The sequence below is a fragment of the Odocoileus virginianus genome, unplaced genomic scaffold, assembly GCF_023699985.2.
Source record: "Odocoileus virginianus isolate 20LAN1187 ecotype Illinois unplaced genomic scaffold, Ovbor_1.2 Unplaced_Contig_8, whole genome shotgun sequence".
In the NCBI taxonomy this organism is placed as follows: Eukaryota; Metazoa; Chordata; class Mammalia; order Artiodactyla; family Cervidae; genus Odocoileus; species Odocoileus virginianus.
Genome location: NW_027224325.1, coordinates 668,668 through 812,401, shown reverse-complemented (window position 1 = coordinate 812,401; position 143,734 = coordinate 668,668). Strand labels below are relative to the sequence as shown.

The 143,734-nt window shown below is 48.0% G+C and overlaps 1 protein-coding gene across 7 annotated transcripts; it reads right to left on the bottom strand.

The window, feature by feature from the left end:
* Nucleotides 1-39,983: 39,983 nt before the first annotated feature.
* SYT6 (synaptotagmin 6) lies at nt 39,984-106,125 on the bottom strand. Of its 7 annotated transcripts, none has more exons than XR_002316718.2 (8): nt 105,340-106,125; nt 92,942-93,290; nt 91,063-91,618; nt 53,651-53,771; nt 48,674-48,845; nt 47,369-47,498; nt 43,528-43,596; nt 39,984-41,543 (listed from the first exon to the last, which is right to left on the bottom strand). XR_002316718.2 is itself a non-coding variant. In XM_070463891.1 (7 exons), exons 1-7 carry the CDS (start codon nt 105,500-105,502, stop codon nt 41,472-41,474), a joined length of 1,563 nt encoding a protein of 520 aa, XP_070319992.1. In that variant the 5' UTR covers nt 105,503-106,125; the 3' UTR covers nt 39,984-41,471. The 7 variants fall into 7 exon arrangements, 5 of the variants coding, with proteins under 5 accessions (XP_070319992.1, XP_070319991.1, XP_020763904.1 ...); XR_002316722.2 differs by having other exon boundaries at nt 47,348-47,498; nt 105,340-106,123; XM_070463891.1 differs by lacking the exon at nt 43,528-43,596.
* Nucleotides 106,126-143,734: the final 37,609 nt, after the last annotated feature.

The window sequence follows — 143,734 nt, the reverse complement described above, 5'->3', positions numbered from 1 at the left end:
AACTTCTAGGAAAATAGCACAGGCATCATTATTCCCACCTTGTAGAAAAAGTAAAAGGAGACATAGAAAGGTTAAAGCAGTTTACTAGGTCACACAGTGAGCAGGTGGCCTTTGAAACAATTAAAATCTATGGCTGGCTATATAGATGATCACAGTTACTCTGAGAAAGTAACATTAAAAGTGACACATTTGCTATAATTTAATTATTTGCTTGCCTTCATTATATTTTCTTCACGTTCCCCGTTTCTCCTCCACTTTCCAAATATTGTACTGGCTTTTAATCAGTGCTATGTAATTTCTCCTGTGAAACTAGGTCAATGTACAACGTGTTAACATAGCTTTCCTTTTACAGTTTAAACAACATTTTAGTAAAATTAAAACTTAAAAGAAGAAGGGAAAGAAAACCCTTTGACTGCCATTGCATAATTTTAAGCAGATCGACAAGATTGAATTTGCATTTTAGAAAGACAAATGTGAGGGCAAGATGGAGGAGAGAGTGGAAGGGCAAGATTCTATTGTACTTCCCCGCCCCTGGTGGTTTTATCCCTTTCCATGGCTTTAAATAACATTTTTATGCTGATGACTCATGCCTTTATTTCTCCAGCCCCTACTTCTCTTCTGAGTTTCAGATTGACATACCCAGCCCCCTAGCTGACATCTCTACTGAAATGTCTCACAGGCCTCATACATAACATGTCCAGAATGAAACCCTTAGATTTCCATTCTTCCCGGAAACTGTCCCTTTTACGGCATTTCACATCTTGATTAGTGGCTCCGGAAACTCTGCTGAAGCCAGAAACCTGAAAGTCATCCCAGTTCTCTTCTCTCTCACCCTCTGTGACTAGTCAATTAGCAACTCTAGCAATTTATGTATTTTCCGAATACGTCTCAGATCCATCTACTTCTCCCCATCCCGGCCACCATCATCTCTTGCCTAGACTATGGTTGTAGCTTCCGCACACTTATCTCTCTTTCCACTCTTTCCTATTGAGACAGGGTGATGGAGTGGGGGCAGTTTTCCTTATCACTGGCTTCATGTTTCCATGTGGTGGCACCTTCATTAGATAAACAGTCCTGGTTTCTTTCAGTGATCTGAGAGGTGAGTGTTTTTTTGCATGTGCATGGTTTAGCTTCCTTGCAAAATAATCTGCCTCCCTCAGGGAGACTGTATTGGTTTTTTAATGCTGTGTAGCAAATTACCACAAATTGAGCAGCTTAAAATAACACATAGCTGTATTATGGCTGCTCCAGTGAATTTCCTTTCCACTTAAAATGTTTTGGATTTTCTTTCACTTACAACATTGACACAAGCAGTTTCACGGTCCATCTTGGCGGAAGTGTTAGGTGTCAACTGGGTACCTTATTTTTGTTAGAAACTCAGGGCAATCCAAGCTAGAGAGAAAGACTTGGGGGACAACAGGAGTTGAAGCCAGTGGAGTGGACATGCACCTAGGAAGGAGGTGCACCCAGGAAGAAGTACATGCTGACAGGAGACAAAAGTGACAGAATGAATCTGAGGAACACCACGGCTTGTGAGCTGGGTGAGTAAGAAGAACCTGTGGAGGAGAATAAGAAAGATCAGCCAGAGAGGTAGGAGGAAAACCAATAGTAGGTGAGGAGAACGGAAGGATTAGGGAGGTCAAGTGAGGAGAAAGTGTCAGGAGAGACTATAGCCTCAGATGCTGGAGAGGTTTCAGGGATGATAAGAATGAAATACAATCCACATACTTAGCAACTGGGAGGCTGCAAGAAATTTTGGACAAAGATAATTACAGAGGGCAGAGAGTAAAGGGGAGGAAGACAGTGGAGGCAGTGAAGGTAGACTTATTTCACCAAAAGTTTGGTCGTGAAGGGAAGGAGGGGGCTGGTAAGAGGCTTGCAGGAGTTGTTTCTAAGCCACATGCCTTTGGAGTCCAACTTTCCAGTAGTCCCAAGATAGCATGGCTTCCCAGGTGGTGCTAGTGGTAAAGAACTTGCCTGCCAATGCAAGAGACACAGGTTCGATCCCTGGGTCAGGAAGATCCCCTGGAGGAGGGCATGGCAACCCATTCCAGTATTCTTGCCTGGAGAATCCCATGGACAGAGGAGCCTGGCAGGCTATGGTCCATAGAGTTGCAAAGAGTCACTCAAGATAGTATGAATTACCTAATCGTATGTGAGATATATATATATTTTTTGCTAGTTAACTACTAGGGTGGGTTCTTCTACCTAAAATCAATAATCCTGATGAAACAGTGAGCCTGAGAAAATTGATGAAGATCTGAAATAGTAATCACGGAGGAAGGGAGAGGGCTGTGAAACAATACAACAATGAAGATATGTAAGTGTGGTTTGTTGTTAAAGGAACAGAACCAATAGAGAGAAGGTTGAAGATAAAAGAACTGGCTGATGAATGATGCTGTTGAGAGGAGGAAGGAGGAGTAGGATCTAATGTGGAAGTGGCAGGGTTTGCCTAGGAGAGGGGGAGGGATGACACTCTCACTGACTCACAGTGAAGGCAGTGGAGGTGGATATGAAGCAAGGTAAGTTGCATGGCTGATGTGAGGTAGAAGACGTCAATCCCAGCTCTCTGCTGAGGAGGAAGTAAGGTTGCTGTTCAATCATGAGAAAATAATGTGACATAGGATGTGGAGTATACACTTGTTATGTTATAGTTCCCTGGTTCCTTTTTTAAATTTTCTCTCTTTTTTTTTTGAAACAATTTCACACTGACAGGAGAGTTGTAAGTACAGTCTGAAGAACTTTTTTTTTCTGATTTACTTGAGAGGAAGTTGCTGACATGGTACCTCATTACCTTCACATTCTTTATTATTTTCTACAAAAAGAATATTCTCTCATATAACTACAACATAACCTTCAAAACAGAAGAGCTCAGGTAGATACTTTATTACCATCTAATTCTCAGACTGTTCAAGTTTCATTGATTGTTCCAATAGTGTTCATTAGAGCAAAAGGATTCATCTGAGGGTCATAGTTTGTGTTATTTGTCATGCCTCTTTCATGTCTTTTAATCTGGAAGACTTTCCTCAGTCTTTCCTTGGTTTTCATGACCTTAGCATTTTTGAAGATTACAGGCCAGTTATTTTGTAGACATTTCTTCGACTGGGTTTATCTGCTGTCTCTTCATTATTGCATAGGTTTGAAACTTTGGTACTCATATCACAGAAGTGATGTTATGTTACTCTCATTGCACTTTACCAGGTGGCACAAGATTTCTATATGTTCCACTGTTGTTGGTATTAACTTTGATCACTGAATTAAGGTGCTGTCTGCCAGCCCTCTCCACTATAAAATTATTCTTTATTACTTTTGTAATTAATATTTTGTGAGGTGGTACCTAGAGACTATGTAATTATCTCCTCCCTTATCAAACTTTCAATTTATTCTTATTTTTCATATCAATGGAGACTCATTATTTTCTATTTTAATTAAAGGGTTATAATGTGTTACTATGATATTATTTTCCCCCAGATTCTGTCATTGTGATCCCCTTTAAACTGACTTCTGTGACTTTTTTTGGACACATCTCCATCATTCTTTGAACATCTCCTTTCTTTTTGGAAGACAGGATGTTCTAGGCTCAACTTATAGTTTCCCTGTCCCAGTTATGTGCTATGGACTGAACTGTGTCCCCAAAATTCGTATGTTGAAGCCTTAACCCTGAAAGTGACTATATTTGGACATAGGGTCTATGAGGAAGTAATTAAGGTTAAATGAGATCATCAAGTGAAAGAGGAGAGTGAAAAAGCTGGCTTAAAGCTCAACATTCAGAAAACAAAGATCATGGCATCTGGTCCCATCACTTCATGGCAGATAGATGGAGAAACCATGGAAACAGTGACAGACTTTATTTTTGGGGGCTCCAAAATCACTGCAGATGGTGACTGCAGCCACGAAATTAAAAGATGCTTACTCCTTGGAGAAAAGTTATGACCAAACTAGACAGCATATTAAAAAGCAGAGATGTTACTTTGCCAACAAAGGTCCATCTAGTCAAGGCTATGGTTTTTCCAGTAGTTATGTATGGATGTGAGAGTTGGACTATAAAGAAAGCTGAGCACTGAAGAATTGATGCTTTTGAACTATGGTGTTGGAGAAGACTCTTGAGAGTCCCTTGGACTGCAGGGAGATCCAACCAGTCCATCCTAAAGGAGATCAGTCCTGAGTGTTCATGGGAAGGAATGATGTTGAAGCTGAAACTCCAATACTTTGGCCACCTGATGCAAAGAGCTGGCTCACTTGAAAAGACCCTGATGCTGGGAAAGATTGAAGGCAGGAGGAGAAGGGGACAACAGAGGATGAGAAGGTTGGATGGCATCACTGAGTCAATGGACATGAGTTTGAGTAAACTCCAGGAGTTGGTGATGAACAGGGAGGCCTGGCATGCTGTGATTCATGGGGTCGCAAAGAGTCGGACACAACTGAGTGACTGAACTGAACTGAGATCATCAATGTCAGGTCTTGATCTGATATGATAAGTGTTCTTATAAGTAGGGACACCAGAGAGCTTCCTTTCTGTCTCTCTGCTTGTGAGGACACAGTGAGAAGGCAGCCTTCTGCAAAACAAGAAGAAAGACTTTACAGGAACTGAAACAGTCACCTTGATCTTCGACTTCTTCTAGCCTCCAGGACTAGAAGAAAATACACTTTTGTTATTTAAGCCACCCAGTCTCTCATATTTTGTTATGGCAGCCCAGGCAGACTACTGTATCATGGAATTAGCTGTTTCTCTAAGAAGGTCTAGCTTTTTACCTTGAGAATGGTATTTAGAAGTTGCTGACCCACGTGGTGAACCGTCGCCAAAGACAAAGAATTCCTACAGCCAGACGTTTGCAACCACGAACCCTGTCCCTCTATCGCCTGGCCTTTCAGAATGCTACGTGGAACCCTTTCAAGAAGCTTGGGGCGGAAAAAAAAATAAAAGCAGCAGCAGCAGCAGCAGCAGCAGCAGCAGCTTGGGGCTTGGAGGTACGGACCCCTGAATTCTCCTCGCTCGGCCCTCCCTGCAAGAAAACGTTGTGTGCTTGCCTGCGCCCCACATGCCAACTTATCGGGGGATCGGACCTCGCAGGGTGCCCCCGCACCGGGCACCCTGCCTGCGTGCGACATCCCAAGAGATCCTATGGAGAAACATCTCCGGCCACTCGCATGGCATCTGCATCGCTGGCAAGTGACCCTTCAGACCTCCACCTAGATACGTGAGCACAAACTCTCCTTCACAATCTGGGACACCTCGTAGGCTGTGTGAGCTCCTCTGGTTCAGCACTCCCTCGATTTGGCTGTGACCCGCATGATCTCTCTGGATAGGGCACCCCCCAATCAAAGTGAAAATAAATCGAGTCTGTGTGAATACTATGGATCACTTTCTCACCCCTTCTAGGCTCTGATACCCAGCGCTGAGTCACGGCATCTGCCCCCTGTGTGGATGCTCTCTTCAGCCTGCCTGGGCTCCAAAACTGTGTACTGGGCCACCCCCTATGTCCAAACCCTCTTCATTCCTGTCAAGCTCAAATACTCATTCTGGCATGTCCCCACCCCTGTGTGAATATCCACATTTCTCTCAGGCTCTAAAGCCTCTGCCCCAGGTCAACCTCTTATGCAAAAGCCCTGTTTAACAAGTTTCAGCGCCCTGTACTGGTTGGTACCCCACATGCTTGCCATCCTCAACCTCTTGATCTCTGACACACTCTCTCCTGCATGGACACCTCCTCCTTACCCTGCTCAGGTTCCATTATTCTGCGTCACCCACCTCCCCTTGCTGATGTTCTCCACACCCCACTCAGGCCCTTACACTCTGCGCTGGACCCCCCATTTCCTCCCAGGCATAAACAACTTCACCTGAGTTGGGCTCTGACATCCCACTCTGAGACATCACAGCTACTTCCCCTCCTCTAGTGCAGATGCCAAATTTGTTTGGCCCATCTATTGGCTTTTGGATTGACTTGTTCTGGAGGGAAGAGGAGTGGAAAGAGAAAAAAGAACTCCTCATCAATGGATGTGATTGTATATCTGTGGGAATAAACTAACAGATTGCCTATAATATGGAAATGAAGAATTTGGGAACACCCTAAAGTCTATTCCAGGTGTTATGGGAGGAATCCCAGGGAAGTAGGACAAAATGTGATTGTAATTTAGTGGATAGTAATCTAGTAATGAGATTCTAATCATTGCACTCATTTTAAGACAAATCTGTATACACTGAAGGGGATTGGTTGGGTTCAAACCTGGCTGCTTCGGGTATTCTCTGCACACAGCAAAACTTCCTAAAAATCCTTGTATCACCCCACTCATTATGGCAGCTGTTCTTCACAAATTTCTTCTCACTCTCCTTCCAGAATCTTCCAGCCCATCTGGCACCTCCTTTATTCTTCTCTACTCCAACCTCCTTCCTCTTGCCTTCTGAGTCTCGCTCTCTGTTTTTACTGGTGCCTCTTATACAATAAATCTGATTAGTTTTTACCTTCTCCATTCCACTCATCCCTTAAAAAAAAGTAGAGGAATTTTCCTTAGAACATAGAGGTAGGAATGATTGTGAATTCATTAATATTTATATCTCTATGTAAATGTGATGACTTTAAGGACTTCCCTGGTGGTGTAGTGGCTAAGACTCCATGCTCCCAGTGTGGGGAACCTGGGTTCCATCCTTGGTCAGGAAACTAGATTTCACATGCTGCAACTAAAGATCCCATGTGCCACAATGAAGACATAGAGCAACCATATAAATAAATGAATAAAGATTTTTAAAAATAAAATATGATGACTTTATTAGTTAAAGTTTCTTGGATATAAGTAACCAAAATCAATTCAAGCCAGTTAAGTTAAAAGGAGAACTTATTACATACATTCATGGAATCAAAAGAAAAGTTGACTAATGGGGTTCCTAAAAAGGGAAGAAAAAGTGTAGCTCTAGGGTCTTCACATTAGATATTTGTGATTCCTCCTCTACTGTGACCCATCGAAGAGGATCAAAAATCCTGAAACCTTTCAATGATTCCCAGTTTCTAGAGGATAAAGGTATTAAATAAATTATCACTACATTAATAAAATTGCAAGGGGGAATATGCATGCATATGTATATATAGAGGCATGATAATATTAACTGAATTATGTATAGACCTAAGTATTGAAAGACAATAAGTCTAAAAGATCACTACACAGAACATTCACAATAAACTAAGCTGGTAATTATAAAGCTAAACAATCAAGAAGCCAAAATTTACAGTAATTTATAATGAATGTAATTTATAATTAATGTTCAAAATAAGTAAGCTATCAAAACCCACAGTCAATTCAAAACAACACTGATGAAGTACTAACAATAAAGTGGCATTACTCCAAATTGCAGAAATTCCAACTCTCTGTGTGCCTGCTCTGTGAGAGCATCTCCTTATTGCCAACTTGGCCCGGCAGACAGCTTTCTCAGTGGAACATCAAATTAGAGTTCTATTTTATAACAGTCACTTTAGCTTGCGGACCCTACATTTTAGTGATCCACAGTGACCCATTCAGTAGATTATTAGAGAAGAGTCCCTCATTATATACAGAATTTATGGCACTGTATAGAAATGTCATTTGCACGTAAGAATAGAAGCAAGGCCTTGCATTCTGGGAAGGTTTGAGGCTCACCCATAGTACTTTGGGAGTCACTGCTCTGGAAACTTATCATGATTTCCAGCAACTAACAGCACACTCCTCTTCCTTGGATCAAAACCTCCAAAGCTCAAGGCAGAGCCTTGAGTTCTGGCCCAGATCTCAGCTGGCCCAGCTTGAGCCAGCTTGAGCCCAGTTTCCAACTCCTGGGGTTGGGACGGCAGGGAGGGAGGGAAGAAGAGGGAGCAGGACTTCTTCACGGGAACATGTTTTGTTCGTCTGCCCTGTGAATGTGGGGGGTGGGGGGGGCAGTTCCCATAGAAGAAGAGCTCTGCAGATGATAGCACCCACTAAATCACAGTGCTGACAATGAATCCTGGATGAGACTTACAGCATACAAATGCAGAGGCAATTGGAGTCTTTACTTTGTCTCCAGCTTCTGTGTAGCTGGAAGAAAAACCTTGATTTAGTTCAATCCAGGCAACAATGTAAACAACACCTCCAGGAAATAATCTCTCTGTGTGAACATGCTCAGTTTCTCCCAGTTTCTGGAAACTTGTCTCCCCACCCAGCGGCCCCCTTAGAATCACGTGGTGGTGTCCCTGGTTCCTGACTCTCCGGGGCCGTCTCTCTGTCTGTGGTCCTGGTCGCCACTTGCTCTGCTAAATCCAACAGCTGGGCGGTTTGTGATGGGGTCCCTTTCAGGCTGGGCAGGGCTCTAAGTTACTCCCTGGCTAACTCAGCCTTCCCTGAGTGTTCCTGGCCTGGTGGAGGTCCCTCTGAGTTTCTACCACGTCCCTCACCTGGCTCCCCAACCCTGATGGTGTGTTCATAGTCTTCTCTAGACCTTCATTCTGCCTGACACGGCGGCTTGGTCCTCAGTGTCTATGCTTTGCCTCATAAAGTCTTTATGTCCCGAGTGCTTTTCATTTTCTGGATGCTTGAAGAGGTCAGTCCCAACAGTCGGGCGTGTGTGTTTTGTGGGGTGTATGAGTGTAGGGTGTGTGTGTGATGAGAGGGGGAAGTTATCTCCTTTCTCTATCTCTCACTCCCTCTTCCCATAATCTCTCAGGACGAAAGGAAAGCCTTCCCTCACTTTCTCTATGTCATGTTCCTCATCTACCACAGAGAGAACTTTGCCGCTTCACTGACGCTCTAAGAACTGGTTCTTGATACACTGAAGGGGAAGAAAAGAGAACTTTGAAAGTGATAGCCTATGTTTATTGAATACTCATTATGTTCCAGACACTTTCTAACTACTTCAATGTATTACAGATCTTGTTATCTAAAAGGAATACAAGGGACTTCCCTGGTGGTCCCGTGGCTAAGACTCAGCACTCCAATGCAGGGGACCTTGATTCGATCCTTGCTCAGAGAACTAGATCCTACATGCCACGATTAACAGTTTGCATGCCACAATTAAAGATCCCATATGCTGCCATGAAGATCAAAGATCCTGCATGACCCAACTAAGACCTGGCACAGACAAATAAAATAAATAAATAAATATTTAACAAATAAAAAATGATTTCAATTTGTTGAATATATGCTTTGTGTGTATTAGCTTAAATTCTTATAACAATCTTCTGAGGAAGATACCAATTCATAGAGAAATTCAGTAACTTTCTTAAGGTCACACAACTGGTAAATGGTAGAACCTGGATTTGAGTCCAGATGTTATGCCTCTGAATCTGTCATTTTAGCTAACTGGCAATTCTAACTTTTAAGATAATAGCCTGGATCTAAAGATTAGTGTCTTGCTGAGAAATCTCATTTTAAATGTCCATCACAATATTAATTCTTAATTTCTTTTTGCATTCTTCTGCAACAATTTACTCTCGCCCCAGGCAGATACTTGGGGCTAAGTAAAGGGAAGATCATATCCTCTGAAAGGCAAAAGAGAAAACCACAGTAATAATTTTACAAAACATTGACTTCTTACCACCATCATTATAACAATACTAATAATATAGAAGTGTAGAAATAAGAAGGTAACAGAGGCAAATATGGATGGTACCCATCTGACCACTGTGTAGGGAAAGGAGCTCTTGACCAAGTAGACTTGACTGCTAAGATCTTCTTGACAAGGCTACTTCTTTCTTTTTTAATCTCTGGTTATTATATTACTTGCAGTTAGAACAGACAAGGCCATCAAACAATGTTTCTGTGAAATCACCTTCCAAGCCCTGTCAAGGAAAATCCACACCTTCCCTCCGGATCCTCATGCTTCCCATTTGAGCCTCTTAGGACAAGCGGATGAAACTTGCCATGAAACAGTTGACAAAGATACTTCTGATGCCTTGAGGGGTCCTCAAGCTATTAATACTTAGCTGAGAGATATGCCCTAAGGTTATGAGACCTCCTAGAACTGCTAGGGGGTCTAGCTAGCCAAGGGATTTCCTGGACATGTGGCCTCTCAAGTTTCTCATCCACAGAGAGACAAGGCACCAGTTGGGTACACTCAGGTTTCTGGCCTGCTTGACAGTTGTATTTTGTATGGTAATTAAATAGACGGGTACCCTATCCTGGCAAGCTTGGTTCATATAAGCTGCCCCTGGGAGAGATCCTCTCTTTGGTGGAAGAATCAAATTTTTGAACCAGGAAGGTTGAGGACAGGACACGGAGATTTCTATTAACCAAGACCAGTGCCCTCTTATGGGACTAACCTGGGCAGCCAGGCATTCCTCGGGGTCACCTTTCCTGTCTCTGTCTGAGTCTGGGTTCTGCAGAAAGATGAGTCAAAGTCTTCGATGTGAGATTCTATTGGCAAGTGGAAACCAGAGAGTGTGAGTGAGGATCAGAGGGTGTGAAGGAGGGATGGAGAGAGCTATTTCAAAGGCCTACGTCAGAAAGCGGGCTACTTCCTGGTTTGTGTGGGACTGTCTGACTTCTATCTGGAGGAAGGAAAGGAAAAGCTTTTCCCCACCGATTCCCATCCCTCTCTGTTCCGAGAGGTTCATCCCTCCACCCAATTAGCCAACTGTCAATTCTCCAGCTCAGTCAAGTTCCCCTCTTTGAAGGTGAGAAGTCCTGGCTTGGGTGCAGGGAGCGCTAACAGCCTGAAGGTGGCCCAGCCCACTGAGGCCTGACTCCTGCCTACAGAGGTCTCAGTAAGGCCGAGAGGATCTGAAGAGGTGTGTCTGCAGTGCCTGCTTCTTCAAACAGCCACAACCAGCAGCACAGTCTCAGGAGGGTCATTTCAGCCCGTCTGGTTTTAGTTTCTCCATCTATAAGGTGGGAGGGAAGGGGAGGTGGGGCAGTAAACTCAGTCATTAAGGCCCTTTTTGATTTCAACATTCCACATAGAACAAAACTTCCGAGTGGGACCTGAGGAGAAAGGATGAGCCAGATACGAGTCTAGCAGGAAGGAGCAGGCTTCCTAGGGAAGGCGTGATTTGGGGGCTAAGTGAAGGAGGTGTGGCTGAGGTAGAAGATATGGAGAAGCTTCCACGACGTGGGGACCAGGAACACTCGGTTTGTGTAGAACAGCTGGTCATTTGGGGATGGAGTGGAGACGAGGTGTTGAAGGCATGTGATGTGATGGCAAGAGCGGGTGAGAATCCGGGGTCTGATTCCAGCTCTGCCTCTGACGAGCTGTGACCTTGGGCAAGTCAAGCGCCATGTCCGAGTTCCTCATCTGTAAAGTGAAGCAGGTATTTCAAGGCTGTCAGGGGCTTGGGTAAGTCTGAGCGGAGGGGCCTCATGAGGTGAAGCTAGTGCTTGGCAGCTAACCCAGATATAGGGGTGTATGTGCCCTATCTAGCCCTACAGAACAAAAAGTGAAAACCTCTACTGATGAGCAGTCAGACATTGAATTCTGAGACCCCTAATGGAATGATAGCAGGATTTCTAAATAGTAAAGACCTTGAGGGGAGGCTGGACTAACAGCTGGCACAAGGGAGGTGAATCTGGGAATATTTGGGCCCAGATATCCGGCTGGGGTCATCATCTGGGCACCATTCTGCTGGGAAGAGGACTTATTTATGCAAGCAAGATGGGCTTTTGTCAGTCCTTCAGGTGGTTACTGAGACAGTGATGGTAGGTCGCTACTGAGAACCAAAGGTTCGAGCTCTTCCCACAATGTAGACGTATTGTTAGGGTGCAGCTATCTAACCAGACACCCTGTTATCTGTACCAAGGTCCATAGCATGAGCTCTGGTCCAAAGAACATAAGTAGAAATGAAATGTGTCAGTTCTCAGCAGCGGAGATTGATTATCAGCTATGCCTTTCCCCCTCTCTTCCCTTCCACAGCTGCCTCGGAGGCTGCATGGCACAGACGGCAGCATTAAGACAGGGAAGGGCTTGGATCCCCGAGTCACTGCCTGGAGGAGAGGTGCTCAGGAACATCCTCATCGGACTTTTCACTGGCAAGAAATACACTTGCATTGTGTGTGTCCCATCACATTTGAGGGTAGTTGTCATGGCAGCTATCCTGTCTTATCTAGTACAACCATCCTAGAAACTTCCAATGAGTTCCAAAGCAGACACTCAGTTATTTGCATATCTACAACTTGGGAAACCTAAGGATGAGCCCATTGATAAGTCTTGGATGATATTTATTTTAAAATACCTAGGGCGTGCTTGCTACATGCCAGATCTCTTTCTGCATTTGGGGATACAATGTCAGGATGACAAAGTCCACAGTCTTTTGAGGCTTACATGTCAGCAGAGGGAGACAGATATCAAGAGGATGTGATAAATGCATGACTATAGGAGCAAGGGGCTTCCCTGATAGCTCAGTTGGTAAAGAATCTGCCTGCAGTGCCAGGAGACCCTGGTTCGATTCCTGGGTTGGGAAGATCTGCTGGAGAAGGGATAGGCTACCCACTCCAGTATTCTTGGGCTTCCCTTGTGGCTCAGCTGGTAAAGAATCCACCTGCAATGCAGGAGACCTGGGTTTGATCCCTGGGTTGGGAAGATCCCCTGGAGAAGGGAAAGGCTACCACTCCAGTATTCTGGCCTGGAGAATTCCATGGACTATATAGTCCATGGGGTCACAAGGAGTCAGACACAACTGAGCAACTTTCACACTTTCATAGGAGCAAAGTAAATTCAATGGTGGTGATCTTTCCTGCAGTGCAAATGTGGGCATCTCCTAGGACTGTTCTGCTTATTCCTAAGTTATAGACAATCCTTTGGTCACTTTCTGTTGTAAAAACAGCCTCAATTTTTTAAAAAATTATTTTTAATTGGAGGATAATTGCTTTACAATGTTGTGTTGATTTCTATATACAACGCAAATCAGCCATAAGTATACATATGACGCCTCCCTCTTGAAACTCCCTCCCCATTCCAGGCCTCTTGGAACAGAGCACCAGGTTGAGCTCCCTGTGTTATACAGCAACTTCCCACTAGCTATCTATTTTACATATGGTAATATATGTTTCAATGCTACTCTCTCAATTCATCCCACCCTCTCCTTCCCCCGCTGGGTCCACAAGTCTGTTCTCTATGTCTGTGTCTCTATTCCTGCCCTGCAAATAGGTTCATCAGCACCATTTTTTCTAGATTCCATATATGTGCATTAATATACAATATTTGTTTTTCTTTTTCAGACTTACTTCACTTTTTATCACAGGCTTGAAAACTGGGATATCCGGTGCAAGATAATGGTTGAAGTGAAGTGAAGTAAAAGTTGTTTAGCCGTGTCCGACTCTTTGGGACCTTGTGGAATTCTCTAGGACAGAATACTGGAGTGGGTAGCTGTTCCCTTCTCCAGTGGATCTTCCCAACCCAGGGATCGAACACAGGTCTCCCTCACTGCAGGCGAATTCTTTACCAGTTTAGCCACAAGAGAAGCCCACGGGAGTGGGTGGCCTATCCCTGCTCCAGTGGACTTTCCCGACCCAGGAATAGAACTGAGGTCTTCTGCATTGCACCAGATTCTTTACCAACTGAGCTATTAGGGCTAAATATTCCAATTTCATCCAAAAGTTGAAATAAAGACCCTGAGTTTTGGCCTGTTTCTGGCTTCCCGCTCTAGGGAAAAGGAGGCACGTAGCCAGCTTCTGCTTTCTCCTAATACATTTTTTTCCCCATCTCACCTCCTCACCTCTTCCTGGCTGGTATTTTGCTCCTTTCAGTGGGGTGAAGGGGAGAGGGAGCATGTGGTAAGGGTTCTTACTAGACTGGGAGATTCTGTGTTCTTTAGGCCAGATAGACTCTTTAAATTTTAAGATAGACTCTTAAAATTGACTCTTCCTTTGGAGATTTCAAGCATTGGAATCCTCTGGCCCAGGTAAATGCATCTCAATTGTGAAGTTAATTGGTTTTTCTCTCTTGATCCCTAGAAACCTGGCCTTCTCTTCCAGCTTCTTGCTGCTGGAATCACTAAATCCTCTGGGGGCCCCACTGGGCAGAAGAACCCAAGACAACACTTCTCTGATTTTTCTCACCTGGTTCACGTTAGTCCCTAAGAAATACTCAAGCATCTCATATGCCAGCAGGCTCTGGAAGTGTAGACTGAAGCCAGTTCAGCACCCTCCACCCTGTTTCCCCAGGCTGACCACTTGGGTTTTCTTGGGTGAGAGTCGGGCACAAGTCCAATATCTAACACTCTTCCTCCTCTCTTGCCAAGCTGAGAGAACACAGAGTAAGCCCTCTAAGTGGTCCTCTAAAGCCCTCTCTCCAGGCTTGAAGGAGGTAGCACTCCCCATCTGATCCCTTCCCCTTGGGTGGAAGGAGTTGGTTTTCTCATGAAATTGACAATTCCTTCCAAAGAAAGCCTCTGTAAATTCCTCCTTCTTCATTTTCTTACCTCTTTTCTATTTTCGTGATCTGGCTGAGAGGACCAACAATCATGGAAATGTCCTTGGCCATTTCCTTTGTAGATTTTTTTAGAAATTTATTTTATTTATTCATGTAGTTTTGGTTGTGCTGAGTCTTTGTTGCAGCGAGCCCGGGCTCCTCTCTAGTTGTGGTGCGCAGGCTTCTCTTGTTGTGGAGCACAGGCTCTAGGCACGCAGGCTTCAGTAGTTGTGGCTCACAGACTTAGTTGTCTTGGATTAGGGATCAAACCCACGTCCTCTGCATTAGCAGGTGGATTCTTCACCAGGGAAGCCCTCCTTTGTAGATTTTGCCTATGGTTATCTAGCTTTGAAATTTCACATCTGTTCTTCCTTGGTCTTTTGGTAGAAATTTCTATTTTAATGTCTTGTTGCACAGGTGAACAAACAAAGTAAAGAGAAGATAGTTTCAGATTGTAATAAGCCGCATGAAGAAATGAAAATGGGGTGATGTGACAGAGGGTGGCGTGGGGGAGGAACTCATTTAGAATGTGTGATCCGGGAAGGCAGCTATCTGTGAGGACGTGGCAAGCGGAGCTGTGACCTAAAGGATAATCAGCCAGTTCTGCCAAGATGTGAGGGTGTGAGGGAGGGTAAAGGCTTTCAGGCAGGGGGAACAGCCGGCAGAGAACCCCAGGTGGAAACAGGTTTGGTGTGTTCAAGGAAGGCCACGGGCTGGGATTGAATGGAGCAAGTGATGGAGAGGACGTTGGAGAAGTGAGCAGGCCAGATCATGTAGGACCGTGGGCTTGATGAGGGTCTTGGGTTTGTTTTACCAATGCAGGGAACATAGGTTCAATCCATGGTCTGGGAAGATCCCACAAGCTGCAGAGCAACGAGACCCATGTGCCACAGCTGCTGAGCCTGCGTGCTGCAACTGCTGAAGCCTGAGTGCCTAGAGCCTGTGCTCTGCGACAAGAGAAGCTACCGAGGTGAGAAGCCCATGTGCCACAACAAAGACTAGCTTGGCACAGCTAGCGAAAGCCCACAGAGCAACAAAGACCCAGTGCAGCCAAAAATAAATACATAAAATCTAAGGGGGAAAAAAAAGGTCCCTGGAAGAAATTATTTTCCCTTAGGAGCTGTGGTTCTATCCTTTAGGTAAAACCCTTGGTTTATCCTCTCCTGGAAGAAATGATTTTTTCCACACTAGGCCTTTCCATAGTGCATTTCTGCAGTGAAACCCAGAAACACAGACCTCACATTTACTCTTGGTGGGATCAAGGGTGCAAACATCTCTTTAGCCGCTCAAACCACTGTGTCAGCATTTAGGGAGCTTTAATGCAGCCACAGCTACTGGTCCCAGCAAAGGAACTCCTGACTGCCCGGGATCTGCCCAGAAGCAAAGCTATTTGTGGGTGGCTCTTTGGTTTTGGTGTCGTCCTTTTCTTTTTCCTTTCTGTACAACCGGTAAGACAAATGGAGATGCACATCTGTCACTATGGATCCATCAATGGCTTGGATTTTTCTGGATGTAATCTTGTTTAATGGAGCCAGGTCTTCTATTGCCTAAGATTTTTCTCCTCTATGTGTAGAGCATTGTTGTTGTTGCTAATGTGCTCTGATGTCCTGGCACTAAAATACACAAAATACACACACATTCTCTCACACACACACACATACACACACAGAGTGCTTTTATTGCTCATCAAGAGTGGAGGCTCTGCCAAGCATGGTGTTCTGTGATGACCTAGATGGGCAGGATGGTGGCGGGGCTCAAGGGGAGGGGCTATTAATACATACGATTATGACTGATTCGCATTATTGTACGAAAGAGATCAGCACATATCTGTAAAGATATTATCCTCCAATAAAAAAGATGTCATACCTTTAAAAAAAAAAGAGTGGAGGCTCCGAGTGATGCTTGGAATGCAGTTGTGATGGTGTTGTGTGAGCTAGGCAGACCTCATCCCTCATAGGCAGCAGCTGCTTAGCCTGTTTTGTATTCTACCGTCCTCCCCGATCCTTGATTTCCTCCCTCTGCTTGGCCTACCCTGTCGTGTTGTTCTCTAGAAAAATCAGGTCACCCTGTACCTAACTTTCCCCGGCCAATGAGTTTTAGCTGCTCGCTGAGCTTGTTGTGTTACATCTGATCCTCGCTCAGCCCAGCCCTGTGTGCCACTGTTAGAGAATACTACAAAGCACCACCTGAGGACTATAATATCCACTCTAATGGTTAGAACACAAGGTCGCCCTCTCCCTTGTGTCCAAGTAGCAGTTGTAAGCTCCTGGAATAGGTCCCTCATTGCCTCCTGAACAACTTCAGCGTCTCCTGAGTTGGGGTCTTAAATCTCACTCCTCATCACATAGTTTTCCTTAGAACAGGCTCATTTGTGTGCTTTTTCTGCTACCAGAGCTTGGCATCTCTTCCCCAGCTGTCACTTACGGGATTTCCCCAGTGGGAATGATCCCTAACCACCTGCCATCAGGCAAGTCACTTATATTTGAATCATATTTCCTTCTTATGCAAATAAGAGTAACATTTCTTTCTTCCTTCTTTCTTCTTTTAAATAATTTTTAAAAATTTATTTATTTTTGGTTGCGCTGGGTCTTGGTTGCTTCGAGGGAGCTTTCTCTAGTTGTGGCAGGTGGGGGCTACTCTTTGTTTTGGTGCATGGGCTTCTCACTGCAATGGATTCTCTTGTTGGGGAGCATGGGCTCTAGGCCTGTGGGCTTCAGTAGTTGCAGCTCATGGGCTCAGTAGTTGTGGCACTCAGGCTTAGTTGCTCCACGGCATGTGAAATCCTTCCAGAACAGAGATTGAACCCATGTCCCCTGTACTGGATGGCAGATTCTTATATGCTGTACCACCAGGGGAGTCTTCTTCCTTCTTTCGTGGCATTGTGCCAGGGCTGGGGGCATTTGCTGGGATGATCTGAGACAGGACTTGTGGCTATCCTTTACAAAATATAAGACCCTGCACTAAAACTAGCAATCATTGTAATAACCAAGAAACCTCTCTAGGAGGTGGGAAGTGTATGTACAGCAATAGCTATGCAAGTCTTTTTAAATCAACAAAGCCTGTATTGAGTATGTGCCAAGCACAATGATCAGTAAGACACAGTTCCTGCCTAAGGAACTTAAAATCTTATGTCATATACAGGCAAGAAAACACGTGCTCACAATTCAGAGCAATAAGAGCTATGGTAATACTAAGTCCTTTATGCAAATGCACAGAAAACACATCTAACCTAGACTAAGAGACCTCAAAGAAGACCTCCTGGAAGAGGTGTGGGGTACATGCAAGCTGAGCCAAAAGAGAGACTGGAAGACAGTTGCTCAGTGTGGTTCTGAGAGTGAAGGTCAGTAGTAAGGCTAGAGAGGTAGGCAGAACTAGATCATGAGTTGGGGGGGGGGGTTGGAACATTAGGGTGCTACTGAAAGGTTTTAAGAGTGATGTGACCAGATTTGTCTAAAAGCCATCTGAAGAATATTTTGGAAAAAGAGAAGACTGAATGAGGAAGACCAGTTAATAGGCTCCAAGGATAAGCTAGCTAAGAGATTATAACAGCACTATCTAAGATAATGCTGGAAGGTTGAAAAGAAGTAGGTGGATTCAAGAGATCTTTGGGAGGTAAAAGTCAATAAAATTTGACGTTGAATTAGATATGAGGGTTAGAATAGGAGAGATAGTAAAGGGTAGCACCTTTATTTCTAGCTTGAAGAGCTGTATGCCATTCACTCAGGTCAAGATCACAGAAGGAGGATGGCCATATAGAAAAATGATCATTTCAGTTTGGGCTGTGACTCCCTTTCAGGGTCTTTGGAGTCCATGTAGAGACAGACATAGTATTTGCATGTTCTGATGTGATGCTTGGCTGCTTCTAACTCTAGGAAAGGATAGAACTACAGAGTGCATGGTACTTAAATGACAGCTGATGCTGGCTCGACACAGGATTTAGCAGAGACTACACTGGCTGATCCCCTGGAGGAGGAAATGGCAATCCATTCTAGTATTCTTGCCTGGAAAATCCTATGGACAGAGGAGTCTGGCAGGCTACAGCCCATGGGGTTGCAAAAAGTCGGACATGACTGAGTAATCAGGCATGCCTGCACACTGGCTGACCAGCAACTCTATGTGTGTAGTCTGGCTCAGACAAATGAGTTATGCCAATCAGATTTTGTCTCTGGAGAGTTTCAGCCAAGCCACTGAGCACAGAAGGTCATGAATGGACATTGGTGTTCGAAGGTCTTATGGAATCAGGGGCTATGGTGGCAGCCATGTAAGTTGCTAAGAGGGAAGTGAATTAGCCTCCCATTGTCTTCCTGAAAGGCCTGAAAAGAGAGAAGGATAGAACAGACACAGATTGATGAAAACTGATGAAAACTTGGGTGTCATGTCACCACCCCTGAGATAGTAATACAGAGACAGAGAAAGAGAAGGTGCCTAGTTTATTTTCTAATTTTTACTTCCAGTTTCCTTGAGCCTGGCTGTCCTTGCACTTTCACTCCTTTAGTTTCTCTCTTTCTCTGCACACACACACACACACAAACATGTATATGTACACACGCATGTACACATATATGTATGCACACATATATGCACACATATATGATTGTGTTAAATAAACATATCATGTCCATTGAGTTGGTGATGCTATCTAATCATATCATCCTCTGTCTCCCCCTTCTCCTGCCCTCAACCTTTCCTAGCATCAGAGTCTTTCCCAGTGAGTTGGCTGTTTGCATCAGGTGGCTAAAATATTGGAACTTTAGCTTCAGCATCAGTCCTTCCAATGAATATTCAGATTTCCTTTAGGATTGACTGGTTTGATATCCTTGCAGTCCAAGGGACTCTCAAGAGTCTTCTCCAGCACCACAGTTCAAAAGCATCAATTCTTTGGTGCTCAGCCTTCTTTATGGTCCAATTCTCACATCCATACATGACTACTGGAAAAACCATAGCTTTGACTATATGGACCTTTGTCAGCAAAGTGATGTCTCTGCTTTTTAATATGCTGTCTAGGTTTGTCATAGCTTTCCTTCCAAGGAGCAAGTGTCTTTTAATTTCATAGTGAAGGACAGAGAAGCCTGGTGTGCTGCAGTCCATGGGGTCACAAAAAATTGGACATGACTTAGTGACTGAACAACAAACAACAAAACATATTTAAAAATTTTACTTTAGTTCTTTTAAAAGTGCACAACCAAAAAAGTTGTGATTAGAATGGAAATTGGTACCAGGAATGGCATTTCAAAGTGTTAGAACCTTAAGGCTTGAGGTTTGAAACCAGCTATGGTATCACTGGAATGAGATATAATACAAAATTTTTTTTCATTCAGGATAGGAAGTTTGCAGTCTGTGATTTTTTGGTGGAAAAATAGCTAATTAAGTTGTCATCTACTATCACTTGAGACCCAGACCACAGGCACACCAAAGGTGAAGTTTTAGGAGGCTTGATGCTTGAATGTAAGGATAATGAAGCAAATTGTCTACTGTTTGTCACCTTAGATAAGGGCCAGCAGCAAAGAGGTTTATGTCCAGAATGTCTGTTTATGAGCAAATAAGAAAAGCAGGGTGATTATGTAATGCTGGTGCAGGAAGCCCATTTTGCCTGTAGCTGGAGCTGTCTGATTACTTAGAGTCAAGTCCAGAAACTAATGGGCCCTGCCAGACTTCGGTCTGGTCCTAATTTTCTGTCTCATTGAGTTTTTAGTGCCAAAGTTGAAAGCTCTGATTGACAAAGATGGATGTTCAGGCCATTGGGGAAGAATTATTTGGGAGGAGAAGGAGTTGCTGGTGAAGATGATATCCCCACAAGCTCCCCCTAGGCATTTCCCAATCTGCCTTCCCCAAGAAGAACCCTCCCACCAAGAGGCCAGTCTCACAGCCAGAGTAGGAATTCAGCTTAGAAAAGACGTATCTTGCTTTTTCAGCTACATCCCTTCTGTACCATGTGACATCAGCCATTAAGAGAAGGACGGTCAGATTGAAGAACTAACAACCCTGGGTTCTAAACAATAGAAGATGTGTGAGCCTGGTCCTCAGGATTCATTTGGGATGTTAAGTATAGGCAGCCTCTCAAGGACACTGGCCTTACCATGCCAGCTATAGGTCCCTGTTGCTTTGGGATCTGATAGGATTTCATATACGCTTGGGTATGCCAGTTGACTCAGTGGGTGAAGAATCTGCCTGCAGTGCAGAAGATTCAGGAGACACGTGTTCAATCCCAGGGTTGGGATGATCCCCTGGAAGAGAGCATGGCGATCCACTCCAGTATTCTTGCCTGAATACTGGAGTGCCCATGGACACTGGACACTGAATACTGGAGAATCCCATGGACAGAGGAGCCTGGTGGGCTACAGTCCAGGGTCACAAAGACTCAGACATGACTGAAGCAACTGAAAATACACACACACGCAGGCAAAGATGCTTAGATCAGGAGTCACAGTGTGATTCTTGTCCTAGAGATTGCTTTCTTCCTCTGTTTTGCTAAGTGAATCATTTTTCCCCCTGTTGTCACCCTGTTTTTGCTCCTTTGTTGGATATTAGGGGAATGGCAGAGGTTACATGTACCATGTAGTTCACAGACTGTGAGAAAGTGAGCAGTCTTATTTGGGCATGATCTCACAGAAAAAGAAGAGGAACAGACAGAAGCTGAACATTATAGATTCTGGGGTAAGCAAGCAGTCTTTGAGATAGCCTACTGACAACTCACTGACTCTGGATGAGGAGCAGAGAGTGACTTCATGTTGTTTCTGTTGAGGAGATGTATGATTTGTAGCTGTAAATGTGATCAAGTTAGATAACAGCAGCTTTGAAAATGTTTGCATAGAGGAAAGATTCTGTGTGCCAGGCAGGCAAGCACAGAGTGAAATTGACAGGACTTTGTTGTTTTTCCTGTCCAGGGATGCTGGAAGGGACAGCTCTATTGGTCCCATGATCTCCTCTATAGTGTCACAGCTCCTGGCCCTGTGATGGACACCTAACCTCAGGCAGCCAGGCCTATGACTTTGTCTGGGTTGAGTGGATACGCTCATTCAAACAGACTCTCTCTCTCTCAACACTTGAGCAAGGATTCATGGACTCTACTGCCATCCAGCATGGGCTCTGGAGTTGGGTCCTATGCTCTTGGGGGTTAATGAGTGGGCAGAGAAAGGTGAGGGGTATCAGATGATAACAGAACAGACCCTGGAGAGCGGGAGACAGAATTGCTGCTTCTGTTCCTATCGGGTTCCTCCTGACTTCAATTCCAGATCTTCACATTTCTGACAATGTTTTATTTTCTGTCATGGGAACTCACTGAATTTCTGCTTCCTTAAAGTAAATTCCAAACTGTAACAGAAATCTAGAGTTTGGGAGACAGATCTGGGTGGAGATGTGGTTTTTGGGTCCTCCACATTTCTATGGAACCAAGACTCGGTGAGAGATGAAACCACCTAAGAAAGGTATTGGAGAAGGAAATGGCACCCCACTCCAGTGCTCTTGCCTGGAAAATCCCATGGACCGAGGAGCCTGGAGGAGCCCCAGTCCATGGGGTTGCAAAGAGTGGGACATGACTGTATAGAGGGAAACAGAAAATGTTGCTATTTTGATCATTTTAAATACTTTACTTGCTATTAAAGACACCAGCACAGAGGTAAAGAATCTGCCTGCCAGTTCAGGAGATGGAAGAGACTTGCGTTCGGGGCCTGGGTTGGGAAGATTTCCTGAAGAAGGGAATGGCAACCCCCTCCAGTATTTTTGCCTGGAGAATCTCATGGTCAGAGGAGCCTGGCGGGCTGCAGTCCATGGAGCCGCAGAGAGTTGGACACGACTTAGAGACCAAGCAGGTGCACGCGCAAGTGCTTGTGTATATTGTTTTACTTTCCCTTCTAAACAAGTCTGTGAAGTAGCTTTTAGTATTAACATAGTTTTACAAATAAGGAAAGGTGATAATAAGGGTTGAATCACTTTGCCCAGGTCACACAGGCTATAGCAGTGGCAGTGATGGGCCCTGTCTTCTGACTGATCCGATTGTAATCCCCCATTAGGAACAGATAGGGATCCACAGAACCATTCTATTTGGTCTGGACTGGAATCCAGGGGAATCATTCTCCCCTGAGGTAGGTACACTGTTCACCTGCTCTTTTCAGAGAAGCTGCTAAGACAGTAAATGAAATAAGGGACGTTTGTCGCCAGAGCCCCTTGTTTCCCTTTGTAGGTTCCCTCCTCTCTGGTCCCCATGACCAGCCTGCTGCTCTCTAGAGCCTTTGAGGAAGACCACTGATGCCCCATCACAGGAGGAGGGAGTGGCTTGTCCTTCAAAGTTATCCCTCCCTGGGACCAAACCCGAGTCTCTAGTGTTTTCTGCAGTGGCAGGCAGATTCTTGACCTCTGCGCTAGCGTCTTTAATAGCGAGTAAAGTCTTTAAAACCATCAAAATAGCAACATTTTCTGTTTCCCTCTATATCTTTCTTAGGTGGTTAGGACTCCACCCTTTCACTTCAGGGGGTGCAGGTTGGATGCCTGTTTAGGGAACTAAAATCCCACCTGCCCCACAGCCAAAAAAAAAAAAACCAACCCAATAAACTTATCCTTCCCAAGGTCAATTCCCAGTCTCAGAGCTGTGTTTAATGCCCTCACATTTTACTAGTTGGGGGTAGGTAGTGGGGAGAGATGGAAAATGTGTTTTTTGGACAAAGGGTTAGTTTGGGAAATACCGAGTTAAATAAACACATAGAGGTTTCTTAACCACACTTTTTCTCAGAGTGTTAAATGCGTTAATGTGCATCTCCCCAAGGGGCATATTACAGGAAGAATTTTCTAAACCTACTTGACCACAGAACACTTCTGAATGTGGTTGTTTTCTAGTGGGGGAGGAGAGAAAGATATTGTGGAGGAATTATGTGCATGTGCTCAGTCGATAAGTCGTGTCCAACTCTTTGCAACCCCATAGACTGCAGCATGCCAGGCTCCTCTATCCATGGGATTCTCCAGGCAAGAATACTGGAGTGGGTTACCATTTCCTCCTCCGGGGGAATCTTCCTGACCCAGGGATCCGAACCCAAGTCTCCTGCATTGGCAGGCGGATTCTTTACCACTGAGCCATTTGGAGGTGGGACACCTCAAATTCACCTCCAAGGTAAGCAACCACCTCTCTCTATTTGCAAACTGCTGGCCTTGACCAGAAATCTCCTGACGGCAGCGTGTATTTGTGTCTATACACTCATGCAGGCAGATAGAATTCCTGATTATCAGCTCAAAGGCAGGAACCAGATTGATTTTATCACTTCGTTCTTAAGGTCTTCCATCCCCTAATATTTGCTTGGGTCCCCTTGAGAACTCGGTGTGGACTTGCTATTAAAGAAGGTGAAGCCTGCCTCAGAGGGTGTGGGTGTGAGAGGTTCTGGCTGGTTGGAGTGGAGCAGGGCGGGGCAGAAGAGCTTTTCATTCTGAAAAGGCCTGGAAGGGGACCAGGCAAGGTAAGAGGACACCTTGACCCTTGCGCTGGCCCTGACCCCTTGGGGGCCCTTTCTTTGGTCTGCCCTACCTACTGAGGATGAGTTGGGAGGAGTCTTGCAAGAAACTGCACTCAAACTGACACCCTCTGTTTATTTTTGCACCCCTAATTACCCTTTCAACTTGCTCTGGTTTATTTTTAGAGGTTTCCCATCCACCTCATTAACAGTTGGTAAAAGCTCCTGTCTCATATTTCTACCATTTATACCCTTAATTAAACACCGTGGCCTTTGTTATCTCTGAATACCGGCCTTGTTAGAATTTAAATGGGATGACTCCTAGCTCTGGCCTTACTGATTTGAAGCATTCCCTCCCTTTCCTACAAGCTTTTGTGTGCCCCCTGGGGTTGTCTAGCGCCCTGTCTCCCCAGGGTTCTCGCTGTTCCCTTTTGGTTATTCTTTTTCATAATCAAGGACTGAATTTGTAAGAGCAGAAGGCTTGAGATTCTGGCTGCTCTGTTTTGTGTTTTCGTTTTGTTGATTTTTTTGTGAGGGGCATCCTTAGGCTCCTTCTTCCACCCTCACCTAAATTATGAGGAAAGAGGTTGGCTGGGATTTTTTCAAGCTTTGCCATCCAATGTGTAAACAAAACAGCCGATGCTTAATTAAATGCACACCAGGACTTAGATCCCTGATCTTACACCTGCTGATCCTCTCATCTCATCAGAAAAGTGCTGCCTAATTACCTTCTCCTGCTGGCCTAGTTTACATTCAAACCTTCTTAGTGGGACCGGGAAGTATTAAATGCATCTATCATCAGAGGCAGGGCTTCCCAGGTGGCGCTAGTGGTTAAGAATCACCACCTGCAGGAGACTTAAGAGATGTGGGTTCAATCCCTGGGTGGGGAAGATCCCCTGGAGAAAGAAATGGAAAACCACTGCAGTAATCTTGCCCGAAGAATCCCATGGAAATAGGGAACCTGGTGAGCTACAGTCCATGGGGTCACAAAGAGTTGGATAGACTGAAGTGACTTAGCACACACACACATCATCAGAGGAATCAATCCTGGTGACCACTTTGCAGAGGAAAGAAGGCTGGTGTAGGGCAGGAGGAGCACTTTCAGTCTGGTGGTGGCACGGGTCCAGGTTTCTAGGGAGGAAAGGAAGATGCTTCCTGGGCGGTGTTTGGGGGCCTGTCCAGGAGCTGCACTTTGGACAGGGCAAGCAGTCAGTAGTCCATCTTTCGTGGCTTAGGCCCAGTTTGCCTTGTGGACCTCACAGGCTCCCTAGCAACCTATCGTCTGTGTTGAAGGCTCAGGGGTATAGGCTGTGGTGGCCCCCCCACTCTCTAGAAGCAGGAGAGAATAGTTAGGGTCAGACTTTTCCAGGTTTTATTTTTATTTTTCTGTTTTTTTGGCTGTGCTGCGTGACATGTAGGATCTTAATTCCTTGACCAGGGATCGAACCAGTGCCCCCTGCAGTGGAAATGCAGCATCTTAACCACTGGACCACCGGAGAAGTCCCTTTTCCGGGTTTTATTCTCAGTTAACCTTGGCCTTGGGCAAGTGACTTTACTTCCCTTGTTTCCTAATCTGTATAGAGAGGTAATACTAGTAATACCTGCCTCATCAGATTGACATCAGAATTAATCAGGTAATGCATGTAAAGTAACTGGCATGATGACTTGCCCATCATAATCAGTTAACAGGTAATAGTTGCCAGTGTTTGGCCATATCGTCCTAATTGGCCACTCTAGACCATCGGGGTAGTAGGAACACTTAGAGAACCTTCCAAAGATATATTCTCTTTAGCCTGTTTCTCCCAGAGAAGACCCTGTGTTCTGTGGATGGTGTAGAATAATTCTGGATCGTGTTGATGATGTTGATTTCAGTCTGAGGAGAAGTCATCTACTCATTCACTCACATCCCAACTTATCCAAGAGACATATATCAAGCATCTACTATGCAAAGCACAGTGGGGACATCCGCTCTCAAGCAGCCTCTACTCAGCTGCTGCTGCTGCTTCTGCTGCTGCTAAGTCACTTCAGTCGTGTCTGACTCTGTGCAACCCCATAGACGGCAGCCCACCAGGCTCCCCCGTCCCTGGGATTCTCCAGGCAAGAGTACTGGAGTTGGGTGCCGTTGCCTTCTCCGGCTACTCTGATCGGAAGACCCTAACTATGATGAACATCAGAATCAAATGTGATCTAGGAAGGAGATACAAACACTGGCCTTAGAGAAACAGGAAAAAGGAACTGTTCATTTGATCTTGGAGGTACAGAACTCAGGGAATATGGAGGAGAGATATTTGAACAGCAACATAAGGGATAAGAAAGGTTTCAAGACAAAGGAAGAATGGAAAACTCCAGGATGAGGGAATAGCATTAACAAAGTCACAGAGAAGTGGAGATCCATAGGTGTTTGGGAAATGCAGGGTGCATAGAGAGAGGGCTACACAGTGCTAGATTTGAATGCCCAGGAAGGGAGTCTGAAGGATCAGGGTGGGGGTGTGCAGACAAAGAGAAGTGACTCTGAAAGAATGTGACATTTATTTTGGAGAGATCGCTAGCTGGGTCTGTGTGAAGATAGCTCGGGTCCCAGTATTTCACCACCAGGAAACCCCTTTCATTAATTTACCTCCATATATCTCACAGTTTGATTTTGGCCACTTACAAAATTATATTTATTAATAGTTCATGAGGCTGTATTGAGATAAGTGTGCAGTTTCTAGTAGTTCCTTTAGATACTGAAGACCCATAGATAATCTGAAAGTGCCAGGTTGGGAACCAAGGGCATCAAGAGAGTTCAGAGAACAGAGATCTGCAGACCCCCTGGTAAATGTCTGCAGTCTCCTGGGCCAGTGTCAGGGGGGCCTGAGCTAAGGCAGGGCTGCAGAAAGATGGGCACAGGTGGGAGACAGTCTGTGGGTACAGTGAACAGGGCATGTGAGTAATTGGGGCTGAGAGGAGGGAGGAATAGAAATTCAGAGATTCAGAGGCCTGGGCATGAGACTATCAGTGGTGTATTAATCAAGGGAGTGGGCCCAGGAGCCCTAGAGGCTGGGAGGGAGGAGAGTCAGTGGAGAGAGGGAAGCAGACTGTAGGTTCCTACAGTCATCCACATGGAGTTCTCCAGCAGAAAGTTGGGAGCTTGGGAAGTACTGCAAGACTTTTTCTCATGGTCAGAAAACCTGGGGCTCTATTGCCCTCTCATCCTCAGGCTCAATGCACAATATTAGGGGGCGGGACTAGTGCCCTCCTGGACAGACCTCCACCTTATCTCTTACCATCTGCTCCAATCAGTCCCTGACCACAGAGTCTACTCCCCGCAATTCTCCTGCATCGTCCTTGGCACCTGAACCATGCTGTTGACTGTGTGAGTGCATGCTAAGTTGCTTCAGTCATGTCCAACTCTTTGCGACCCCATGGACTGTAGCCCACCAGGCCCCTCTGTCCATGGGATTCTCCAGGCAAGAATACTAGAGTGGGTTGCCACGCCCTCCTCCAGGGGATCTTCCTGATCCAGGGATCGAACCTGCGTCTCTTGTCTCCTGCATTGGCAGGTGGATTCTTTACCGCTAGCACCACCTGGGAAGCCCATGTTGTTGACTATCAGAAGGCCAAGACTGGGTTAGGAAGCAAGGTGGGTGGAGGAGCTCTGGACAGCACTCAGCCACCACCTCTTGTGTCCACGCCTATCTTGCAGTTAGCCTGGTTTAGAGCAGATGTTCTCAGTCATGTCCAGCCTCTGTTTTTGCTCTGTGGTGACAGAGCAAGGGTGTGAAATGGGGAGCAGATGGTTTGCCCTCAGTAGTTGTGCCTGAGCTGCAATATTGTTGGTGGTGGTGGTGGGGATGTGACCTTCAGGGCACATGGCAGAGTTTCCAGAATGGGTGCCTTTGCTGCTAATACCCCCTTCCTGGTCAGATGACAGTGTGCTGCCCATGGGACTGCCAGATAGATCCTGGGTTGGGGGGCATAATCCCACCCCAAGACTGTCCATGAACTCAGCCCTCTGTGACTGCCTGCTGTGTGGAATCCAGGAATTCAGAGCGCAGTCACCCCATAAGCTGGGTCTGGGTCAGGGTTTCCTTGATTAGGAACAGCTGTCCTACTCCAGGTAAAGCCAGTCTCTAATTCTGGGACCAAATGGTCCTCCATGCATGGGCCTGGACTTCACCAGCATCAGACCCATCTGCCGGCTTGTTGAAAAACAGATTCCTAGGCTCCACCCGAGGTCTAGTGCACCAGAATCCTTGTGGTAGTGATTTACATTTTAAACAAAGTTTCCAGGTGGCTTGAATGCACAGTAAAGTTTGAGGGTCATTGCTGGAGACTGTCCTCATTACCATGACTCTTGATTTTCCACAGACCGTTTCCTGAAGCACAGGCTTATGTTCTGATATGGGTACCTGACTCTAGTCTTGGATCAGAAGTCCTCTTGCTCTGGCAGTAGGTGTTTCCTCTCTGGCAGGCCTGCCACGATGGGGCACTGGGACATGCAGGGGAGCAGGGGAGCAGTGACCGCCCTGGTCACTGATGGAGGGAGAGCAGGGAGCCAAGGATTAAACCAATGGGCCAATGCTAAAGTTCATGGAAAGCCAAGGGAGAAGTTTGCTTTGGGAAATACTGGGTTTAGGCTGCAGCTGGTCATCAAAGGCCTCGTCTGTGGCAGGTGACAGTTTGGGCCTGGTGGGTCTTGGCAGCTGAGACCACCACCAACATCTGCACAGACAGTAGGTGGTGTGAAGGTGGTGGTGGGGGAAATCATCCAGGGAGAGGGCAGAGAGTTGGAGAGAGGCCAAGCGCTGGGCCTGGGGGCCTTCTTAGTTCTAGGGGTGTAGGTACAAGAGTTGGGATGGATGCAAAACAGCATCCCATGAAGGAGACCAGAGTCAGGTAAGGAGAGAACTTCTAAAAGGGAGGGCTGATTATGCAGGAAACACTCCATCCGGGAGCCACAGAGATGGAGTGGGAACATTTACTTTAGTAAGCCATTGGCTTTGTGTCCTGGCGAGGAGACTGTGGAGGCGAGTGTTGGTGAGCTTTGGCTCTGCTCTGGGAGGGGGTACGCCGGGGCGGTGGAGCACCTGTGCGTTTGGCTCTCCTTAGGGGCTGGCATGGACTCTCTTACCACCTGGCTGCAAACCGGGCGGTAGCCCCTCCTCTGGCATGTCACCGTGTTCTCTTGCGAAGCTGGGCTGGGCCAAGCCTGAGCTGTTCCCCCGTGATCATCCCGTGCTGGCTGCCCCTGCCCTGCCCCACAGGCGGCCTAGAGCAGCCTGGCCCTTCTCTGCTCTTCCAGCCAGAAGCTGCACTCTGCTAAATGAGCTGGAGTTGCTGGAACTTTCAGGACTGCCTAGGCCACCTAAACTTCCAGGTCGGTTGAAGACCAGCCAGTTTTCCACCTGGATTTGAGTTGCCCCTCCTCGCATCTAGGTGCCTGGGGAGGCTGAAGAGGCTGGCTGCTCAGCCGTGGCTGAGAGCAAGGAGGCTCACTCCAGGGGGCAGGCGTGGAGCTGGGGAGGAAAACCCATCAGTGCTGCTTGGTTTCACGTTTTTTCTCCCCGAAGTGAAAATCCAGCTGGCTCATTCCCCCCGCCGTTTGCCTCTGAAGCTGTATCTGGTATTTATAGAGGACTGAACCAAGGGCCAATCAGCTCGGAATGGAAATTCCTGAGCCTGGAGTTCTCTGGAGCAACCGGGCTCTTGGCTTTCTCTCTTCCTGGAGTTCAGCTAAGGTTTTCTCTTGAAAACTTCGAAGTTCTGAGAAGTTTGAGGAGGTACAGATGGGGGATGGACATGAAAACACACACTGACTGTCTTTCTCTGGGTATGGACACCCTGTGTGTTTTTTTGGAGTTGATGGCCCGAAGGTGGGTGAAGGGCCAAGAGAACAGAGAATGGATCACTGGGGGACCCCAGGGAAGCAGCTGTGGTGCCTGGCTCTCTAGGGGGTGACGGGCATTGTCTTCTGTTCCAGCCTCTTGAACCTCCCACTTCTGACATTGCCTGCAGACCTACTACTGGGCATCAACCAGAATTGGTTGTTGTTAGCATGAGCCTTCCAGCAGGAAGAAAAAAAAAAAACAAAACTGTGAGAGATCTGACATTTAAAAAGACGGCTGGAATGAGTGAGATATTGACTGACACATTCATTAAATGTCACCACTTTTGTTTCTTTTCAATGTTCAGAGCTTAAGGTATTCTAAATTAATTACATAGCCACTTGATTTATTCCTTACCTCCCCACTTCTTGCTCCCTCACCTCTCCAGGCTTAAGAGCCACACAGAAGCTTAGCCCCTTTGTTCTCAAGTCACCCAGTTGTGAAAGAAACAGGCCTTCACTGCAATAAGCTCTCAGGGTGCAGATTTGAGGCAGAGCCTGACCACTGCCATCAAAGCAACTATGCCCAGTTTTATGAATGAGGGAAATGAGGCTCAGAGAGGTTCTGTGATCCACTCAGGGTTGACTGGGGAAGCTTGAGAAGCTTAATACAGGACAATGCAGATCTTTTGCTTCTAGGCTCTTGGGTTTTCTGGATGTACTGGAGTCATAGATGAATCCACCCTCACTTGGCAAATCTGGCAGGGAACAGGTAGCTGCTGGGATTAAAAGACTGGAGAATGTAGTTCTACCCCCACCCCCATTTCATTGCTGGGGAGAGCGCCCCTGGGAGCATCAGGGCAGCTCCGGGTTTGAGACCAGAGGTTACAGGAAGAACTCCGCATAGTAAGTCACTCGTATTTGGATCATCTGGGAAAGAGAGTTCCTGGTAATTGAAGGAAGGCAGTGTCTGAAGCTCGTCTGGCTTTGTGATTTCATGATCCATTTTAACTGCCGTGTGTCATCGTCAGTAATTTCTCCATGGAGATGAAAGACCACGGTATAAAGGGCCATAGCCCTTTCAACCATGATTAGCAAGTCCTCTGTCATCTCAGGGACTCACATTTCTAAAAACACTTAGAATTTCTAGCCACGGGTTTTCAGACCTTATTGCTCCACAGCTGAAAGTGTCCCCACAAACCTGACTCAGGCACAGACTGCAAGGTAAAGTCACAGAGAAAAGAATCGCTACATGTCTCAGGATGCCTGAGGCTCCTGCCCACACTGGTGTGCTATGTCTCTCTGGATAATCCCTGATGTGTCACCAAACCTTCCCAGTCTCTGCAGAAAAAAAGAGACACCTCAGGGGAAAGAGTCACGTAGCTCCCCACTCCTCCTTCCCCAGTACTAATTTACTGCAAGCTAGTCATCCTCAGCTGAGATCCCTACAGGAGGAGGCTCACTGCTCTGGTTCTGAAAGGAAAGAGATGCAAGAAGACATCTCACGCGCCTGAGTCTGCAGGCTTCCTCTGAATTCTTCTGTCTGTCCGCTAATCATCAGTTTCCCTTTTCATCATTTAATGGCGCGGGCTTTGTCGGGAGCTGCACATTGTAGTGATGAGCCCTTTCCAGCGGAGCTGCCGAACGACGGCCTTCACTCTTCCTTGCATTGCCCAACATGGAACATGTTTATGGGCTGACTGGCTGGAGCTGGGTGTGATGGGCAGGCTCCCCAGGTCTTTGGCTGTCTCTGGAGGACTAACTGATATAGGGAGTCAGATTAGTATGTGTGACTGAGGACACACGAAGAGGCTGTTGTAGGGCTCTCTCTAGAAAGGATGAGGCTGAAGTCTCAAAGGTACATTTTGGGGTGCATCATGAAGGGGATATGCACAAATGGCTGGGTTAGGCAAGCCTCTGTTGTTGTTCAGTCGCTAAGCTGTGTCCAATTCTTCATGACCCCATGGACTGCAGCATGCCAGGCTTCCCTGTCCCTCACCATCTCCCGATCTCTGGTTTATCTCTAGCATTGCCCTGACAAAATTGTAATTTTCTATTTATCTGTGTCCTCCTCTGTGAGCTCCTTGAAGAGCTATGTTAGAAGGCAGCTTGGCATCATGTTTAAGCATGTGAACTCTGGAATTTAGATATCTTGGTTCAGTTGTGTGACCTTGGGCTAGTTTCTTTTTTTTAAATTAATTTATTTTTTATTGAAGGATAATTGCTTTACAGAATTTTGTTGTTTTCTGTCAAACCTCAACATGAATCAGCCATAGGTATACATATATCCCCTCCCTTTTGAACCTCCCTCCCATCTCAAGTTTCTTAATATCTTAGGGCTAGAGGAAAAATTAAGTGATATAATGGATATAAAGCCCTTAGAACAGTGTCTGGCAATAGTAAATGCTTTGTGTTTGTTAATTATTATTCATTTGTGTGCCTTCAGCCCTAGTGTGTTACCTGATACATTCTATGTACTCAATATGTGTTCATTGAGTGAATGCCTATGTTCACGCAGAAAGAGATGAGTCTTCATTCATGGGAATGAGTCTAGCTGAAGTTCTTGTGTCTCCTGGGACTGAACAGGGCAGGGAGGAGAAATTGAGCTATAGGGCTGAGCTAGGTCAGCAGGTCGAGAGTTGGGTCAGGACATTGAGAGTTATGGGAGATGACTTCTACAGAAACTTGTCAAGAATTGAGTTTAGTGTAAGAGGTCTAGTTAGCTGATTTGACCTCCATGACTTGGTCCAGCACCAAGTATTACAACAGTACTGCTTATCACAACTACTGCTTATCAGTTGAAACCCCAGATGTAAGGATGAATTTGTGGACAGATTGTCAGCAATTGGCACTTGTGGGTGATTATAGAGTCCTTAAGAGTTGGATCCATATCAATACTACTTGAAACACTCTACAGAGTCAATCAATTTGTAACCCCCATCAAGGTCCCAATGATTTCTTTCTTTCTTTTTTTTTTTTTCCGAAATGGATTCATCCTAAAAGTCATATAGAATCCCAAGGGACCCCAAAGAGCTAAAACAATTTTGAAAAGGAACAAACTTGGAGAATTTATACTTCCTGACTTCAAAACTTAGTACTTTAAGCTATAGTAATCAAAACAATGTGATACTGGCTAAAAAACAGAAATAAAGACCAGTGAAGCAGAACAGAGACCCCTGAAATAAACCATTACACGTACAGTCAAATATCAAGGTTGCCAAGATCATTCGATGGGCAAAAGACAGTCTTGGCAACAAATGATGTAGGAAAAACAGGATATTCACATGATAAAAGAATAAAGTTGGACCCTTACCTCACAGCCTACACAAAATTTATCTCAAAATGGATCAAAGACCTAAGAATAAGAACTAAAACTATAAGACTCTTAAAAGAAAACACTGGGGGAAATCATCGTGGTGTTAGATTTGGCAATGATTTCTTGAATATGACACCAAAAGCACAGATAACAGAAGAAAAAATAGACAAGTTGGACATCAAAATTAAAAACTTGTGTTCATCAAAAGGACATGATCAACAGAGTAAAAAGGCAGCCCACAGAATGGGAGACAATATTTGCAAATCATAAATCTGATAAGGGATTAATATATTGAATACATAAAGAACACTTAAAAACGAACAATAACAGCAGCAAAAATTCAAAAGTAACCAAAGGACTTGAATAGACATTTTTCCAATGAAGAAATACAGACAGCCAATAAGCACTTGAAAAGACACTCAACATCACTAATCATTAGGAAAATGCAAATCAAAACAACAAGATACCACTTAATATCTATTAGGATGCCTAACATCAAAAAAATCAAAAGATAACAAGTACTGGTGATGATACAGAGAAATTGGAATCCTTGTGCACTGCTTGTATAAAATGGTGCAGCTGCTATGGAAAACATTATGGCAGTTCCTCAAAATACTAAAAATAGAATTATCAAGGTTCAGCAATTCCACTTCTGGGTATATGCCTCCTCAAAATTGAAATCATGAAGAGATACTTGTGTACCTATACTCACAGCAGCATTATTCCAAGAGCAAATGGAGAAATGTCCACTATGGATGAATGGAAAACAAAACATGGTACATACACACAATGGACTATTACTCAACCTTAAAAAGGAAGGAAATTCTGACATGGAACATGGATGAACCTTCAAGACATTATGCTAAGTGAAATAATCCAGACACAAAAGAATAAACATCATACGATTTCACTCTTAAGAGGTGCCTAGAGTAGTCAGATTTACAGACAGAAATCAGAATTATGACTGCCAGGGTCTAGAGAGAGGAGGAAATGGGGGCTGCTGAATAACAGGTATAGAGTTTCAGTTTTGCAAGATGAAAAAGTTCTATGGATGGATGTTAGTGACAGTTGCACAAAAATGTGAATATCTTTAAAGCCACTGAGATGTACACTTAAATATGGTTAAAATGGTAAATTTTATGATATGCATATTCTACTACAATTTTAAAAAATGCAAGAGCATAGCTGAGGTGGGGAAAAAGGATAGGGTGAAAATAGATGGGTGTCAAGTTACATTAAAGCATTTTGGATTAATTTGTTATGAAGAATCATTTTATGAAGCCCTTGATTGATGTTTTTGTTCATTAACATTTTCATCGATCAGCTTTGCTTGGACACACCTCCGTTATTATTCACATCCCTTCCATTCTCCTTGACCTCTAAATGTTGATGGATCCTGGAGAACCTCTCTATGAGACTCTCCTTTTCTGCTGGTGTTGGCGTGGCAGCGTCAGCCTCCTGTTTTCACATCTCATTTTGCTGTGTGAGCTTTCTATGAATTAACATCTCATGCCTGACCTCCCTGCCAAGCTACATGTTGACTGCAGCTGTCTGCTAGATGGTCCTCCAGCATCTCAAACTCAGGTGGGCTCAAATTAGACTCATCAGTTTATCCCTTGTTCTGCTGAGTTTCTGGTTTCCATGGAAGGCGCCACCATTTTTCTGGTGCCTCAAGTGTAAGACCAACAACTTCGAATCCCGTTTCCCTCTCCCTCCTTTCAGATCTGCTCAGCTATCAGCACCATGGGGTTTTCTATCTGTGAGCATCACATCCTGCACAGACACCCTTATTTCCCTGTTCACTGCCTATGCTAGCCCTATCCTAGATCCACTCATGAGTCTCTCCCTGTGGGTTTGCCACATCTGTGCTGGGGGTGCAGCTGTGACCTAGCCAGAGGAAAGCCAGGAAGAGGCCAGTCCTGTTCCCTCCAGTAGAAGATTAGACACTTGGATAGGGCTTACTCCAAAGAGGAGCAGAGCAGGACATGGGACAAATTGTGAAGTCCCAAGTGGCTTGTTGGAGAAGGAAATGGCAACTCACTCCAGTATTCTTGCCTGGCAAATCCCATGGACAGAAGAGCCTGGTGGGCTATAGTCAGTGGGGTCGCAAAGAGTGGGACATGACTGAACGACTAAACAGAGTGGCTTGTGGCTGAGTAATACCCTTAGGAGGTGAGGCTGGGTAAGTGGATGAGGTGTGGCAGTTGGACCAAGACTCAGATTCAGGCGAGTCTTGAAGTTCCAGGTGATCAGCGCTTTTGGGAGCAGAAGTCAAGCCTGAAATGGAGAGGGGAGGGGCAGCAGGTGCATTTCCCAGGGGAGGTGGCTGAACTAGGCAAGGGCCAGGGCAGGGGAAAGGCGTACTCCTTGGGAGAGCAGTCCAGCATCCTGCCTGGGCAGACAATGCAAGCAAGGGGGGCATTGTGTTCAGGGGCTCTTGGTCGCCCCTAGATGCAGGCTGCGTGGCAGCTCTGGGAATTCCACTGCTCTGGTCTTTACCTGTACGGACTCCTCAGTCTGGAATGTGCCTCCTCCTCACAACTTCCACATCCGCCAGTCCTACCCATCCTAGATCAAGGGTGCCTCATTCCTTGAGCTGTCACTCAATCTGCAGAGCTATGTTATTCTTTAGTGTACTTCCGTAGTCTTTTATTTCACCTCCCTTCCTGTACTGACCACTTTGTACATTGGACTAAGAGTTACTTACGTTATCAACTTACTAGACTAGAAAGCTTTTTGTGGGCAAGATTTAAATCTGAGGCTAGCACAGTTGTGTGACCCAATATACATCGGTGAGACTCGAGGTACAGTTCTTGATTTCATGCAAAAATGAATAGACTACAGTTTTCCTTTATTAGTGTCTTTAAATCAATCCTTCAGTAGCTGTCACCCTTCATGGGTCTGCGGAGTTCACTGTGGTCTTCCCACATGCTGATGATCAAATATTTCTACTTTCTCTTCCTCTGGTAGCTTGAACCCCTTAGGTTTTGGAGGCCACACGAATAGTTCTGGGCAATGTACTGTGAAGGAAAGTGACACGTGTTCCTTTTAAGTCAGAGCACTGAACCCAGGATGAGACCCTTCTGCGTGCTCTTTACCCTAAGGCATGGCAACTGGCACTGTCTAAGGCATTGGCCGCTTTGTCACCCTGAGTTCCCCGAATCAACCCCATGAACAGAACCTCTGTGATGAACATTAAGCTTGAATGAGAAATAAGCCTTTGTTGTTTGCAATCGCTGAAATGTGAAGGTTGTCACTATTGCATAACCCAGCCTAGCCAGCCCAACCCATTAACCCTGATGGTTGATCTGCTCTAGATGTGACTAGCACATCAGAGGCCGGTGGCTGGCGGGTGATCTGATGGGAAGGCAGGAGCAAGAGGAAGCTGCCTCAATGGACAGCGGAGTGCTTCTCGCATCTGTTCAGCTCCCTTGGTGGTGCCTTATTGTGGAGTGCCAGTAATTTAGATGCAGATGTGCAGGAAGGGAGAGAACTTTCCACTCTATGGGCTGCTTTCTAAATTAATTAAAAGCTGGGGGTGAGCAGAGAGGCTATTCCATTAAGTTTTTTTTTTTCTTTTCCGAGTCTGCAACAGGATTTTCTCATCAAGTACTGCAAAGTAAATGAAAGCACCGCTCTTTCCCCACATGAGTGTGTGACCCACTTCCCTGGAGAAGCTTCAGCATCTGGAAGGGCTGCTTGTTGAGCCGAAGAGCTGAGGAAAACAGCAGAGCCCAGCGTACCAAATGCTCTGTGAGCTACAAGTCTGACAAAACTCCAGGTGGATTCCAGCCTTCCAGGGCATGCAGGTATTCCTCGGGCAGAATAAAAAACAAACAAGTCCTTTGTTGTACCTTGATTGAAGGGAAGTGGGTTACCTATGTGAAACAGAGATTAAAAGTAAAAGCTTTGCAGTATCCTGTATGTGTGCTGACTGCTAAAGCTCAGGAATGTACAATGACAAGAGAAATGGGCAAGAGAGAGAGATTTAATTGAATAAAAACTCCAGGCTGTGACAGGGGTGGGCAGACACAAAGCAGTAATTAACAATAATTTTTTAAATGACGATGCAATTAATTAACATCCTGAGGATAAGGGGAGAGGAGGGGAGAGGCATTCCTCAGCCTGGAAATACTGCTCAATAAAAGGAACTTTGCATTTAAAGGGCTTCCCTGATAGCTCAGTTGGTAAAGAATCCGCCTGCAATGCAGGAGACCCCAGTTCGATTCCTGGGTCAGGAAGATCCCCTGGAGAAGGGATAGGCTATCCACTCCAGTATTCTTGGGCTTCCTTTGTGGCTCAGCTGGTAAAGAATTTGCCTGCAATGCGGGAGACCTGGGTTTGATCCCTGGGTTGAGAAGATCCCCTGGAGAAGGAAAAGGCTACCCACTCCAGTATTCTGGCCTGGAGAATTCCATGGACTGTATAGTTCATGGGGTTGCAAGAGTCGGACACGACTGACTTTCACTTTCACTTTTGCATTTAAAAAAAAAAAAAAACTGATAAGCAAAAGGCCCTGGTTATTGTGACTTTGGGGCTTCCCAGGTAGCACTACTGGTAAAGAACAGCCTGCCAATGCAGGAGACACAGGAGATGCGGGTTCGATCCCTGGGTTGGGAAGATCCTTGGAGGAGGGCATGACAACCTACTCCAGTATTCTTGCCTGATTCACACTGATCATACTCCCTTCTCCAAGAAGGAACTGCTCTAAAGCAGCATCCTCATCTGCCTCCAGGTTTGAAGATGATGGACAGTTGCATGTGCATTTTGAGCTCACTTCTAGAAGGATCCCCTCACATAAATTTCTGGGCTCCTGACCGAGGAAGCCCACTGCCCCCTTCGTAGTTGCAGGACTTGCAGCATCTGCCTAATGACTGAAATGGCCATCTTGATGGGATCATTCGAGAGTCAAGAATGATCCCATGGACAGAGAAGCCTGGTGGACTACAGTCCATGGGGTTGCAAAAGAGTTGGACATGACTGAAGTGACTGAGCATGCATGCACGCACACATTGTGACTTCAGCAAAGCTCACATCACCAACCCAAGAAAGACGTTTCTCCTAGCAGAGGAAGCTGACAAATGAATCAACCTGGAATTTCATGTCATTCTGCAACTTGTAATCATTGTATTCTCATCTGTGAAGGAGAAAGAACAGGGTAGACAGAGAAATTGGCATAAATTCACGCTTTGGGTTGAGTACTGGTCTCCCTTGAGGATGCTGGGGATGGGGTTCCAGAGCTGAGAGCCTCCCTGGGGTGGGCTTTCCAGCCTACAGACATTTACCAAGACTGCTGGAGCAGGAGTGGCAGCAGTTGGTCAGGGTGGTGTGGAGGCTGACCGTAAGCTGCTCAGGGAGGAGCTCCAAAGGCACTTCCAAAGGCACTGGGAGGCTCACTCATGAGACAGTTGCTTGGACATAAAAGGAATGTCTAAGAGCAGTAACTCTTCCCTGATTCACACTGATCACACTCCCTTTTCCAAGAAGAAACCACTCTAAGGCAGCATCCTCATCTGCCTCCAGGTTTGAAGATGATGGATAGTGCATGTGCATTTCAATTTTACTTCTAGAAGGACCCTTCACACAAATTTCTGGGCTCCTGACTCAGGAAGCCTGCTGCCCCCTTCATAGTTGCAGGACTTGTAGCATCTGCCTAATGATTGAAATGGCCATCTTGACGGGATCATTCTAGAGTCAAGAATGAAGCTCATGGCCTTTTGGAAGTCTTTTCATGACCTTGAGTTTTTCCTCACTCTCAAGAGAATCCAGCTGCAAGATGATTCGACTGAGAAGGCCTATCAATCACAAGACATTTGGGGGAGAAAACTTGCTTTATATCAATGCCACATTAGCCCAAGCCTAAATCCACTTCTGCTTTATTGACTATGCCAAAGCCTTTGACTGTGTGGATCACAATAAACTGTGGGAAATTCTGAAAGAGATGGGAATACCAGATCACCCAACCTGCCTCTTGAGAAATCTGTATGCAGGTCAGAAAGCAACAGTTAGAACTGGACATGAACAACAGACTGGTTCCAAATAGGAAAAGGAGTAAGTCAAGGCTGTATATTGTCACCCTGCTTATTTAACTTCTATGCAGAGTACATCATGAGAAATGCTGGGCTAGATGAAGCACAAGTTGGAATCAAGATTGCCAGGAGAAATATCAATAACCTCAGATATGCAGATGACACCATCCTTATGGCAGAAAGCGAAGAGGAACTAAAAAGCCTCTTGATGAAAGTGAAAGAGGAAAGTGAAAAAGTTGGCTTAAAGCTCAACATTCAGAAAACCAAGATCATGGCATCTGGTCCCATCACCTCATGGGAAATAGATGGGGAGATAGTGGAAACAGTGTCAGACTTTATTTTTGGGGGCTCCAGAATCACTGCAAATGGTGATTGCAGCCATGAAATTAAAAGACACTTACTCCTTGGAAGGAAGCAGAGATATTACTTTGTCAATAAAGGTCTGTCTAGTCAAGGCTATGGTTTTTCCAGTGGTCATGTATGGATGTGAGAGTTGGACTGTGAAGAAAGCTGAGTACTGAAGAATTGATGCTTTTGAACTGTGGTGTTGGAGAAGACTCTTGAGAGTCCCTTGGACTGCAAGGAGATCCAACCAGTCCATCCTAAAGAAGACAAGCCCTGGATGTTCATTGGAAGGACTGATGCTGAGGCTGAAACTCCAATACTTTGGCTACCTCATGCGAAGAGTTGACTCATTGGAAAAGACTCTGATGCTGGGAGGGATTGGGGGCAGGAGAAGTGGACGACAGAGGATGAGATGGCTGGATGGCATCACCGACTTGATGGACATGAGTTTGGGTGAACTCCGGGAGTTGGTGATGGACAGGGAGGCCTGGCGTGCTGCAGTTCATGGGGTTACAAAGAGTCGGACACGACTGAGTGACTGAACTGAACTGAACTGAACTGAAAGCTCAGTACAGGGTGTATTCTGGGTTTATTTACATTTTTTAAAGCTGAAAACCTCTTTTGCCACAATATCTTGTTACCTCCTGCCCAATTTGGTCATCTTGAGGATTAGAAGACACTATTCAATGTTATATCAACACAGAAATCTGATAACTTGACTTAAAACAAGGGTAGCTTTATTGAGTTGCTGCTCCTAAAGCATGTGTCACATATAAAGAGTAAGACACAAGGTGTGTGAACAGTTTTTACATTCTTGACCTTCCATTGTTGAAAGAAGCACTTCTTCAGCAGACCTGCCTCTTGCAAGTTACACACACAGCTCTAGAAACTGGCATTTCTCAGCTACACACAGAAGTGAAGACCCACCCGCACATTTACCACACTGATGGAGCAAATCAACCTAGTTCTAGGGGGTTGGTGGGAAGGCCACTAATTAACTCAACAGAAATGTACGATTACAATACAGAATAGTTCAAACATACTTTTTTCTTAAACTGAATCTGACCTACAGTAGAGATTTAAAGGAAAAAAAATCATTCACTACCACTGAAACAAACACTGAAATACTTAATAATTTATAGAACTAAAGTTAAGATGAACATTGTCCCAGAGTCAAGGCGGCTGAAATAGACTTAAGCTGACTTGGTTTCAATCAAGAAGGTACTCTTCATAGAAAGATACACTCCACCTATTACCTAGATTTCAAAACTCCCCATTCAGAAAAGAACACATTTTATGTAGGTTTTTCTTTGATCTGTTTAGGCATTTTAAACAGCTGCTTGATACTTCATGGAATTAGAAAGCTATGTATAACGCAGAAATCATTCCAGAACATATGTGCTTCCTTTTTTTTTTTTTTTTTACAACGAAGGTTATTTTTGAGAACAAAGATCCTGTTTTCAAACAAATGTGGTCATTAACTGTGGCGCGCCAGAAAACATATGGCATGTTTTGTTTCAGCAGAACCGTTCCTAACGAAAGCGACTCAGTTCCCATGAGGGATCAAGTCATGTTCAATTCAGGAGGAAAGTTCCAAGGATGGGGAGCCAGGAGCTCTGCACGACCAGCCAGTTGAAGGCTCACAGGTAGCTCTGAGTGCTCGCGATTTCAACATGGGACCAGGAGTCGGAACCTTGGTTTATGTCACAACAGCAAAGAGCTTCTAAGAGTCATGAGTCACCTCTGTAAAGGCTCTTGGCCAGATCTGCAACCTCCCACGGGCCACTGAACAAAGCAGCTATTGCTCATCCGTCTCCAGGGTCATGGAGCGCGGTGGAGACACAAAATTTCAGAAAGTCAGACCACCTTCCCACCAAAGACGACTATTTTACATTGTATTTAATAGAACCAACATCTGGGCTCTCCCTTCTTTGTTTTTCTCTGCTTTTCTTCTTGACAGCAGATCCATAAAAAGTGAAAGAACCATGAAAACATCACCGTGGGAGACAGAAAAGACTAAGACAGCTCTGACCACACGACAAGTGTCTCGGCCTTGACTGACACAGGGGCAGCTAAGACTCCGGAGTGAGAGGCGCGCTGCCCTCGCGGCCGCTGCGGCACAACACTGCGTTTGGACGGTTGAACAAGTGCAAAAAGAACGCTGCTGAGTCTCATCTGTGTAGCCTGGCCACCGCCGTGCAGCTCATGGTGTCGGAGGTGGTTTCGGAGACGGGCACGAACTCTCGCTGTCGAAGCTGGCGGCTCGGCCTTGCCACTGTGAAGAGGGGGAGAAAAACACTTAGCCGGTGCCAAGGGAAGGCACATCTCAACTTGCCAAACTCATCTGGCCCATGCACTGAATCCACTTTTCTCTGGCTTTTTGTAAGCTTTTGTGAAGTTTGCTGTTAGCCATGCAAAAACAAGGAAAACAGCTTTAGGGCAGGGGGATGAATTGGGAGATTGGGATGGACATATACACACTATTGATATTATGTATAAAATAGAGAACTAATGAGAACCTACTGTATAGCACAGGGAACTCTACTCAGTGGTCTGTGGTGACCTAAATGGGAGGGAAATCCAAGAGGAGATTGTGTATACGTATAGCTGATTCACTTTTCTATACAGCAGAAACTAATAAAACAATGTAAAGCTATCACACCTCAATAAAAATTAAAAAAAAAAAAGAAAGAAAACCGCTTTTGAGGTTCTAGTTTGGAAGACCTGATTTTTAAAAAAGACTTGCTGTAGAGATAATGAAAGCTTTCTTTAGCGTGTGGAGTGTATGTGTGTGTGTGTTAATGAGGTGCTATGACTGGACCATTTCTGAATGCTTCAGCCATTTTTCACACTGAAAATCAGATTTTGTTAGCAGCAGAAGAGGCCGTCTGCAGAGTGTGCCCTTACTGCCAAGAACCCGCAATCATGAATTATTAGCAATTTGTCTGGGAGCTGTTAGTACAGCTAAAAGTCTGATCTCGCTTCAGCGCCGGCCTCTCCTCTCCAGTCTCTGTGCTTCCTGGGGGCTTTACATTCGACTTGTGAAGAGGTAGGAGGCAGGAGGAGATGGCAGCCCCCGCCCCTCTCGGGTACCCCCACCTTTTCCCCTCTTTCTCGCCCGTCTCACAGGCTGCCGCCCCTCAGGCCAGTTCTCACCCCTCTGTGAAGATGGTGGTATAATGAGGCGTAATGGAGGGAAGAGAGGACTCAGAGTGGATGAGCCACACTTGGTCACTGAACACTTCTTTACACTTCAAAGCCAGGCAGAGCTGGAGCAATGCTTTCTGGGCGAGGATCTGACCCTGTGAATATTCTAGACCTGCTGTATAACCTCAAAGTGAGTCAATGTCCACTGCATACTCCATCCTTTCTGGGAGCAGAGGAAACACAGGACAAGGCTCCAGGGAGAGAAGTTAGGCAGGTGGGTGAGATGGCATTTCTGTCTTTCTTTTCTTTCCAGCTGTACTATGTGGCATGCAAGATCTTAGTTCCCCGACTGGGGATCGAACCCGTGGCCCCTGCAGTGGGAGATCAGAGTCTTAAGCACTGGACCACCAGGGAAGTCCTGAGATGGCCTTTCTGAACCTGAAGCTCAGCCCCTTCTGCTTCTCTCGGGCTTTCTAGGTCTCCATGTGGAGTGACGGGACTGAGGATAAGTGGATTATGCCTTTTTGCACAGTGTGTAGGGGTGGAATGGGGAAGGACAAGGTCCCGCCTCTAACCCCTACCTCACAACACAGCCTTTCTAGACAGAGTTGAGCCACTTAAGAATGAGACCATCCCAGCCAGCATCTCCCGTGGGAGCCCACAACACGGAGTTGAGACCCAGGCCTATTGATCACCTTCATGTTCCCAGATTGAAGGAAATCCTCTCTTTCAGTCCCCAGGCTCAGTTCTTCAATGGTGCCCTTGTACCCCTGGACAGGACAACCTGCAGATCTTTACAACTAGCCAAAAAAGGCTGGTCTGGAGGTATTGACGACCACCATTACACGACCTGAGCCTGAGCGGGACCCGGAGACCAGCTGGCAGATCGCCCTGGCTCTTTTGTTCTTGCAGACAAGAAAACAAAGATGCAGAGGAAGCCAACACAGCCAGTTAGGAGCAGAACCAGGATCTGAAATCAGGTCTACTAACTCCACACTCAGGGCTCCCTCCACTCCATCCTGCAGCCACCTTCCCACCGGAACACACCAGCAGAAGGCGACACTCGATGGAATAAGAAACCTAACCTCTTTGGGTCCACACCAGGTACTTACTCCTAACTCCAGGTGGCAGTCTCTCTGCTCGCAGCATCCACGTGAATGAAATCACAACCGAGGGTTTCCCTGGTGAAATATTTTAGATAAATAAATGCCTGTTTGTTGAGCCCACTGTGACTTCTGACTCAAGAGTTCTTAACCAGAAGGTGCCAAAAGATGGTTACCAATGCATTCATTAAATAGCCCTTCATTTTAGAAGTTCTCCTTTTTTCTGTTACCACCTTTAACGTCACTTTTAACGTCGGTGAAAGGTACACTGCAATTACTGGCTTCTCCCCTGCGTAAGCATGCCACTTAAACCACCTGATGGATAGGCCAGTCCACAGGAGAAAAAACGAAATGGCCACATAGAGTATTTCTTTTCCCCTTTACATAATAGCTCAAAGAGAAGTCACACAGAGCATAATTGTTTATCCAGAACAAATGAAGAAGGCACACTGGCTCCCCTGCCAGCCTCTGATTTTTCCTATGAAGATAAACAGGGAGGAGATGGGGTTCACAAACAATGGGAAGGTGAATGATTCCTGGCAGGCTTATTGTGGCGGCTCTGAAATAGCAGAGAACTGGTCCCCAGCACACCAAGGAAGGTGATTAGTCCAGGGTGGCTGTGGTCCAGTGAGATCTTTTATTGTCTGAAATGGGTCAGGTTCCAACAGATAGGTCCCATCCCTGGCAGGTGGTCTGGATTTGTCCCTTCATAGTAAAACGCTTTGGAGAAGATGGCTGGCCAACCCGGGCTCTGTATGTGGTGACAGCGATGACACGCAGCATTGAGCAAGAGTGCTGAGAGGCGAGCGGCCAGTCACTGCAGGGGGAAGGTTGTTCGCTGTGGCTTAATCAATTTTTATTCATGAAAAAAATCCCAGCAGGGAAAAATACCTTTTCAGTTAATTTGTTCCCTCGACCTGATCTTAAAACCCCAAACAAATAAGTATGGTGCCCTCTGTTCTCATTAATAAAAAAGTAATGATCACAGAGCTTGAAACCCCTCTAAAAATGGTGCAATATAAATACAGTGTTTTCTAGATATGATGCCATTCATCGTCCTGGGAGTGGGAGAATAAGGTTTTGGTTTTTTTAAATGTATTATACAAACAGGAGAAACAAGTTCCAGGAGCCAGGTTCTTGCTCAATGTCCAGAACAGGACCAAAAAGGGGACAGGATGTAAACTCTAAGGATGACTGAGATGATAAATATTCAAGTACAATGTATCACATGAATGCAAAACAGGCTTACTTTATATTATCCTGGTGGGTTTTTAGATGCATCTTTATAAAGGGACTTCAACTGTGGGTGCTAAAAGCATAGGCACACATTTTTATAAATTTGTACTAAAGAAATCCTAAGTTGCCAAGATGAATGCCATTCTCAGCTTCTTCATACAGAGACATGATCAGCTGAACAAAAAACGGAAGGCTGGGGAGTTGGGGAGGGGCAGTCTCGGGAACCTGGTGTGCGAGGTCAATAAAAAAGTAAACCCAAAGGATATGAATCAATTTATTATCTTTTCGTTTTCCATATACTGTTGCTTTCCCTTTGCTGTCTCATCAAATATTCATCTTCAAGGGCTTGGTTCTACTTTATCTTCCTTTTGTAGTCTGGACCAGGGAGTCAGAGTTCTCAAAGAAACAGGACGTGGAATCAATTATTTGTCTTAATTAGATTGTATTCATTATGGAAAATGAGTCCCAGCCCCACTGTACTACCCTGCACCCGACTTCCAACTCCAGCCACCACTGACCGGTTACTCCAGTTCGTGTGGACAGACTAACCCAGTAACAGCAATGGGTTATTGCATCTTCAAGGTTATTGCATCTTCAAGATGCGGGTTCACTCTTCGCCCAGTCATTTTAGGTCAGAGTTTCTTAGAAAAGCTGAGATGGGAAAGCTCACCCCTTCATTTTACCAACCAGGTAACTGAAGACCAGATAACTGAAGACCAGGTGGGGCAGTGAGGTGCCTGAGACCTCTCAGCTCCCGTTCCTTGCCCCCACCTCTCTGCCTTCCTGAGCATTTTAGTGTACCTATTCTATCATTAAATATCTCCTAAGGATTTTAAAGGGGGAGGACAGTTGCCACCCCCCTCCCTAGATTGAATAAGCACTGCAGTCAGTGGGGTGCTGGCTTCCCACTGGAGGCTCATGTGTAGGTGAAGGCTGATTGTGGGTACCTTACCCACACTTTGCAGAGAGGGCCGTCTGGGAAAGCAGGAGGACCAAGAGCTGGGCTCCCTCAATAAAGCTCCAGAGCTGTGGTAAAATCCAGGCAACCAGGAGACGTAAATGTGAAATTTCATGCTGCTGGAGCACCGAAGAATTGATGCTTTTGAACTGTGGTGCTGGAGAAGACTCTTGAGAGTCTCTTGGACAGCAAGAGATCAAACCAGTCAATCCTAAAGGAAATCAACCCTGAATATTCATCAGAAGGACTGATGCTGAAGTGCCAATACTTTGGCCACCTGATGCAAAGAGCCAACTCATTGGGAAAGACCCTGATGCTGGGAAAGATTGAAGGCAGGAGGAGAAGGGGTGACAGAGGATGAGATGGTTGGATGGCATCACCGACTCAATGGACATGAACTTGGGCAAACTCCGGAGATGGTGAGGGACAGGGAGGCCTGCAGTCCATGGGGTCAAAAAGAGTTGGACATGACTTGGCGAATGAACAACAACAACAAATGCTGCTGGAAACAGGCTTGACCACCCTGAGCAGGAAACGGAGCTGGTAGCTCCTCTGGGTTTTCTGCCTGCACCTTTTCTGTGTCACAGAACATGGGGGAGGAGTTATTCTGTTTTTAAGCTGAGGGGCCATGTGGTTTATTTTTTTATTAGTAGATTTTCCAATTTTTATACAACTCCTGAGACTTCTTGGCTTGAAACCTATTGCTAATAAAATGAGTGAATGATTACCTAGCTTTCTAGGCTATGGACTGGAGTCTGAAAGACTCAAAATGAGGTTTAAAACCTTCCTCAAAGTTTTAAACTCCTGCCCATAGGCTTCGACCACCCCAACGCATGTCCCAACCCATTTAAGAAAAAACAGGCCGAGGGACCATCGAGGCGATAAATGGCAGGATCTTAAACTGGTGGAGTTTGGTGGAGGTGGGGCAGATTGTAGGTGTCACTGGAAGGAACATTCTCTTTGCAGTTGAGAAAGAAATAACTAGCTCAGGACTATGTAGCAAGTGGAAAAGGGCCAGGCCTGGAGCCCGTCTCAGGACTTCCAGGCAGTGCTGTGTCCATTACATCTCTGTTAGGACCTGGCTGGAAAGTGGGTCCTTGAAGCCACACTCTCTTCTCCAGCAGTGGGGAGAACCCACATTCATGAGAGCGGAATCCTCTCTCTGGCCAGCTCCATCCACACAGTGAAAACCACCGCAGGATGGCCTGGATAGAGCCTCAGGGAACTTAGTGCTTGGACAGGGGTGGGATTTCCTGCCAGATTCTGATCTCACCCTCTTGGGGCTCTCTTCGAAACGGCTGACTTGGCTCAGGGGCTCTGTGAAAGCATTCCTGGCCTGGCGTGGTGAGCAGCTGGCCAGGCTTCCTCCAAGTTTTTATTTTCCATTTAGAACTCAGGGTCACTTTCAATATACTCCACATCAAAGCCTTCTTGTCAAGCAGGTTCCCACCATCTTCCTCCATTTCCTTCCTGCCTGTTACACCTTGGGAGAAAAGCGTGTGCCCCCCTGCACCCAGCCACCTCCACCCGCACCAAGGACCCACAAAGGTGAGGTCTCGCAGCAGCCGACTGCCATTCTCTAGCCCGCGCTGCCATGCAGCAAACATGCCAAGGGCCAAGTGCGACCTCACCCACCTCTTTGAAGGATTTCTTTACCTCCACCAAGGAGTGCCAGTGTGCGATGGGCTTCCGTGGGTACGCCAGCATCTCGTTCCAGTGGTCCCTTCCCAGGCCTTCGGCGGTGATCCCCACACGACAGACTCCAATGATCTCGTTGTGACCCACTCTAAGGGAGAAACAGAGGGCCTGGCATCGGTGATCAGACATGCTCTCAGAAAGGCAGGTCCCGCAGTCTGGGCCTCAACCCTGCTGGTCTAATTCAGAGCACTGAGCTCTTTAAACAGTTGCTTGGCAGGGCCTCAGGGTGCCAGCTGCAGTGAGACATTCCCCGGCCTCCTTGGATGGACTTTGGACACAGACAGATGAGCAAAAACTTCTAACCTTGTTTGGAATCTCAGGAATGGTGGGCAGATGGCTTGACTTTGGGGAATGGGAGTTTAAGTCTCTTCCTTTATTTGACTCAGCGAGTGCTTGAGACATCAGCACTACTTGGAAATAAATCAACCTGCTCTGAGTACCATTTCTCCACACCCAGCAGCTATGATTTGATTTATTCACTCAGCAAGAGCATCAATCATCACTCACATTTGTTCACCAAGCACCTACTATGCCTGAGAGCTTGTGCTAAAGATCCTGGATTGAGGCTTTACTGCATGGTTTTTTTTCCTCCTTCAAGCAAAAGTGACAACTGGAGAGAAGGAGGCACAGTGGCTGGAGTAGTTGGAGAATCTGTTGGGGCCAGCCCTGACAGGAGAGCAGGATTTGAAAAGTGGAAGAGAAAAAACTCATACAAGGTGAGTGAAGTCAAGTTGGATGGATACCCTGGGTCCAGATCTGGAAGGTCTTGAGAGCTCAGGAGAAAAGTTTAGACAACAGGAGCCACTGATGGTTCTTGAGAAGGGAAGGCCCAGGAACAAAGTGATCTTTTAGGAAGGTGTGGCTGGGTTGAGGCAGGGAGTGATGATGGCAGGGGTCAGTTCGGAGGCTGCACAGACATCCCCAAGTGGGAGTGGCAGCAGCAGTGGGAATGGAGAGGAGAAGGAGGGGCTCTCAAGGACAGACGCCAGAAGGAGGAACTTGGGAACAGTCAGGAACGATTTCAGGGAAATTGATGGGTGGAGAAGCCCCTGATGGCAACGAGCCCTCTGGGAAGTGAAGCTTGAGCTTCTTTGGAAATCCACACTCTTCCTCAAACTGTTGTACCTCCCTGGGTGGAGCCAGATTTGAAGCCACTGACTGCCGGAGCCACATGCGCCACAAGGTCCAAGGTCAAAGAGCCCTGTGCTGCATTGGGGTGGGAGTGAGGGGCAGGGAATCACGGCCCCCGAGGACCTTACCTACCGATCATAATCCATAACGGAGATGAGCAGGCTGACTTGGTCCATGTTCTCCGGGGGAATGTCAAAGATGATGGCCTCGTTGTACACAGGGTTGAGGGTGTTCTTCTTTATGGTGGTTTTCTTTTTCTTCAGTCTCCGCCCGTCACAGAGCAGGGACACTTTGACATATGGATCTGTGCCCATGGGGGCAGCGGGAAGGGAAGGGAGCGTGTTAAGCAGATGTCCTCAAGCACCAGGTGTGGCAGAGGGATGGGAGCCCCAGACCTACTGTTGTTCTCAGATGGTATCAGTGGGATGTTAAAATAATTAAAACACCTTGTATTTATGTTGCACACCTGTTTCTGTGGAAGCTCTGTGCTTCATAAACACAGAGTCTTTAGCGACCTCAGGCTTTCTAGGAGAGTGTTTAAAGGACTTTCGCTAATGGGGAAGCTGGCCCCAAATCAGACAGGAAACCTGCCCATGGGCATGCAGTTCACGACCCTAAATCTCAGCTCCATGGTGGCTGGCTGGCTCCAAAGGGTGCTGAAGCTGAACAAAAGCACTCTCCTCCTTTTACCTACTTGGAGACTTTTCTCTAAGGGGTTCTTGTCAGCATTAGTAACCAGAGGATAAAGTGGGTAAAAATAGAATTGATGACACCCAAGGAGTAGCCATAAGACAGAATAAATGAACAGTGACAGTCACGATGCTTGTGGGGTCCTCCCAAGCTGACAACAGGATTATGGGTCTTATTGCTCCTTCGAGCTCATTTCTCCCCGGCATCAGGGAGGAGAGGAGTGAGCCTGCTCTTGGCCTCCCTGGAAGCGGTTTCCTGCCCACTCTTGGCAGAGGAGGAGGAGAGGGCCGTGGCTGGGGGGCTGAGTGCCTCAGCGGTCTGGGACTCGGGGTGGCCAGCTGCCATTTCCTTTCTCATTGTGATCTTGAAATCTCTCCAGCCCTCAAAGAGATGTCTTTTTACTGACCTCCCATGCACCTCCCATCCTTGTCTCTTCTTTTAGTTTTCTGAATGGGTATTTCACAGTCAGCTTCCTACCCTGAAATTTTCTACTCATTCAACTGAAGCGACACCTATTGTGTCTCACCGTGCAGGTGTCTCGGTCACCGTCATAATCGTTATTTATGCTGCACAGCTCAAGACACAGGAGGGCAGCTCACAGGTAATAACAGCTTTCGAGACACTGATGTGCTGAGACGCCTTCAGCCCAGGAGCCAGGGCTCATGTGACTGTCAGGAGATGCAGGCCCAGCAGCCTGCTCCCTGGCTGCTCACTCACAAGCATGTGACTCTAACTCCCGGGCACCCAAGTACCCACGACGACCTTACGCTCCCTGGGGAATCGTTCAGGTGGTGGAAGAGGTGCACAGCTTTGGGGAAGCTACAGAGAACCTCGACACCTGATCAGAAACTCAAGCCTTAAAGGCAGTTCCAGAGTCGCCCAGGTGCGCCGCTGACTAACCACTAATGACGACAGCAGCTGTGCCTTAGCCATGGGGGTGCTTGGGTTTATGGGGGACCTGGGGAGACCACCCTGCTGGGTCTCATAACCCACTGGCAAGGTTTCTCTCAGGAGGATGCTCAGTAAAAAGGGAGGAGGAGTTCCTAGAACGGCCGTGAGACAGCTTTCTCGTGTCCTCAGGCTCTGTGCTCTATGGACACGCCCTGGACAGTGTTCAGGTCCAAGCAGACAAGCGGGAAAGTTACTTCCAAGACAGGTTGTTGACATGACAACCTCTACGCTCCTCAAGTGTGAACGCTGCCTTGGAGAGTGTCTTCAGGCTCGAGGCTGCCAAGGGCCGCTCATCCCCTCCCATGCCTACGTCCATACACTCCCACAGCAGAGCAAACGCCCACGTGGCCGGACTTAGAAATGTGTGGCAGAGCCCTCTGCCCCTGGTGCTGCCAAGTCACTTCAGTTGTGTCCTATTCTTGCGACCCCCGTGGACTGTAGCCTGCCAGGCTCCTCTGTCCATGGGATTCTCCAGGCAAGAATACTGCAGTGGGTTGCCATTTCCTTCTCCAGGGGAATCTTCCCGACCCAGAGATCGAATCCTGTCCCCTGGCTGCTGCTGCTGCTAAGTTGCTTCAGTCGTGTCCGACTCTGTGCGACCCCATAGACGGCAGCCCACCAGGCTCCACCGTCCCTGGGATTCTCCAGGCAAGAACACTGGAGTGGGTTGCCACTGCCTTCTCTGCTGTCCCATGGGCCACTAGGCAAATGCCTGATGACTAACTGGGAGATTCTCAGCTTCCTTCCCCATCTCTATTCACTCCTATGAGGCATATCTAATTTATAAAATTCCGTGGGTATTTCCTTTGAAGGAACACATAATCTCACTATCGTCCAAGAGGCTAAACAGAGATAGGACTGTTCCCTGGGTGGTTTGCGCTGGGGCAGAAGCTTGAGCTTCTAGCGGAATGCTGGCTCCAAATGATCTTGAGGTCCTTTCCTCTCCAGTAACCTAGGATGCAGCTGAGGGAGGGGCACAAAGCCCAGCATTTGTTTCAGCCTCCTTGTCATGAGGGCCATCATAATCCAGCAATTGGTATATGCCAGGCATTGTGCTGAGAGATTTATGTATATCATGTCATTTAAAATGTCAATCCTATAAAATATTTATGATTATCCCCCTTTTATAGATAAAGAATTTGAGATTTGAGAGATCAAGAAACTTGCCTAAGATTTCTATTTAGGTCTGACTCCAAAGTTTACATTTGTAACCACTAGACTCAAAGTAGTGCAGACTAGATGTGGCAGAGATAGGTGGGTGTACTCACTCACCATCCTTTTTGGGGATACTGATACTTATGATTATTTTTATTGTTTTTTATGGTCATGGTTCCAGTGGATAGGCTTAGGGAATTGACTCATGACTAGTTTAGATCAAGGAGAACAGAAAGATCCTCAGTTTTAGAGGTCAATGTCATATAAATCAAGAACAGGCAATTAATGAGCTTCATGCACCCCTGAGTTTAGGCCAACAGTAAAGCAAATCTGGGTTGAAGGCAAACTCACACTTATCCTCCAAAACAGAAGATCGAGTTTGAAGAGACCCCTGGCATGAGTGTCCCAGGTACGTCACCCTTTGACAAAGTTACCCATTCATTCATCATTCAGTACATACTTATTTAACACTTATTATGTTCCATGAACTGTCCCAGACACTTGCTTACATCAGTGAACAAGATGGAAATTCCTAGCAAAAAGAGAACCCTTGAATCTTCAGAATCAAGCTGAGATGTAATACCAGATTCCAAATGAAAACAAACAAAAATGCCCAATTCCAAACCCAGGTAGAAAAGAGAGGCAATCGTGAGAGAGAGGTTGGACTTAGCATCTCTCACCCCCAACCCTCTGGTGCGCAACAACCCACACGGTTATCCTGGCTTCACCGTAAGCACTCTCTCTCTAGCACATCAATTTAATTACACCAGAGAAGATAGTGCGGGGACTTGGGCAGCAAAATCCTATTTCCTTCAGCAGTTTTGAGAGGCCTCAGTGAATTTCTGTCCCTGCACATATTTATTTTGTTATTAAAATGAAATCTACATTGGTTGCATTTTTGGAGGAAGCCAGCTTGCTGATGCCTAAGAGCCTTGTACATGTTGGAAGAGGTTCTTTAAGCTCCCCACCACGTTCTGATGTGTGGTGGTAGCTTCTGTGGAAGGAAAAGCATCAGGGCAGGCGCTTTCAGGGGCAGCTTTCAGCCTGGAAGGCGTGGGTGATGCACAGAGATGTGGGGGCGGCAGTAGGGGGGAGGTCTGGGAGCAGAGGCATTCAAAGCTGCCACAAATACACCTGACTTTAGCGTTTCTTGGCCACCCTTCCCTGAAATTTCATTTTCTAAAGCCTAGTATCTTGTCTTCTTCCAACTGCACCAGGTTGGGTCGGGGCCCAGATGTGTTCATCTGGATCATCACCTCTTTGCAGCAAGTGTGATTATACTAAGGAAATAAGGAATGAAAGGGAAAATCTTCCATATACTCCCAGCCAAATTCAGAGGCACCTCTGGAGTAGATTTATGTTTGTAATCAGAATCTGGAGAAGAGCCTCTTAGGAGGGAGTTTTAGGAAAACAAACCAAGCATTCGCTACTTTGAGTGCAGCCCAGGCTATTCTACCTGCCTGCTTCTTGGAATGTTCCACCCTCTTCCACTTCTTGGGCTAATTTGAGTCAACTCGGGGCAGAAGGTTCCTGAGACTCTGCTGTTATATTACAACCCAAAACCCTGCACAATGACAACAACTTGCAGAATCATGGGAAAGGATCAAACCTCTGACCTTGTGTCCAGCCTGCAGGCTCTGAGGCTGCCTCCAAACAAGCGTTTCCTCAGTTGCTAGAACAGCACTTGTCTCTCCTGGTGCTGAGACCGAGGCCCAGAGCCCTGCAGGAAAACCTCAGATACAAATGCACTTTGCTTTTCAGTGACTCTGTTCCTCTGACTCACTACAGGGCTGCTGCAGGGCTTTGTGGATCAACAAACACTTAAGACACTCAAACTTGACATAACCCTTGGAAGTCCTGAGGCCTCACACCAACTAGAAAGATTTTTCCTTCTTATTTTTTCCTCCTATTTATTTGCTTCTTATCCTCTCCATCCTCCAAGAGAAAGAATGATTGTAATAGCTAATATCTACTGACTGCTCAGTCGCAGAGTTGGACACGACTGAGTGACTGAACAACAACTGACTGCTTGTTAGGTATCTGGCTCATTTCTAAGCATTTACATGAATTAACTTGTTTACCCTTAAAGCAACCTGTGTAAGGTTTTCTGTCCTATTCAGATCAGGAAACCAAAACATTACACAGCAAGGAAACGGTAGGATTGGTATTCAAAGCCGGGCCATTTGCCTGAAGGGCTGTGCTCCAATCGAAGAATACTGGCAATTCCGCCCCCTTCTCTCTGAACATCTCTCCACATCCTAAAGTCGGGACTGTGGGGAGGCCACATGGCAAGCACCTGGGTAGGAGAGGTACCTGAGTAGCCTGTGATGTCCATTGCCTTGAGGTTCCGGCATTTGATCACGGTGAGGGTGAGCCTGCCTGCTGTGGGCAGGTAGCAGAGGGAGAACATGATCTCGCCCAAATCCACACTTTCCTGCAAAGAAGCAGACAGGAGGGCAGGTGAGGGCCACACAGCTCCTATGCAGCCGCAGGGCCGCTCCGGAGCCCAGGAGAAGCTCTCTGAGGCAGAGTGCTGTAAGGCCGGATGGTCTGGCCTCTGTCCTGGGAGTAACTGGGTATAAAAGGCAGTGATAGTGACATTGGCTCTTCAGCAGACACTGTCCTGTTCCTTTCCTTCTCAGCTCTGATCAGATTCTGGTCCTGGTCCTCTTCCTCCTGCTTTGGCCTCACCTGCCCTACCTCTGCCTCTTGGCTGCAGCCCCTCCAGGCCACCAAGCCCTTGGGGGCCCAACCCTATTTTCCAGTTTTCCTTTCTCGGTCACGTGAGCCCTTGACTCCCCACCCCGCTGGCCTGTGGTCATGACAGTATCCTGTACAAGACCCACTCGGGCCAGCAGGGGTCCCCTCTCCCAGCATATCTGATTCTAGCTCTCGGCTCAGTCATTCGTCACGAGGCCCTGCCTTGGAAGCTTCTTTGTGTGCTAAGTCACTTCAGTTGTGTCCAGCTCTCTGTGACCCCATGGACTATAGCCCTCCAGGCTCCTCTCCTCCTCCATGGAATTCTCTAGGCAAGAATACTGGGGTGGGTTGCCATGCCCTCCTGCAGGGGATCTTCCCGACCCAGGGATTGAACCCTCCTCTCTTGAGTCTCCTGCATTGGCAGGCAGGTTCTTTATTGCCAGTGCCACCTGGGAAGCCCTGGAAGCTTCCTTGCCTCTCCTGAAACACACCTAGCACTCCAACTTCCAGGCTTGCGCGTGGAAGCACAAGGAATCAGGACCTGCTCAGGACATGGTACTGACCAAGAAGACACACACTTGCCATTCCATGTTTGTGCCAGGTCTCGGATCCACCCTGTCCTTATGTGTGGTCACGCTTCAGCTATGAACTCAGCCTGGAGCATATACCCTGCTGCCTCTTCTGACCCCAGAAGCATCATGACCAGGGATCCCAGGAAGTTTCTGAGCAACAGGGAATAGGAGAACTTCAAAGATGGTAAGCATGTCCGACTGTTGAGTTAAACAGCACTCTGCTGGACTGCCTCCTCTTCCTGTTCCCCAGCTGACAGAGGAGGATGCTATCACTGCAAAATCTCTCTCTCAGGCTCTGAGGCTGATGTGGGGCTCTAGGACGTAGAGATGTTTCCTCCCTTAAATCCCCCAGATCCAGGGCGGAAGAGAAAGAGGTCAGGGTTTGGGCTGGCTCTGATTTCAGGCTGGCTGGGGAGGCCTCCTGGAGGAGGTGACTTCAGAGAAACAGAGCAGTCAAGGATCGCACCAAGGTTTTTGTCTCTTCTCCTCACAAAGAACCACCCTCTTCTGGGGACTCTGAGAGACTCCTGACACTTGGCCCCTCCTGCAGAATAATTCCCCCACCCCTTCCAGAGTACGTGGTCCCAATGCTCTCCTCTAGGTGGCACTACACCCACCCTTTCCCTAGCCCAAGATTTGTCCTTTTTCAACCCACTCCCAAATCAAATCCCAGGAGTAGCAGGTGAATCCACCCAGCTCCCTGGAAAAGAAAGGGGTGGGGGTATTGTGGGTGGGGGTGAGGGGTGGAAGGGGGGTGTCTGGCTGGGGCAGAGCTGGACGCACTGTAGAGAGAGCAACCCCCACCCCCACCCCCAACACACCCTCTAGTTCATGGAGCTGAGACCAAAACACATGAACTGTGCCCTGTGAAGCTCTTCTGTGACAGGCATTTCCACCTTTGAGGCTCACAGTGACTGTGCAAGGCAGGGGGTATTGTCATTATTCCCTCCATCTCACAGACAAGAACTCAGAGGTTAAACTCGGGGGTGATGCCCTGGCCAGGCTCGTGCAGCTGGTGGGAGGCAGAGCTGGACTCCGACCCTCAGGATAGCAGCCCACCTGGGGGACATCTCAGGGTGACCCTGGCTCCTCTGGACCTTAGGCTACAACTCAACCTGTTCGTGCCATTTGGATTTACTGAGATCCTGCTAGAGGCTCCATGTTGTGTGGAGAGTGTGCTATCCCCCTCAACATGCATGAAGCCTAGAGGATTTCCTTGGTGGTCCAGTGGCTGAGACTCTGTGCTCCCAATGCAGGGGACTGGGTTTGATCCCTGGTTGGGAAACTAGATCCCACATGCTGCCAACTAAAGATCCTAAATGGCAGAACTAAGACCTGGTGCAGAGGAAGGGAAGGAGGGAGGGAGAGAGCAAAGGAGAAAGGAGAGAAGGGAGGGAGGGAGGGAGGAAAGAAGGAGCCAGGATCTCCATCTCACTCAGGTGCATCTCCTGTCTCCCTCTGGAGTCCCCTAGTCCAGGAAGAGAGAAACAGGAAGTGGCCCAAGGCAAGTGGCACAGGGGAGCGTGACTGTCCCCTCGGGCAGCAGGGGACAGGTCAGCAGTGCACCTGGCTGAATGTTCCATCTCTAGAGAAAGCACTGAGGTACAAGGAGGCCCCCAACTCCCTTGATTTCCTTATAACCCTCCAAGGTCCAATCCTGCCCAGTGTTCAAGAAACCCGTTCAGTCTCAATAACAGCAAGAAGAACCAAGGTCATTGCATGCGTACCATGTGCCAAGTCCTTTGCTAAATTACCTCTGTGAGTCTCACTACAGCCCTGTGGGATGGGTGACCTTAGTACCCCCACCACATGCAGGAGGAAATGACTGGTGAAGTTAAGCGACTTGCGAGGTCAAATGAGTGCTCTGGGGCCAGACTTTTATAGGCCAGGGCTGAATGCTCTCGGTAGCGCCCCCTGTGTGGCTTCCAGAATCAAGACCCATCCTCCTACCTTGCATGCTGGACCCTTAACGATTAGTCCTGTCCTACCACCTCACCTGATTATTTTTCTGTATCCCTCCTTGCCAACCTTCTGCTCCAGCCGGCTGGTGTATCTTTGGTCCGCTTAGCCAACATGCCTCCTCCTCTTGTCTTTGTTTGGATGACAATCCCATGCATCTTGGAGGGCCCAGGGCCACGCCCCTCACAGGGACCCTCGCTCAGGGTCCAGCCCATACTGAGTATGTGTTCCTGCTGCACTTTCTGCCCTTGAAGTGCTCACAGGGGTGAACAAGTCCCTGCTTTGCTACAGCCAAGCCCTCCTAGAGCGTCCAGGGACCAGAGGCCCCTTTGAGACAGGGCCTTTGCTTTACACCTACTGTGCTTCAGAGATGCTTGATGGCCCAAGAGGAGCTACACAGACGGTTACACTTAGGCAGAAGAACCCGCGAAAGGAATGGTGCTCCATATCAGTGTTACCATCAAGTTAGGGCCCTGGTAAGCAATCTGGAAGTTCCCAGGGTTCCTGTGAGCATGTGCTCAGTCATGCCTGACTCGTTCCTGTGAGAGGAGTGAGCACGAGGCTGCCATCACGTTTTCCCACTCGGCCACCTGACAGATGCAGAGTGAAGCCTTCAAAGGCAGTCTTTCCGCAGGAGTCTAAGCGGGTCTGTTTGTGAGCTTGGGAGACTCGCCTGGGGCTGTGGGAGAGCCCCCAGGGTGAGCGGAATCCCCTGGGCTCTCTGGGCCGCCCTCAGAGATGGCTCCCTGCAGGGGCAGCGCAGAGTCAGAGGCCCCTCCTTGCCCCTCCTTCCTCAGTAGAGCCACCAGCTGGGGGCACACGAGGTGCTGAGTCTGCAGCCAGATTTGGAACTCCCCACCCCCCTCCTGGTTCCTGCACCCAACAGTGAGCTCCACCCTCCACCGCTGGGCCCCAGCAGGCAAAAGCAGTGGCTCAAGAGTCCACTATGACTTGGGGGCAGAGAGGAAACTGGTGCCAAGTGGCCTGAAGTCCCATCTTGGACCTTCTGCTGTGGGTGATTGGGCCTGATGGCAAAACAGCTACTCTTGGCCCAGTGAGTCAAGGCAAATATTAATTCCCCTGTACATGTAGACAGCGGTGGGTGATCAGTCGCTTCAGTCATGTCTGACTCTTGTGATCCCATGGACTGTAGCCTGCCAGGCTCCTCTGTCCATGGGGATTCTCCAGGCAAGAACACTGGAGTGGGTTGCCATGCCCTTCTCCAGGGGATCTTCCCAACCCAGGGATCAAACCTGCATGTCTTATGTCTCCTGCATTGGCAGGGGGGTTCTTTACCACTAGCACCACCTGGGAAGCCCTTGTAGACAGCAGAGGACCGGGTTACTTGATAAAGGAAAATCGTTTACTTTTGAGTTCATAGATGGGGCTAAGCAGACAGAAAGTCAGCATCTCTGGAAAGCCAGGCCCAGCTTGGCCCCATGGGCAGCCTTGCTGCATCCTCTCAGCACCACCCATTTTCTCAGGAGGTTTCAGCCCCAGATCCTGCACACTTGCCAGCCTTTTATCCTCACTGAGGATGTTTGCAGCTTTGGCTTTAATAAAACCAGGGGTGACCAGGGGCTGCAGAACAGCCAGCTCATTATTGCTTTCATCTTCACCTTCTGTCAAGAGAGGCCACCATAGGGCCCCTGACTGGCAATGAGCTCCCTGGTGCAGAAGAGGTCACTGCTGTCCAGAAAGCAGCAGACTCCAACTTAGCCCTCTGGACTGCTGACCCAGGGGCTGATAGGGTGGGTCTGAGCCCAGCAGCAGCTGGTGAAAGTCTTGGCTATTGCTTGGAGGGGGGCAGGCCTGCAGCCAGGATGTTGGCACTTGGAGAATCCTGTCCTTAATTGCATGAAGCCTGTCCACCTACATCATTGCCCATTCTAGTAGCAATCTCCCCTAGCTGCCATGCCCAGACGTCTGGGCAGCAAGATTTGTAAAGGTCCATCCACTGTACCGCATTGCCCTTGCTGGTTCCCAGGAGTCCATCTGCAACAGTTCATTAAAGCACTTTTCTCTTCTTGATGCACTCACACAGCCCTAGGTGTAGAAAAAAAATTTTTCTATCTGTGGACTGACCAGGAAAGAGCAGGACGTTATTTAGTCCCTCCACCACTAAGTACTCAGGTTTGTCATTTCACATCTCTGGGCTTCGGTCTAGAAAATGAGAGCATTACCCCAGATGCTGTAGCCTTAAGGTCCCTGCCAGCCATAAAAACCAAGCATTCAAACTGGAAAAATCCATCGTCAGCCATTACCAATTAAGATGGTCCAAGGATGCCTAAGGGCTTCTCTGGTGGCTCAGAGGGTAAAGAATCTGCCTGCAATACAGGAGACCAGGGTTCGATCCCTGGGTAGGGAAGATACCCCTGGAGAAGGGAGTGGCAATCCACTCCAGTATTCTTGTCTGGAGAATTCCATGGACAGAGGAGCCTGGAGGGCTACAGTCCATGGGGTTGCAAAGAGTCAGACACGACTGAGCGATTAACACTTTCACTTTCACACTTTCAAGGATGCTTAACTGCTATCTGTCTGTTTACCCACCTCAAGGTATCCAGGAACTTTGTTTTGAAATTCATACGCTATTATTCCTTCTGTTCCCACTGTCCCCCACCTGTTTTGTTCCTCTCCAGGGCTGGCCTTCATCCCCTTAAATAGGCATTGAGTGGCGTCAGTGCCTCTGCATCCGTCTGGGGAATCCAGGCTGAGCGAAGCAAGAACGATGCTTCCCCATCTCTTAGAGAACACTTCTAGTCTCTTAATCATTAAGTGGCTTGTCTGAATCACTCAGCATCAGCAGAGAAGTATCCGCTACACTTTCCGAAAAGTCACAGGAGAGTAAAAGGATCTTTGAAGCACTGGGCAGGAAGTGCTGTTAAGTTACCCTGGGGCTGGGGGGCTGGAAGGGAGATGGGGTGGAAGCCAATTTGGCTTCAATGGGTAAAGAAAGAGCCAGTGAGAAATCCCTCTGTGTAGGCCTGGGGCTTGGAATCGGGGGTAGAGATGAGTCAGATGTGGAAGCTGAACGCCGGGACTGATATCCACCCCCACGGCCCCCCAGACCTCTTCAGAGCCCACGCCACGACCATAGCTTCTATTTGATTGTGGGGATTTTATGATGAATGCAGTGTTCTCATTAGATGGGGGGCTCTGTGGGAGCAGGGATACAGATTGGTTTTACTCATCATCAATCCCCCATGTCTAGCCCAGGGCCCGATTCACAGTAAGAGCTCAGGAAATACTGGCTGACTGAGCCTGTATTGAGCCTGTGGACTTGAGGTCAGGCAACTCTGGGTCCAGGGTCCAGCTCCATTTATGAGGAGTGTGACTTACTTTAATCCTTTTCTAGTCTTGGTTTTCTAATCTGTGAAATGGGGCTAAAAACAGTACCTACCTCCTAAGGTTGTTAAATAAAGATTAAATGAGGTAATTTGTGCCGAGTACTTGGCATAGTGCCTGGCACACAGTAAGCACTCAGAAAGCATTAGCCGCTATTATAATTTGTTACGACTACCACAATTACTATTACCGAGAGCTCACAGTCTTGGTTATAAGGCAGCAGAGAGAAAGGCACATAGGTAAGCAGCAGGGTCTGGCTTGATTAGTGCTGGAACAGGGCTGTGGACAAGACGTGGGACCTAGAGAAGAAACTCTGCCTGGAATTTCAGGGTAGGCGTCCCAGAGAGGGTGACACTCGGTAGGATCTAGCAAGGTGAGTGAAAAGAGCTTATGGGAGAAGAAACAAGCGAGCAGCTCCCAGGCAGGCGTCACTGGGTGCATAAGGACAGCAGAGGCATGGAGGTCCAGCGAGGCCAGGGGGCTGAGGACCACAGGGCAGGCTGAGAGCACCCAGACCAGGCTGGCGTGTCTGCCTGGGGCCCACATCTCACAGTTTGCCCCTGACTCGGCAGGTGGCCGAGACCTCTCTCCACCTGCTCTTCCATCCCTATTTCCCTCTCAGCCCACAGCATCACCTTCCACCTAGACGCCCACACCAGAGACCATCTGCACCTGGGTCATTCATTTGCGACTGCCTACCAAATGTTTCAAATACAGGGAGACAACAGGAATGAGACAGGGGCCCAGCCCTCCAGGAGCTTGTGTTCTAGGGGAGGGAGACAAAACTAAAGTAAGCAAGAGAGTACTGTAGGGTGCTGAGTGAACCTGGGCAGGGACAGAGGGTAAAGAGTGGGGGGCAGGGTGGAGGCTGTTTAGACAGAGTGGTCGGGAGGCCAGTCAGACCTGAGAGAGCGGGGAGGTGGGCTGCCACGAGGGGACAGCAAGTGATGCCAAGGGAGTGGCACGCGGAGAGGGGAGGGGTGGTTGGTGTGCTGGGGCGCAGTGGGGAAGGGAGGCAGGGCCGGGTCTCAGAGGCCCTGAGGGGTGTTTGGATTTTCTCCCCTGGGGAAAGCAGGACTTCAGCAGAATTGCAGAAAAAAATGGGCGGCCGGGGAAGAGTGGATCCCCGGGTCGGGAAGATCCCCTGGAGGAAGAACTGGCAACCCACTCTAGTCCTCTTGCCTGGGAAATCTCGTGGACGGTGGAGCCTGGCGGTCTACAGTCCATAGGGTCACGAAGAGTCGGATGTGACTGAAGCGATTTAGCACGCACGCACAGGGAAGAGAAGTCGATAGGGTCCCAGCTTCCTAGCCCTCCTGTGGTCTCCATGCCCAGTCAGTTTCCCGGCCAGGCTGTTCTGCCCTGTAAGAGTCTGCAGACTCTGGGGCCTGCCCCTCCCCTCCCCTCCCCTCCGCACTACCTTAGCTCTGGCCACACCAGGAACCTCCCAGTTTTCTGACTCCCTCCCCCAGCCCCCTGGTGGCTCACGTGGTAAAGACTCCGCCTGCAATGAGGGAGACCTGGGTTCATCCCTGGGTTGGGAGGATCCCCTGGAGGAGGAAACAGCAGCCCACTCCAGTGTTCTTGCCTGGAGAATCCCCATGGACAGAGGAGCCTGGCGGGCTACAGTCTATGGGGTTGCAAAATGTCAGACACAACTGAGCGACTAAACATCAGCACAGCCCCCAACCCCTCGGATCTATCCTCCTTGCTGTAATCAGAGGGTTCTCCTGCTCCAAATCGTTCAGTGGCCCCCCATTCCAAACTAGTTTTGTAGCTGGAAAACTCTTCAAATGAAATATACACAATGGATGAAAAGTGGTTTAGAAATGAGGCAACCCTGAATATTCGTTGGAAGGACCGATGCTGCAGCTGAAGCCCTAATACTTTGACCCCCTGATATGAAGAGCTGACTCATTGGAAAAGACCCTGATGGCTGGGAAAGATTGAGGGCAGGAGGAGAAGGGGACAACAGAGAATGAGATCAGTTCAGTTCAGTTGCTCAGTTGTGTCCGACTCTTTGTGACCCCATGGACTGCAGCACGCCAGGCTTCCCTGTCTATCACCAACTCCCAGAGCTTACTCAAACTCATGTCCATCGAGTTGGTGATGCCATCCAACCATCTCATCCTCTGTCGTCCCCTTCTCCCCGCTTCAATCTTTTCTAGCATCAGGGTCTTTTCCAGTGAGTCAATTCTTTGCATCATCAGGACTGATTTCCTTTAGGATTGACTGGTTGGATCTCCTTGCAGTCCAAGGGACCCTCAAGAGTCTTCTCCAACACCACAGTTCAAAAGCATCAATTTTTCAGCACTCAGCTTTCTTTATAGTCAACTCTATCCATACATGACTACTGGAAAAACCATAGCTTTGACTAGACAGACTTTTGTGGCAAAGTAATGTCTCTGCTTTTTAATATGCTGTCTAGGTTGGTCATGAGCTTTTCTTCCAAGGAGCAAGCGTCTTTTAATTTCATGACTGCAGTCACCATCTGCAGTGATTTTGGAGCCCAAAAAAATAAAGTCTGTCACTGTTTCCATTGTTTCCCCATCTATTTGCCATGAAGTGATGGGGCCAGATGCCATGATCTTAGTTTTCTGAATGTTGAGTTTTAGGCCAACTTTTTCACTCTTCTCTTTCACTTTCACCAAGAGGCTCTTTAGTTCCTCTTCACTTTTTGCCATAAGGGTGAGGTTATTGATATTTCTCCCGGCAACCTTGATTCCAGCTTGTGCTTCATCCAGCCCGGCATTTCACATGATGTACTCTGCATATAAGTTTAAGCAGGGTGATGATATACAGCCTTGACATACTCCTTTCTCAATTTGGAACCAGTCTGTTGTTCCATGTCCAGTTCTAACTGTTGCTTCTTGACCTGCATACAGACTTCTCAGGAGGCAGGTCAGGTGGTCTGGTATTTCCATCTCTTTAAGAATTTTCCACAGTTTGTTTTGATCTACGGTTTGTTGTAATCTCTCTGTGTAGAGGATGAGATGGTTGGATGAAATCACTGACTCGATGGACACGAGTTTGAGAAACTTTGGCAGAGCAAACTCTGGGGGACAGGGAAGCCTGGCATGCTGCAGTTCGTGGGGTCGCAGAGTGGGACAAGACTTAACGTCTGAACACCACCACCCAGAGTTAACTGTCACCAAGAGTCGGACACGATTACACCACCACCACCCGGAATTCCTACCTTCAACCCCTCAGCCTGCCTCCTTGGAGCGTCTAGGAGTCAGGGTGAAAATCACTCACCCACAGCATCCAGTGCATCCAGGCTTCTTCATGATTTGGCTCTTGCCTTTCTTCCCAAGCATTCCAGCCCAGGTGCCTTATTACGGGCCATTCTGTCCTAAGTGCTCATACATGCCGAGTCATATAAATTTCACAGAAGCCTAATGAGATAGATGCTATGATTATCTGCATTTTCTTCATGGGGATCCTGACATACCTCGAGACTGTTCCACCAGCCCAGCACACAGCTACTCCGTGGCAGAGTTGGGATGTGACCCCAGGCAGCCAGGTTCGAGAGCCCACAGTTTCGGCTACTACAATATCCTGTCTCTCTACAGCTCCTCCTCCCAAAGCCCAGGTTCTTCTGTACCTTCACGCCTTGGCCCTGCTCTTTGCACTGCCTGAAATAACCTCTCCTCCCTCCTGACTGTCCTGGGAAAAACTCGTCTTTCCAGCCCAGCTGTCCCGTTCTCTCCTCTTGGGTCCCTTCTCCTCACTCCTCTGGTCAGGCTTGGGGTATCTCCCATGGCCCCTGGGTCTCATGGCCTGGGGACAGGGGTTACAAAGGCCTTGAAGCAAGGCAAGGCACATCTGAGATGCCATCAGCAGGATCCGGTGACCCACTAGATGAGGGGGCTGCAGTGGAGGAGGGCAGAAACCAACATTCCATCCACCCCATACATCCCCCAAGGCTGGATCAACTCTCTGCTGGGGGAGAGGAGCCAAGAAGGTGGGTGCTTCTCCTGGGGTGCCACGAGGGGGGCTCCTGCTGTGAGCACCAGGCTGGCTGACGTGGGCTGTTCCCTGCTCCTCCGGGGGTCTGGGCTTGCAGGGCTGGGGAGAATGCCACTTGCTGGGGGTGGCCTGGGTGGAAGGGCGGGCTGTGTCTGTTGTGTTGCTCGGGATCCCTGCTGGGAGCCGGGGCTGCTTCTGTTTGTTCTAACTTCCATGCCTGCTTTTTCTCTCAAGTGCTCTTTGCCCCAAGGGCTTTGCAGCGTGATGAATAAATGATCTAGCAAAATGGAGGCACTTTAAACAAACTCCATACACTCGAGCTGCAGCCCATGTTGTGGACAGAGAGCCTGGGACTGGCCAGTGGAGAAGAGAGAGACCCTCAGGCTCACAGAGGGTGGCGAGGGGAGAGAGGAAGTGGGTGAGATCCTCAAGGTGGGCTCTGTCCCGGGGACACCTCCAGACATGACAGCACATCAGTGGGTGGCAAGTGCTTCTCTATCTGAGCATCTTCAGGGAAACAGCTGGTTTTATTTAGGAAACTTTTCCACAGCCTCTCCTTTAGGAACCTGCCCTTGAAAAGAGGTTTAGCGTTTGGCATGCACCATTACTTTTGGGCAAATATCCATGAGTCAGAATCACACTGGGAGGTACAGATCTCTTCCTAACGACTTTTTAAAAGGTGGGCGGAGAGGGAGATGGGCTACGAGGGGGCAGAAGGAGTTTGAGGAGAACAGAGTTTGGGGAAGTTCCAGAAGAGATTGAGGCCATGCCTGGTCAAGCTGGAGAGTCTGCACCACTCGTGCCTGTCTGGAGACGCCAGGGCCAAGGACCTCACCTCCGCTCTGATCCATCCACAGGCATCTTCACTAATGACAGAAAGGAGTAAATGGCACATAAATGAACTTAATGATGAGCATCTGTCTTCATTTCTTGCCTCAAATGGTCCTGCTGTGTGGCTGTCAAACAGCTGTCAGTTTCCCCCAGAGGGGGCGGGTGGCTCAGCGGTGAGTGATCTGCTCTTTGCCTGGGCAGGGCTGCAGCAGCAGGTCTCTGAGAGGAGGGAAGATAGATGCCTTGGTCCCGGCGGGATGGTCTCCTGGGGCAACAGAGAAATGTTTCTGCAAACAGGTGTCCTGGGGATGCCAACGGGCAGGGTCTGGTTCCAGACAAGAGCTCCAGCTTGAACCACCAGTGATGGGGTCTTTAACTTAACGTCTCCATCTCTTTGCTGACTGGAAGGTTTAGGTTTTTACCTATCTCCTGTTCCAGACACTCTGACCTCTGGGCCTTGCTGCGATGAGGCTGCTCTCTGAACACCCTCTTTGCAGCCTTGCGTGTAGTTGCCCAGGCTATTCTGGAAGCATTCTCTTCTTTCAGTTATCCTCCCACTCCTGCAGCTATTCCTTCCAGTTTCAGCTGGACCATCCTTCCGTCCCTGCCTCTAAGCAGTGGGTTCTAAACAGTCATTCTCTCCTCACTCACCCATAATGTCAACGCTCACCTCCATGCTCATGACCCCTGAATTTATGGTGCTTTCACAGACTCTGCCTCTAGACTCCGCACTCATATGTTCCAACATGACATCCCAACCTGGACATCTCACAGAAACTTGAGAAACTCAAACTTGAGATTCTCCGGGAGAACTCCGAGCTTCTGCTTACATTTTCCTCTTGTTTTCTTCAACCCGGGAAATGGCCCCTCCATCCACCCAGTTTCTCACGGTTGATGCCTGCCTTCCTCTCTCCTCTGCATTCAGTTCATCACGAAGCCCTGCCAGTTCTCATCACTGAGTCCTGTGGATTCTATCTTCAAATCCGATCTACCCACCTGTCTGCCTCCAGTGCCACAGAGAGGACACCACCACCTTTCACCTGCCCGTGCCACACCTCCTAACGGCCCCTTGCCTCCCTTGGTTTTCCCGCTCCACCTTCCACACAGCAGGCAGAAAGCGCTTCCAAAACTGTAAGATGGACCATGTCACTCGTCTATTTAAAACCCTTCAGTGACTTCCTCCTGTGGCAGAATAAAAGCCAAAACCCGCACCACGACCTGCAGGGCCCCAGGCAATCAGGGCGCATCCTCTCCTCCACTCGCCCAGGCCGCCTGACCGAGTGGTGCCCCACCCTGCACGTCGTATGCTCCCTGCTTCATCATTCTTTCCCCAACTCTCACACACAGCGGCCCCTCACTGTTCCAGCACTTCCTCCAAAGCCACACCTCCTGCTCTAGACTGTGTGTCCCCAACGGACAGGGACTGGGCCTGTCTGACCAGGACTGGGACAGGGCCAAGCAAACCCGGGGCCCCGGGTACAAAGGCAAGCTTGGTGGAGGCCCTCACTCAGCTTCACTCATAAGTGCCTCCAACGTGAACGCCTCCTTGAATCCCACCCCCTCGGTGCCTTGCTTACCCTGTTCTCCCTCCCATCCCGTATTTTACTCACCACTGTATTCCCAGGACTGAGCACAGTACCTGATCTATAACACAGGCTCACCAATATTTGGGGGCATCCCAGGTGGCGCTAGTGGTAAAGAACCCACCTGCCAATGCAGGAGATGTAAGAGACATGGGTTTGATCCCTGGGTTGGGAAGATCCCCTGGAGGAGGGCATGGCAACCCATTCCAGTATTCTTGCCTGGAGAATCCCACAGGACAGAAGAGCCTGGTGGGCTACAGTCCATAGGGTCATAAAGAGTCAGACACGACTGAAGCGACTTAGCATGCACGCATGCACCAATATTTGTTGAATTAATGAGTGCTCGGCTTTGTGGGGTATACCTAGTTAGAAGGTGATGAAAAGAAGGGGTGTGGGCCCCTGCTTAACCTCAGCCTCACGCCTGTCCAGCCTTGTCTCTGTGGCTAACAGCTCAGGATGGTGCCTCATAAGGTGCTGCCCAGGAAGTGGTCTGGAGCTCCGTTCTGGATTCCCTTGGGAGGTGGGGACTTGACTCCTGAGCCGCATCCCAGGTCTGTGGAGTCAGGATCTGAGGCTGGGGCCTGCATGAGTGAAGGATTGACAGGCTTCCCCAGAGACTCTTATGTATCCTTGGTTTGCAACATAACGCAAACAAGGAGATTCCGAGGCTGCCCTGGACGAGACCCTAGCAGAGTCTCCATGACCACGAGCAAAGTGATTCAGTATCAGTGCTGCCAAGCAGAAGTTAGCATCACAGAAGGGCCTCTTCTCCTCTGTTAGGTGCAAACAAGGCTGCAATGGATCAAAGCCATGTCAATTCCCCTGGACGGCTTGCTCACTTTTGCCTTCCACCTTTTCCCTTTGCACCTCAAGCACACTGCTTAGCTGAATTTTAGTAAGAAGGTGCCTCACCCAAATTTAGATGGTTTAAGAAAACTGGATAGTGCTTTAAAAATGTATGACACCATTTTGTAAATATTCCTTATTGTGGTAGTTCTCCAAGTGTGGTTCCCTGACTACCACCAGCAGCAGCACTTAGAGCTTCCCAGAAATGCAAATTATTGGGCCCACCCTCATCAGTGTGGGGCCCAGCACTCCGCGTTTTAACGAGTGCTCTAGGGAAGTCTCTTCTTGAAGAATCTCATGGATAGAAGAGCCTGGCAGGCTACAGTCCATAGCGTCATAAAGAGTCAGGCACAACTGAAGTGACTTAGCATGCACTCAGGGAAGGTCTCAGGGGCTGAGAACCTTTGCCATGTGGGGCTAGAAGAAGCGATTGAGCACACATACTGATCAGGATTCTGACGTTTCTTCCACTTCATCTACTTATTTTGGTGATCAAAGCCAAAGTCAAGAAAGAAGGGGGCTGAGAGACATGCCGCAAAAGCTTGTGTGTAGAGACCATGCAACACACTGGACTTAATTCATTTTGTTCATAGGGCATTCCTGGGAGGACCCATGATTATTGCCACACTGAGGATCACAGAGGTTAAGTAATCGCCTAAGTCTGGATGTGGACTCCCAGCTGCTGACTCTGAGGCCTTGCTCTTCTCCGTGCCACCCAGCCTCCTTTGGACTTGTGCTCCATGCCAGCTATCTTTGGCCCCTCGTTAATGAGGCTCAGATCAGCTAAGGACACGTGTGGGTTTTGAAAGTGAAATTTCTTGGTGTTCCAAAAGCAAGAAGCACTAAAGAGGAAGCCCCTGAGATTTAAAGTTGTGACTTCCCTCTGCCTGCTTCCTCTTGAAGGGGGATAAGCACAATATGTAGGGCTCCATCTCCTGCTCACTTCAGCCAGCCAGCGCCCGCATCCTGGCCTCAGTCAGCCGCTCCTCATGAAATACCCCTGTATGTCATCATCTCACCCAGTGCTAGTTGCTCCAATGGACACTGTCTCGTGCAAGAAGATGGGTGAGGAGGAAGCTGGGCCAGCATGGAAGAACCCTGGGCTCTCTCTGCATGAACTTCCCCACTGAGCTTCTCTGGGGTGCAGACACCATGTCTGGGAGGACGAAACCCTTCATGAAGATGTTTCTGGCATATAAAGTGTTTCCCTCTGTCTCCTGCAGAGTTGGAGTTATTTTCCTCATTTTTGTCTTCTTGCTTCTTTAGGTCTTGAGGTGGGGCAAGGGGACAGTCTGCAGTCCTTGTGGGCCCCCTAGGAGAGCTGCAAGTGGATTCACTCCTTCGATGTGTGATCTTTGTGGATAGGAGCAAGACAGCCCCAATCACATGTCACTAGGCAGCAAGAGACCATGAGCGATTGGTCAACACACCCAGTCCTAGCTCCCAAGCAGGACCACATCAAATTTAACAACTGTGGTCTCTTAAAAAAAAAAAAATCTCACTATCACCTTTTCCAGCGTTGCATCCTCCTGGAACTCAAAATTCTCCTTGATGTCCAATCCCCTGCCTCCCAGATCATTTATGCCCTCCCTTGCTATTTCATCATAACACAGCCATTATGCCTTCAGAGTCTTGAAGACAGTATCAGTTTTGACTGCCTTCCCTTCTCTAAAACTGAGAAACCCAGGGTCCTTGGCCTTCTAAAGTTTCCAGGCATTTCAGCAGCCTTCTTCTAGACCCACAGTACTCATCAATAAAAAACTCTTGATCGCTGGGCTGGTGGGAAGTTGAGATCCTGGCTCTTCATCCAACCAGAGGGCAGGGAAATTCCGGGACAAGGGAATGAGCACCAATAACCCAGTGGGGGGGTGCATGGGGTTGGGGCAGGGTTCACATCCCTGCTCTACTGCCTTCCAGCTGCATAGCTGTGCATGTCATTGAACTTGCTTAACCCTCTCTGGCAACAAGCATCAGAGGTGGTTCCCTATGCAGCAGCTGCTCTAAGCCCCTGATCTGGAGGCATATGAGGAAATCACAAGGAAGACTTTGCCAGCTGCTAGTAGAAAAAAATCAAGACTTACGTGCAGTAAGCTCACAAGGGCTGTAAATCTTTCATTCTCCTGCGGTACTGGGGCAGCCAACGGCCCTCCACCTGGTGGGCTGAGGGGCCACGCGTGCTCTCTGGATGTCTGAGTCAACAGGAGGAGGAGCAGTTGCCTTGGGCGCATTCCTAGGTGGAGGATGGGAACAAGGACATCTCCTAGTCTGGATTTCAGAGGCCACAGCTCCTGGCTTCAAGGCCCAAGAGAAGCTGTGCTGGCTGGCAGGCTGCCTCTTTCTTCTTCCTGTCCCAGGGCTTCCCCACCCAGCAGCATCTTTAAGACGTGGGGCACCATGGAAGGGCATCTGTGGGTGACTTCTTGGACTCTAGGCTCCAGCTCATGTGTCCCCAGCAACAGGATAAACTTAGGGGTGATGCGAAGTGCTGACTCATGGGAAAAACCCTGATGCTGGGAAAGACTGAGGGCAGGAGGAGAAGGGGGCAACAGAGGATGAGATGGTTGGATGGCATCACTGACTCAATGGACATGAGTTTGAGCAAACTTCAGGAGATAGTGAAGGACAGGGAAGCCTGGCATGGCACAGTCCACGTGGTCACAAAGAGTTGGACACAGCTGAGCAACTGAACAACAAATACTGAACTTGGAGCCAGGAGGCCTGGGTTCAAATGCCAGCTCTGACAGCCTACACGTTGTTACTGGGCCTCCCTGAGCTGCAGTTTTCTCAGCTGTAAAACGAAAGCATCATACCAGATGACCTAACCTTCTCGTCTATAAAATGGGCTTAACCATGAAGATGAACAGACGTGTGCACTTAAACCCCCTGGATGGTGTCTAGTGCAGAGCAGACTCTTCACGCAGGGCTGCTTGCTAAGTTGATTCAGTCATGTCTGACGACTCTGCATGACCCTATGGACTGTAGCCTGCCATGCTCCTCTGTCCATGGGATTCTCCAGGCAAGAATACTGGAGTGGGCTGCCATGCCCTTCTCCAGGGGATCTTCCTGACCCAGGGACTGAACCCAGGTCTCCTGCATTGCAGGCTGATTCTTTACCATCCAAGCCACCAGGAAAGCCCCAGGCCCTTCATACCCCTCCTCCAACTTTCGGCTCCCTTCCTGCTCTGTCCTGCTGTGGACGTGCGTCTGGCTGGGGTTGGCCTTGGTGGTCTCCAAGCTGCATTCTGACAATCCACCTCTGGAAGGAGAAGCTACTGGTGGGAGAGAAGGGCAAGGGAGGAGGGAGCCTGGCTCCATGACCCCTAAAGATACCCGAGGAAGCACAGAGCTCTGTGCTGGGAGGTGATCCTGAGGCCTCGGGCCTCCCCTCCCCCGCTGCTCACCCAGGCGCATAATGATGAAACACCAGATTAGCTCCATTATTGTAACTCCTCCAAAAATTACAGGCCGCATGCTCTGGCAGAGAAGCTAATGTCTCCCACTGGTGAGCAGGTGACACTAATGGTTATTTCCTCTTTTCCAGGCACCGAGTGCCCAGTGGCAGAACCAAAGAGCAAGGCTCCGGCTGGGAGGCAGCCCCGGGGGTGGGAAGGAGGGGGTCACGGAGCCGGGGCTCTTGCTTGACCCCGTACAAGGGCCACCACCGGCGAGGCCCGAGCTCCACAGGGGAAGTTCTTTCAAACCCTTCCTTCCCTCTCCCAGAGGGACTGCCTCTTGGCACTGAATGAGCCTGAACAGCCCCCAGGCTCAGGAAGAGGCCAGCCTGGCATCAAGGCAAGGCCATACTCCCTCAAGCCTCAGGGCATCCCCAGGGTTTTCGCTTCTCCTGATGTGGCTGCTGCTGCTGACAAGGAGGCCTGCTGTTCCCCGGACACACTCCCTGCCCGCTGCCCCCTCCAACTTTCAGGCTCCTTATCCAAGTCACTGCCCAGCTTTCCCTGCTTCCCACACAGAGCAGAGTCATCCTCTCACCTCCTCCTCCCCCCGACCCTCATCAGCCTCCCCCTCCTACCAGACAGCTCCATCTCCTATCTGTGTCAGAGAGGCCACTCTTTCTCAAGGTGGTAGGACATGCCCAGGCCAGCCCAGGCCCCTTCCCTCCAGGCCAGGCCATGGGAAATCACTGATTCTGGGACCTCTGTTCACCACCATCCACATGGCCCAGGGCTCTGCAGGTCACCCACGACTTGGTTCTAGCCCACCCCTTTCTTAGAGATTAGGGTGGGAATTGGGTCTCTTAAGGAATTCCTAGCCAAGTACCTTCTGCAACTACTGCAATTATCAGTTTGAGAGTAAAGAAGTCTCTGTGATTTAATCAATATAAGAGCTCAAGGGGCCTTGGATATTACAAAGATCCCTTCTCATTTTACAGATCAAAAAATGGAGGCTTTGAAAGGCTGGGTGGCCAGTTGGTGCTAGCTGGAGTTCTTCAATGCCCCCGTCTCTCGCTTTCCAATTTGATTCCACATGTATAAAAGAAGCATCTGCAGGATGAAGGCCATGGTTAAGAGCTACAGCATGTACACATATTGCATACTCAGTCATGTTTGACTCTGCAGCACTATGGACTGTAGCCCGCCAAGCTCCTCTATCCATGGAATTTTTCAATCAAGAATACTGGAGTGGGTTGCCTACTCCAGGGGATCTTCCAGACCCAGGAATCAAACCCAGGTCTCCTGCATTAGCAGGCGGATTCTTTACCACTGAGCCACCTGGGAAGCCCTAAAGACCACAGGGGATGTACAAATAAATAAGACTGAGTGGTGGCAGTGGAAAGTCGAGAACCCTGGATTTCAGAGACTGCAGACCTCTACCACAGTAAGGATGACAAAGAAGAGCCTTCAAGATGCCACTCATAGCTCACATTCATCACGCACTAGCTGCGTGCTGGGTATTTGGCTAAGAGCTCTGGGCTTATAGATCAGGGGTTGGTCTTACCCACATTTTACAGATGAGGAAGCAAGCAGAGAGATAATCACAAAGATACTAACCAGCTCACTTTGCTAAAGAGAAGAGAAATGTGGTTCAAACCCATGCAGCCAGACCCCAGAGTGCTGCGCCTCTCATCCACTGTGCCAAACCCTGCTGGTTTGCCGAAAGGTTGTCCTCAGGAATCATATAGCTCCACTCATTACCCGGTGTTCTGGTTTCCTCTAATGCTTCTGGAGCCCTGGTTAAGCAGTGCGTGACAGTGCTTTACATCTGTTTTCTCAATTACTTGTTTTTATAAATCTTTTAAAAAGAACCTCATTTAGTGCCCCACAAATTCATGAACTAGGTCTTATGATTACCCCCACTTTGCAAATGAAGAAACTGAAGCCCAGAGGTATTCATAAGGTTTCTGAATTTGGAGACCATGCTCTGAACTGTCCCTGTGATGTTGTTCATTATTCTCTCCTGTCCCAGGAGCCGGAGTAGCTTTGTTTTCCTCAAGCATCTGGTTTATATTTATTTCATGGACACAGAACTCTGTGACCAGGCTTCCTTTCTCACATAGCTGCTAGAATGCTTCCAGGCCCAGTGTGAGTAGGCTCTGGCCAGCATTCGGATGGTGGGGCATGGGTTCTGGGTAGTGGCCTCCTTGGACTCCATTTGACTTTCTTTCATTCTTTTTTTTGCCACATTTGAATGCTATCTTAAGTTTAATTTGAATCATATCATAGGTATTGTAAGCCAGCTAAATCCTTTTAGAGCAACACAAAATGACAGACACAAATAAAGGAAAGTTTATAGTGCTTGTTGTGCAAGCTTCAGACAATTCACTCTGTCTCAGCTTGATTTTCTTTATCGGCAGAATTAGGATAATGTCCCTACAAAGACTTGCTGAGGACTGAATGAGACAATGTGTGCAAAAGGGCTTTGTAAATTCAATCATGCTATGTCAGGTCCAGGTGGACTTATTGGTAATATTGTTCTTAATATGGTAACAAGATGGGATCCCGGCCTCCGGGGCACCTGACCCGGAGGCTTGTGAGGGGCTTTGGCTGGCTGGGACCCAGGCCTCCGTGTTGGGAAGACACTCAGAGCTGTGGGTGGGTTTCTCGGAGGGGCCCCAGGCTGCCGTGGTGGGATTAGAGCTGTGCTAGACCACCTCGCCCTTACCTGGAGGCTGTCCCCAGGTCTCTGGTCACTAGGAAGCCAGCTGACTGAAGGACTAATGATATCGCCAGGGCCACCCCCAGACCCCAGAAGGTCAAGTGTTCACCGTGAGGTTGTTGGTCTCCCCTTGAGGGTCTTCCAGGATGGTCCAATCTCATCAGCTAGGAGGAGGAGACCACTCCTCACCAGGCAGCTCCGGGGTTCACTGACAAAGATGAGCAGTGGCCATGGTCCGGAGTGAGAAGGCAGGTCTGGAGGTGTGGGAGGGGCACCAGACTCCTGGGTCTGTCATCACCCTCGACTCCTCCACCCTGCTCACATAAGTCTCCTCCTCCTGTTCTCCACACCACATCCTTCCCTTCAGGCCAGCATTCCTCCAGAATCTTCATCTCAGAAACTTCCAGGCCTAAATCAGACAATGTATCAACCCTCTCTCAGCCTCCACAGCGTTCCTGCCCCTCATTGCATTCGTGTGATTTTTCTAAGTAATAGGAAGATTTTGGATTTCATCAAAATGTTAATGGCGGTTATCTCAGGATAATGGGCTTATGGTGAATTGGATTTCTCTTTTTGTGGCTTTCTGTATTTTCCAGAATATCTAAAACAAGAATATAATGCTTTGCCTTGAGGCAAGGAATGGTAAAATATATTACAGTCGTGCAGCTTTTAAAGAAAACGATCTCAGTTTTGGTTTTCTGTTCTACCACTTTCAAACTGACTCCAGGGAATCTCCTCAGTGTGCTTCATCTATAAAACTGAAATGCTGATTTCTTACTGTGTTGAGAGGATTAAATGAGATATATACCTGGAACACGCTTTATAAACATGTTAGGTATTGCTGTTAGACATGGGAACAATAAACTGTGGCGAGAACCTCTGGAGGCCCTTTCTCATGGATAGTTCACTTCAACCTTGTGAAATAAAGGCTATTTCAAACATTTTACTAATGAGGAAACAGACAGGTGATGTGATTTGTCTAAGGCCACACGGCAAAGGCAGGATTCACACGCTGGTTTCCTGACTCCAAGTCCTGCTGACCTGCAGGTTCTTGCAGGCTGGCCCCGTGTTTGCCAAATGCCTTGCAGAAGCCTCTTGGAGCCTGACTGACAGAACAGAGCTGACCAAGTGGCCTTGAACAGTTCTGCACCTTCATCCATGCCTTGGCTTCCCCAGAAGTGAAGAGATAATCCTTATCCGTGCTTCTCAACTTGTGGGGGACAGTCTAATGTAGAAGCAGTTGTGGGTTTATTACAGTCACCCATATGGGCATGTCACAAGCTGAATGATCTTTGGGACACAAGGTCTTCCTGAAATTTTTCTTTTCCAAATGCAGTTTCTCAGGGCAACCAAAAGATGTCCCTCTCTGGGGGCCTGGAGTCCTCAGAGGGGAGGTGACAAGAGTCAATCAAGCAAGATTGAATGGGTAGATGCCCCTTGTTGGGTCCCTAGTGTCTGAGGGACACAGTGTGTGACTGTGTGTGTGTGCAGGGCTGCCCGAGGTCCGGCCCAGGGAAGACCAGGCCAGCTCCTGCCGACCAGACCCAAGGTAGTCAGGGGACTCTTGCTTCCTCTCTCACACAAGAGAAAACAAGTTGCTCAGCCAGTTTCTCTGGTAAACACTGCTCAAATTGGGTTGGGGGAATATTTTTCCTTTGGGAACTCTCACTTTCGAAAGAGAGCTGGGTGTCTGCCCAGCCTTGGATGGGATTTACTAATGAAAAAAAAAAGCCCTGTCAGCAGGAATTGGAATTACAAAGGCAGTTGCTCTCTGTCTTTTTCTCGGGGCTCTTTCTCTCCCTACGCCTACCAAAATGGCCCAGAAGCAAGAAGAAAGTTTGTTCCCCTGTTTTTTTCTCTTAAAAGTCACCTCAGAGGGCTAACCCCAACTTTCAAAATGCCTGTGCAGGGTCTGCCTTCCCGGACAGCACGCGGGCTGCAGAATTCTTCCTAATTGCAGGGTCTGCCTTCCCGGACAGCACGCGGGCTGCAGAATTCGTCCTAATTGCACTGCCCTTCCCCGCTGCCCTCCAGGTGCTCAGAACTTAACTGTTCTGTGTGTTTTCCTCCTGCTTTTTCACTTGCTGGCTAACTCTCAGTTAGTCTGATGCATTGGTCTTGGGGAGCCAGGCTTGGGGGGGGGGGCCCTGAACTGTCACTCTAGCAGGACCCCTTGGGGAGTGACTCAGGGGGAGATGGTTTCTGACAGTGTGGGGGAGGCATTTTCAAGCAGGTGCCTCCAGTCACACAGCCAGCCTGTCCCCAACTTCTCATGTTTTCATGACACACCACCAGAGCTGTTTTTCTCTCTCTGGAATTTGGACTGATCTGACCACATGATCCAATGTGTCACTCCAGGGATATGAGTCAACACCAAAGGCTCTCGGAGAAGGTGGACTCACTGGGCCCCGGGGGAAGGAGCCCCAGGCCAGTGCTGTTACAGGGCTGGGCTGGGGGAACCCCGCTCCCCATTCCTCCCACAAGGACTCCGGAAAGGGCTAGCCTGAAGCAGTACCGCCCTTATTCCCCAGCCCAAGCTACCCCATCTTCCTCTTTGGGTTTTTTCTTTGGGACTAGCTGCCCCATCATGGAGAATGAGTAGAGAATTCAGAGTAGAGAATGAGAATCAGTTCAGTCCTAAGAGGAAAACATGGCTATAGGGGACGACTGATGAGGATGAATGAGGGCCAGATGGGGACGGAGTTGGCCAGGGGTTTGCTGTGGAGTAGGGGGAGGCCTACTGGAGAGGCCACATTTATCTGTATTATTGCTGATACAGAAACACCATAAAAAATAGGCTAACACTTGGACACGGTTGACCCAGACTCTACAGCTAGCTCTGTCTCCTCCCTCGTCCCAGGAAGAAAAACGTATGTGTAGGAAGAGGCTTGGAGGTCAGGGGTTAGTTGGCACTCTGATCTACAGCTTCTGTTTCCTCCTTGGTTTTCCTGCTGACTTTGCTTGTTTCTTTGCCCATTTCCACTCCCAGTAGAGACTGGGAGTCTCCTGTGGGCAAGAGACTAACTGTGGCAGAGAGAGTGTCGTCTTTGCCCTGTGCCCTTTCCTCATTCTCTTTAAAGCTCCAACCCAAGTGTAGACCCCAACCTGGCCTACTCCTGGTCCCCACCGCATCCCTGAGACAGCCTGGCAATGTGAAAAAGAACTTCTCCAAATGCTAACGGTGAACAAAAGAAATAACCACAGAGGACACAACGGCACACGAATAGGGTGCTTTCGGAATCTTTCACCACCGAACTCCAGGCCCAAAGGGCTGGGACGACTTCTCAGGCCCTTCCCCGGCAGCTCTCTGCCCATTTCTGGTGCGCAGCACTCTCTGTTTTCTGGATACTTGTCTGTGTACTCCTAAGAGCCTGTATCCTTCTTGACTGAAACCTCATCCCATTCTCCTACCAACTGGGGCCTCCCTCTTAGGCCTCACTTTGGTGGGCAGGGTGGTTTCATTCTCAGCCTACTGCAGAACTAGGAGGGCTGAGATGGAGAGTGAGTCCCACTTCCCATCTCAGGCAGCAATTTCATCTGCACTCCCCAAAGAAGGGCCTCTCCTGCATATACAGGGATGGCCCTAGATGCCCCTTTATGAGCTCGCAGAAGGCCAATGGCCATAGCCATTCTTAGGTAACAAGAGGCAACAAACGCTACTTAAAACCACAATTGCCTTCTATGGAGGGTGGAGCCTTCCACACTGCAAAAACAATATACCGATCAGGTCCCACCACTTGTGAGGAAGGTGGTCCATCATTTATTTGAACACCTTCTTGGTTCTGAATGTTTGAAGACGGGGCTGGAACTGAGTCTGGGCTTAGAGCTAGAGAGAACTAAATTCCCTAGGGCAGTTTAAAGAGGGGCATGGTTTATTTGTGACAGAGGCAGGGAAACTGGGGAAGGTGGGGAGGAGCCAGCCAGCTAATGGATGCAGGCATTCTATGGGAGGCACGGCAGGAAAAACCTCGGGGGGCAAGTGCCCCCTGAAGCCTCCCCAGGTGGCCATGGATCAGGCAATGGGGCAGAGACATCCAGTTCCCACAAGAACAAACCTCTGATCAGAGCGCTGCTATTCACTTTGTGTAACTTGGGGTGGGGTGAAGCCAGGCTTGCATCCCATGACCAGGTCAATGAAAGAAGAGGCCAAGAGCGGGACCCTTCAGAAGAGGCAGGAAATTAGAGCCAGAGGGGACTAGGAGAACAACTGCTGTCCCCATCCCAGGAAGAGGCAGGCTCTCAGGGAGGGCCCCTCCCAACCACTCCCCTCCCAGAGCCAGCCTTGAGGCAACAAAGAGGAGAGTTAGGAACACATTCAGCGGAGCCAACGCTCCCGGTTTGACTCCTGGCTCCGCCTCCCACTGGCTTTGTGACCTTGAGCAGGTTGCCTGAGTTCTCCTGTCTGGAAACCAGATAATAACAGTACTTGCCCTGCAGGGTGGCAGTGAGGATTAAATATAAGCACCTAGAGCCCGGCATGTGGAGACAGAGAGGCCCCAGCTGATGCCCTGCTTCCACCTGCAATTGGAATTCTGCACGCAGACGGTGATCTTGTGAGTCTAGTTCTCTCATCCAGCCCTATCTCACCTCGATTCCCTCCTACTGGGCACACACACGCTCAGACTCATGATTTCTGATCACAGTAGGAAACAGCTCCTAAAGAAACAAGGTTCATTGTTAAGGATGTTGTTGGTGCCCTCCCTGAGCACCAAGCTGCTCTAAGTCCAGAGCATCGGCAGGAAGACAGGGAGTTTTCTGAAGCAGTCGCTGGTGCTTCTCAGGCCATCAAGACTGGGTGACTCCAGCCATGTTGGCCAGAGGGACACTTCAGAGGCATGGGCTTTTAAACATCCTGCTCAGTCCCTCCCATCCCGGGTACTGTCTCTCTACTCTAATTCCCAAGGCCAAGTGGACTCCATGGACAACTCTCATCCCAAGTTTTGCTGCAGCCCTAGAAAGACCGTCTTTAGAGATCACTGATGCAATGGATGTGAACTTGGGCAAACTCCGGGAAATGGTGAGGGACAGGGAAGCCTGGCGTGCTGCAGTCCATGGGGTCGCAAAGAGTTGGACATGACTTGGCGACTGAACAACAACAGAGACACCCTCAAGGTCTCGGAGACTTTGTCCAGAAAGGAAGGCATTAAACATTCATGGAGAATGAGTAGGTGTCAATTCAGACCTGAGAGGAAAACACAGCTACAGGGGTGGATTGATGAGGATGAATGAGAGCCAGATGGGCATGGGGTTGGCGGGGGTGGGGATTGTAGTAGGTGGCTGCCTCCTGAAGAGACCACAGTCATCTACATTGCTGCTGACAATGAAACACCATAAAAATATGCTAACACTTGGGCAAGGTTGACCTAGACTCTACAGCTAGCTCTGTTTCCTTCCTTCTCCTAGGAAGAAATACGTATGTGCGGTGGGAGACTTGGTGGTCAGGGGTTAGTTGGCTTAGGATCTGAGGCTCTTTGGTCTATAGCTTCTCTTTCCTCCTTGGTTTTCTTGCTGACGTTGCTTGTTGGTTTGCCTATTTCCATTCCCAGTAGAGACTGGGAGTCTCCTGCGTGGAAGAGACTAACTGGCAGAAAGAATGTCGTCTTTGTGCCTTTTGAACTTCATGCCTTGGGCTCCAAGTCTTGGCCCTTTCCCTTACAGGACAGAGAGGCTCACAGGCACAGAATGAAGATGGGAGTGGGCAGAGGCCTGGGAGGGAAGGGGAGAGGGAATGAGTGAAATAGCCAGGGGAAGAGAATTCCCTGTAAAAGCCTAGAGACAAGGAAGCCAGTGAGAAGAGCATAAGGCTGGGTCTCATGAGACCGAGGTTGGGGTCCCGAGCTGCACAGACTCACGGAGCCGCCCCAGACAAGCTCTGTGATTTCTCTGGTCTCATCTTGCTCATCTGTGACAGGAAGACACTGGGCCAGATTATCTCTGAGGCCCTTTCTAGTTCTGACTTTCCCTAAGTCCTCAAGAAAACAGAGTCATAACACCAGGGACCAAAGAAACCAGACACCCCTCAGGGACGGCCCCAATTCTTCCCGGCTGGTTGCCATTCTAGCCATGGCTACACCCAGTGATCTGAGTCTTTTTGGACTGCAGCTGATCTAGGGGACTCGCTGTAATCCCTTCCTCTGGAATGAATCCTGTGGTCTGAACGTCCTTGACAGTGTCCAGAGGGGATGTTTGCCTGTTGCTTCCCTGCGTGTCTGTGCTCAGTTGCTTAGCTGTGTCTGACTCTTTGTGACCCCATGGTTGTAGCCCACCAGGCTCCTCTGTCCATGGGATTTTCCAGGCAAGAACACTGGAGCGGGTTGCTATTTTCTTCTCCAAGGGATCTCCCCAATCCAGGGACCGAACCAGTCTCTTTCATCTCCTGCCCTAGCAGATGGATTCTTCATCACTGTGCCACCTGAGAAGCTGGTGGCCAAATAATATCTCTCCAGGAGAAAATGTCACTGTGGGTTATCAGGTGGTAGAAGCCGCAAGACAAGTGTGTGCTCTGCACAGCAAGGTTGGGGGAAGCACATCAAATGCACCAGTGTTGGAAGAATAAATTTTGGTTGATGCATGAGCTTGTTGCCTAATGATTTCCCATTCATTCTCTTGTAAGGGGAAGATTAGGTGTTTATACCATTGAGATGCACAGCATACTAATGAGGAGCACACGGGGCCAGGGCAGGGCAGGGTCCGCTAGCCCAGCCAGCACGGAGCTATCGCAAGGTACCAGCAGAGGAGGGAGGCAGAACAGGGCTGTGGTCTGGTTGCCTGTAGAAGCTGGGTTCTGCGGGCAGCTGACTAGAGTGGGCACTGGGGCTGTCTGGATGCTAGGGTGAGAAGGGAACTGTCTCCACAGTTCTGAGCCTCTGGCAGCCTCTTAAGGCCATTTCATCTGAAGCTGCAGAGATGGACCTATTGTGAAAGGCTGAGTTTAGAAATGACTTGAAAGAGAACACCCAAGGCCAATGGAGCGGTTACTGAGCAACTCTGCTTATAACTGGGTCAGAGCCCTGTCTGGACCAATTAGCTTTGTTTTCCAACCCCACTGGGAAACCTTTAACCCCATGTACCCAAGAAAGGCTACTGGTCCCAGGTGACCCAAGCGAGAGGTTGTGGAAGGCTGGTGCAGCCATCACCTCTGCTGAAGGGACAACTTGCAGGTCTGGAGCTCTTGCTTGCGGTGTGGGGACCCTGCAGCAATTCTGGGATTCTGTCCCCTCTCTCCCCAGAAAAGACTTGTTGCCTGTGGGTTGGACTTGTTGCCCCGCCTCTCTCCCTTGCTGTGTTTTTGATGGCTTTTCAGCAACCCTTGTGTAGAGGAGCCTTGGCCCTTTCAGTAGTTCCCAGAAGAGTCAAGGTCACATTGGCTGTGGAACCTGGGGCCTGTGGGGTGAGTCACATTCTCAGAACCTGAGCTTTGAGCATGGTAGGACCCCTGGTGCACCCCCTTCCTACTTCCTCCCGAAGTAGAACAAGAGCTCAGGAGGTAGGGCTGCAGGTCTTATTTCTGGAGCAGGGAAAGCACTCCCGGCTTCGACTTCCCCATCATCACTTGGCATCCTTGAGGGAGGCAAGCAACCAGGCCCTTCCTCTCCTCCACTCTCAGAGGAGAGATGCTGGCTGGCTGCATTCTACATTGGCAGGCGCTGAAGGAACCAGCTGTTTGGGGATCTGGTCTGGACATTTTTGCCCCTCCCCCAGCTGAAGAATTGATGCTTTTGAACTGTGGTGCTGGAGAAGACTCTTGAGAGTCCCTTGGACAGCAAGATCAAACCAGTCAATCCTAAAGGAAATCAACCCTGAATATTCATTGGAAGGACTGATGCTGAAGCTCCAATACTTTGGCCACCTGATGCAAAGAGCTGACTCACTGGAAAAGACCCTGATGCTGGGAAAGATTGAAGGCAGAAGAAGAGGGTGACAGAGGATGAGATGGTTGGATGGCATCACTGATTCAATGGACATGAACTTGGGCAAACTCTGGGAGATGATGAGGGACAGGGAGGCCTGGCATGCTGCAGTCCATGGGGTTGCAAAGAGTAGAACAGGGAGACTGAACAACAACAAACCATGGCCTGAGGGTGGAGGTACAGGAGAACTCAGCATTCCTGAGAATAACGAGGATAATGAGGCCACGCCCCAGTGAGTGTGGGGGCAAGTGAACTTTAGCCAAGACAGGCAGCTGAGCAGCAAGTAAAACAAGTGAGGCCTGCAGCCCCAGCCACGTGGGGGCTTCTGACTCAGGCTGGCGTCAGGCTGCCAGGAGGGCACAACCAGGGCTCACAGGGGCCAGGCCACCGAAACAGTGGGCAGGGCTGGCTGGCTTCATACATTATTCAGCGCAGCTCTGACTGGAGGGCCTGGGAAGCAGTCTTCATGGCTATGGATGGGCAGCCGGGGCCAGGCCCAGCCTTGCTCCTCTCACACCTCCTGGAGCCTCCATGGGACCCTGATCTGCCCTGTGCACCTCTCTTGGAAGATTCTCTCTCTCAGCTTCTCTCCAGGCTTGGTCCTGCTTGCAAGAGTCCAGTCCAGAATTCAAGGCAGAGTTCTAGGGATACCTAGCCTTGCTGCAAATTCCTGATGCAATGTGCTGTCTTGGCCTGATTTGCTCTGAGTGGACTGGGGCCGCTCACCCACTCCCCCCAGCTCCAGCCCACTTCTCCCTAAGTGTGGCAGATACATACATGCACACTGCAAAACCAGCCTGCCAAGTCACTGAGAGCTCACTTCCCTAAATGACACATAAATGAAAAACAAGAGTTCCCCTAAAATGATACATACAACCATGTCCCAATCTTCCACCAATGACCTCATCTCCAGTGGGGCTCCAACAGCTCTTGATCAGGCTGATGCTGAGCAAAATGGTCACATCTCAGTCTGCATCTAACTTGATCTATTGCAGGGTCTGATGTTGTGGATCCTTCCCTCTCTCATCCTGGACACAGTCTTGGTTTCCCAGGAAACTGTACTTTCCTGGTTTTTTCCTCCTAATTAACTGGTTGCTGGTTATCAGCCTCCTTTGCTGACTTTTCCTCATGGTCCCAAAGGTATAAACAGTAGAGTGTCCCATGGTTCAGTCTTGGGTCTTTCCTCTTCTCTAAATTTGGGATCTCAACTAACATCATGGATTTTAACACCATCTACATGCTGATATCCAATATACTGAGTTGTTCAGCCAAGGCTTCTCTTCTGGTACATTCTTTATCCAAGTTACTATCCAACACCTCCACCTGGATATCCCAAAAGTATCTCAACTACCACATGTTCAAATCTGAGTTTTAGATCTTCCTCCTCATATGGGTTCTCCCTCCAGAATTCCCCAACTCAGTTGATGGCAATTCCCTCCTGAGTTGCTCAGGCTGACAACCTTGATTCTTCTTTCTCTACACCTTAGACCCTGCACACAATACATCAGCAAATGCTGCTAATTCTGCTTTCGAAATACATCAAGAATCAAGAACAGCTTACATCTCTACCCCCATCAATGTCCAAGCCACCACTGTCTCTCTTTCATGGCAACAGCTTCCCAGTGGATTTCCCTGTCTTTGCCCTGGTTGCATAGTCTATTTCCAACCTGTCAGCCCTAGTGATGCTTTTAAACTTTTGACTGTGGAACTCCATGAACTTTTCCTGCCCCTTTCCCCCTCTCACTTCATCTTTTATTCTCTCTCCTCCCCAGCCCCATTTCTGCTTCAGCCACATTGAATCCTTACTTCTTTGAACAAGCTGGGTGTTCTCCCACCTCAGGATCTGTGCATTTGTCATTTTCTCTGTCTGGACCTCTGCATGGCTCTCTCCCTCTTTCTTTTTTTTTTTTTGGCTCTCTCCCTCTTATCTCTCAGGCCTACTCAGCTGGCCTCCTTTTGGGGATATCTCCCCTGACTAACCTGTTTTACACTGTGATTGGGCTTCCCAGGTGGTGCTAGTTGTAAAGAACCCACCTGCCAATGCAGAAGACATAAGAGACATGGGTTTGATCCCTGGGTCGGGAAGATCCTCTGAGAAGGAAATGGCAACCCACTCCAGTATTCTTGCCTGGAGAATTCCATGGACAGAGGAGCCTGGTGGACTATAGTCCATGGGGTCACAAAGAGTTGGACACGACTGATCAGCTTAGTACGCAAGCGCAGGACCTCTCCTCCAGCCATCCTCCCAACTCAACACGCCCCACCACACTTCCAGGCTTTATTTTCTCCAGGCCATTCACATTCACCACTCTCAAACATACTATTTATCTCACTTACTCATTTGTCTCCCCACACCAGGGTATAAGCTCCCTGAGAACAGGGGCTTCATTTACCATGCATCCACAGTGTTTTTTTATATTGTTCATGGGGTTCTTGCAGGCAAGAATACCTGAGTGGTTTGCCAGCTGAAGCTCCAATACTTTGGCCACCTGATGTGAACAGCTGACTCATTGGCAAAGACCCTGATGCTGGGAAAGATTGAGGGCAGGAGGAGAAGGGGACTACAGAGGATGAGATGTTTGGATCTCATCACCGACTCAAAGGACATGAACTTGGACAAACCCCAGGATAGTGAAAGACACGGAAGCCTGGAGCACTGCAGTCCATGGGGTCACAAAGAGTCAGACACGACTTAGCGACTGAATAGCAACAACCATCCGCAATGTCCAGGACTGTGCTTCATACCTTGCAGATGCCTGAAGAAATCACCGCTGGGTGAACAATTCCTGAACTGTCCCTCCTTGGCTGTCCTCAGTTCTCTTTTCTCTGTGCTCTCTTCCTGCTTGGTATCCTTTGCTGGCCCCTCTCCTCTTTCTTCTTGACTGTGACTGTTCCCCAAACTCAAATCATATTCTTGAATTCTCTTTCGCCATCTGCATCCCCTATTCCACTCCCTCACTTGTCCAGCTTCAATATCACCTCTGTCTTCCCCCATTCCCTTTTCACGCCAAGTTAAATAGTGTGCTTTTGGTTACATTTTTACTTGCTCTGAAACCTCCACCCAACCGTCAGCTCCTTGAAAATAAGGACCATGTTTTTCCTTCAATACCCAGCATTCTTGGACCCAAATAAGTTCTTAAGAGGTTACTGAAGACATGTGGGTGAAATTTCATTATGCTTCCCTCTTGCTCCTGCCCTCCCTCCTGGCCAGGGTAGAACTAGGAGCCTGAGATCCAAGGTGGGCACTTCGAAGGTGTTGCATCAAACTGCTGGTCAATGAGTATCTGGGAGGCTTTGTCCCAGGGTGATTGAATGAGTCACAGTGAATCAATTTTGCAGATTCTTTGACTCTAATTGAAAAGGCCTTTTATAAGCTACCCCTGGATCCCACTGGACTCAAGCACATGGGTGTGAGAAAAGGATGCAACTAACTCTTTTCTGGCAAGGAAAGCAATTTCATTCCAGGAGGCCAGTCTTTCACCAACACACTGGGACCTGCCATGTCCCCCGGGGACAAGAGAACTGCCTTCCTACATCCCCCATCTGATGGGGGATCACAATCTGATGATTATGAAGCTTTGAGGACTGGACCGAGTTGAAGTTTTCATATCCCCCGGGCTAGCCTGGTGTCTGGTACACGGTAATTACGCCACAAGTAGTTACTGCACCAAAAGAAGAACCCACCATATGCGAGAGACGTTCTTTCTAGATCTTTCCCCCAATCCAAAGAAAATAGAGAAACACACTCCCTTCCCTCTGACTCTCTCTTAATACTCTCTTCTTTCACTGCCATCAAAGCCTGGCCTAGCATTTTCTTTTTCTAGAAGCTTTCCCAAACCAATCTCGTCTGACTCTTATTTCTTTTCTCCATCTCTCCTCAACATTTCTGCTTACGGCTTGCAGTACGGCAGCTTGGGTAATTTTGTTTGTGAACGTCTGAATCTCTCTGTCCCCAAGTGTATGCCCTCTGTGTGAGAGGGATGGGAGGTTGGCAGGGGGGTCACGGGACACAATTCCCATTAGCCTAAGCTGTAGGAGCTGGGCTGTTTCTTTGTCATCCTTTCCACAGCCCAGCCCGGCTTCTATACACAACATGTGCTCAGTGATCAAACTGACAGCAGAGTTGACACTCAGTCCGTGTTTGTTGACTGAAAGAGGAATGAATGTCAAACTCAGTGCCCATAGGAAGAACACTGGGGAGATGGTAACAGAATCCAAGTGTCAGCACAAAAGTCCCCTGGAACAAGAGGAATGAACCAGGTCACGAAGAAAACTCCAAACCAGACACTCGTCTGGATTTCCTGACGAGCTGCCCAATTTCAGGGTCTGTCTTCTGCCCAAGGAGCAACATATTCACACTTACTCCCCTCTAGCCGTGCCAGGACGTGGGCTCTGCTGAAGGCCTGGACTTTCTGAAGGCTCTCTCTACCACAAACTGTCTCGGTGATAGTGGGTGTCACTGAACCTGCAACCTTTGTTTCTTTACTTACATACAGGGCACAGTAATAAGGCTTATGGTGGGGATGAAATGTGATAAAGTTGCTTGTGCTCTTGGCTCCTGGTAGGAACTCAAGTAATAACCTGCATATTAATAACTGGTAGATGGGGGACCTGAAAGGTGCAGGACTGTATCTCGGAGGAAAAGGAGGCAGACAGTTTGTTGACGGGGCCTTGCTTGTGGTAGCAACTCCCTGGAGGACATTTCCCAGGGGCTTGAAGAGAGGACTGATTCTTATTGACACTGAAAAGAGGGAATTCTGCCCAGTGGCCCATCAACCCGGGGTTTAGGCCTCTACTAGGGAGACCACACTCCTGCGCACTGGGTTTTTCTGCTCTGAAATCTCTTCTTTATGGGAGAAGCTGAAAATCTCAGAATCTCATAACTTTGAAACTGGTTTCTGAGGAAAGTGCAGCCCAGAGAGGTCAAGTCATTTTCCCAAGGTCACACAGAGAACTCATGGTAGGACAATACATAAAAGAGAGAAGTAAATAAAATAGGAATTAATAATAGCCAACCACCTGTTGGAATAGATGGTCCGGACCAAAGCTGGGGCTCAGACCTGGGGGTGGTATAAATAGTGCCCTGGAGGCTGCGTTAGAAGAAAGGCACTGGAAGAGTGGAGCTCAGCAGGCTGCCCTGTGACAGGGCTGCCCTTGGCATCTGTGCATTTTATTTAATTGACTACATATAATACCACTTTATTTAATTGACTACATATAATACAAGCTAGGTACCATTATTACCCCCACTTTCCTGATGGAGAAACTGAGGCACGGTTTAGACAATGTCCCTAGGGTCTCAAAGCCAGAAAGTGCAAAAGCTAGAATACAACACAAGTTTGTCTAGTACCAAAGCCTGAGCTCTTTGTACGCAGCTCTGCTCATTTCCAAGCTAGAGAATAGATTGTTCCACCACACAAGGCCTCCCTTCCCCCCTGCAGACTGAGTCCAGGCTCCCTGATAACCTATGGAGTACTGCATTGCCACCAAAACACACACATACATGCACTCACACATACACACACATGCACACGCACATGACCACACACGCTCACTCTGACCTATGGGGAACCCAGTAAGGCAGAAAGACGGCCAAGTCCATTAACACCACCAAGCATGGCACATATTTATGGCCCCAATTACAGCCTCCATGAAGGAGCAGGAATGGGGACAGGAACAGTTGTGTGCGCTGGGGTCTGAGGCCTCTGTAGCAATAGCTACAAGATTACAGAGACGTTAGCAAACCTTGGTGACAGTGGCTCTATTATAATGACAAATCCACAGCTTTATATAGAAATAATGAGACTGGGGGCTGGAGGGGGGGAAGGGAAGAGCAGAATGATCTCAGCCAATGGAAGTTCTGGGTGGAGAGAAAAATGGCAAACCACAGGGAACTCCCAGGAGACCTCCAGGGGACCTTAGTCAAGCCAGCGACAGGGGGAAGCCTCAGTGGCAGCCTGAGCGTCTTTATTCCAGGGAACAGAAGAGGGCTCCGATGGCCCCAGCACGTCTGCTGTGCCTGCTTCTCAGCCTCCAGTTGAGGGGGAGGGATAACTGTTACAGCCTAAGCTTCGCCCAGAACAACCTGGGGGTGCTGAGGCCAGCGTCCCTTGGGCCTTAAGGGTTTGTGATGAAGAAAGCTCACCTAATCGGATGCATACCTTCCCTTCACTAGCTTTGAAGCTCCATGTTCAGTGCTTGTAAGGAAACAACACAAATGCTCCAGGCTTTGCTACTCTAAACCACCTTAAGTACTGGGGCAGGGACTAAAGTAAGGAACCTGCCTGGTTCTACCTGCTAGGGCTGCACCTGATCCTCCCCACGCGTGCAAGGAGCAACAAGCGGACAGTGTTCATAGACTGGTGTGACCTCAGAGCAGCCTCCCCAGCCCACTTCTCACAGGGCATCTCCTTCTACCAGACTGTGAGTCACTGACCCTCCACTTCAGTCCAGGTCACCTGATCCGACTGGTTCATTTCTTTGCTACTCCAGACATAAGCCATCTACCCGAACCATCACTCTGAAGGAATGCAGAGCCATGCCTAGCTCTGCTCATTTTCAAAATACTACTTGACTTTCTCCTCCAGGAAGGCTTCCCAGGTTAACTTCACTGCTTCTTTAATAATCCTTTCCCTGTGCACCAATATGTAGTTTTATTTGGATTAACTAAGCCATTGGTCATTCAGCAAGAAGGTGCTGAGTTCTTACGTTTGCATAAAATGACACGCTCAGCCCTGAGGGAAAATAAAAAAGTCAAATGTGGGACACAAACCATTCCTAAACCACTGAGAGGACTTTGCAAGACAGAATATGATTTGGTGTATAACTGAGGGAGCCAGAGAATAAATCCAAGCGTGACTGCTCTGACAGTGGAAGGACTTCGGGGGAAGCTTTCAAAGGCGGGTTGGTTTGGGTCAGAGAGGTGGGGGAAAGGCCTGCCTGCCAGAGGGAATCTTGGGGGCAAAGGCAAGAGGCAGAAATGCCAGGTGTATTCAGGGACCAGCTTGCAGGTTAGAGGAGCTGAGGCCAAAATGCAACTCTAGGAATGGAATCCAGCAGGAATCTGGCACGCAGGAGAGATGGGAGCCGACTGGGCTCATCCGCACCGGCCCCCCTGGCACTGGCTGCAGGATTTTACTGACACTGAGTGCTCAATCATTCCCCGTCACTGCGACTTGGGCCTCTCTGGCCTCAATGTAATTACAATTTTAGAGTCAGCTCAGGCAAAAGCACCAGCCCTTTATTTCCTTTTCCCTTCTTTTGCCTGAATGCTCACCCCCCCCCACCCCCCAGAATAAAGAGACTGCCCCTGAGAGCCAACCTGCTGAGAAGCTGCAGAAAGGAGGGCCCTGGTGGCCTCGCCAGACAGAACATTCGTCCCACAGACTGTGAGCAAGATGGGCGTATGAGCAAGCCACCCCACCTTCAGCTTTGGAAACTCCTGGTCCCGGACTCCTCCTGCCCTTGGCTAGAATGCTTCCCCTCCTCTTTGCATATCGAGTTATGTGTACCAATCCCTCCCCACACAGCTAAATTCTCTTTCACCCAAGAAACCGTCTCTGACTGTCCTAACTCTCAGATCCTACAACCTCTCACATTATTTGCTACTTTGCATCACTAGCTACTGCATGAACATTTCATGTCTCTATAATTCAAGCTCTGCTTTGGGTCAAAGAGGCTGTCTTCTATCCCAGACCCCCGTTGCTCCCCAGTGCTTCACACGGGGTCCTGCTTAAGAGAAGATGGAGGAGGAGTATAATGGTACTGACTGAGGGTGATGAGGATAGTGAGGGTCTGTCCTTTTTCTCAAGCTGGGCTGGGGAAGAGGTGTGGGACGAGGGTAGGGACAGCCACGGAATTCTAGGAAGTTACCATTCAGGTGAGGGGCATCCCTGAGCGCAGACTGCCTGCTCCAGGATGAGGGCGTCCATCGTGCCTGGAGCTGAAGGGAGGTCTCCGGGGAGGAGAAGGGAGGCTCCTCAGAGGGCTGAGTTGAGCCCTGCTCCTCACAGCCCCTGGCCCCCACCCCTCTCTCTCCCTGAGCCCCTGGGCCTCAGCCTCGGTATAGGGAGGTCTAAGCCGCTCTTCGCTACCTGTACAGTCACCATGATGAAGCTGCTGCCACTCGAGACGGCAAGGGAAGAGCTGCACCGGAGGTACACTTCTCAGTGATTTATAGAGCAGGGCTCCTGAGCTTGGGGCCGGCGCGCAGCTGCTGTTCCAGCCGGCCCCGTCTGCAAGCCCTCCTGCCTGTGCTGTTCTGTGTTCTTGGGGGTGACATTTCAGGAAAACAAAAGTTGGGGAGGCGCTGGGATAGCAAACTGGACCAAAGTGAGCACCAGCTAGGAGAATGGGCTATCCCAGAGACTTCCCGGAGCAGAAACAGAGCCTTACCAAGCTTTCTCTCAATTCCTTTTCCCACCAGAGTGGGGTTGATTTTCCCAGCCTCTCTCCTACAATTTCAGTACATAGATATTGAGCATTGATTGTCCACCCAGAGAGTGGGAGAGTCTGCACCCAGAGAAATAGTGAAAGAAATATCCCAGGGGACACTCAACCACCTGGCGCTCAAGACATCAGACACAAGGCCATTGGCATTTGATGGCAACAGCCCTTCAGGGCTCTCAGCTGCCTGGCTGGACTGAGAGAGAGGCACATCCCACACCTACATCTGTGGGATGCAATTACACAGCTTCTTCAACAGCCACCCAGGGCCCTGGAGAACACTGTCTACACTGGACCCAAGGGTTTTGGAGATGCCCTCTTAATTCTCTGTGCCAAACCTACCCCCCTCTTTAAAAGCCAACTCAAGCCCTACTCATTTTCAAAATAGTGCCTGACTTTTTCCTCCAAGAAGTCTTCCCGGGTTAACCGCATCCAACTCCCATTGCTTCTTTAATAATCCTTTCCTTGTGCGCCTTGAAACCTTCCTGGTTAATTCTAATTGATCATGAAGAGCCCAGCATCTGCCTCTGTAGTGTGTGAATTAGCCAGCTCAAGCTGGCCTCCTCCCCTACCACCTTCTAGATGGCCCAGGCAGGCAGGGCCTGAGAGCAGGGGCCACGGTAGTTTCTAGTTCTGGTCGTTAAGTACTTCCAGTCCCCCTTCTGGACGTGTGGTAGGATTGCTTTGCCCGGTCCCCTTAATATTAGGAGTCACATGTATCTTGCTTTGGCTAATGAAACGTGAGTGGAAGCGACGTGTGTCATTTCAGCGTGGAAGCTTTAAGAAATAGTGCATGATTTGCCACATCCCCTCCTTCCTGAAGTGGTAACTAGGAGCACGGGGTCAAAACGGAGCCTCTGTAAACTTGGTGGCAAGGTAGAATGGAACCCTGGTCAAGCTGCAAAGCACACGTAACATGAACGAGAACTACATCTTGGCTGCTTTAAGCTACCAAATTCTAGGATTATTCGTTGCTGCGGCATAACCTGGTTTATCCTGATTAATATAGCCTGTCCTTGATCGCCTGTGCCAGGCTTCTAGTACACATCAAAGCCCTTGGTACATGCTGCTGTCTGAGTCAGTCTACAGGCCTGACCCCATCCTCATCCATGATTAAAGACATACATTATAGGTGGTAGTCCTGAGGCCTAGCAGGTAGAGGACACCACTGCAGAAGATGCATCAGAAGCAATAGATACAAATTACCTTTCTTTCCCTTCCCAACCACTTAAGAGCTCTGCTCTCAACCTCCCTCCTCACTCACCCCCCCAACCTGGGGCCCAGTGCAAGGATTTCTCCCCGGGGTGGGCTGGACTATGAGTTGGGGTCCCCTTTCACATCCTGAAGGGCAGAGGCCCATTTGTCTCTAGGGGTTCAGGGGTTCAGGGACACATCCACTCAAATCCAGAACTATAAACCCTCAAGAGGCCCCCGTGGCCGGCCGTACTCACACTTGTGGCGTACTGGATGTCCTTCCAGATGGAGGTTTCCCGGGAGAGGTCAGAGGCCTCAAAGAGGTTGTCCAGGATCACCTCCCCGATCATGTCGTGGCGGGAGAAGCGGTCAAAGTCGAAGACGCTGAGATGTAGCTTGCGGTCGGCCAGCTCCTCGTAGGGCACTGGGAAGTGGAAATTCTCGTCGAAGGTGGGGTTCAGGGTTTTGCGGTGCACCCGGGTCTGCAGCTTGCACTTGCGGTCGGGCAGGAGGTAGATCTTGACGTAAGGGTCGGAGCTGCCGCAAAAGTCCTTGGCTGGGAGGTCGAAGGCCTTCAGGATGCGCACAATCAGGGTCTCGTTCTCGTAGTCGTAGCGCAGGCTGAAGTTGATTTTCCCGCAGCTCTTGGCCTCGGATTTGGCATCGTCCCCATCCACCGACTTCTGCTTATAGAGTTCGGGCTTGATGCGGCCAATGCTGGTGGGCTGCTCCGCCGCTGGGGGCAGCTCGTTGCCGTAGTCCACGCTGGACACGTGCATCTGCCGTGGCAGGTGGCGCTTGAAGGACGTGTGCCTGGAGGAGGGGGGAGAGAGTGAGGTCGGGGGAGGGGAGAGAGGGGTGCAGGCCGACATGGCTCAGGGCCCCCCCCCCCCTTTACTTCCTGCTAATTGACCCCTCTGCCGCACTTTGTGCGCATGTCTTAATCCATGTAAAGTAGTTGGAATGGGGCCGGGTACATAACAAGCTTTAGTAAATGTTAGCCATTGTGATCATTATCTTTTCCCCTGCTTTTCTGCTTCTGGCTTTCTAGGTTTCTTTCCTGGTAGAGGTGACTCTGGTTCGCCTATTAAATAAGCTCCCCTATTTAGAAGGACCATCCTTTCCCACCCTCCTTACAGCACTCCTTCATCACCACCACGATCATCACCCCCTTTCCCTCTGCCACTTTCTAGCTACATGACCTGGGACGCATTATTTAATTTCTCTGTGCTCTAAGATAAAGAAAAATAAAAGTAGCAATTGCATAGGATTGCTGTGGGGATGAAATGAATACACACAAAGTGCTTAGAACAGAGCCAGGTATATAATAAGCTCTTATTACCTCATGGATTCTTATATTGGCTCCTCACAGCAACCTTATCAGCATCATTGGCCCTATTTTACAGTTGGGAAAACTGAGGCTTAGGAAAATGAGCAATTTGCCTGATGTCAAAAAACAAACTCTGTAAATGTGACCCAACACTTGCACCATTTCTGGTTTTCAATCTGAAGACCGGGCCTGCTTCCCTTTGGCCGGTCTGCTGGGATCCTGGACCTGGGAATCCATAGGAGCCCCCCAATTTTTAATAAATACAATGCGTGCATGTTCCACATCTTTTAAAAGTTTCTGAATTTAGCATGTTTGTCATTACATGGTGGTTGTTTTTTTGTCATTTTGTTTGTTCAGATAAAGAATGTCATGTATACAATTATTGTAAGGCAGGGAACTCTGTCAAAGGCTATTCTCCTCAAAATGTTAGGAGTCTCTTGCTTCTCTCTCACACACTGCAGACTCCATCTCAGAGGCGGTACAGACATAGACACATCATTAACTTTTATGCCTCTGCACCTTTGCATATTCTTTTCCCTCTGGACAAGCCAACACCTCCCACCCACACACATCTCAGGGTGGACCACCTGCACAGCACCCCACCTCAAAGGTTCCCCTCTCCTGAAGTCACTCCTGGTGGCCACCTCCAAGCCGATCACCCACCATGGAAGACATCATCTGACATATTCTCCAACCAGAATACGCATTATGATTATTTCCGGTCTCTGGTCCTCACAGGCTGGAATCTCATTCATGTATGGGATTGAGGAATGTGGAGGTAAGGAAGGGAGGGGTCCACCCCTCACCTGGTGGATGACGCTGGCTCTGTGGTCTGTCGCTGCAGCCGTGTGTGACGCTTGATGTGCTCTTTGACGGACATCTGCACCTCGGCCGGGATATCTGGGGACGTGTGGCTGATCTTCACAGCCGCCTCTAGGAAGCCCAGGGTGTGGGGGTCCTTGAGCTTGTCCGCCATGTTGCCTCTGGAGCTGGGGCTCTGGAGGGCCTCCGGGGAGGGGTTAGCAGAGGAGGGGCTGGAGGCCTCCTTGTTCCTCCAGGGCATCCAGCACAGCTTCCAAAAGAGAAAGAGAAAAACTGCCACCAGGGCCACGCCACACACAATAACTACCACTGCGAGGAGGCTGACAGAGGTGCCTGCCCTCAGCCAGGCAGGGAGGGACAGAGACAGACAGAGGTGGGGAGAAGCCGGGAAGGGTGTTCAAAGAGGGACCACACACAAGGGACAGAGACGGAAGAAGAGAAAAGAGTGGTCATGAGAAGGCTGCCCAGGCAGAGGAGGGATGGTGTAGGGTCAGTGCTCCACATCCAACTTGTGAAGTATCTGCAGCCTTCTGTTCACCTCAGGCTGATTTCTCCAGCTTCGCCCCTCCCCCCACCGCCAGCTTGGGGAGCACCTGGGCTGCCTCCCCGACTCCCTACTGGCATGTGCCCAGGGAAGGGAAAGTAATTTAAATAGCAGCCTAAGCAAATGTGCAAATTCGTGAAGCGTTCACATTTGGATGCTGTTTGAATTTCTATTAGAACTGTTACTATGGCCAGACTTATAGCAGAGTAGTTTTTTGCAGACAGCTCTCTCCCTCCACAGGTGGTGAGGCAGCCAGGGGCCCCAGGCTGAGATACTTCAATCTCTTCACTCACCCCAAGCCCACCACGCCCACCACAGGAGCTAATAATTAGTGAGTAGGTTGACTTGAAGTGAACGAGATCAGGCATAATCTCCTTGAGGGTGGGGATTAGGTCTAATGCTTCTCCTGTATTCCCAGAAGTGTGCACATAGTAGGCTCAACAAATACTTGTATGAAGTTGGAATCTCCCTGGAGAAGGAAATGACAACCCTTTCCAGTATTGGTGCTTGGAAAAGTCCCATGGACAGAGGAGCCTGAAGAGCAGCAGTCCACAGGGTTGCACAGAGCTGGGCATGACTGAGCCCGCACACACCACACCAAGTTGGAATCTGGTCCACAGTTTAATTCAGAGGTAAACACAAACAATTCCTGTAGCTGTCCTTTGTGCCCATTCCTGCGGCTGTGTGAGAGCTCTGCTGTGACACTGGTATTTTTGACTGTCATGATTGGTTCAGAGGCGGGCACTCACTGTCCCACCCTCTGCCCCAAGCAGGATGTCCATTGCCCCAGAAGAGTTGTGAAGGATGCCTCTCTCTGGGAGAAGTTACTAAGCACGCCCGCCTACCCCCATCCCACCTTTAGGAATGAACCTTTGAGCTCAAGGCCTCGTCTTACTCTGTGACATCAGGAAGCCTTGAACCAACGGGTTTGCACAAAGGTCACTTGTAGACAAGCCAGCAGAGGAGGCTTGTTTGGCTTGCATATGACTGAAAAATCAAGCAGTTCCATCGTCACCATTGTCATCATCACACCAGATTCCTGGCTTCTCTGGAAATGGCCTGAGGACTTGGTAACTGGACCTGTGCTCCCACATACTGAGAACTGGCGATGCCCTTCGGAAGGCTGTGTGCTCACCCGCTCCTGTCCCTGTTACTTGCCTGCCACTGCAGGCCTATAACTTGCAGCCTCTGAATTATCCTGTCCAAGCCTTAAGAATCTTGGGATTTAAAGTGAGGAATGACCCTACAAGTACTGAGGTCAGGCTCTGCTTCTGCAGGTGGGAGCAGTGTTCCAGACGAGGGACTTGCCTGTGGTCAGAGAACAGAGCCTAGTCCAGGGTCCAGATGTCCACTGCCTGCCCAGCCTGGGGCTCATTCCACTGTCCCAGACTGTTTGTCCTGGATTAAACTGTAGGTTACTATAACCCTGTGTTATTTTTTATTTGTCTGACTCAGGGCTCAGCATAGAAATGGATACATGAGAATGAATGAATGAGTCGATCAGTGTCAAATAAAACAGCTGTCATTATCGCTCAACCAATATTTACTGAGCACTTGCCATGTTCCTGGTACTAAACTAGGCTGGGAGATGCTTGGTCCCTCTTCGGGGATCAAGAGAACTCTCACAGCACAGGCCGCAGCGAGAGCTCTCCTCCTTCCGGAGGGACCTGAGGAAGAGGCCAAAACATCAGTCATCCTCTCTGGGGAGCTAGCACTGCCTCCCGGCTCCCTGGCTGTAGGGTATTGCCTTGATCAGCTACCACCTTCAGGACTAAGGAATAGGAACATAGGACCCTCATGCCTTCTGCCACCTTCTCCAGCCCCCAAGCCCCTGCACAGAGACCTGGGAGCCTTTCCTCAGCATAGGAACTGAGGTTAGTCCACTAGAGACTGCTAGGGACCAGACAAACTGATTCTAAGTTAACTTCTAGACTACAGGTCTCCAATTATGGTGTGCATGCGTCCTGGGAGCGTTAGAGAAAAAAATGTCAGATTTCTTGAATATTTATTCATTATCTGAAAAATAAAAAAATCAGAATTGTAATATATAAACTGATAGTAATGAATTTTGTTATTGAATTTAGTCAAGTTATGAACATTACAATGTCCAAGGCATAAAGTGCTTCTTATGTATTCACTCATTTAAGACTCTCCAGTGAAACAGGTGAAGATTATTATCCTCATTTTGCAGATGAGGAAACTAAGGCACAGAAGGTTAAATAGCAGGGTCACACAACTGCTAAGTGTTTGGAGAGTCACCTTTACAATACCCCTTTTGTACATGTGTATAGAACATGGGAGCAAATAAACACATATTGGAAGTATTAAATTAAAAAAATTTTTGCTGTTACGATTTCATGATCTAAATAGTTTGGAGACTGTTTCCTTAAGCCCTGATACCCTTGGGGTTCACAGGAATGCTACCACAGATATAGCTAAGTATATACCACATATATATATGTATATATATATGTATGTATATATATATTTAAAGGTATCTGGCCATCTCTGAGCCCTCCACATCTGTTCTTTGTTACAGTGGTTCTGGGTGCATTTTCTGCAATATGAGTCACCTTAAAACAAAAGGTATTTCTAGGGTTTTGCTTTCCTTTGATCATACATCTTTCTTGCTCTGGTAATAATTAGAATTTTAATGAGAAAGGGGGAGAAATAGGGGGAATCCAGAGAGCAGAGCGTGCATTTAAATGTTCAGTCTGACAAAAAGAAAAAAAAAAAGCAACTGAATTCATAAATGAAAAGAGGTGGAGGAATCAATTTTTCCTCGGCATGGTTGCTATTTGGAATGTGTCTCCACATGACCCCTGGCTGTTGTTCCCTCAGCACTGTGAGATTATTGGGAATTGGCACCCGGTGCTCAATACTGGTTATGTAAGGCCAGGAGGCCCTTCCTCTGCCTGGAGACTCTTCTTCCAGGATACCTCACAGGCGGGCCATGCAAAGGAATTAGGTCCCGATGCTGAGTGGGTTCACACCACAGGGGAACAAGGTGGTGGGCAAGGCTGGTAACACCAGAATTAGGCCACGGTGGGTATGATTGCAGAGGGTTTAGCTCCTTTAAAATCACTGCATGTGGCCTGGAATTCAGCCTGCCCGCAGAGCCTAGCTGAAAATGTGTCACAAAGGGCTGTCCAAAGGCCCAGGTGACCTAAGACACTTGCCTTCCGACCCTGGGCCTTCTGGGACCAACCCACCAGGATGCATTGTCTCTAGTAAACTGCAAGTGCATACACAGCCTTCAAAGCCTTTCCCCACTCAAGTCTTGTTTGAACCTCAACCCTGTGAGGCAGATAGCATTTTGATGGGCAGTTTAGCCACCTTTTGAGTTCTGACCCAGTGCTCATCATATTATACCATACACTAGCTTCATGGTAGAGAAGAAGGACACAGTGGGGGAAGGAGAGGGTAGGACAAATTGAGAAAGTAGCATTGACATATATACACTATCATGTGTAAGAGATAACTAGTGGAAAGCTGCTATGTAACACAGGGAGCCTGGCCTGGTGCTCTATTATGACCTGGGGAGGTGGCGAGGGGTTGGGGAGGGAAGCTAAAGAAGGAGGGGATGTATATATATAATTAGGACTGAGTCATACTGATATACGGCAGAGACCACCACAGCATTGTAAAGCAATTATCCTCTAATAAAAGAAAGAGAGGTAGGCCTCTGGTAAGGGAGAAAGTCCTACACATTGAAAAAGAGGATGAACTTCCGGAGTGTTTGTATTCGTATTCTTCCTTCCTCTCCTTTTCCTTCTTTATTTCCCCTTCAGCCTGGAGAGAAAGAAGCATTGTCCTGGGGTCAGACTGGGCTCATTCAATGTCCATCTCTATTGGTTATCGACTGTGACTCTTAATCTCTCTCAGCCTCTGTTTCATCATCTGTAAAATGGGTAGAATAATAGTATCTACCTCATAGGGTCATTGTGAGATTTAAATGAGATCAAGTGTATCAAAAGTGCAAAGGACAGTGCCTAGAATGTAGTAAGCCATATAATAAATATTTGCTATTTTTATTAGAATTATCTAGTTCTGCCCAGTCTGATTTTGAACATCTTTTCATTTTAAAATTTGTTTAGTGGGCAGAACACATGCAAACCATGAACACTAATAAGAGAGATCGCTTTAACTGTATCATTACAAACTAGGAACAATTTTACCAGTAGAAATAATATAATTATTCCATTATATAATATATATATGTATTATAATACATATTATATATACACATAGTAGACTATTATTATTATATAATACATATTATATACATATATATATTATAGCTAGATCTCCCTGTATCTCAACATGTAATACATACTATGTGAAAGATCTCACATCTCCAAGTTTTTCTGTCAAAACTCATTGTTCAGTTGTTTTGCCATTACTGTCACCAACCAGCTGGTGAACAGAAGCAAGCTCCAAAGGAATAAGAAGAAATTCATGGAAGAAAAATGTACAATTCAGAACATACTATGCTTTTGCAAAGTTTGCTTGGAAACTGGGGGAAAGAAATCCATTACTCAGTATCAGGTATCAGAGGAGACCAGTATTTTATGGGCACCTGGTTTGGGGAACCATATTGACCAATTACCCAGCAGCCTCTGGGAGAGCAGACAGTGATGGGACTTGGCTTCGGAAACACACCCAGTGATCTGGTGCTGTGCAGGGCACGTGGGTTCTAGCCTGGACCGGGGAACTGCTCAGAGACACGAGACGGACATCTGCACTGAGCACCAGCGCCAGAATGACCAAAGAGTATGCCCATCAACTGTGTGACCTTGAACAAGTTACTTAACTTCTCCAAACATCGGTCTCCTCTTCTACTTCAAAGGATCACTGTAAATATTAGATAAAGTGAGGCTTTGAGCACAATGCTGGATACATGGTGTGTGTGTGCTTCGGTGCTCAGTCGTGTCTGACTATTTGTGATCCTTTGGACTGTAGCCCAGCAGGCTCCTCTGTCCACGGGATTCTCCAGGCAAGAATACTGGAGTGGGCTGCTTTCCCCCTCCAGAGGATCTTCCCAACCCAGGGACTGAACCGCGCCTCCTGTGTCTCCTGCATTACCAGGTGGAGTCTCTGCCCACTGAGCCATCGGGGGAGCCCAACCTGTGGTGAAAGTTCCCAAAGGTCAGTTGCGTTGTTTCTCCCTGGTGTTTGTTTCTGTGGTGGATAATAGTTTACTGGGTGGGCCCAAAGCTTCCATTTACAGAACGGACCCAAAGCTTGGCCACTGAGGCAGGGGAGGGAGACATGGGACCAGGGGGCAAGCCTGTGAGAGACCTCAAGACCCTTCTTTCCTGGTGATGATGATCAGGCCGTTCTTTCCTGATGATTCCCTGAAGGCCATCAGGGCAGGACCTGCTTGTCACCTTAAGTGAGACTGTCTGACAGGGGGGAACGGCTCATGGCCTCCCTCTCTCTCTGGAAAATGGTAAGCTATTAACTAGCAACCCAGGCCTTTCTTATCTCCCCACTGACACTTCTTTCTCCAGAGACAGAGCCCTGATACTCCAGGGCTCCCTCCTCTTCTCTCCACCCATAGTGTTAGGATTTATCAGCCTTTCTCATCGCTTGCTATTGTTCCCATTTTTCTAATGGGCTTCAGTGTCAGGAAGATCCGTTTTGTAATAGTAACAGACAGTCTTGCTAACAGACTGTAATTGAAAAGATAAACTGGAGAGAGGAAGTGAAAAGAAAGGACCGTTTCCTCTGCTCCCCTCAAAGCTGGAGAAGGCTGGCTGCAGGGTCTGGGGTTGCTGATGGACCCTCAGAAATGGGCAATGTCAGTCTCTACAGAGGGAAAGCTGCCTCAGTGAAAGAGGTCCCAGGCAGACACAGCTGGAGGCACAGACCCGCATAACTCAGGGAGCAGCCAGCAAGAAACTCAGAGGCCCCAAACCCTGGAAGGTGCAGTGTCTAATCTAGGAAGGGAAAAGACTCTGGTCAGAACCATTAATATGAACACTAGTAATGAAAGTGTTAGTTGCTCAGACGTGTCTGACTCTTTGTGACCCCTTGGACTACTGTAGCCCACTAGGCTCCTCTGTCCATGGGATTGTCTAGGCAAGAATACTGGAGTGGGCTGCCAGGCTCTTCTCCGGGGATCTTCCCGACCCAGGGATCAAACCCATGTCTCTTACATCTCCTGCATTGTGGGCAGAGTCTTTACTGTCTAAGCCACCAAGGAAGCCCCAGTAACAGTATTTGTTGTTTATTTCTATATAGTAAGTGCTGTGCCCCTTACAAGATCTCTTAATCTTTACATCCTCCCTAAGAAATTAGTATTCACCTCTCAAAGAAGGGCTTCCCTGGTGGCTCAGAGGGTGAAGCGTCTGCCTGCAATGCGGGAGATGCAGGTTCAATCCCCTGGGTGGGGAAGATCCCCTGGAGAAGAAAATGGCAACCCACTCCAGTATTCTTGCCTGGAGAGTCCCATGGACAGAGGAGCCTGGCAGGCTACAGTCCACTGGGGTCGCAAAGAGTCGGACACAACTGAGCGACTTCATTTTCACTTTCTCAAAGATAAAGTAACTAAGTTCAGAGAGGTTAAGGTAGGAACTTGTACAAAGTGTACTTCAATTAAGCGGAAGAGTTGGGATTTGAACTGGGGACTTTCTGGTGTCGAAGCCCAGGGTCTTGAGCAGTTCCCTAAGGGGTGTGGAGGCGGAGCTGAAGTATTCCAGAGGCGAAGTCTGGGCAGAGAGGCTGGGGAGGCATTCCTTCACTGTAATTAGGAGAGGGTGGGGAGCATCATTCAGGTGTTTGGCCTGGCCCTCTGAACCTGGGCAGAATTCTGGGGGCCAGCCTCCTCATCCCCTATCTCTTTCTCCTTCCCTGGAAGATGCAGAAATTATAGCTATCAGGCAAATAATCAATGGCACCTGGAAAAGTCCCACCAGGAAATGTACCTGACAAATCCCTGAGAGAGAGAGTGTGTGTGTGTGTGTGTGGGGGGGGGGGGGGGGGGCAATGAAGGCTATTTTGTTCTGAGGCTCACAGACATCTTCCATTAATAATAAGCTCTGCTTGTAAATTTATTAGGAGGACCTGGTATAATTAAAATTCAGGGTTGGGGGAGGGGAAGCAGGAAGCCTTTGCTTCCTTTCCTTCTTTCAAAGATCCAGGCTGAACTACCAATGGGGATAATTAGTGGAGTCCAAACAGAGAAGGAATTAACGCTCTTGGAAAAGCTGTGATGAGGAGAGACAATGCTGGACTAATTATGGCCCCACCAAGCTTTATGACTGGGTGCCTGTTTCCACCATCATTAGAGGATTCAGGGATAAATCAGAGACTAATATGAAGTGTCATAGCTAACAGAGCATTGGCATTAATTTAGGGATTATTTTAGTATTATTATTTTGATGGATGGTAACTGTACCTTTCTGCCTGGTGGTCAGGACATGTGGCCCCTATGAATGGAGCAGTCAAGGCTCAGATGATGGGGAGAGGGGCAGACAGAAAGTTGGATTCTTTTTCCTCTACCTTCATCTCCCTGTTTATACCTGCAACCGGTGAGAAAAGAGGTCTGCCTGGTCCTCATGGAGCAAGAAAAACAGTTCAGCCCCCACATAGAGAGAAGGGAGGGATAAAGTAGTGTCATACCTGGAGAATCCAGGGCTAGATGTACTGCTCACTTCCACTTTTCAGTCCCTCTGCTTTCAATTCCTAAGTTGGCTGTGTCCTTCTGTATTTATTTTTTAATTTTTTTACCCCCTTTTTTCTCCATCTTCTTTTAGGCGTCTTTTCCTAAGTTGGACTAGCAGGGGTGCAACTTAGTTGGGTCAGGACTTTTCTCTTACCCTATGTTCCCCCTACCCCCCACCCCACTCCAGACAGTTCTGTGGGAAAGTGAAAGTGTTAATCACTCAGTTGTGTTTGACTCTTTGCAACCCCATGACTGTAGCCCACCAGGCTCCTCTGTCCTTGGAATTCTCCAGGCAAGAATACTGGAGTGGGTTGCCATTTCCCTCTCCAGGGGATCTTCCTGACCCAGGGATTGAACCTGGGTCTCCTGCATTGCTGGCAGATTCTTTACCATAAAGAGTCAGCAGGGAAGCCCTACACAGACCTAAAAAAACCTGGCCTGATCCACATGCTTCAATCCTAGCCCTCATTATTTTCAGTCACACATCATACCCCAACTCTGCGGACAGGGGGGACACAGTCATGCTAGAACAGTTAGAAAAGAACACATCTTTTGTGCAGAGCTTGGGAGGATGGAACATTCTGTATCTACCATCCCCACTCTTGACGTTTCCACACAGAGAGAAGGTAACTTCTCGAACTGTAAATCCAAAGGCTCTACAACTCCTACATCCTCAATCCTGGTTCTAGAATCTTAAAGCCCAAGACACACCATAGTCTGAATATCATCACCACGGGTTCTAAAGGATTCTGTATTGCACTTTTCCCCAGAGAGGGCAAAATCTGCAAAGTTCCTTCCTTCCATCAAGGAGTGAGGGACTGACTCAGTTACAGAAACAGAATTTTTTTGTGTGTTTGGATGAAATGCTGTGCATTTAATTTGGCATCACAAGCAGGAGAAATATTATCTGTGCTGCAAAAGGCCAACTTCAAAGCCAGGTGGCTGAATCACAGAACATCTCCAAAATCATTAGAAAAGTGAACAAACATCACATACATCTCCTGGCCATAAGTACACCAGAGAAAATCATTCCTGCATGCCAGCCTGGGAGGGGCAGGGCTGCTCAGGCTCTCTCAACAGATTCTTGCATTTTCTGGAGCAACTCTGTACTTCTTACTACCTTGAGAATGCTATCAGAACCCAAGCTACCCACACCTAACACTCTGCAACTTGGCTTAAGAAAAAAAGTTTATTCACCTCCATAAGGCAAAGAACACAAAGAAAGGTGAAGAACTGCCTGCTAGTATCCCTGGGGTGGGGGTGGGAGGTGAGGGTAGGTGGATAGTAAAAGGGAAAGCAGACCCTTTACCTTTAGAGTTTTTAAAGAAAAGATGGGACTTGCTTTTAGCTCAGACAGCTGTGTACAGATGTTTCCAATTCAGGGTCTGATTGAGATTTCTTGTGCAATTGATATCACAGACCTTGGCATATAAGAGGGTCCCTGAAAATGATAGTAGAGTCTGAATCTCAGTTGTTGAATCTCAGGGTATTACTTGAAATCCCATGAGCTAGAGACTTACAGGAGTAGAAAGGCAGAGGAAAACATTCAGTGGCAAAGGGATCTGGGAATACTTGCATTTTTCATGAAACTGCAAATAAAAAGATGCAGCATTTCTCTGAATGGAGAATCAGGACCCAGACAGTTGTTCTGGAATGCAGTTGTTCTGGGATGCCTGGGAGGTGGGATACCTTGGGGCCTGATCCCAAATTCCACAGCATCACCCCAGACTCCATGCACACCTAAGCCTCCAAGATCCCAAAGCCACACTTAACCATTTTTCTTTTTCCTGTTCTGATCAAGGGTCTTCTTCTGCCTCTCCCATCCCTTTCAGACCCCTCCCCCCACAGCTTGGCCCCAGGGCTTGTGACTCAGCAGCCAAAGTTAAAGTTCCCCAGGGCTGACAACAACCTTGCTCTCTGAAGCAGCCTGCAGGGAAGGCATACTGATTCATCTGGGCCTGCTGGCTCTTACTCCTCAGCCTTCCCTCATACACAGCCTGGCCATCCAGGTGCCTGTCACTGCAGACTATGGCGTGTCCCTCTGGAGTCAGAACACCAGTGCCTCCCTGTATCTCCCTGTATGATGTGTACACATGTATGCCAGCTGCCCCTCACCCTTAGCATTTCTGCTCTAAACAGACAGGAGGAATAGTCTCCATCCCAGGCAGAACTCGACAGGTGTGTTCTCACCTTGAATTAGCCCCTTTAGGGTCTGAGGGGGCCAGAGCAAGCATTAAGAGACCCACTGGAGAAGGATCATTGGAGCAAAGAAGGGAAGGGAGCTGGGGAGGCGGCAGGAAGAGACTCCCTGATTTGGGGAAAATTGTGTGTCTGACGGGCATATGGAGTTGGGTAGTGCAGGAGGTGATGGCACCTGAGAACCAAAATCTGATAATACTTACTGGGCCTAATTTGTTCAGAGATTCTTCAGGAAGAATCAACCTCCATCACCGTACCACCCTCTAAAAGTTCTTCTGCATATCTAACCTCAGTCCTTTCTGCTGCAGTAATCAACTCATTGATTAAACACTGCCAGGACCAGAGTTGGGGGGAGCAGCGCCCCCTACAACCCACACAGAGCCGAAGTGGGTTCACCCGCCCCACGGTTGGACACAGGCCCCTCGCGCATACAAGCCTCCCCGGGGCCCACTACCCTCCTCTGTCTCCCCTATTCCCCAGCGGCCCTGTTCCTAACCTAGGACCTAGCTACATCTCCGACCTTTAACCTCAAGTGAAAACAGGGCCCTGGAACCTACGGCCTCTGGAGAGCTTACCCCACCTGTACCTCCTCCCAGAGCCGTGGCTCCAGTCCCCGCTTCTGGTCCCAGGAGAAGCGCGTGTAGATGAAATTCCCGCCTCTTGGGGCCCCCTCCTCGCTCTCCCGCGCGGATGATGCGCCGCCGCGGGGCGACCCCAGCGTAACTCTAGGCCCAGCGCCACGGGGGTTGGGGTACAAGGTGGGGTGGAGTCTGTGAAGCCAAACGAACCCCGGAGCCCGGGTCCCTGCAGGACCTCCCTACCCCCACTCCACATCCTCTCTCGAGCCTTCACACTGCCCCCAACCTCTCCCCATCGCCCGTCACTCCCTCCCGCCCAGGACCCTCCAACATCGGGATCCGGACAAAGAAGCCCGGCTGCCGGGGGCGAGCGCGGCCGCGCGGCGAGGGTGAGGCAGGTAAATACCCGCCGGGGGCCGGCCGCCACGCCGCCCACCCTCCCGCGGTTCCCGCCGCCAGGGCGCGACACGCCATTCCCGCTGTCGCGACTCCCAGGGAGACGCCGCAGTTGCGCGCCAGGCCCGGGCCCCGCGGGGCTCGCGCTCCGGACTCACCGGCTCCGGCGAGCTCGACCCGGCTCGGGCTCCCTCCTGGGCTCGGCAGCCGCCTGGGACTGCGTCCGGCGCAGGGTCCGCGCCGTTCGGGCAGGAGGCGCCCGCTTGGCGAAGTCGGCAAGAGACACCGGCTCCTTCGCTCATCGGCCCCGAGTCCGAGTGAGTCAGAGAGAGACCGAGGGAGCGAGTTATAGGGGTGGGGAGTGGGGGGTGCGGCGGAGAGGATGCCGAGACACCCTCCCCCACCCCGCCCCCCGCCCCCAGCGGAGACGCAGAAAGCGACTCGCAGCCGGAGACACCGGACACAAAGACCTCGTGCCGGGCGCAGACCCAAGTTTCTCCCTGAGAGACCCAGGGAGCTGGGGCCGCGTTCCCCGAGAGATCAGACCAACTGACGGGACAGACCGACAGACGCACCCAGGGACCTCGACACCCTCCGAAGAGACGAGTTACTTCCTCAGCCAGGATGTCGCTGGTCTCCTGCTTGCTCCACGGACCCCCCTCCCCTGGAAGATCGCCCGCGGGGCGAGCAGAGAGAGCAAGAGGGAAACTGAGGCCCCTCGGGGAGCCGCATCTTGGGAGCCCGGCTTTCCGCGGGGGCCCCGCAGAGTCACACAGGCTGGAGCAGGGGTATCCTCTCCCTCCCGGGTCCCTTTCGCATCTCTATGCTTGTCCTGCGAGCGATGGCCAGTGCACTAGCCGGGGCTGGATCCGAATCCAGGATCCTGAGCTAGAGTTCTCCACCTAGGCTCCGGGGTTCCCGAGGCTGGGGCTTTGGGGAGCAGGGACAGCCAGGGCGAGACTCCATTAAGGGAAGGGGCCTCTTCTTTCCTGTTACCTGAGTCGGCAGCGCTCGGACTCCGCTCTGGGGGCTCTAGCTCGAAGCTTCGACAAGTCTCCACGTCCAGCCCGAGAGGGGGCGGCCGGGCCCGGCACAGAGAGGCCAGGACCGCGAGCGCCGCCTGGCACCGAGGCTCCCCGGTCCCCCGCACCCCACTCATGCCCCGGACACCGCAGCCCTCCAAGCAGCCGCCGGAACCCGCGCCGCGGCCGGACTGGGGCGGGGCAAGGCGGCCCCAAGAAGACCCTCCCCGCGGCGGCCCCCTCCGGCTCCGTTCGGCTTTTAATCACTTCCCCGCAGGGTCTCCGCCCCTCACGTGGCATCCCGCGGCAGCTGGCAAGTCTGGCGCCTCATGGCCGCCCCCTCTACACTCAGCGACCGGTCTGAGGCCGGGCGGTTCAAGACGGAGGGACCGAGCTGTCCGGCATCCTGGAGGGTTCAAGACCTGGGAAAGAGCCTGGGATCCGGCTCCGCATTCACGGCCTGGCATGACCTTGGGCCTCCCTGAACCTCAATTTTTCCTCTCTGTGAAAGGGGTACAAATGAAACGAGTGCTTCACGGGCTGCGGGGAGATGTAAAGACAGTGGTTGTGAAAACACTGGGTAAATTGCCACATGCCACACAAGTGGCAACGAAATCGAGAAACCTATTCTAGAAAGATGGATGACCCTGCTAGGAGTGGGAGGACCTTGGCCAAGGTTCCTAATCGGGGAAGTTAGTCAGACTCGCCCCCTGTCCCAGCTTCGAAGGCAGAAGACCCCAAGACTGTGGGGCGATACGAACTGCAAAAAGACTTTCTGAGCCCCACATTCCTGCTGTCCTCGGTACCCGCACGTTACTATGGCGACGGGAGGCAGCGGCCGTCTCTCTCCATGGCAACCGGAGGGGAAAGTTTCTGGCGAATAAGAACGGGGGGCATTTCAAGAGGGCCCTCGGTTCCCGCCAGACCCATCTCCCCGCTTCGGTGCAACACTACCGATGTTACGCTTGCTGTCAAGCATAACAAGGGCCAAAAAGACCGAAAATTAAACGGAAGGATTGAGGCTAGACTGGGCAGAACTCCCCTCTCGGAACTGTGGCGTAAGGTCCAGAAGCAGGTTGACTGAGGGCTCTTAGATGCCCCTTTCAACCTGGAGGTCTGTGGACAGCCGCCAGGCCCCTGCGGGGCCTGTCACAAAAATCTTGCATTCTCGGCTGGTGGGCCTCTTCCTCTGTGGGGTTCACCCGAAACTCCAGGTTCAAGTCCCTTTGCCTTCCCGGAGCTGAGAAGGAAACTTTAGCTGCAGCCTCTGGAAGCCAGGGGGCTGGTGTGTATCCGGGTGGCGGGTGGAGGAGGAGGGTCTTTCCTCCTAATTAACACGCTAATTGGAAGTGGCTCCGGCGGTGACTCACTTTCCGGAGAGAGGAGATTCGGAGCCCCAGCTCCTGGCGGCCTCCATCGTGCGCCATCTGCGCTAGCCGGCCCTCGACAACCCTGGTCAGCTGGTGCCCCGGGCACGGAGGGTCGGGGCGGTGCTTAAGAGGACCCTGGCAAACCGCCTGCGCTTCCTAGCTCTGTCCATGGTGCTGAAGGCTCAGTTGCTGCTAGTGGCATGCGCACCCCATTAGGAGAGGGAGGTAGGCCGGACAGTTACGGCGGGTTGGAAACTTCTACTCTGACTTCAGGGGCTTGCGATAGGGGAGGACTTGGAACGCAGGCGGGAGTGACTGAGAAGACATGATCCCGGCCACACAATGCAATCCAGGCCACCTTCCTGTGAGAGGTGCTCAGGTGCAGTGCCAAGAACGAATGCGGCTGTCGAGTTCCTAATCTCCTCCCAGTGCTTTAAGAACCCACCTGAGGAACCCAGAGGTCCCATCAGTTTTCCCTCTACCACCTGGAGAGACTGGAGCTCAGAGGCCAGCCACACACACACAGACTTGTCACACATTCATTAGCAATTCCTGAGGGGGTAGGTTTGTGTTTATATAAAATAACAAATGGAGACTAACTGCTCTTTGCCCCTGTTTATGGCAGCTCTGTTACTCAGCAGTGAGTTCTCCCTCCCCTTCTCCAGTTCCTGGGGAAATTTGCAGAACAAAGCGCCTTGTTTTGCCTTTGCAGAAAATGAAAAAAAAAAAAAAAAGACACTGGCCCGTTCCAAGGGCCCAGGTCTGTGATGCAGGGAAATCAATATTTTGCTTTACAAAGAGTGGGGGAATTTGCATCTAAACTGAAGGCAAAGGAGCCTGTTCGGAGCAGAGCAGGTGGCAGGAACCGAAAATTAACAGATAATTTCTCATTGTTCCCGGATTCTGCCTCCACACTCGGCAGGCAGCTCTGCAGCGTCTCTGGCGCCCCGGCAGCAGCTCCGGACCTGGCATTTCTCAACCACACTGGGAGAAAAAGGTTCGCTCTGACAGGCTGCGGGCAGGGGTCTCAGGCTCCCCGTTCAGTCAATAACTATTGAATTTGGACTGTGTAAGTGATCATGTGTGTGTATGAGAGTGATGAGAGAGACAGAGATAAGAGAAAGAGAGACACATGGAGAGGCAGAGGATGAAAGGGATATGTACTGAGACAAATGTAACAGAGATACAGAGAACAGAGAGAAACAGAACTGGCAAGTATATAAAGGGACCCATAAAGAAACACTGATTCAGAAAGAGAGATAAAAGAGAAAAGTAGTTATTTAGTAATTCTTACATTAAGAGAAAAGCTCTGCCCTAGTTGTCATCTTCCTGCCCTCTCCCTCACAGTTAATTGCTGATACATTTGGTCACATAACCAGCCACAAAGCAGAAAGAAAAAACCCTCCTGTAAAGATGGAACTCTTTCCTCTTTAGAATCCCTTTCTACTGCAAGCCCACTCCCAAAACACATCTAGGTTTCTTTCCATATGAAAAGACTAAATTCAAACTCCATGGTCCTATTCAGACCCGGGTAGGGAAGGAGAGAAAGAAGTGAAATTGTTATCCCTCAACTCTTATCTCTCAGAAGAAGATTATTCTTTGTCCTCTTTTTGGCTTGCAGGATCTTCTTTCCCTGACCAGGGATCAAACCCACACCCCCCTGCAGTGGAAGTGCAGAGTCTTAACCACTGGACTGCCAGGGAAGTCCCAGGAAGACATTTTAAGTTTTTGGGTTCAAGATGGGAAAGTGAAGGAGGCACAGAGTCAGCAAGGCATGGGCAAACAAGGGTACAGAGTTGCCCCCCGCCCCCCAGGGGGCTGGGTCCCAGGGCTGGTGCACCAAACCAGTCCTGGGACGGTCACGCTCCCGTAAGAGCCTTGGTTTCTTTATCGACAAGATGACTAAGTGGGATGAGAAGCTTTTTGAGGCTTCTTCCAGCAACCACACTCTAGGATTTTACAGGAGAGGAAAGGAGAAAGCTGAGCAGGGAAAAGAAGGAGGGAGTGAGGTTTTTCTGGCTCTGAAGAAGAGGGTGAGTTTAAAATGTCCAGACTCACTCTGGGCTTCCCCTCCCTCATTACTCTCATTTCTGTACAGTCATGGCTGGAGCATAGTAAGCTGGATTCCCCGCCCCACTCCCCAGGCCAGACTGCTCAGAAGAAGGAGAAGGAGGTGGAGGTGAGGCAAGAGGCAAAGTGAGAGGAGGTTTGAGGCAAAAGCCAGCAGCCTCCCACTCCTATGCTCTCCTCTGATCAGAAATAACTGAAGTACACTTCCCCTGCCCCCTACCCCAAGTCTCTTAGGCAGTGGCCTGATTGCCCTTGGAAACTTCCCACCCTGCTCTGAGCTGCAATGTCCTGTTGAGTTATGCTACAAATAAAATAAATTAAAACAAAATAATAATTTCTAAAAAAATTAAACCTCAGTAGGAAATTGCTAATGCTGTAGGCGGGAAGAATGAGCTCCTTTGACATGAGCCGATGTGTCATATTGTCTTTCCATCTCAATGCAATTTCTAAATAGGGAACCCTTTCCCCATTCCCTCCTCCCCTCCATACCCCCAGCAGAGATGTAAAGGGAGCAGTCTGACATTCATAGATACAGAGAAATAGACACAAGCAGACCCACCACTCTGCCAAGCAGATTGGAGCCAAGAGGACTCTGACCCAACCTTGAGGACCACTGATTTCCCCTCTCTCCACCTCTCCCATCTCCTGCTTACTGAAGCATCTGGCCACTTTTATGAAGGTTTTCAATTTTCTCTAAGAAAACAGACATCAGCTCAACCTGTTCTGCTGGTGAAGAATTAAGTTGATGTCCTGAATTGAGGAGTGGGAGTAACTTTATACCATTATTTGGAACACACTCTTTCATGGAATCCCAATGGGGTTTCTGCCAAAACAGCTTTATCAGTATTTCCAGCAGATGTCACCCTGTATCCCTCACCCCCACACCAACATAGCAACTCTAGGCAAAGCTCCGTGACTTCTGCAAACCTTTCCCTTCCAAGCCATCATAAGAGTTTCCAGGAATTCCTCCTTGCTGAAAGATAGAGAAGACATTGCAGAACTCTAAGTCAATGCCCAGGTGTTTTTGAGAGTCCAGTCTTGCTTTTCTTCTAAGAAAGGTCCTCAACAATTCAAGCTATCTAAAGTGATAATGAAAGTCACTCAGTTGTGTCCGACTTTTTGTGACCCCACGGACTATACAGTCCACTGAATTCTCCAGGCCATAATCCTGGAGTGGGTAGCCTTTCCCTTCTCCAGGGGATCTTCCCAACCCAGGATGAACCCAGGTCTCCCGCATTGCAGGTGGATTCTTTACTAGCTGAGCCACAAGGGACACCCAAAGCATACTGGAATGGGTAACCTATCCCTTCTCCAATGGCTTGTCCCAACCCAGGAATCGAACCAGGGTCTCCTGCATTGCAGGCAGATTCATTTCCACCTGAGCTATGAGGGAAAGCTCCTCAAACTACATAAGCCAAGGGTATATCTGCCTCTCTCTCATTCGTTCCTAGGTTGCGCTAGTGGTAAAGAACCTGCCTGCCAATGCAGGAGACAGAGACATGAGTTCAATCCCTGAGTCGGGAAGAGTCCCCTAGAGAAGGGTATGGCAACCCACTCCAGTATTCTTGCCTGGAGAATCCCATGGACAGAGGAACCTGGCAGGCTATATATAGTCCATAGGGTCGCACAGAGTCAAACATGACTGAGCAACTAACACTTGTAGGCCAAAGCAGTCTGGGAACCAGGAAAGCAGATACAGGTTCAAGGTCAGAAATCATCATCTGTAATCCAGACCACCTGACCTGCCTCTTGAGAAATCTGTATGCAGGTCAGGAAGCAACAGTTAGAACTGGACATGAACAACAGACTGGTTCCAAATAGGAAAAGGAGTACGTCAAGGCTATATATTGTCACTCTGCTTATTTAACTTCTATGCAGAGTACATCATGAGAAACACTGGGCTGGATGAAGCACAAGCTGGAATCAAGATTGCTGGGAGAAATATCAATAACCTCAGATATACAGATGACACCACCCTTATGGCAGAAAGTAAAGAAGAACTAAAGAGCCTCTTGATGAAAGTGAAAGAGGAGAGTAAAAAAGTTGGCTTAAAGCTCAACATTCAGAAAACTAAGATCATGGCATCTGGTTCCATCACTTCATGGCAAATAGATGGGGAAACAGTGGAAACAGTAGCTGACTTTATTTTGGGGGGCTCCAAAATCACTGCAGATGGTGATTGCAGCCATGAAGTTAAAAGACACTTACTCCTTGGAAGGAAAGTTATGACCAACCTAGACAGCATATTAAAAAGCAGAGACATTGCTTTGCCAGCAAAGGTCCATTCATTTAGTCAAGGCTATGGTTTTTCCAGTAGTTGTGTATGGATGTGAGAGTTGGACTATGAAGAAAGCTGAGTGCAGAAGAATTGATGCTTTTGAACTGTGGTGTTGGAGAAGACTCTTGAGAGTCCTTTGGACTGCAAGGAGATCCAACCAGCCCATCCTAAAGGAAATCAGTCCTGGGTGTTCATTGGAAGGACTGATGTTGAAACTGAAACTCCAATACTTTGGCCACCTGATGAGACGAGCTGACTCATTTAAAAAGAGCCTGATGTTGGGAAAGATTGAGGGCAGGAGGAGAAGGGGACAACAGAGGATGAGATGATTGGATGGCATCACTGACTCAATGGACATGAGTTTGAGTAGGCTCCAGGAGTTGGTGATGAACAGGGAGGCCTGGCGTGCTGCAGTTCATGGGGTCGCAAAGAGTCGGACACGACTGAGCAACTGAACTGAACTGAATTGAAAGCAGTTTTAGAGCTGGGCCTAACAATGGTGAGCCTAGGGCACTCTCTGCATAACCTGAGAAGGGAGAATGATATTGGACGGGAAGGGCTAGGAAAGAAGCCAAGTGTGCTCCTCTTCACACTGACTTTGTGTAGAAGAAAGAGCATGGGTTTTGGAGCCATACAGACCTGTGTCCAGCTCTTGGCTCTGTCACTGTATCACTTGAGGCACTGTATCTTAGCTCTCTGAACCTCAACTTTTTCATCTGTAAATTGGGACATATAAGGTCTGCTTTATAGTATACAAGGATTAAATGCCTGGAGTTAAATGCTTATGTTTTATGGCTGATTCATGGCAGATATTCAAACAAACAACAGTTCTTACCCCTTCTTCTTTCTGTCAGACCATAGAAGGAAAGCCAGCAGGCGCGTTGTCTAGAGATTAATCCATAAACTGAAGATTGCCAAGAGAAAATTTCTCTCATTTAATGTTTTTTTTTTTTTTTTGGCTGTGCCAGATCTTCACTGTGGTGTATAGGATCTTTTCCCTGACCAGGGATTGAACCCAGGCCCTCTGCATTGGGAACATGGACTCTTAGCCACGGACCACCAGGGAAGTCCCCTCATTCATTTAATTTTATAACAACCTTGAGGCTAGAATGTAAGGGTGCTAGTAGTCCATTTGGTAAATGAGGAAATTAAGTAACTGGTCCTTGGTCACACAAGCTAAGAAGTAACAGATAACTGGAATCTGGGTCTTCTGATCCCTGGTGAGAGTATGAATAATTTTTTCTTTTACAAAAAAGATTATAATATTTTAAAATTCACTTCATAATAAAGAAAAAGTACTTGGAAAGAAATTACAGAGCAGCGAAAGATTAACTCCTGTCTCTTTGCAAAGGTCTTGGCCCTCTGACCTTAGTCATCCAATTACCCCTTGGACCCAGTTGCCGGTCTAGAGAAAACAGCATCATTGATGAAACACAGGGCTGGGGCCAGACAGCTTCATGGCTCGGGACATGCTTGGCTGCTCTGCTCTTGACAGAGACAAGACTCCTCCGAGGGCAGTTTAGGGAGTCTCTGCTGCAGCTGGCTTGTGTCCTGTGGTCATAGCACAGCTTCCAGGAAGGACCAAGTCAAGATTCTTGCAAGACCAGGACCCCAAAGACTGGAATTATCCCCCAGGAGCCTGGACGGGGTTTGTAATCTCAGGACTCTGGCTGTTCCACTAATGAAAAGAAACCAGATAAAATGCCAAAACTAATTAAAGTGACAAATCCACAAAAGGTCCTGTCAAAACTAGAAAGTCTTAATCCTTGACTTCAACAGAACCCAAGCAGGAGGACCAAAGAGAGTGAGTTTTGAGTCAGGGGCCTACCACCTTCTGTGCAATTGAAGGGTTGTACCCCCTGGAAAGAACAAGTCTGTTTCCTAAATTGTAGCCTCCATCCATTCAGTAAAGTAAAAATCCTTTTTTATCCCAGCTCCCAAGCCTCATCTATGTGTCTCTGTTTGCTAGAGGTGCCATGAATGACTTTACTGACTCAGCCCCCACCTTCATTCACACTCCTGTACATTTGTAAAGTGGTACAGTTTACACAACACGTTCTCATATGTTGTCTCACTTCATACCTGCAACAGCCCTAAGAAATGGATATTATTATCTTTCTTTTACAAGGTGAGGCCTCAAGAGAGTCTAAAAATAACTGTCTCGGGACCACACTAGCAAGTGGCAGAGCCAGAACTTGAGCCTGCGTTTTCACATCATTCATTGATTCGGCATTTATTGAGATCCTACTAAGACCCAGTTCTGTACCAGGCACATGAGGTACAGTCCTATGTTGTTTCCCGTAAGCACTGGCCTCCGACCACACACAGCGTGCAGAGCCCTCGGCCCATGACGGCCTCTGTCCTGAGAGAATGCCCATAATCACTTGTGGAGAGAGGCCACACGTGAAATTGGTTGAAAATGAGTTCTTTGACCTCTTTGCTGCAGAGGTGCCCAGACCCACATCGACTGTGAAATTCTCTTCTGTGACATGATTCCCTCTGGATCGCCTTCCTCTCCTGATTCTCTCACTCTCTGCCTCCTCCCAACCCTTCCGTTTTCTCCAGGGTTCAACTCTCATCCCTTCTTCTGTCCCTGCACATTCTCCCGAGTTATCTCATCTACTCCGAGGGCTTTAAATACTAAATAATACTAACAGTATCAAACACTAAGATTTATTGTGTTTCCAAATCTATGTTGCTTGCTTAATATGTGCTGTGCTGTGCTTAGTCGCTCAGTTGTATCTGACTGTTTGCAACCCCACGGACTATAGTCCCCTAGGCTCCTCTGTCCATGGGAATTTTCCAGGCAATACTGAGGTGGGCTGCCTTGCCCTCCTCCAGGGGATCTTACCAACCCAGAAATTGAACCCAGGTCTCCCGCATTGCAGGCGGATTCTTTACTGTCTGAGCCACCCAGGAAGCTGCTTAATATAGATTGCATCATTTAATTCTTACAACAACCCATTAGTAACTGCAGTTTATAGGTATCAAGTGATAGAGCCAGAGTTTGAACCCAGGAAGTCTCACTCCAGAGCCCAGACTGTAAAGACTCCCAATTCTGAATCTGACTACTCACTCTCTCCTTGGTTTTAGGCTTGCATTCCTAAATCCTTCTTGTGAATACTTTTATCCCAGGCCTCATGAATCAAACCTGTTCAAGATAGAATTCATATTTTTCTTCACAAACCTGCTCTGCTTCCTTAAAGAAGGACATAACTAAACCTAACTACACCGTAAATCTCAGGGCCCTCCTTGACTCTTGCCTCTTCCATATCCACCCACATTCAGTCTGTCACCAAATCATCTTGTTTTAATCTTTAAAATGATGAACCCCTGTTCTCCTCACCACTGTCACTACCCCAGCATAGACACTCAACATCCCTCTTCTGGATCATGGAAGTCACGTTATGGGATATTCTAATTATGTCACCCTCTCACTTAAAACCCTTTACTGACTTCCCAGGGCCTTCAGGATGAGGCTGACCCTCTCTAGTACAGCACTCAAGTCCCTTCCAGACCTGGCCTCGGTCCACTTATTTAGCCTCCTCTCCCAGAGACCTCTTATACCCCTACAAGCTGCTTGTGCTAGGGTCACAGAGTGATAATCCCTATTTCTCATCCTCACAGCCCACCGAACCTCTGTGCTTTTGCTGATGGTTGCTGTAGATCCTCTCTCTTCTACCCCAGCCCTCTTTAGATTCTGGAACTTTGCAATTGCTTGTCCCTCTGCCTTGAACACCTTTTCTTTTTTCCTTAATATTCAGCTGGTTCCTAGAGGACATAGTGGGGCATGGAGGTTAAGACTGTGGGTTTGGGAGCCAGGCTGTGTGGGTTCGAATCTTAGATCTCCCATGTAATAGCTGTGTGACCTTGAGCAAGTTACTAAACCACTCTGTGCTTCAGTTTTCCTGCCCTTAAAATGGAGCTGACAATAGTAGTATCAGAGTGTACTCTCTTGTCGGTATACCAATGTACCAGGAGGTTTAAATGAATTGAAATACATGAAGCACTCAAAACAGGACCTTCCCTGAGTTCCAAAGCTGCCTCAGATGTTCCCTTTGTCATCAGCCCAATGCTCATTTTTTTCCCACAGAGTTTAGCAACAGTACATCATTGACTTGTCAGTAGGCTGTGAGCTCATTGAGCTGGGGTCTCTGTCTCATTTATCTTCATCTCCTCAGTACCTTAAACCTAATTCATACTCAGTGAGTGACTACTGCTCTGAAGGCAGGTAGATATGTGAATATAATACAGTGTAAAGCAAGGGTATGAGTGCTGAAGGAATTCCAGAGTAGAATTAAACTAGCCAAATCAGGGAAGGCTTCCTGGAGGAGGAGAGTTTTGAGTTTGTTAGGCAGGTGAGACTGGAAGGAATAGGGGAATGGGAACACCTTCCAGGTACAGCCTGGGACAAGGCTTTCCGGCAAAAATAAGCACTCCAAGTGAAGCAGGAGTGAGCAGCTTTCCTTGGCTGGAACACAGTTAAGGACAGGTGGGAGAGAGGACCATCAGCCCTCATGCGTCCCCACATTCATGGCTGGAAGCTCAGTCTCACTTGCCTGGATTTTTACCAGGAGCCCAGGTTGTTCCGGCCAGCCAGGAGGCCAGCCAAGGAAGACCAGAACCTGGCCCTCAGAAGGAGTATAATGAAACTACAGGAAGTTGGGGAGGACAAGATCCAAGCCCCTCTGTGAACACACCATAGTCTAGGTCCTGAAAAGTTTCTTCATGAGAGGAAATTGCTCATTATCCAAGTATCAAGGCATCACTGGAAAGCAAGTGTGTCTGCTGGGGCAGCTAACTGTTTTCCAGGACGTTTCTGATGATAATACCAATTACTGTCCAATTAGTGCTGCTAATGGGGACTGCTGCTAATGAGGACTGCTAATGGAGAATGTGAAGTCAAGTGGACCTTAGCAAGCATCACTACCAACAAAGCTAGTGGAGGTGATGGAATTCCAGTTGACCTTTTTCAAATCCTAAAAGATGATGCTGTTAAAGTGCCACACTCAATATGCCAGCAAATTTGGAAAACTCAGCAGTGGTCACAGGACTGGAAAAGGTCAGTTTTCATTCCAATCCCAAAGAAAGGCAATGCCAAAGAATGCTCAAACTACCGCACAATTGCACTCATTTCACATGCTAGTAAAGTAATGCTCAAAATTCTCCAAACTAGGCTTCAACAGTACATGAACCATGAACTTCCAGATGTTCAAGCTGGATTTAGAAAAGGCAGAGGAATGAGAGAGCAAACTGCCAACATCCTCTGGATCAGCAAAAAAGCAAGAGAGTTCCATAAAAACATCCACTTCTGCTTTATTGACTATGCCAAAGCCTTTGACTATGTGGACCACAACAAACTCTGGAAAATTCTTAAAGAGATGGGAATACCAGACCACCTGACCTGCCTCTTGAGAAATCTGTATGCAGGTCAGGAAGCAACAGTTAGAACTGGACATGAAACAACAGACTGGTTCCAAATAGGAAAAGGAGTACGTCAAGGCTATATATTGCCACTCTGCTTATTTAACTTCTATGCAGAGTACATCATGAGAAACACTGGGCTGGATGAAGCACAAGCTGGAATCAAGATTTCTGGGAGACATATCAATAACCTCAGATATGAAGATGACACCACCCTTATGGCAGAAAGTGAAGAAGAACTAAAGAGTCTCGATGAAAGTGAAAGAGGAGAGTAAAAAAGTTGGCTTAAAACTCAACATTCAGAAAACTAAGATCATGGCATCTGGTCCCATCACTTCATGGCAAATAGATGGGGAAACAATGGAAACAGTGGCTGACTTTATTTTGGGGGGCTCCAAAATCATTGCAGATGGTGACTGCAGCCATGAAAGACGCTTGCTCCTTGGAAGAAAAGCTATGACCAACCTAGACAGCATATTAAAAAGCAGAGACATTACTTTGCCAACAAAGGTCCATTTAGTCAAGGCTATGGTTTTTCCAGTAGTTATGTATGGATGTGAGAGTTGGACTATAAAGAAAGCTGAGCACTGAAGAATTGATGCTTTTGAACTGTGGTGTTGGAGAAGACTCTTGAGAGTCCCTTGGACTGCAAGGAGATCCAACCAGTCCATCGTAAAGGAAATCAGTCTTGAATGTTGATTGGAAGGACTGACGCTGAAGCTGAAACTCTAATATTTTGGCCACCTGATGTGAAGAACTGACTCATTGGAAAAGACCCTGACACTGGGAATGATTGAAGGTGGGAGGAGAAGGGGAGGACAGAGGATGAGATTGTTGGATGACATCAGCGACTCAATGGGCACGAGTCTGGGTAAACAAGGGGAGTTGGCGATGGACAGGGAGGCCTCGCATGCTGCAGTCCCTGGGGTCTTGAAGAGTCAGACACGGCTGAGTGACTGAACTGAACTGAATGGGGACTGCGGAGTCCACTCCCCTACTACCCACACACCTCCTGTGGCCTCCCTCCCTTTCTACCTCGTAGGCTCTTTCTCACTCCTGCACACATGTTCTCTTTCCATCTCTCCCTCCAACTGCTGAGCTGGCTGGGGGAGAAGAGAGGGCCGAGGGTGGGGCTCTCCCGCCTCCCAAATTAGAAAAGTGCACCAGAGCTGGGAGCGTGGCAGAGAACAAAGGGCGGAGGATGGGGAGGGTGGTAAAAGATGGCCTCAGGGAGAACATCTGTAAGGTTCAGAAGGGAGGGGCCCCGAAGCCTGTGAGGGCAGCCTGCCCCTCAGGGTATGTAATGACTATTTGCCACCCCCACCCAAGGAACCTGTTGTGCCAGAGCCCTGGTACTAAAGGGGTTCGCCCCAGCAGTGTGGAGATGGCCTAGTGCTGAAACCAGGTGATGCATTGTCTAGGCTGCTGGCAGGAACAACAGCTAAGCTTGATAGGAACATGTTTTGTTTCATTCTGAGTAATTCTTTCACACACACACACATGCACAGTCTACCACACAGACATACACACCGAGGCCCCATTCAGACACATGTGCTCAGGGGGATTTTTCAGCCCTGCTCCTGAAAGCACTGACAGTTTCTCCTACTTGCCTCTGGAAGGCTATTGAGCTTTTAGGAAGCCTCAGCAGTTTTTGTAGAATGGACAAGGTGGGAAGTTTTCAAAGTGCTGAGAAAATCATGGAGGAGTGGCCCAGAGCCCACTGAAGTCTTGGTTCCTGAGTGGGCTTCTTCATGGGGGTTTTGGGGGGGGAGGTGGAGAACCACACACTGACCCACCCCAGTGAGCAGAGACCAACAGTGGCTGATGGAGCTCAACACTGGAGCCCCGGGGAGAGACAAGGCAGCAGGAGGAAATGTTAAGCCTAGGGCTTGAGAAGGAGGAACCAGGAATGGGAGGTTGCTGAAGTGCAGCCTGGATGCGGAGGAAACTTCCAGATAGAGAAGGCATGGGGCTGCCAGGGGGGCCACAGCTCTGCAACCCAGGGGGAATCCACAGACTGAGAGGGGGTGGACAGCCTGGCTTGTCTCATCTCTTTCAGTTCTCTGTGATTCTGGCACATGAAAATTGCCAAATACCAATTGCTTTCCTCACAGCTGTGGTCACCTGGGGTGGAAGGTGGCTGAGAGGGGGTGGGGTGGGAGGCAGGGGGCTTTCCATTATTCACTGGATTGATTGTTAGAGCAGCCAAATGACACAACAAAGGGAAGTCAGTTCCTCTCCTGAAAGCCCTCCTGATCGTCCCGGAGTCCGCCTGGGGGTTTGTGACCAGAAAGTGGGTTCCGCTTTCCTCAGTCCCCTCTGGCTGCCCTCAGACAGTTCCTTGGCCAAGCAAGCAACTCCCATGCTCCTCTCTCCCCCACCCTCCCCACAAGGCCCTTGAGTCTTTCTTCATTTTGCGCTTCTGCATTAGGAGAAGGGTACCATCTTCCTATCTTGGTTAGACTCTTGAGGGCCCTTTGTAGACCCTGTATTTCTGCTGCCTTAACTGCCCTCAGACTTCACGGGAATGATTTACTTAATGATCCAACTCCTAGACCAGAGAGGGACCAGACCATCTGTGATGTGAAGGCAAGGCGTGCATCTGTTTTGTTCACTTCTGTTTTCCCAGACCTTGCTTAGTATCTGTTGCATAGCAGGTGCTCAATCAATTTTAATCAGGTGGATTAACTGACATAAGAGTTTCAAAACTGGTGGTGGTGATAGAAGGAGTTGTTTTTAATTTGATCAATTCCTTCTTTCCAGGAAAGGAAGGAATAGCCATGAAGTGTCTAAAGGAGAAGGATAGGTTTGTGGACCACAGGATGGGAGAAGGGTGTGTCTACAACCTGAAATTCCTAAAATAGGCTGCACAGTGAGAGCAACTAAAGCTTTGAGGTCTTCTCAGAAGCTCTTAGACCAAAGCCAGGGGCAACCCTCCTAGGAGGCGTTTGTCTCCCCTGTTCTCACTGGCTCTGATGCTAGGTGCCTCCAGAGATGTAACTCAGGGCAGGTACTGCCTAACTGGCTCCACACTCAGCCCTTACTCACTCAGTCATATCTGATATCTTTGCAACCCCATGGACTGTAGCCTGCCAGGCTCCTCTGTCCATGGGGATTCTCCAGGCAAGATCACTGGAGTGGGTTGCCATGCTTCCTCCAGTGGATCTTCCCAACCAAAGGACTGAACCTAGGTCTCCCTCACTAAAGGCAGATTCTATACCATCTGAGCTACCAGGAAACCCTGGCTCCACATTCTGGAAATCCTCTTCTTGGACCAGGAGCCTCATCTCTTCTGCTCAGTTTCTCCTGGGAGCTGTTGCAGATTCCTACTGCCACCTCTATGTTGTGCTTCTAGGAGGAATGTCTCCATCCCTTAATGGCCCTACCCAAATAAAGACAGAATTTTCTTTCTTGAGTATTCTCAGGGTGCAATGACAGTCCAGCAGTTTGAAAAAGAGCCTCCAGAACAACTAAGGAAGGAATTTTAGATGATAAAAAAGTTTTGTATAGTTAGATTCCCAAAGCAGAACCTCTGAAAAGAGTTACCACACTTAAACCAGTAAGAGCACGTGCATGTCATTGGCACTCACAGAGGTCCTGGGCTTGTGGGGTTGAGCCAGTAGGGCTGGGGTCTCAGGGGTCATCAGCAAAATGCCAGGAATGAGTCCTTCCCATCCAGTGAATGGTTCCTGACATTCACTGCAGGCCCTGCAGCGGCAGTTCATGGGTTGCTTGTGCAATAACCAACCAGAGAGTCCAAAGCTAAAGGCCACTAGGACCAGAGCAGGAGCCAAGGCCCCCACTGTAGATCCAGAATGCCAGAGGCCAACAGGGGTAGGGTCAACACATAGCAGGCTGGGCCCTAGGCAAGTGCCACAGACACTTATGAATGCTCACAACTCGCCTTTACTGGGAGGTGGTGCTGAGCTATGTGGTTGAGTGGTTTAAGCAAGATGAGAGAGTTTAGGGCCGAGCAGAAAGCTTCCTTTCCTTCCAGCCACTGCCCATCTTTGGATGAACTGATCAGGCTACACTGACCTGTCTAATCAAAACATCAAATAAATAGGACCACAGTAAACTTTCACCTGCTTCCCAGGTGGCTCAGTGGTAAAGAATCCACCTGCAATGCAGGAGACGCAGGAGACGTGGGTTCAATTCCTGGGTCAGGAAGATCCCCAGGAGAAGGAAATGGCAACCCACTCCAGTGCTCTTACCTGGAGATTCTATGGACAGAGGAGTCTGGCAGGCTACAGTCCATGGGGTCACAAAAGAGTTGGACACGACTTAGTGACTAAACAATAACAAACTCACCCAGAGAGTTGGATGACCTCCATTTTCAGCCCAAGACAGTTGTCATTGGGCAAGACCCAGCAGAAGTTAAGAGCAGGAGCCTTGGAGTTAGTCAAAGATGGTTATAAATGTATAACCTGGTTAATTCAATGTATATAAACCACCTCACCCCCCATTTAACCTCCTTTTCCTCTTCTGTAAGACGGGATAATATGGCCACCTGCTAAAACTATCAGGAGGATTGAATGTGGTAATACCCGGGAAAGACTTAGCATACAGTAAGCATTTATTAAACGGTAGCTCTGTGAAGATTATTCAGACTCGGTAAGCGATTACTGAGTGAGCTCAAATACAAGGGGATGGCCTTGATAAAGTGCCCTATTCTAGATGCACAACTGAACACATTAACCACGTAGGAACAGTCGTGCACACTCCTGCCTGGCCCCAGACTAATCTCAGGTCCAGCAGGAATACTCTGCCCCCAGGTAATGCAGGCAGGTGTCTCTGCAGGCCTGGAAATCTTCAGACGGTCCCTTTCGATCAACACTGAGATAGGCACTAGTGGAGGAGGGGGCTCCTGATTAAATCAAGCCCTTTGACATGAATTATGAATCGGTGACCTTTCCTAGTTTAATTACTCCCTCTGCTGGGTGGTCCAGGCTCCAGTGCTACGTCCCGGGGGGCAAATTTTGCTCACAGTCAGCAAAGTCCAGGGCATAGAGCTTCTGCTTTCATCCCCTCTGGTTTGTGCAGCTATTTCTGTGGGAGGAAAGTTCTCTCACTGTGATGAAGGTCGCGCCCTAGGTCAGTAGCTGGCCCCCTTTGGGCTCTCCTAATCCCTTGACCTTTGCAGAATCAGCTTATCATTCTTTTAAGCTTGATATCATTGCCAGTTCATTTCTTAAAAGTTGAACCTGAAGGTTATTAATGAAGCTGAGATACTAATAGATCTGTGGGTTCTTGGATTGATGCATAGAAACAAGCACATTCAGACAAAAAATTCACAGGGCACTCCATGGCCCTCTGGAACCTGAAGGGGATTCTGTTAGTTTGCAGCTTTGAGAGGAAAGAACCAAGATGTTGAATTTTTTTTTTAAAACTAGAAAAGTTCAAATATATGTAAGAGAGTAAAACAAAATTCCATGCACCTTTCCCCTAGCTTCAAAGATTATCAACATCCTCCCAATCTTATTTCATCTCTTCCCCCAACTCCTTACTTTCCTAAAGTGTTTTGAAGCAAATTACAGATATTATGTCATTTCACCTGTCAACCAATTCTGCATGTGCTTCTAATAAAACCATATATATTAAGCATGCATAATAAAACTAACAAAATAATAATTTTTAGTATTACTCAGGTCATATTCAAATTACCCTGTGGTCTGAAAAATAATGTCTTTTTATAGTTGCCTTGTTTCAATTAGGATTCAAAATGGTTGGTTTTCAATGACTTTCTCTATTTAAAGTTGGTGATCTGATAGAATGACCTAGAGAAAAGTCCAGTAGTCATTAATACAGGGTAGGGCTGGAGACATGGGGAAAATTTTACATTTTTCAAAGACAAGTCTTGAGCCCCAGAAAATTGTTTTATGCTTGGGTTGCTGGGGAGTGTGACTTGGAGCCTTGGGAGCAGAGATACTCCTTTGGCGTAGTATCAGTTTAATAGCCATCTTCTGGCGTAAGTATCACACGATTACTGCAAACTGGGCTGAGGGCTTTGCCAGAGCCTTTGTGCTGCTCTTATCTTAGAAGCTGCATCTGTGTCTTCCATTCACGGATTTAAGGGATGGTTATGGGCATGTGTTCCGAGCTGAGAGCTGAGGAACAGACAAGAAGCAGACACAGACGGTGCTGCAGGAGCTCTCCACAAGAAATGTCTTAAGCCCTTTGGCAAGTGTGTGCAAAGAGCACAGGGAGCCCCTGTGTCTGCTGAGAGCCAGGGAAGACTTCCAGAAGGGGCCACACTGTGAACTGATTCTGGAGGTTTTGAAGTTTCCAAGAGAATCAATAAGTCAAATCTCTAGATTTTAAATCAGAAACAGACTTGGGCATCAGAAAGGAATCAAATATCTACTTTAATATGGGTGAAGCTGAATTGAGGTTCTCAATAAAGAAGGCTGAGCACCAAAGAATCAATGGTTTTTGAATTGCAGTGCTGGAGAAGACTCTTGAGAGTCCCTTGGACTACAAGAAGATCAAACCAGTCAATTCTAAAGGAAATCAACCCTGAATATTCATTGGAAGGACTGATGCTGAAGCTGAAGCTCCAATACTTTGGCCACCTGATGGCAAGAGCCAACTCATTGGAAAAGACCCTGATGTTAGATTGAGGGCAGGAGGAGAAGGGGTAACAGAGGATGAGATGGTTGGATGGCATCACTGACTCAATGGACATGAGTTTGAGCAAACTCCAGGAGACAGTGAAGGACAGGGAAGCCTGGTGTGCTGCAGTCCATGGGGTTGCAAAGAGTCGACATGACTTAGTGACTGAACAAGAACAATACACTGAATTGGAGAAAACAGCTTAGATCCAAGTCCTGAAGGGCAACCTGCTCCTAATCCTGAGTGATTTTAGGCTAAATGCAATAAGGAAGCATTGAGGATGTAGAGAACAGAATGCAACATTAAAGAAATTACAGGCAGTTTGTAACATGCTATTGTAAACACGTCAGAACTTCATTAGAGTGGACCCTGGAGAGTGACGTTGGGAAGTTTATCTTAGCATGGGCCAGGAGCAGCTATGGGTCCTCAGTTCAGGGAGGTCTCACACATGAAGAGAGAGGAAGGCATCCAGTCCAGTCTGTGGCCTGTGGCCTTGCTCAAAGGTGCTATCCTGGCTTAGGGACCCTGCCTAAAACCTTTCAACCATGTCCTGCCCCTCACACACTCTTCTTTAGGAAAGCTTCTCTTGCATCACTTTTTGCTCTCCATGTTAATCTGTGCAGAACCTCCCACCTACACAGCACTCAATGATTGCAGTGGAGGCATCTTCCACATTGTACAAGTACTTGTTGCCAGTGCTGTTATCTCCCACAGACTTCTGGATGTAAGTGATTAGGTTAAGATGAGGTCGTGGCAGTGGGGCCCCTGAGATGGGATTAGTGCCCCTATAAGAAGAAGAAAGCACCAGAGCATGCTCACTCTCCCTCTACCATATGAGGATACAGCACGAAGGCCACTGTCTATAAGCCAGGAGTAAAGCCTTTACCAGGAACTGAGTCACCCAGCACCTCAGCTGTGGACATTATAGCTTCTAGGCCTTTGAGAAATGAACATTTTCTTTTAAGTCACCCAGTTTCTGGCATTTTTCAAGTAGCAGCCTGAGCTGAGACAAGTGGGGAGCATGACTCCATGCGTGGAGTGGTTGGAAGAAAACATGATTGGGGGCATATAAGAGTGAGTAGTTGTGGGGTTGTGGAAATTATGAGTATGATCAAGTTTTTCAAGGAGTTTTTGCTATAGAGGGGCACAGAGAAAGGAGGCAGCTGCTGGAGAAAATCGTGGTATCAAGGGATACCTTTATTTTTAAGATGAGAGATATTCCAGCATGTTTGTATGCTGATAAGGATGAGCCAGGAGGGAGGGGACAGTGATGATGCAGCAGAAGAGGAGTCTGTGCAGGAATGATGATCTTGAGCAGGAATGGAAGAGATCCATTGCTGAAGAAGAGGGCTTGGCCTTTGATGGCAGCATGGCCACTCCATACCTGGTAACAGGAGGGAGATGGACTCCATGCATTCACTGTGAAGGCTGCTAGATGGACACAGCCACGGGAATTTCTATTCTTTAATGATACCAAATGATTAACTGAGAGTGAGGATGAGGTCATGGGAAAAGCGGGTTTGAGGAGGTGGAGAAAGTATGAAAAAGTCCTCTTGGAGCATATAAGCAAACTAGGTGAATGCAGGAGCACTTCCCAGAGGCACTGAGGGCCTGCTTGATGTTTGTGGTCATGAATTTAAAATGAGACAAATCAATATGTGTGTGTGGTGGTGGGGGGGGTGTTTAGCCATGATTGCAGGGAGGAGTAAGCAGAGTTGGATTTAATCAGGATTGGAATTTTGCCAACCAAATACTAAGAAAGAGATAGGGGCAAGAGAGTTTATTACAAGGATGCAAGGTGACACTGCTATGGATGGACTTGAGAATCGAAGCCAGGTAAGACATGAGGCAGGCACAAGCTGGGGAATGAAGAGTGAGGAGTGATAGAATCAGAGTGACATTATAGGTAAAGATGAATGGGAGCAGGTGGTTAAGGTGGAGGACGGGACTAGGGCAGTGAACACGCCAACGAGCTGGAGGCCAGAGATTTTGATATGGCTGTGGAAGTCATCAGGTATCATGACAGGTAGAGAGGGCAAGTAAGCCGGGTGATAAAGTAGTCAGTGAACAGGAGCGGTCTTTAGGAGGGACTGTGCATTCTTGCTTAGATGCTTCAGTCATGTCCAGCTCTGCCACCCCATGGACTGTAGCCCACCAGACTCCTCTGTCCATGGGATTCTCCAGGCAAGAATACTGGAGTGGATTGCCATTCCCTTACCTCCAGGGGATCTTTCTGACCCAGGGATTGAACCTGTGTCTCCTGCATTGCAGGTGGATCCTTTACCCGCTGAGCTACCTGGGCGGCCCAGGAGGGACAGTGACAATTGCAAAAAGGGAGGATACTGAGTAGTATCATCTGACGAGCTGTGCTCCAAGGCAGCTGAGAATTTTAAGAAGGAAAGAGAGAAAAACGTCTGAAGGCGGCAAAAAGGAGTGAGGGCCCTGACCCTAGGTCTGGGTCAAGGGAGGGTACATGGTGTTGTACTCTTGGCGTTGGGCTGTGATCCGAACAGGCATGGATTTTTATGGAGATTAACTTTCAGCCAAGGAAGACAGATAATATACAAGTACGCAAATAAATATACAAGAGAATGTAAGAAAATGAGAAGTGTTTTGATATAAATGAAAAGAGTGTTGTTATTGATGGTGTCCGGCTCTTGGGAGTGGAGGGAGCTGTCTTCTAGTTAGAGTGGTCTCAGCGAATTGGCCGTAGGGATCAGATGTCCCAGGAAGAGGAAAAAGCAAGTGCAAAGACAAGTTCAAAAGCATGGTATGCTTGAAGCAAGATCAGAAAAGATCAGGGTCTTTCAGAATTAAGGGGCTAGACTCTAAGTCTGAAAGCAGAACTTAGCCAAACAGAGCCCCTAAGAAGCAAGGATTTGAGCTGGAGTTGTTTGTCCACAATGCTTCAGGATATATTACATTCTAGTTGAATTTCTGTGTGGCTCTGAAAAGTTACAGTATTCCCAATCCTTGCTTTTTATAAAGTTCCACATTTTTTTTTTTTTTTGCCCCTAACCAAATTCTTCTCTCTTTGTCTAAAATCGAAGAACATTTTTATTCTCTTTTCATTGTTGGCTGAACATTGTGTCATTGGTCTTCTCTCTCATTTTTTATTTTATTGGTATTCAGTGCAAAACAAAAAGCTGTGATCATGAAAAGGCAATAGAGGGATGGCTGGAGGAACCTTGTCAAAATAACCTCCTGGCTAGTAGTTTTGCTCCTGCTCATCCCTATGACTTTCATATGCATAGAAAAGCCAAAAATTTTTCACAAATGGTGGAAAATTGCATTCTATTAATTTCAGAGACTGGCTCTGACAGCTCACTCTTCAAAAGTGGGTGCTTTTAGGGTGTTCAAGAAAACAGTACATTGAAATAAAAGCTATTTTGCTTATCTGTTTCATAGTTTAGAAAAATATATTTCAGTACATTTTCCAGAGAGATTTTGCTCAGAATCTTATCAGTCTATTTGGAGTCAGCTTGCCTGCACAAGCCCTTGACTTTAACTTGAAGACAAAAGCTTAGAAACTGTGGGTGAGGCTGGTGAAAGAGAATCTCTTACAGAAACCAAATTAAGAAAAATGAAATGCTTTTCAAAATGAATAGAATTACCTGAGAAGCAGAGACTGAAAAGAAAACTCAGAGCCTTAGAATTAATACCCCTTCCCACTGTATTCCTGATACTTGTTCATTCAGCCTCTGCTTGAATTTCTCTGACAAGGAACTCACTCCCTGAGAAGACAGACCATTCTGCTTTTAAGCAGTTTTAACTAGGATAAGGTTCTTCTTCTATAAAGACAGAAATGAACTTTCTGCCACATTCACCTCTGGATTCCAGTTTTATCCTCCAGAGCCTTCCCCACACAGCAATTCTTCATGGATCACAAGGCAACTTTTCTATCTCCCTTGCGTCCAGCATTTTTGATTACTTCTTTTTGCCATTTTCTAAGGTCTCTTCTGCTGCTCATGGCCTTCTAAAATAAAAAATGGTAAAACTACAAGATTGCAACTCCATTTTAGACCTGTGTTGATCTCATTGTGTTAAGGGAGAGGACATACTGGGCAGAGTGACACATGATCTGCAGAGGATAAGGGCCTGAAAGTGACTGTCTACCGCTCAGTATCTCCAGCAGATGGCTGGTGCTGCCCTGCAAAACCAGAGCTCATTCCCATCCCTCCTCCTCCACAAGGGTCAAGGCCAAAGATTACATAAGCACATGAATTTCTTATGCTTTTTTTGTGTGTGGTCATGGATCATTTTGAAAAGCTGATAAAAAGCTCTGGGCACCTTCTCTAAAAAAAAAAAAAAAGAGCATATACATAAAATATTGTATTCAACTTCATCAAATTTATCTACTTCACCCTGAATCCCATGCATCAACCACACCCCCTCCCTTGGGGTACCAAGAGTCCTGCTCTAAACAAAGCCCACACAGCTCAGCGTTAGGTCCTCCATGGCATTTCAAAACAGTTTTCAACTGAGGGCTTGAAATGAGTCACCCCATCTACCCATCCTTTCAATCAAATATGTCAACTGTGTGTCATGTGTCACACCCCAGGGGATAGCACTGAATAGGATGCAATCTCCCTTCTCGGGGAGTTTATAGTCCAGTGGGCAGAGAGCAAGTAAGCAATCATGCTTACACAATTATGCTATTATAACAACAGCACTATAATAGGTATAAGGATGTAGCACACAGAGCAACAAGGCTTATAACCTTGTCTGGGTATTTCCAGGAGGATTTTTTTTTTAATTTCTTGAAGGATAGTTGATTTACAATGCTGTGTTTAATTTCTGCTATGTAGCAAAGTGACTCAATTATACATGCACACACAAATATATATATTCTTTTCCATTATGGTTTATCACAGGATATTGAATGTAATTCTCTGTGCTATACAGTAAGACCTTGTTTATCCATCCTGTATATAGCAGGTTGCATCTGCTTATCCCAAACTCCCAATCCTTCCCTCCCCCACCCCTCCCCTTGGCAACCATAAGTCTGTTCTCTATGTCTGTGAATCTGTTTTTGTTTTGTAGATAAGTTCATTTGTGCTTATATTCCACGTATAAGTGATATTGTATGGTACTTGTTTTTCTCTTTCTGACTGACTTTGCTTATTATGATAATTTCTAGGTCCATCCATGTTGCTACAAATGGTATTATTTCATTCTTTTTAATGGCTGAGTAATATTCCATTGTATTTAACACATCTGCTTGATCCATTCATCTATCAATAGACAGTTAGGTTGCTTACGTGTGTGTGTGTGTGTGTGTGTGTTAGCAGCTCAGTCGTGTCCAACTCTTTGCAACTCCATGGACTGTAGCCCACCAGGCTCCTCTGTCCATGGGATTCTCCAGGCAAGAATGCTGGAGTGGGTTGCCATGCCCTTCTCCAGGGGATCTTCCCAACCCAGGGATCAAACCCAGGTCTCCTGCATCACAGGCAGACTCTTTACCATCTGAGCCACCAGGGAAGCCCACGTACATGTCTCGGCTGTTGCAAATAGTGCTCTGTGAACATAGATGCACATGTCTTTTTGAATTATAGTATCATCTGGGTATGTGCCCTGGAGTGGGATTTCAGGATCATATGGCAACTCTGGTTTTTAGTGTTTTGAGAAGCCTCCATACTGTTTTCCACAGTGGCTGCACCAATTTACATTTCCTTTCCTATACACTCTTTTCAGCGTTTATATTTGTAGACTTTTTCATGATGGCCATTCTGACTGGTGTGAGGTGATACCTCATTGTAGTTTCGATTTGCATTTCTCTAATAATTAGTGATGTGAGCATCTTTTCATGTGCCTACTGGCCATCTGTATGTCTTCTTTGGAGAAATGTCTATTTAGGTCTTCTGCCCATTTTTCAAATGGGTTGTTTGTTTTTCTGTTATTGAATTGTATGAGCTGTTTATATATTTTGGAAATTAATCCCCTGTTGGTCACATCATTTGCAAATATTTTCTCCCAATCCATAGATTGTCTTTTTGTTTTGTTTATGGTTTCCTTTGCTGTGTAAAAGCGTGTAAGTCTGATTAGGTCCAAGTTGTTTATTTTGGCTTTTCATTTCTATTGCCTGGGAGATGACCTAAGAAAATTTTGGTACAGTTTATGTCAGAGAGTGTTCTGCACATACTGTCTTCTAGTTTTACAGTATCATGTCTTATATTTAAGTCTTCAAGCAATTTTGAGTTTATTTTTGTGTATAGTGTGAGGGTATGTTCTAGCTTTATTGATTTATGTGTGGCTGTGCCAGTTTCCCAACATCACTTGCTGAAGAGGCTGTCTTTTCCCCATTGTATATTCTTGCCACTTTTGTCAAAGATGAATTGTCGATAGGTGTGTAGGTTTATCTCTGGGCTCTCTATCCTGCTCCATTGATCTGTATGTCTGCTTTCATGCCAATACCACACTGATTTGACCACTGTGGCCTTGGTGGTTTTGTCTGAAGTTTGGAGAGATGCCTCCTGCTTTGCTCTTTTTGTGCAGGATTGCTTCAGCCATTCTGGGTCTCTCGTGGGTCCATATACATTTTAGAGCTACTTTTTCTGTGAAAATGTCATGGCTATCAGAAGGACCTTTAAGAAGAGACTGCTAAGTCCTCCAAAAGTTTCATATTTAGATAAATGTCTTTATCTTTTTTAACGTTTTATTTTGTATTGGGGTATAGCCGATTAGTTTCCAGTGGACAGCAAAGGGACTCAGCCATACCTATACATGTATCCATTCTTCCCCAAATTCCCTTCTCATCCAGACGCCACAGAGCGCTGAGTAGAGTTTCCTGCGTTATACAGTAGATCCTTATTGGCTGTCCATTTTAAATGTAGCGGTGTGTACATCTCCATCTCAAACTCCTTAACTGTCCCTTCCCCCATCATCCCTCCCCCCAGCTCCCACCCCCACCCCCACCCCCGGGCAACCATAAGTTCGTTCTTTAAGTCTGATACCTTTCTGCTTTGTAAGGATAGATAAATGTCTTTAAATCCCAGCTTTGGTACTAATTCAATAGGCCAAACTGGTCATACTCTTGGCCCAACACAACTCCTCAAAGCAGACTCACTTGTTCATCTGCTCACGAGGTTGCCAGCCCCCAGCATCACTGTAAATAGTGCAAGAGCTGCTATTCCTTGCCCATCATGCTGTCTCCTCCCTGAGGAGCAGCTGCCGCTTCTTCCAAATATCACTGGCCCCCAGGCCGGTAAAATTGGGACATGACTCCGGTTGCTAATGAAGAGATGATGTTCCTCTAATGAACACAATGGCGCTGAGATCCCACTGTGGATGAATAATTACCTCCTAATTAAACACTGCCTTTTGTTTCCCACTCATTTATTCAGTATTAAATGTGAATGAAGTTTGCTTCATGTAAGACTCAGCTCTGACACCTTCCAATGGCATCACCAAGAAGTTTTTTCTCCTGTGATGCTTATCATACGACCTGGTGCTCTTAAAAATCAGAATGTATATGTAATCTTTGTAGGTGGAAAACTTTCTCTTGTAACTCTGGATTCTCTTTGGACAGATGATCTGCACTGGGATTTTTTTTTTTTTCCCTTGCCTCCAGGTTCTGCTTGACATGATCCTCTTCATTGATTAAATCCATTCTTCAGTGTGATATTGACCAAGTTTGTTTACTCTTCATGCCACTGCAGCCAGAAAGGGAAGGGTGAGGAAAGATCTCTTTTTAGCTCAGGTTTTGGTGTAGGCTAAGAAGAATGAGATGGCTGGATGGCATCACCAACTCGATGGTCATGAGTTTGAGTAAACTCCGGGAGCTGGTGATGGACAGGGAGGCCTGGTGTGCTTCGATTCATGGGGTCCCAAAGAGTCGGATAAAACTGAGCGACTGAACTGACTGTCATTTCCCGGCACAGAACAGCGCTGACTTGGGAGACAGGCAAGTTTTGAAGGCCTTGTAGTTTGTCTTCATGATTTGACTGTATCATCTATTCAGAAACTTTGAAATTTCTCCAAACATTAGACATCTTCGTACTCAAATACCTTTAGTAGCCCATGCAGGATTTTTTTCTGAGCTATACAGGTTTATCTGGGCAGCTTTCTCTGGCAAAGAGCATCCAGATTTGTCTGTATTTTGCAATGATCTTGACCTCAAACGTTAAGGAGACAGCACAATGGGAGAAGAACAAGGAATCAGGAGCCAGGGCAGTTAGTGGTCCCGTCTGCCAGGATGGCATTTCCAGTTCTCCTTGTGTTTGGGCTCACGTGGTGGTTTGGGCCAATGAGTTGGAAACCAAAGAAACATGTAACACTTTCACACCAGGGCAATTAATTGCTGGTGTGAGAGCCTCCAGAGCTCTGAGCTGGCAGCGGCTCCATCAGTAAGGGTCCTTGGGCTCCTGCGATGAGCAGACCCGCTCTTCCTAGTGTGAATTATGCACACGCATCACTGTAACTAACACACAACTCCAAGTTCCCAGGGGTGGGACTCATCCCTAATAAAATTGAATGTGAACCCACATTTTAGAGTTTTCCTGATCATTTCTTCCTTGTCCCTTCTTTTGGTTTTTGGCAATGTCTTGTCAGACCTGATTAGATCATCGCTGTTTTAGCGGAATGTGGCAGATGCAGAATGCGTATCAGGAGCAGAAATGTCAGTTCTGCCTTTCTTATTGCTCATTCAGGCTTCTATTATTGGTGTTAACTTCTAACCACAGGAATCCTTTTAAACCATTTGTTTTATGAGGGCTCTTTTAGCTAAAACTGGATATCATAATCTCTAACTCAATAAAAACTAAATATTATGGGAAAACAAAAAAGTACATCGACAGGTGAGGATACCACTTCTGTGGGGACCCTCTGGGTGTGGGGCCCCTGCTTTTGCTTCTGAGTCTTTCTGGACCATTCAAGATTCAGAACCGTCCAACATGTAGGCCATCTAAGGGTTCTGGTGTCATTAAAATATTAAATAATGCTAAGTGTAATATCTTATTTTTTAACAATAAAATAAAAACAGTGCATTTTATTGATTCAAAGATGACTTTTTTACATTTTACTATCTCAGAAATTAGGATGTATTCTACAACTGATAGCATGTCATGGTTTAATTGATATAACTTTAACAATTTTCTTCCCACTGTACACAAAATAATGGCTTCTTTGCTAAATAAAATATAAGAAATAGAAATTTAAGAATCATCTTCTCTAGACCCAAATGGAATGTTTTGTGATCACTTTTGGGGACTACTTTTCAGGAATCTTGCTACTCAAAGTATGTTTATGTTTTAGGACCAGCATTATGGACATTACCTAGGAGTTTGTTAGAAAAGCAGAATCTCAGGCTCCATCCCAGACCTCCTAAATCAGGTCTAACAAGATCCCCAGGTAATTTGTGTGCATGTTAAGGTTTGAGAATCCCTACTCTAGAGGCATGGAAATTGGTTTGTCCAGTGGGAGGTTATACTATATTTGATGAGAGCAGATATACTTCAAAGGCAAGTGCTTTATCTTCCTTGATGGTTGATATCTACTCTTTTAAGACTCTGGGGCACCTCTTCAATGGCGTGCTGTTAAATGTTTAACAACTGGATGTCTGGGAAAGAAATTTGTAGTATTTGCCAGTGAAGCTTCCCTGGTAGCTCAGATGGTAAAGAATCTGCCTGCAATGCAGAAGACCCAGGTTCAATCCCTGGGTTGGGAAGATCCCCTGGAGGAGGGCATGGCTACCCACTCCAGTATTCTTGCCTCTGGAGAATTCCATGGACGGAGGAGCCTGATGGGCTGTAGTCCATTGGGTCACAAAGAGTCAGACACGACTAAATGACTAACACTTTCATGGTGTAAATATTGTGACTGATTTCAAGCTACCAAGGGTTGTTTTGGGTACCACTTCTGGAAATTTGACAATCAGCTCTCAAGATCCAGTCTGAGTCAACTGCAGTCCGGACTCCTCCTCCTCCTCCTTTCCCTTTTCCAAGACTGAGTAAGAACCACCTGACCAGTGTACATCTCCTTCAAGGCAGAACCAGACTGTGCTACTGTACCTTACTCAGTGTCTGGGTGGTAGACAGAATAATGGCTCCCTCAAAGGCGTCCATGTCCTAATCCCCAGAATTTGTTAATAAATTATGCTGTATTGCTAATAGCTGGCCTTGAGAAGGGATGATTATCCTGGATTATCTGTATGTATTGAGTAGAATCCCAAGAGTACTTATAAATTAGAGAGAAAGGCAGGAGAGTCAGAGTGATACAAGGTGAGAGAGACTCCATCAGAGCTGATTGGAAGGAACCTCAAGCCAAGGAATGTGCCAGCCTGCACAAGCTAGAAAAGACAAGAAAACAGGTTCTCCCTGAAAATCTCTAGAAAGCAATACCTACCAGCACCTTGATTTTAGTGAGACCCATTTTAAATTTGATTCCCCAACTGTAAGATAATTTGTGTTGCTTTAACTAAGATTGTGGCAGTTTCTTACAGCAGATATAGGAAACTAATAGTCTGTCTTTCCCTATAGATCAGTGGTTTAAGAACCACTTAGCTACACATTAAAATCATCAAGAATATTTAAAAATTACAGATGTTGATTTATTGATGGCCTACATATTATTTATTTATTTGGCTGTGCCAGGTCTTAGTTGCAGCACGTGGGATCTAGTTCCCCAACTAGGGATCGAACCCAGGCCTCCTTCATTGGGAGGGCAGCCTTAGCCACTGGCCCACCATGGAGGTCCCACATTAGGATTTGTAAAAGCATTCCAGAGTCTGCCTGCCAATGCAGAAGACACAGGTTTGATCCCCGGTTTAGGAAGATCCTACTGAATCCATGTGCCACAACTACTGTGCACCTAGAGCCTGTCCTCCTTTACAAGAGAAGACGCCACAGTGAGAAGCCCGTGCACTGCAACTAGAGAGCAGCCCCGGCTCTCTGCAACTAGGGAAAGCCTACAGGTGGCAACAAAGACCCAGCCCAGCCGAAAGAAAGTAAATAAATAAAGCAGTGTGCACAAAAAAAAAAAAAAATGTTAAAAGCATCCCAGAGGGCAAGAAGGAGCACTGGGTTCCTGATTCCATCATCTGAGAACTGGTTAGAAAGGCAGAATTTCAGGTCCTAACTCAGGTCTACAGAATCAAAATCTGCATTTTAAAAGGTCCCCAGGTGATTTGTGTGAACATTAAACTTGAGGAGCATTACTCTAGCTCATGGGGGTTTTCCAGGTGGCGCTAGTGGAAGAGAACTTGCCTGCCAATGCAGGAGACATACAGTTGGGAAGATCCCCTGGAGGAGGGCATAGCAACCCACTCCAGTATGCTTGCCTGGAGAATCCCAAGGACAGAGGAACCTGGAGGGCTCTAGTTCATAGAGTCACAAAGAGTCAGACATGACTGAAGTAACTCAGCACCCAAACATGTATGCACTCTAGCTCACCAGTATTTTGAGGACTGAAACTGTTTCCTCACCTGGTTTCCAAGCAGCCAGCACAGCACTTGGCACAGAGTAGACACTAAATACATATCAAATGAATGGTTAACTGAGTTCTGAGCAAATGGAAAGCTTGAATGCTAGAACAATAGACAGAAATAAGCTGATGGCTTCAGAAAGATCTAAGATAATGGTCTGCAAACTTTTTTTTTTTTAATAAGTAGAGGGTTTTATCTTTTAACTGAAGTCTTAAGCAAAACTTGAATATATAAGACAGATAAAAGTGGCATCAGGAGATTTCCCACTCAGCCTCTCCCCTGGTCTCTGCCCCACCATCCCCACCCTGAGATGGTACCCTGAAGCTCAGTGAACACAGCAAGACACTCTGGCTGAAGGAGAGGGCAGGGAGAGCCTGAACAGGATGCTCGGTAAGAACACCTCCAGAGCAAGAACAAGCCAGGTGGCAGTGTGACCCACCGCAAGTGTACAGATAGGATGTTGTTGTTTGTTGTTTAGCTGCTACATCATGTCCGACTGTCTTGCAATCCCATGGACTGTAGCCCGCCAGGCTTCTCTGTTCATGGGATTTCCCAGGCAAGAATACTGGAGTGGGTTGCCATTTCCTTCTCCAGGAGACCTTCTCAAACCAGGGATTGAACCTGTGTCTGCTGCATTGGCAGGCGGATTCTTTACCCATGAGCCACCAGGGAAGTCCACAAATAGCATAGTTGTATAGATAAAAAGCAGTGCAAGCTCACTGGAGCCCAAGGTGTCAGGCCTAGCCAGACCAAATAGACTCAGGTGCACAATAAGCCAAGGTCACGGTGCAGAGGTGATGACTGGGCACGGGGAGGAAGGCAGATGCAGAGTGCAAACATCCAGATGGGGCTCAGACAAGGCAAGAGGGAACAGGCAGGCCTGCCTTCCACTGGTGCTTTCATTCATGTGCCGCTCTATTCCAAATTTAAAGTCCAGGAAAATAGAGGGCAGCTGGCCTAACTTGGGGTCCATGCCCTCCCTGGCTGGGGGAGGACAGGTCACCTCCTTTTTACAATCCTGCCAATTTGTTACCCAGCAGGAAACAGGTAATTTCCCCAAAGGAAATCAATGTGCTGATAGGAATGAACAGTTAAAACTGACACAAATTCTTTTTTTTCAGGGAGCATTGTCTCTGTTTTTGGAGCCCCCTTCTTGGCACCAGGAGAAAATTACTGGCTGATATATGCTCCTGCTTGACTCAAGGCAGGACTGTTTGTACATAGGGCATTATTCCCTGAAGTTTTTAGAGCATCTTCTGTGTACCTGGCAGTGAATTCCAGTTCCAGTTGAACTCACGGGCTGGTGAGGGAGAAAAGACCTGTAAAGGCACTATTCTACAAGGCATTTGATGGCATGGTACACACAGTTTAACAGAGTGGTTCAGAGCCCAGATTCAGTGACCAGATTGCATTTGAACTCTGACCCTGCCATTTACATGCTGTGTGACCTTCTGCAAATTGTTCAGTCTTTCTGTGTCTTTTTTTTTCCCCTGATCTCTAAAAGAGGCATCATATTAGTAACTACATTCTTGGTTGTTACGAAAATTCAATGAGTGTGTGTGTGTGCTAAGTCATTTCTGTCATGTCGGACTCTGCGACGCTATGGACTGTAGCTAGCCAGGCTCCTCTGTCCATGGGGTTCTCCAGGCAAGACTATTGGAGTGGGTTGCCATGTCCTCCCCCAGGGGATCTTCCCAACCCAGGGATTGAACCAGTGTCTCTTTAAGTCTTCTGCATTTGCAGGCTTGTTCTTTACCACTAGAGCCACTTGGGATCCCCCATTCAATGAATTCAGTTCAGTTCGGTCACGTCCGACTCTTTGCGACCCCATGGACTGCAGCACGCCAGGCTTCCCTGTCCATCATCAACTCCCAGAGCTTACTCAAACTCATATCCATCAAGCTGGTGATGCCGTCTAACCATCTCATACTCTGTCATCCCCTTCTCCTCCTGCCTTCAATCTTTACTGAGTAAATCTTCAATCATTCAATGACTAAATATTCATAAAAGTGCTTTGCAAGTACTTTGTGTTTGTAAAATAAAGCCATTAAAAGTGAGCCCAGAGTGGCAAGGAAGCACAGAGGAGAGATACCTAACCCTAACCTAGAAGTCTGAGGGACAGTCGGAATGCTTCCTGGAGTCAGGCAGCTGGGACTTGGTGGAGGCTGCTGAGGACCAAGGGCCCGGGTTCTCTAGGGGGCATCTGTGAGCTGTCATTACAGGAGGTGGCAGTGATAAGGTGGGGGCTTTGGCTCCCCTGCAATGTGCCCCCCTTTCTCCAGGCACAGTGGGGGAGGCTGAGCCAACTCAGCCACAGTGGGTTCTTGGAAAGGAAAATGTCAACAGAAAAAACCCAGCCCAGCCTGAGCACTTGTGAAGCCTCTGTCCTGCCTAGGAGGAGGAGGGGCCTGTCCCCTGGTAACACTCAGGTCAACGGCAAGATTTTAATCCAAGTCCAGCTCTCTGTGGTTACCAAGTGTATCTTTGGGTTGCCTCTACTAGGAGTCTGTGAATCTGAGGGATTAAATAATTAACAAGCTAAGAATGCTTACAGGGACTTTCCTGGTGGTCCAGAGGTTGAGAGTCTGCCTTCCAATGCAGAGGATGCAGGTTCCATTCCTGGTTGGGGAACCAAGATCTCACATGCTGCGGGGCAACTAAACCCACTACCTCAACTAGACAGGCTGCGTGCCACAAACTGCAGAGCCCACACAGTCTGAGGCCCCACACGCCACAACTAGAGAGAAGCCCACACACCTTAGCAAAGATCCTGCATGCCGCAACTAAGACCCAGTGCAGCCAAAAATAAATAAATAAACATTTTTAAAAAAAATGCTTAGAAACTCAACTTTTCTTTAACGCCATCCCAACATGATTCCCACCACCCACATTACTGTAATCATCTCACAGGCCTTCCATAGCTGTTCAGTCCTGTCCTGATAAACCGCAAAAAATCATCTGTGCCCCAAGGACCCCGCCTCTGAGGACCTGGATAATCAAAGCAACCTGATTCTTACAAATTTTGACAAGAGCCACCTTTGATGTGAGCTCGCAAGCCCTAATGAACTTCTTGGCTGACAGGTGGAGAGAGGGCCAAGGACATGGAGTCAGAGCACTGTCTGCAAGGTGGGGGGAGCAGACGCTGCTGATAAATGCCTCTCTGGGGTCAGCCCTCAGAAATGGAAGCTGGGGCTCTCATCTGACCAGGCCACTCCTGAATCTCTTGGTCCAAGCAGAGCCATGGGTCACCTCTCTCTTTGCAATTGCTCTGAGGAATATCGATCCAGTATGGAGATGTCTCATTATATCCATTTTTCAGCTGGTTTAGATGTGTTTCTTCATTGTGCAGTGAGTGAAATTGGGGAGCACGTTAGTAGGGATGGGGGCCCCCATGGGGCCTCCACCCATGATTACGAGAGGGTGATACACTGAGAAAAAGGTTATTTGCTCTTGAGATGTCACAAGTACTGCAGGCCTTAATGAGTCTGATGTGTAGTGAGTAAGAGAATTTGTTTCTTGCTGCTTGACATTATTGGTGAACACTCGTCCATCAATACATTGAAACTATAAGAGAGCAGTCCTTTAAGCGGCTCAGATCAGGGATAAGTGCTCTCTGGAGTAAGGTGGGGGCAGAGGGAGGGGTGTTGGGGGAGAGTTTGAGTAGGAGTCAGATTTGCCACCCCCCACTGGAATCCCTGCACGTGCCGCTCCCTGCTGTCTCCTTGCCAGACAGGAGCTGGCGATGGACCAGAGTGCAAAGTGGAATTGCATTAAAGCAAAGATGTAAGACATGATTAGGCTTAGCATTCCTTCTCTCCTTTGCTGGAAGCTTCTCAAGAGTCAGAGGTGTGTCTTTTATTTCTTCCAAAGCCAGCCTCCCACCAGATGCCCTGCCCATCTCTGTTCTCACCAAAGCAGATTCAGGGCTGGACAGAAATTTCCGTGATGGAAGAGGAGAAGGGAGAGGACCCCAGCTTCAATCACAGTCCCAGGAGCGATGGAGGGAAGGCTAGAGGGGGAGAGATGGCTGTGGCCGGGCTAATACTGTCTCTTCCATTTGTTAAGCCTTACTCAATACAAGCACAGCCCCCTGCAAGTGCCATTCTTCAGGAATTCCAGTCACAAGGCTCTTTCTCCTCTGAATGGGGAAGGTCAACAAGCCAGGTGGCGATGCCAGAGGCCCTGCTGCAGGCTGCCGGGAGCCATGCGCCATCCCCACCTCCCCCGCCCTGTGCTTTCATTTTATCCACACACGTACACGAGGATGTTTTTGTTTAATCTTCACAGCCACTCTCGGGGGTGGGAACTACTATCCCCAGTTTGCACAGGAGGAAACTGACTGAGGTCTAGGGGTTTTACGGACAGCTGGTAAACGATAGAACGTGGATTCAAATCCAGCTCCGTCTCTCTCTGAAGCTGGTACTCTCGTCTCTCCCCACAGATACCCATTGAGGGGAGGCCCAAACACAGTTAGAGGGTCTGGTCACGCAGTGTGGGAAAACGCAGGCTCAGGGCACGTGCCTGCCACAATGGCGTAGCCAGAGCAGCACCGCAGTAACTTTCTCTGCTGGTCAAGGAAGCTCATTATTATTGCAAGTGTATGAGGGCTGTGCTATTGTATCTGTTCTTCTCAGAAAGAAAATGATGCCCCCAAATTGAGAGCTTTAAGTATTATTAGTAACAAATAATTTGCAACACCCTCCACAACTGATTGTAACATGTGCCTTCAGTTGTTCTCAAAGGAAGTGGTGCATCAGAAGCAGATTCCTGGTCCACCCCACTGATTTGGATCCAGTCGGTCTGGGATGGGCCTCAGAAAGCTGCAGTTTCAGCAAGTTTCCCCGGGGCCATTCTGAAGCTGTTGGTCCTTAGGCCCCACTCAGAGGAACCCACTTACAGTATCCTGGGTTTTCATGCCCAAGTGGTTGGTCAGAAGGGAAGGGCACTGAGGCTGGGGTCAAGAGCGCTCAGTTCTGACCTCAGCCAGCTGCTCCCCAGTGGTGTGGCCTTAGCCTGGTCCCTCCGGCCAGTTTCTTCCTGGGGCACTGACTGGATTAACTCCAAGGGTCCCTCCAGTTCTAAGAGGAAAGCTTTTGAGGCAGGGCCCAGTCCAGCCCATCAGGAGTGGAACTGTGTGCTTTCTTTTTATATTACTTTTTTATTGAAATGTAGTTGATTTACAATGTTTCAGGTATACAGCAAAGTGGCGCAGTTATATATGTGTGTGTGTGTGTGTGTATTCTTTTCAGATTCTTTTCCCATAGAGGTTATTATAGAATATTGAGCAGAGTTCCTGTGCTATACAGTAGGTCCTTGTTGATTATCTATTTTGTATATAGTAGTGTGTATATGTTAATCTCAAACTCCTAATTTATCCCTCCCCCACCCTTTCCCCTTTGGTAACATAAATTTGTTTTCTATGTCTGTGAGTCTATTTCTATTTTGTAAATAAGTTCATTTGTATCATTTTTTTTTAGATTCCACATATAAGTGACATCATGTGATATTTGTCTTTGTCTGACTTACTTCACTTAGTATGATCATCTCTGGGTCCATCATGTTGCTGCAAATGGCATTATTTCATTGTTTTTTATGGCTGAGTAATATTCCATTTTATATATGTACCACATCTTTTTTATCCACTCCTCTGTTGATAGACATTTAGGTTGCTTCTTTGTCTTGGCTGTTATAAATAGTGCTGCCATGAACATTGAAATGCATGTGTCTTTTGAATTAAGAGGTTTTTTTTGACATCTATTTACCATTTGATTTATTTTGTTAGTTATAATTTTCATCCTTTGCCCATTTTGAATTAGAGTTTTTTGCCTTTTCTGGATATATGCCCAGGAGTGGGATTGCTGGATTATACGATAATTCTATTTTTTAGTTTTTTTAAGGAATGTCCACGTTATTCTCCATAGTGGGTGGTTTCTCCAAGGCAGAGAGGATGGGAGCTGGAGGAGCAGGTGAGGAAGGAGGAGGGTTAGTGGACTGATATGGTCCTGCCTTTCAGTGAGTGGGGCCCCATGGACAGGACTGTCCTAAGATGCTTCAGAGTAGCTGAGTCACCTGTACCTGGATTCCTCAATGCTCAGGACTGCCCAGCCCTAGACAGAGCTGACCTACTGAAGTCTGGTCCCCTCTGCAGACACAGTTCAGGGAAAAGGATTCTAGACCGTACAGGTCTTTGGAAAGGATTCTATGCAAGTGGAAGAAGCCCTGCGTTCTCCTTGCTCTGGCATAAACTCTGTGTCCTTTCCCAATTTCCTTTACCTCTTTGGCCTTCAGGCTCAGTGACATCGTAAAACAAGGCTTGGGGATTAGACCTTATCAGAGGCCCCTTCTCCATCTCTGATCTGATGATTCTGAAGCATCTTTTCTATCCCGCAGAGCCGTGTATCTCATAGATTCTGTCACGGGCTCCAAGCTATTGAGGACAGCCCTGCACTGCTCCACAAACTAAAGTGAATGAAGACTGACAGTGGGTGGAAGCTGTCACAGCCTTAATTCTATACGAATAAAATGTCTACGCTCAGAAGTGCCACTTGTACCTCTCTGTACAGGCTCAGAATTAATGTGCTGCTAATGCTCGACAGCCTGTTCCCAACATTGCAGCCGAAATCACTTTGCTCCTGAAGCCACATTGGGAGGGGCCGAACACAGCACCAGCTGTGCCTGTGAAGATGGCTGTGTGTTGGGAGCAAGAGTCCCTTCAAACTGACAACTGTTAATCTCAGCTGCAAAGAAATCAAAGGGACAGAGACCCTGCGAGGAGTGAGGTGGGTGGCGGGGGGAGGAGGAGGGCAGGAGCAGCCCACACACCTTGCTCAGTGTTCTCCTTGCCCAGGCTCCTTATCAGCTGTGCGGGGGTGGAGGGGACAGTGGGAGCTGTGTCTTGCAGCAGCCCATGTCTTGTCCAGTGGGACAAGCCTCGTAGCCCTGGGGACAAGAGCCACGAGGAAGCAGGAGATGCTTCTGTCCCTGCAATACCATCTCAGGGAGGAGCTACAGAAGGACCACACCCTGTGCTAAGTATAAAGGACCCAAAATGAATCAGGCGCCCATTCCTCTGAACATCAGCCTTGAACCACACCTCAGTCCAGTTCCTGCCCCCAGGAGCTGCCCTTGAGGTCCGGCTGGAGGAAACCAGGCCCATGGGACCCCTGTCCCCTGCGGGGTAGGCAGTCAGGGTGGTTTGATGGGGAGGCTCATTCCATGTGATCAGGGGTAACTCTCCTTGCTCCCCAACTTCTGACACTGCCTGAATTCGGGTCCTTTTACATCCCCACCTAGAGATCCAATGGCCTCCATGCAGTGGTGAAGCTGTGTTCTAACAGCAATATAGAGACCTGGGGCTTGTGCTGTTAGCTGACGGATCAGTGTTTCAGAGTCCTGCATGCACTCCAGAAGTCTCTACTGTTGTTGTTGCTATTGTTTTTATCACAGTCTTAAGCGTAGCCTTGTTTTGTTTTTCTGTTTTTTAGTTTCGATCGGAGGATAATTGCTTTACCCTGTCGTGTGAGTGTCTGCTGTCCATCAGTGTGAACCAGCTATCAGTATACATGTACCCCTCCCTCTTAAGCCTTACTCCCACCCCTCTAGCTCACCGCAGAGCAAAGAGCAGCCTTGTTACCACATTTCTTCCAGTTGTGGAAGAGGCTCCACCTTGAGGACCTGTGCTGGGAGGGATGACAGTCCCCCTGCTCCCTTGTTCCTCCTCCAGCTGCTCCCCTGACTTCCAGACCCTGCTCCCCATTTGTGCTCCTCAGCTCTGCCAGGTAGACCTCTCCCAAGCCCACTAGGATGGGTTACTCTGCTGCCCACAGAGCTCTCAGGCTCCTGACAGTGCTTACAAGGACAATGTCACTCCCTCTACTGACTTTCAGCTACATTCCAGAAGCTGGGATGCTTCTTGTGCATGGACTCATGTGATCTTCACCCCTTCCTATTATGTCAGTATTATCACTAATCCCATTTTACAGATGGGAAAACTGAGCTTCAAGACACTGTGAAAGTGGCAGAGCCAGGATTCGAACCCTCAGCCCATGCCCCGCCCCTACACTTATGTGTGTCTCTGTCCTTCCATGTGTCCACAGGATAATGTCATAAACTGGTCCATGCTGGCAGGAACCGTGAATGGCCAATGCCTGATACAGAATTCCCCAGGTGTGTTCTGTGGACTAGTTCTTAAGATGTTAGAGAGGAGTCCCAGGTCAAATGCACATAGAAGAGGTTGTCCATCTGCCTCCTGAGACATTCCTGAGAAGGGACCAGTCTCTGTATGACAGGGCAATTTATCAAGATGCGTGTTCAGCTATTTCAGTCGTGTCTGACTCTTTGCAGCCCCATGAACTGTAGCCCGCCAGGTTCCTCTGCCCATGGGATTCTCCAGGCAAGAATACTGCAGTGGGTTGCCATGCCCTTCTCCAGGGGATCTTCCTGATCTAGGGATTGAACCCATGTCTCCTACATTGCAGGCAGATTCTTTACCTGCTGAGCTATGTGGGGAACCATTTATCAAGATAATATTTTGCATTTTGTTCTCACTCTGTTTTTCCTTCTCCAACCCCATCTCCCTGAGAAAGTAACCAGCCTTTTGTTCCTGTCAACAGAGGGGAGATTGGTGCTGTACAACCTCAGTAGCCACTTGTTGACTCACCCTTTTCTGCCTTTGGAGGAAATTCTGCTAGATTCTCCCAGTTGTTGTTGTTTAATTGCTAAGTCGTGTCCAACTCTTTGACACCATGGACTATAGGCTGCCAGGCCTCTCTGTCCATGGGATTTCCCAGGCAAGAATACTGGAGTGGGTTGCCATCTCCTTCTCCAGGGCATCTTCCTGACCCAGGGATCAAACCCATGTCTTTTGCATTGGCAGGCGAACTCTTTACCACTGAGCCACCAGGAAGTTAGATTCTCCTGGAGTAGAATACAAGGCAAGTGTTGTGTTTTTTTTAATTTATTTTATTGAAGTATAGTTGATTTACAGTGTTGTGTTAATTTCTGCTGTATAGCAAAGTGACTCAGTTATACATATATACATTCTTTTTCATATTCTTTTCCATTATGATTTATCACAGGATATTGAATATAGTTTCCTGTGCTATATAGTAGGACCTTGTTGTTTATCCAAAGTGAAAGTGGAAAGTTGCTCAGTCACGTCTGACTCTTTGTGACCCCATGAACTGTAGCCTGCCAG

Coding starts and splice junctions, on each gene's coding strand:
- SYT6 (XM_070463890.1), bottom strand. CDS start 105,502: ATGAGTGGGGTGCGGGGGACCGGGGAGCCTCGGTGCCAGGCGGCGCTC. Junction 93,291..105,339: donor TCCGAGCGCTGCCGACTCAG/GTAACAGGAAAG, acceptor GGCTGAGGGCAG/GCACCTCTGTCAGCCTCCTC. Junction 48,846..53,650: donor GGACATCACAGGCTACTCAG/GTACCTCTCCTA, acceptor CCATGGGCACAG/ATCCATATGTCAAAGTGTCC.